Here is a 133,070-nt window from a genome sequence, read left to right as displayed (position 1 = left end):
ACACTGGATGCTATATCTTGAGCCTCATCCACCTTTCACAAGGGTCTTAATCTAGAAAGGCCACTAGATGGCATTCTCTGCTTTATACTCATGTCATTTGCTAATTCAATGATACCGGGCATCAATTTCAATAAGAGCGCCATCTAGTGGCCTTTCCAAACTGTATCATGATACAGCATCAGCTGCCTCATGAGTCCTTATCAACTCATCACAACAAAACAGCCATGCGCTCATACAACTATTTTATATATTATATATATATAATATTTATTATACAATCATTATTTGTCCAGGCTTTCCTTGATTTTCTGGAACTCCTGTTGTGTTATGTTTTATCTTGAACTTTAAAGTATATCCTTTATTGAATATTGTTTTGATTGTTTAAGCGCTTTGTGACCCTGGTCTGGAAAAGCGCTATACAAATAACAATTACTTACTTACTTAATTACTTACTTACAACAATATTTAATTTTGCATCCTGTGAACATAAATACCAGAAAACGTCCAAACAGCGACATATTTTAAACATTTTAAAGCCTCACATTAATTGCTGCACTATGTAGTATGTAAAGGTTATTTTTGATAAAGCAATTACAGCATATTGTTTTCTTCAATAACTACTAGATTATAAAACTGCACCTGCTGCCTACAGGGAAATCTCACCAATCACATGGTCCAATTGAATTTACCTGCCGCCTCTGTGTGAGCAGCTAAATGGAGAAGCACATTTGTATCGATCACCGGCACTGCAGAACAGAGGAAGTTCTCGACTCCATCGAATTCGCTGTCATTTAGACAACACCAAGACTTTCATTCTATTTCCCACTAATGTTACAGAGCGTAATTGTTTTTGCTCAAAACAAATATAGACAAGACGCAGTGTCTGTGGTTAGCTAGTGGCTAATAAATGGGATCCCTCAAAGCATAAAGAAAATGCATTTGGTTCTGCTATATTTGTAGAGCGCTTTACAGGACCAGGGTCACAAAGCGCTTAAACAATCAAAACAATACTCAATAAAATATATACTAAAAAGGTCAAGACAACACCGAGAACAACATAGGTGTCTAAGAAAATCAAGGAAAAGCCATCAAGCACAAAGAGAGAGGAAGATCATTCCAAAAAAGATTTAGGAGAACCTTTCATACCCTAACAGATTGCAAGATTTAGTATATTCCTATTTCAACTAAAAAACTAAGGTAAATGTAAGCCCCATTATTTCAAATATAATCTCTACCTGCAACACAGCACTAACATATGGACATAAAATCATAAAATGGCACAATTACTAAAAATAATTCAATGAATAATCCTTTCTTTCTGTTTTGACCTAAAGTTTGTATTTTTTTTGCTCATAGAACACTGAAGGAACCTGAAAGATTCTCTTCCTCGGAAAACTGTGTCTTGTTTCCCTATTCATGTCAACCAAGTGCTTCAATCGGGAAAACATGCATGTGTGGTAAAGTCGTTGAATATTTCATGAACAATACGAGCCACACTATAGTTAGATTAAGCTGTTAGTGCAGCGCCACTGTGTCGTCTGATAACACATCTTTACTTTAAATACTAATGCAACGCTACGAGTTTCAAAATAGATCAAGCCGCCCTTATGATCGGATCCCTTTGTCTTTTGTAGTCATAATAAATTCATGATGCATCGAGCTGCCGTTTTAACACCTACACCACAGTTGTGTGGTAGAAAACTCCTTCAAGTCACTCCACACAACAGATGTGGGTCGACAAGTCACTCGGCTCTTTACAGGAAAACATTTGTGATCAGAAAAGACAAGATGGATTAGAAAGGTGCTAGAAGATAGCGCAGTTGGAGGTTAACAAAGACATTTTCCTAGATATAGGGGTATAAATAAATGCCGATGTAAATAAATATGTGTTTATAAATAAATACTGTAGGAATAGTTTTTAGATAAAATGAAATTGTAATATAATTGACCAATATTATCATAGAAAAAGTGCATGTGAAAATATAACAAATTCACATCAAATATAACATCTCTTCACCTTAAAAGTCTATAATTAGCTACCTTCTAGATCAAATGCCACTGAAAGTGTCAGGCTTTTGAATTTAGGTTGTCATTTTCATGTGCTTTGTTTTCCCTTCTTCACATGAAAGGGAATGAAGCTGTCAGAACAAATCAACGCCGCAAGACATAGAGACTTCAACGTACAGACGCCAAGGCAACACACAGCAATAAGAGTTTAATAAAATCTCTGTGGGAAAAGATTTTGTTACATACTCCATTACACACTAACAAACACGTGCTTGTCACAAAGATGTTGTGCAGTCATGTTCCCGCAAAAGATACGGTCGCTGTAGGGCATTTTTGGGTAGAAGTGACTATAGCTATAATAGTAGAAAAAACATGTTGTTTAAAAAAAAAAAGTAAATGTTATTATTGAATGAAAATCGAATGAAATGATAATTTGAACACATTTTAATAATAAGACAAATCTTGTCAAAAGTGTTAAAATGTATATATTTAAAATGTTATGTTTCATCAAATGAAACAAAATCAATATGATTCCTATAAATCAAAGTAAAAGTAATAATAAAAAATGTAACTGAATATTATACTGAATACCAGATGGAAGACAACATTCAACACTTCAATGAAGGAGGGTTGCTTTAAATATTTCTGTATATTCTTGTGGGCTAAATAACATCATGGATAATTAGAGTTGACTTGCATATCTGAAACGATTTGTCAAAAAAGTCTTCTGCAAAAACTTTCCTGATTCATTTTGGTTTCATCAGCGTGAAACAAGCGCTAATAACAACTTGCAGCCAAGGCAGTCCTGTGCTTGATTTTCCCTTAACTTTGACGTAAATGAGTATCTGACTCATAGATTCTCTCCTCAGACTTGACCCACTTATTTGGAAAGCACATCAAAGAGCGAAACATAATTGCAATTGTCTCACAGCAGAAGAAATCGAGGAGAAATCACGGTGGTTCAGGTGGAAGATGTTCACACGATCAGGTGGGATACTGGAGCGTTTGTCAGAAGTCGGAGCCAAAATTCTGTTTAATGATTCAGACATGAGATGAGACATCGAGTGAAGTCAGAAGTTTATCCACTGGCCTGTTGACAGAGATGAAATATGGAGCACAGGGTTTGACTTTGAATTAGACGATTCAGCTTTCAGGCTGCAGAGCTACATTGTTAAGGTTGAAGAGTTTGATCACGACTTTTCAGTGTCGAAGATGTCAAGGATTTTTAAAAACTTATTTTGTGTCTGTGGTTTCTATATTCCTTTTATTTATTATTATTCTTACAAAGGAGAATCTTCTTCAGACAGACCACAAGCTAAATATCCGTGCAAAAGGATCAATAAAGTAAATCATTTTTTTCATTAACATACAGTATGTAGAGGTAATAATTACACTTAAATGTCATCATAATCAAACTCAAAGTAAGTTAACATTAGGGTTTTAAGTCCTTTTCCATTTAAACTATTGTGACCACGCTTAAAAGGATTTAGGCAACATTTCGGGAATGTCTTTCAAGCATAGTGCTGGAAAATATATAAATAAAATGAAAATATGTTGACTCCATTACCGCCATCAAATCTGTAACCCTTGTAACCTTCCAGGAGACTGTGAAGTACAGAGACCATTACTAGATGGAGACCAAACACAGCTAGAATCTAACACCTAAAAATATCAACAATGTGCAGAGGAATCTAGGTACAGGCCAAAATAGCTAAAACAAGAAGTCATGAGGGATCATAGGGTCAATATAGAAGAGAGAGAGGCGATAAACTAAAAGCAAAGCAAATCAATAAAAAGGACTAGAAGCATTTGAGGTCAAAAAACAATGTTTTTTATGAAATCATGGAAAAAAAGGTTTCTGGACCATAATATAATTAATAAAATACAATTTTAAGACTCAAGAAAAAAAAGATGTTACCTCTGCCAAGGAGTTTCTCTGTTATCTCAGAAACAGAAAAACATATGTTGATAATGGCTCAAGGAACACTTAATTCAACTTTAATAGTGTTCTGGATTCATGATTCTCTTGAAGGTTCTATCTCTCTGTAGTGCAGAAGGAGCTGTGTGAGCTCCCTTTCTTCCTCACTCCTACTGTGAGATGTATTAAAGCCATATTCCAAAAAAATGCTCTCCCTTTGAGCTCATAATTCAAATTTTTAAAAGGAATCAAATTATTTAGATAACATAAATGTGGGCCGATGATAATAGGTACACAATATCAGAATAAGGTGTAATAAAAGTGTCATGAAGGATGATTGTGCATGTTTTTTGTCAGCTTCGGTATTTGGTCAACAGATGGTAAATTGAGACAAAAGACACGAAAACGTGAGAAAACACAGTCGAGGAATTGAGCCGTTCCACCTCCACAGGCAGCTTGATCAAATAAAAATGTCTGCAGATACAAACAAAGCAAAACACGAGCTGTGTGTGCTTTTGTTACACAACAAATGCAGCGTCTCTCAACATAGATCCGGCGCGTGAGAGTTTCAATCACTTATTCATGCAGCAGGGGCTCCTTCTTATTTGTACGATTGAATACATCCTGACAGAAATACCCTCCTAAAAATATCAACAATATGTGTGTTTATTTGGCTTTTAATTGACTCAGTGTCGCTGCTTTGTGGCTTTAATTAAAACCAGGCAATTAGAAAATTGAAATAGGAGAAGAAGAAAGTGGGTGAGCTGGGAAGGAACCTGCACACCAGGGGGCATGATAATTAAGAGCTGAAACACCACAGAATGCCAGAGGACTCACAACGGCGTTGTGACTCTACAATACTTTTCATTGACTCCCGCTCTCCCCATTCAATCACGAGTTAATGTCACCCTTTTCTCCATAAATCAAGCTTTTTTCAAACCTTTTTTTACGTCTCCATTTGTTTGGAAAGCAATCCCTGAGAGCTGTGACGTGCTCCAATTCCCCTCAGCAGTCAATGTGCATACTAAAGTGCGAGGAGTCGAACAGCCCAAGGCCATGCCACCACCTGCATGGATAAGCGGCCCAATAATCCGCTTGTCTCTGGCCTCCAGTCTGATGGAAATTTGCTAAAAGTCAGCATGTTAGGTTTTACAACAACCACGTAAAGGTGAAATAATTACATTGTTGGAAGGAGAGGGAAGGAAGCATGAGCTACTATTATTGATACTAGCTCTCCAGGCACCTTCAGCTGTCAGAAGGGCTTTCAATTAATTCAAATCAACCTTTATTAGAATGTAAGAACAAAATTGATGCTATTTCTATTTTTCTTTTTTGCTCATTTATTACCAGCAGTAAAAGTAGTGAAAGAAAAGAGAAACATAAGACAGCAGGGAAACATTTATTACTGTGCAAGTCGTTTTTGAGAATAAAATGATTATATACGTAAGTCTATAAAATAGCTTTAAATATTTCTTTCCTGTTATTTGTACAACCATTTTTGATTTACTAGATAGCAAACGAATTATCAAAGAATAAATGTTGAGCTAAATTTCATATGTATTGTTTCAAAAATCAAACACTGATCTACTCTCATTGAGTTTGTCTATCAATTTTATCAAATAACTACAGAGCCCCTAAGGGGACATGGACATTCTCAGGACCTTTTTTAAAAAATAAAAGAATGGCTTGAATTATCAAAAACCATAATTATTGTTTTATAATGAGTCAAGTCAATTTCATATAGAAACAAAAATTTATGGTAGGAGCCAATACAGTACAAAAAACATTTTTAGCGATCAATTTTCAATTTTACATCCAGCCTTCATAGAATTCCTCCCACCTCTGGCAGATCAGACGGGAGAATAAACCTTTGTCTAATCATAAATTTCTGAACTTTTGATCATGTTAATTTTTGTGTTCAGTGTGTCTTCTAAAAAATACAGATTCAGTTATCATGATTGCAGACTGTATTTTTCCTTTTGATACTAAGTATTCTGCAGGTTTCCTAGACGATTGCCTTCTTACTTTGTTCTTCAAAGGTATTTCCATTTCCATGTTTTCCTTCCCAAATGTATTGTTTCTCTAACCAATTATTTATGTATCAATTATATCAATCTATCCATGACCTTATGTTGCTTTGTCTTATTTTCTTTATTTAGCAGTTCTTAAGCTCTCTCTCCCTTTCTTCATGTTTTTCTTAACTTGATTATTTTTTTGTCCAAATGTTTTCCAAGGTTAATTCTCATTCAGTTTCCTCCATGTTTCCTTAGTTTCTTTCTCATTTTCTCAATCTTTCATTTTCATTTGTTTTCTGAGCACTCGTTATCTCTTATTATTGTTCATCTTTCTTTCTCCCATCCTTTCTTTCCTTTTTGCTTCCTTCATCCCTTCCTTCCTTTCAATCTTTTTTTTATCCTCAAATAGATTCATACTTCTCCTTTTATATATGTTTGATGAATAAGCTTAATCATACCCACTATATGTTTGATGAATAAGCTTAATCATACCCACTTTCAAAAATGTTCTTTGCCTCTCTATAATGTACGTAAGTAAGCAAGTAATTAAGTATGATTTTTTGTAAAGCGACTTTCTAGATCAGGGTCACGAAGCGCTTTATCAATCACAAACAATACACGGTTAAAATATATCCTTAAAAGATCAAGTCACATGAATTACAGAAAGTCAGGGAAAAGCCTGCACGAATAAGAAAGTCTTAAGATGTTTCTTGAAGGAGTCAGTAGAATCAATCAAACAGAGAGAGAGGAAGATCGTTCCAAAGCTTAGGAGCAACAGCCTGGAAGGATTTCTCTCCTCTGGTCCTGAACCGTGTGTGTGGAACCATCAGTAGATTCTGATCCACAGACCTGAGAGCCCGAGCTGGGGTGTAAGGCTGGATCAAATGTCTCTTTGTTTAAAGTTTCCCCATTGGTTCTATCCCTTTTCTCTCTGCACAGTTTCTTTTTTAACTTTTTAATCCTATTTTAGCAATTCCAAACTTTTTAAATCAATTATTTCATTTTTTATATAGCTGTCCTGGAACATTCTTTTATTCCCCTGTCTTTTCCGGTCTATTCTTATGTGGTTTTGCGTCCTTCTTGCATCCTCTGCTCTGCTCACATCTATCTACATGTTTATTATTAACTGTCTCTATATTTCACCATTTCAAACTAATTCATATGTTTTATAAATCCTTCCATTCCAAAGAATTCAATGCAAGCAGAAATCATTTTTCAATAAGAATGAACTTGCCAATGAACGAAACAATATAGCTTTTCAATAATATAATTATTTCACCTAATTCCATCTCTGCACTGATTCTCTCAGCCTGTGAGTCACTCCTTTTATCTGCTGGGCACAAAGAAAACACGATATGCTGATGTTGTAGGAGCTCTGACCCTCACACAGAGGTGACCTGCCGACAGTCCTTTGAAAGCCATTTAATTTTCTCTGCCAGCCAACGTGAAGGAAATTAAATAGACTGATTCTGCTGTTGCTGCGAGCTTTAAAATACTGCAGCTAGAAAATGTCAATTTCAGCTAATTGCCACAATTACCAGGCGAGCCTGTCTACTTTTCATGTCACATTCTCCTAACATCAGCCCAAAACTGCTCTTAAAACTTATAATAATGCACATGGTAAACCGCTTATGCATCTCTTTAAATGAGAAACACACAAACTAATGGAACCATGCTTCAAATACTCACCCAGGGCATTTCTGGAGCATAGTGACACAATAAGAATGTTGCAGATTTGAATCTGATGTGAGGCAACTCTGAGTTTGGTTCTGTGTGGATTGTATCTTCTTTTTGTACGTGTCTGTCTTTTCTCTGGACACTCTGGTTTACTCGCACAGTTAGAAAACACACACACATACGTGTCCATTGGGTGGCAAACCTTCATGCTTGACCAATCACAGCAGAGTTGGTGTGGTTTGGGTAAACAAGATTGAATCTCCAAATAATCCATAGTTCGAGGACCAGGACGAAAATGACATTGCTGCTCCTGAATCCGAGGATCAACTATCCGACGGGCCCTCCTTTTCAGAACCCCCGAATAGACCCTGCCAGGGAGTCTGAGAAGTGTGACCCATAACCTTTACTAACTTACTTACTTACTTATTGTCCCTGATGACCATGAAATTTAGCAGAGGCGTGTCAGCCACAACAGCCACACAACATCCAAGGCCTTGAAAAACTCGGACGGATCTCATCCAGTCGCGTGGATTTGCCACCGAGAAGCTTTTTAACCACCCCAGCAACCTCAACCCCAGAGATTGGATAGCCCAAGTCAGAGTACCCCAACCCCGTTTCCTCTTCGGAAGACATGATGGTGGGATTAAGGAGGTCTTAGAAGTATTCTTTCCAATGACCAACAGTGTCCCGAGAAAAGGTCAGCAGCCTGCCATCGCTGCTGTACAGAGTGTTGAAAGTTCACTGTCTCCTCCTCATGACACGCCTGATGGCAGTCTGGAACTTCTTCCAAGCCGTATGGATGTCGTTCTTCATGGTCTCAGGAAACTCCTCCCTATACCAAGTTTTTTTCTTCAGCTACCGCCAAATCCGCAGCCTGCTGGAAAGTTCTCATGATAAATGAGTTTCTGCAAAATTTGTATTTTCTCCATTTCTCATTTTCACCACACCTTGTTCTCTGTCCTCTTTTCAGTGTTTCCTTTCTTTCTTTTTCTTTTACATTTTAGTGTTAATCCCAATTTCAATTTCATACCGTCCACTTATGTCTTACGTTTTCCCCTCATCCACTTTTTCTTTTTTTCTTTGTTTCTTCGCTACTTGTTCATTTGTTGTTCTGTTCATATTTGGATTTAAAATGACTCATTTGAGCATACAGAGGTCATGTAAAGCAGTAACAACCAAGCTTTTGCAATTATATAAAGAATTATAAGAAAGAATGACTAACAAAGTAAACAGACATTTAAGTGCATGGAAAAACATCTCACCATAATGCTGAATCAGCAGGAGCTCTGGGCTGGTCTATTCATATTTGCTGTTTTTTAGAAAGATTATTTAAACTTGACCAAATATGGTTTGATGATCTGTAAAAAGTGACTTATAGAGAAAGTCATTCAAAACAAATGTAAAACATATAAGTTTCAAAAAAATATAGAATCATGAGGATGTCACGCTTCAGCGTGCAAATGCAAATGCATGAAAACATTTGGTTAATGGAATTATATGTTCGGATTGAACTGTGATGAAACACACATAACAGACATATGTAAGAGGTGCCGGTTTTTCTAAACACATTAAAGCCCATCTCTGGCGAGGTAAAACACGGTCTTGTCACTCTCAGTGTGAAGCTGCAGGGCGTCTAGCTTGTCTGACTCTGGCGTTCTCTCCCCTCTGGCACCAGCTTCTATCAGCTGCATACACACCGACATGCTTCGCATTGATGTACACAAACACGTTTAAAGTACTTAACACACAGTCTTCTCAAAGACACACACACACATGATTGTTTTCTGTGCACTTGCTTGTCTTCATGTTGATCCAGCATGTTGAGTTCAACTCCAGCTGTGTAGGTTTGTTTATCAGAATCAAACCCTCCTAAAGCACACATCGACTACATGTGAGACGTGAAGAATCATGGGAGGTGTTTAAACAAACACTAATCTACGATTATTTAGGTTTATTTGAATATTTCTGTCTTCAAAATAGTAAACTCACAGAAAGAGGAGAAGATGATGCTTTTGTCAAATTTCAGGTCATTTTTGTGTTTCACTTTTCATAGAAGTGATGTCAAGCATGGCTGATCCCAAACAAGGCTTTTGAATGTGTTTCTCCTTTGCATATCTGCTTGTAAACTCTTTTCTTGTCACCATTTAACGGTTTTCTGTGACCGAAATCATTCGTTTGAAGTGTGTGATAAGTGCTGGCGAGACGATGTAGCTTGAAGGTCTCGCAGTGTCTCAGCAGCAGCTGGAGTGGGGACAACTTGGGTGCTTACTGCTGCCACGGATGGAGGAACAACATTATGTTCAGCAGAAAAGTCTTTGCTGAGGTCACACATTTGTTTGACTTTAAGAAGAATAGAAATGTATTCAAGGGAAACTAATTCTGCGGTGGCTTGGTTCAAAAAAACAACTTGCAGTAATGTTGAAAGCAGAGAGTGAACTATTCCCTTGACATTCATATCTCTTCATTTCATTAGTGTCAGACAACACAAAGAGATAAATATATTTGCTTGCTTATATATATTCCACACATCACGGCGGGCGGATGAAAAGTGAGTAATGTGATCTATTCTGTGTGGAACAAGTGCATTTGCTGCTTCCTGGCAGTCTTTCAATATCTTCTTGTCAGACAAAAGGGAAAGTCGTAGTTAAGACCTCACTTAGCTCGCAGTCGTGGAGGTATTGAGGGAGATGTGACAGGGGAACGGGGCTCAGCTTTAATTGGATGTGGTAGTGTAGGCTAACGGCAAGAGGTGATGGTGTCGGTCCGGACTGACTTTACAGGACGGCTTTTATAGCTTTTGCAGATCTGATCTCTCTTTTCATTTGGGATTTGCCCTGGAGCTAAATGACAATAGCAACAATGAATACAGAATATATGTTTTTTTAGATATTATCCACAGATTCACTGTGTTTTAAAGCCAACCAAATCAATCATATTGATAAGCATGAGAAACATCATGGTAAGTTTCCATGTAAAGAAAGTGTATCCAATCATAACCAATGAGATAGTATACATTTGCATATTTAACATAATAAAAATTATCTTCAAAACTTTGTTATCAACCGCCAGTTAGTGTTGATTGTAAGAATATGTAATGTCAGTCATTTTCTTAGCACCTAGAATTCACAGTTATTAATAAAATAAAGATCTGTATTTCTAATGGTACACCTGCTTAACACTCAAGATGACCCAGAGACCCGAAAATAAATGTGCCTGTGGGAACCCCTGTGTTGCTTTTGGGTCAAGGTGAACGACCTCCACAACTGCGTATTTATTTCTAGAAGCCGGGGAGGTCGTTCACCTTGACCCAGAGACAAAACCTTTGTTTTCGGGCCTATGGGTCATCTTGACTCTGAGATAACAGAAGACATATTACAAACACGTTTGTTTTCAGGCTTCTGGGTCATCTTAACCCTGTGATAACACAAGGGATATCACAAAAACATTCGTTTTCGGGCCTATGGGTCATCTTGACCCTGAGATAACACAAGGGTTAAGTGAGTCTATCATGCGTCCCTCCTCTGTTAAATTATTTGAGACTCAAGTTCACTCATACCAAAATACTTTTTTCCCCCATCTCCAACTTTCGGATTTTGGAACTCAAAGTTCAAAGAACTTTTTTAATTCAATAACAAAACATTGTGATTTGCCAGCATAATTCTTGGATTCCACATTTTTACCATTTTCTCTTCTGCAGTGGTCCAGACAAAACAGCCCTGAGGGAGCCGAAGCTGTGAGTGCATGTGACCTATTTTTGAAGAAGAATTCACTGTTCAGTTGCTCTTCTTTCTTCTTTTCAAAAGTTTTTTTTTTAATACAAAAGCAAAAATTGAACTGTAGGCTTGACAATGTCAGTTAAAGATAGTTAACAAATTAATGTATCCTCAGGACTTCAACATAAATAAATAGTCAACAGGTACTTTTTATGTGATGCCGTTGGTTTCTTTTGAAGAGAACTCAAAAGGGAATGCTTAAAACTCCACAGATGTATTTGGACTCTGGTCCATTAATTCCATGTGTGATCCAGCTGACCCCAGCTGCGTTCATTGGCTTTGGGAGACGACAGATGTTTTGCACAGATGTGAATCTAACATTAGGGGTGTCCTCTCTGCTCCCTAATGACCGCTAGCTAATGCCACAATCGATTCCAAACCTGCTGACAAATGCAAATGATAAATACTTTGCATTTTATTCACACCTGGCTGGTCATCAGGAGCTTCAACAACCAATGAGCATCTTGTTTCCAGATAGACAGTAATAGAGAGATGATCATGACAAAAAGGGGTAATTAATCCACATGGATTTTTTAGGAAGAATCTGTGCAGATCAAACTGAACTAGATTCATCAAGTTTTATGTCATTACAAGTGAGTTTAAGATCCCAGAATGAGGAACTCTTAGTCAAAAAGCTGGTGGGGATTTTCAAGAATATTTCTTATTAGGGTTCTTACTTGGTGGACTCCAAGGATGGTTGAACCCGTGGCCCGCAAATCAGTGATATTTCCTGTCTCAAATTTAAAAAAAACTACTGAAAAGACTTTCTTTAAGCTTCAAATAAAGAACAAATCCACAATTTGACCTGTTTCCTGTTTTCATCGATGTATAAGAGAATAGAAATTTAAATAGATTTTTTTTTTTTTTTCTTTTATTGAAAAATGCAAAATGTTTTTAGGATTTTAGGGTAATATTTCAATATAAATACTTGATTAATTATCATTTTTAATTCGATACCTTTTTAAAAGGAATTACCCTTACTCCACTCCATACTTAAGATATATTTGAAAGGTCATGAGAACAAAGGGCTGCCCATGTAAAAAGATTTGAAGTATTAAGTAGAATTCTTCAAATTGTGTCTCAGCTGGACAACCACTAACAGGGAAATATTGAGGTCACGCAGTTAAAATACAGTAAATATATAGATAAATATATGCTGTTTATTCCATATATAGTATATATTGACAGAATATTTAGAATATTCAGGTGTAAAAAATAATATGTGAAGTTCACAAATCACAACTTAAAATATAAATTTATTTCAATTTGCCATGCCTCAGACTTAATGCAAGAGGGACGTATAGACCAGTACCACAGAGGTACGTTAAAACGGATGTACAATTTTAACTTTAACTCTAGAAATGAACGGATTACTCTGAAAATAATCCAAATCCTATGTCAACATGAGTATTAGTAGAAAATGATTGAAATTTGAATTTTGGATAAACTTTCAATTTAAGTTCGTGTTTGTATTGGGACAGGTCCTTGCAACCCATGAGATGATATTATGCGACCCTCGTTTTGACTCTAGTTGAGTTTGAGACCCCTGATTAAGACTAACAAATGAAAAGTTTTGGCTTCTTATTGACCACATGAATACACCAGGAAACAAAAGCCTTTTTCATTGAAGCATCAAAATCTGTTGACAACAAACTAAACAAACTGATATTTTGATTTCAGGTGATAACATGAGTGAGGGTATGATCAGTGAGACAAAAAAAAAAGGAAATAAATAAAAAGGGAAGTCGGTGTGAAACTGTGTGATAAATAGGGTGACGGGCAAATGGATAAACCATGAAATGAAAATGAAATATGGGGAGAATGTTCTTGCTCATTTTATTTTAATGGCAAAGAATGGCCTGCCATCTTTCGTAATAACATTTAAGGATTGCACCATATAAATGTAAAACTGAACCCAACAGTGTGTCCTTTGCCGTGCCCCAGGGGACTTTGAAGCCAGAAAATCCCTACAGTTGTGACAGCCAGAAGTAAGGCTCCAGTGTGAGTGCTACTCTGTCACAGGGGACCAGTGGCACCATTACTCATGTCAGCGTGATGTTCTCTCCTCACTGCTAAAAATAAGACGTTCAAGTCTTCAGAAACCTGTTTCCCATCTCCTTTTTTCGCAGACTTGTCTCAACGCTGAGACTGAGAATGCATTGACAACAACCGCTCAGATGGTTAAAAAGAAAAGAAAATCTGCCGTGTTTAGATTTCCTGTGCCAAGTCTCCGGTGGTACGGAGAAGCTACACATCATCAAGGAGTGACTTATATAGAACTCCCATAATGTCTGCATATATTGAAGGCCTATGTTTCTACTGCACGACTCAGCAGCGTTTCAGACAACCAGCTTTTCTGTCGTAAATCTGATGGATGGCGATGGTTAGCCCGCACGTTTGAAACAGCTTGATCAAATCCAGGAATCAGGAATTCACTCAACTGAAAGAAACTGCTGCACATCGCACACAGATGGGAAGTGTCAGCACAAGGGTCCATAAATTGATAAATATAGACAAACCAACACAAGACTTATTATTTGTTTTATATTTTTCCCTAAAACAAGAGAAATTGTGTTATTGGTCGTGAGAAAGAAGGATGTCCTCTCTGCAGACAAGTCAACAGAAATGTTTGAAAAATAAAAGTTACAGGCATTACATTAATGGTTCTGGATCTGAACTAACATAAGCCTATACTAAAGTTCAACTATTGTGTTGATTTGAGTGTTTCTTAAATAGATCTTGGACCTATATTGTACGCATCAGTATGAGTCTGTTTGTACAAAACTCTCTTTTATTGAAATATTTACATTAGAAAATATGCTTAAGCCTCGCCTACGGAAAACACATGCTCATGATGAGGGACTTAATGCATCTTGGAGAGGAAGTCTTAACATTTGAAGCATATGAGTGAGACAGGAGAGTTGTTTTAGTTAGTTAGTTTCCCTTCAATCTCTTCTTTAGAACTAAAAGACAGCATCAATTAAGTGAGTATGGACTTTCCCCAAAAAGTGTAGAACAAATAAACACATTTTGGAATAAATGAATCGATCCATTAGTAAAGAAAAAAGTCACAACAGTCACAGGTGAAAAAATAGCAGCATTTCAGTTGGAGTCTTATTGGAAAGGTCTATAGATGTATTGTAAAATATATAAATATAATTTTAATGGGCCTTTTTTTTAGCCATAGCCATATCTAGAAATGTTAAATCAAAACTTGACACACTAATCCTCAAAGTCTTGTTGCTCAGAGATTCAGACGGATGAGTTGAAGATTTTAAAAAATCAACTTTTTTTTTGTGAAAAACCTTTTCATTGATGAATAGAAAATATGAAGTAAAATCACTCTGGTTCTGGATCAAGTTTACGCTACAGCTCTCCTTCTTCCTCAAACTGCTACATTACACTAAAAGGGATAAAAATGGAAACCACCTCGGCATCTTTTGCTCGCGTGTCCAGCCCGGCTGCATCACGGTCAATTAAATTCAAGTTTGTCAGATCAAACAGACTCACACTGCTTCTCCATCTCGCACACATAACAACCCCCCTCCTCTTAAGAACATGAGTAGAAGACACGCCACTGCGATGAGAAGAAAGCTGACATTTGCCACAAGAGCCGGTGCAGCTAGCATGCACACTGTCCGAGGCACTTAATTACCAGTGTGCCCTGTGACTTTCATCTGTTTCCAAGAGCTCAGCATTTGCAGCGTAACACATACATAAAACCGACAAACCCTTCCCACGAGTGGAGGAACACATTGTCCACACTTCCCACTCACTAGAAAGCAACGTTTCAATAGTAAAAGTTCAGTAAGTTGTATTTCTGACTCTTTATTTGTCACCGAGCAGTCCTGTTGAAATGATGTTGCTTTTCACGTGAAATGCACACAGCCATGTCACCAGATAGTCAGTCATGTTCCGTCATGTTTACTTTCTCATATGATATAGAAGGACAAACAATCTGATATATCAGATGGAGAAACAGATTCAATATAATCAGGAGATGTGACGACAACTTAGCTGGAACAAAAGCTATTACAGACAACTACACAATTAGTGTGCCAAACTTAGTCAGTTAAAGATGTTGGCTGAGGCTGAACTAAACTTACATTCATATATTTACTCAACAAACCAGGGAATTGTTAAATGTTCTTCTTTTTTTAAATTTTCCTTTCCTTTTCCATCTTCATTTGCAGCATTGTGTTTTTAAATAACATTCATAATAATTGGTTTTGTCATATCTTTTGTTTTAAAAAAAACTATCATGAATGAAGCAGTCATCTTGGATCCAGACAGTAATCCAAACAATCAACAAAATGCAACAATGTGTGTCTTAAACTGATGTATTTTATTAGGTAAAATAGACATTAAATTACTGGAATACATTTTCAGCATGTACCGTCCACTCCCTGCACATATTGTTCCACAACAAGATTAGAATAGGACGACAACACATCTCTGTGATTTTAATTCATGTTAGGTAAGTCGTGTGGCTGGTAAATACAAAATCAATTTACACAGACCTAAAACAAATGTTCATTCTATTATACACACCTTTAAACCGTTAAAATAATGTAAATCATTTAAACAAATTTACAAACTAAAGCAAATGTACCAACTTTTGAAACACAAAAATCTATATATCAATTAAAAAATAAAGGCTCCTCGATTGTTTCGAATGAATCACAACGACGCTGACAAAACATTTTCATCATGAGAAGAAGAACAAAGAGACACTTGAGGCAGCTAATCTTCTACAACTCTAATCAGCTCACTTTCTGCCAGGTGAGGTCGAGTCTCCTTGTTTTCCTTCACATGTCATAAATACATACATGAAATGTGACAGAGGTGCCCAACCCAGAGGTCAAAGGTCGCCTGTCTGCCACTCATGATTCCGAATATGCCTTCTTGTAGAGAGGGATGGGGGTCACGGGTCATGATGTTATCTCATGGCGCTGATTAAAGTGACATTTGATGGGGATGTGGAATTCAAAAGGCGACACCTCGAGCCAAATGTTTTTTTATTTTTGTTTTTTGCCTTGAGAAGTAAACCTCTGACGGTAAGTAAACACACTAGAAAACATGATGACAGAAGATTGACTAGAGAGTAGCTCTAACCTATTTCTCAGAGTCTCGAGATCAGAGTGCAAGGATTTACTGTTTATGTGGAAAGGAATAATCAAATATTTACACTGCATCTTCTCTGTGGCTGGAAACTAAAAGTCTAAGAATCGTAAAAAGCTTCTCCCTCAGCCCTTTTCCCCAACTGAGTTTTGATATTTACTTCGATTGAGTGTTTATGCTTCTTGAATCATTGTGTTATGCAAACAGTGAACTGAGATTTGACTTTATAACTCTGAGTTTGGGGCAGGAGGAGCTTGAAGGGATGATGTATTGTATGTTTGTATCCTTTTAAGATTTACATTTATTTTAAGTTTTTCTCCTTTTGATCTATGCTCTTTATATTTGCATTTTACATGCTTTTTTATCTCTTTATCTCTCTATTTGCATTAGTTCTTGTTCTTGCTTGTAGGAAACTTCTGTACCTTCTATCATCTGCTGCCTCCTGTAAACCTAATTTCCTGAAAGAGATCTCCAGAGGGATTAATAAAGTCAATCTAATCTGATCTAATAGACAAATTCCTGATACGCTGCGATGAAGTGATGAAGGTAAGTATACAGTATGTAGAAGCACAAAGAGCAACAACAACATTTATAGAGTCTTCACAAAAAGATGGATGAAAGAATATGAAGACAGACTACAAATAATGACCACATATACCCCTACAATCTAGCAAGTCTTGTGTTTGTGTATCGCTAGACAGTGGTGGGCCGTCAGGGCCAGCAAGGCCTACCCTGCTGGCCTAAACAAAATTAGAAAATCCATTTAATTTTTTAATTAAAAATTGAAAAATGTTTTGTTTATTTTGATGCAGGGGGTGTGTCATGGCCATGGAAACCACACAGACCGTAGTCGGAGTAATATTTTGATATAATGTGTTCATCTGATGATGATCTAAATGTCTTATTGACCTATAACAGTACACGCTCAGATCCCTGTAGTGTATAAAGAACCTTAAAGTAGTTACTTAGTCTTAGATCATTTGTGCATATAGATTACATTAAACCGGCTACACTTGTTCATGTTTGTACTTTCATGTGGAAGATCTAATAATTGTACTTACACTGTAGATTTAATTCCAGAGTCAATTCAAGGATTTCCATTTAACTACACTCAATAAGAATGAAGAAAACCTCATTAAAGTCAGCAAGATAAAGACATGACAAACAATGCAACAAAAAAATTAAAAAAAGAATAATAGGGAATATGCATTAACCTTCCTGGAGGAGGAATCAACAAAATAAATCAAAATAGAAGATTAGTTCCTTTCATGTCCATTTCATTAGTTCTGAAAATGATTTAAAATGAATTTAACAGAACCAAAGCTGTTTTTGGAGTTGATGAATAACAAGAAAAATTTCTCAATGTCATTTTATATGCAATTTATTATGGTCATCTCACTAAGAACAACTATCCCGGGAAGAATATATTCATTCAAATACCATGTTTTAACCAAAGTCAGAAAATGACTCTGTGTTTCCTAAATGTGAGATTGAGCCAAGGTCACAAGCAGACAAGTGTGATCATTTGATGTGTTGAACTGAGTGTATCGCCCTGAGACAATACGGCTCGATACTTCTTTAAATGCAAAGTGTAAGTGGCACTGGTTTTGTAGAATGACCCATATACTTTCATTTCACATACGATGATGAGGAGGGCTGGATTTGAGCCCTGGGCCTTAAGTGTGACACATGAGCCTGTAGGGCACAATTACAGACTCTACTCCAGATCTAGGCTGTAGTGGATCCACTCATAAGGTAACCCAGGAGCTGTCTCAGCATGGGTGGCCCTTGGGGCCAAGTGCATCACAAAAGCACTCAGAGAATAGTCTCACAAGCTGCAAATCAGGCCAAGTCTCTTTCACATCTTCTTGGCACACTGTCCAGACATCAGCAGCCCAGAATGCAATCCAGCCTTCACCTGAGTCAGTCAGTCAACATCGGCCCTCCTGAGAAAACAGCGAGACAGGCAGGATTGACCCCCTCTGGTCTTTTCTCTTTTTCCTCAGATGGCGTGACTCGTGAGTCTTCCTCGGGGAGTTCATCACTCGCGTGCGAGGCCAAGCAAATGTACGACCTTTACCTTGCACCTGACGGAGCTCTGAATCATAGTGCCGAGGAGAGCTGAAGTTAACAAGGACAAGCTGCAGCACATAACACATTTTTGTGTGTCGTGAAAGTCACATATTGACGCGCTGCCAGAAAAAGTTGCAATTTTAACACTGCACCACATTCAAGATGCTACACACTCTTGTCTCTTGGTCGGACTTTGAGCAAGTAAGCCCAAGAGTGAGCTGTCAGAGTTTTCAAGCACATAATCAATCCACATCAAACATCCGTATGCTGCGGTGTGAAAACAAAAGAATGCCACAACACAATCAATGCCTGAAATAATTGAGCAGCAGCTTCGGCTAACGCCATGAATAAATAACTTTGGTTAATGAGAGCATATTTACTGTAACAATAGAGAAGCAGTCAACCCAATCCAGCCGCCTGTAGCTGCCAATAAACAAAGCCTGGAGCCGGGTCCTCTATTGATCAGGACGCCTGGTCAGAGTCATTATGAGTGATGGTGTGCTCCACCATACTCAGGGTAATTCTCTGTCTCCGTGATCAAAGAAACAGAGGAGTGAGAGGGAACGAGATAAAAATCCCTGATGAAGAAGAATCACGCTGAGATTAAAAATATTTATCTTTTGTTTAACGAGGAGGCGCAAAGATTGCTTCCGTTATTGTAAAAACCAACAATACAAAGAAACAATGAACATTATTAGAAGCTTCACTGGCTTGATTAAACCCTTAAGACCTTCAAACACTTGCACAGGTAGAAAGTGTGTCAATCGTGGATTATTCAAGCTGACAGTTCTGTTTGTGTTGGATTCATTAACTGTAGATCAAGGTTAAACACGGCTGACTCCTAACCAGTGAGTGAACCTCGTCTTTCCCCTACTAATGAACAAGTCTCATATGTTATTTTAGAGTTCAAGTGTTACGTTTGACAGGTTGCTATGATGCTTCATGAAGCTTATTTTCAGGGCACACTAGAAGGTACTCTATCATGCATTGCTGTGATCGGCTATTCTATAAGAGCCTTGCATTGTTTTTAAACCTTCGGAGCGCTAATAAATAGGAGCTCTAAGAAATAGTAAGAAATATGACGCTGCAGTGAAGCATCATCATTACTGTTCTTTAAGATGCAGATATTTGTAGATTGGAGTGAATTAATGAAAGTGGATTTATGTTTGTGCTTTAGGTTTCAACAATTTTCTCTTGTTTGATTGTGTCTTATTAAGCCCCTTCTTTGATTGAGTTTCAACTCCCCCACTTGGCCTCAGACCACCAGTAAAAGGAGGAGGCGTTGCAAAGACAAAGGGGAGAAATGGAGTCACCTGACAGCATCTTTAATGATGATTCATTTGTTTTAACTTTTCTCCCTGTAGCACTTTTACTATACTGTATTGATTTCCTTCACACTCATTAAATGCACAAACATGACGTCCTGTGTCACAAAACACAATGTAATCATTTTAATTGGCTCGTTCAACTTGGATGGCAAACAACAGTAAATATTATGATATAAAGATTAAATAAAGTAAAATGAAGTCTCTGAGCCGTCGATTAAAAGTTATCTCATCAATCCAGGTTTTTTGGGGGAAATTCAGAAGCAGATCTATTCCACTTTTCAAGTCTTGGTTTAATTGTATAATTTCAAGTGTGTTATTGTCTGCACTAAAGAAAAAAGGTATTTTCAGCCGTTTGTACTTCATCTTCCTTCAGCCTTTATGTAGCCTGCTATCACTGAAATCTCCTAATTCAGAGGCAATGACCCTTCTTAACAAGATCACTTTAGTCCAGTTCACTGAAAAACCATACAGAGTCATAATCAATTTTAGCCGCGTCAATAATGGCTGGTGGCAAGGAGAAGATCTGATCCTTGATCAGTTGTCGGAGCGGGATGTCAAGTCATTTTTTGACATCATCAGCATCAGTGCCATTGTCAGTTAGTCAGCACTTCGTTCATTTCCATCATACAGGTGATTTATTGTGAATGGTGTCCATTGCTTCCTCATTTGTATTGGCTCCGGCTGACACCATGTTCCTATCTAGAATCAACAACCCTTCACAGAGGACAGAAGTCATTTGTAATGATTTAATCACGTCTACACATGTCGACCGCCATTACAACCACATTAGTGCCGCAAACACTGAGATATGTTTGCTTTCTGCTCTCACTGAGCCGTGCTGCTTTACAGCGTCACATTTTCAAGGCCACGGCAGGAAACTTTGACGGAAAACTAATTGAAATGATGTCATTAAACCGATTTGATTATACACACTGTTTGTTGTGTTTACTGCTGCAGCATTTTGACGACAGATAATGTGAGTTTTGGCCGATGTGATGTATAAGTTAATGGAGGCTGTGAGTGTTTTGAGGAAATAATTGCTTGTGTGTGCATATGCATGAAGCTTTCACGAGTCGAAGAAGCAATTTCATACACACAATACTTTGGGTCTCTGGTGCATTTTCTCCTGGAGACCGCAGACAAACACGTTTCCAAATAACAAATAACGCAAAGTGTCTTTTGCCAAAAGAGGAAAAGTGTATGTGATGACTATGGCTAGTTTTCAAGTCTAATAAATGCTTTAAAATGACACAATACACACAAATGACTTGCTACTATAGCAGACCTCGTGACTGGAAATCATTATTATGGTCGGAGCCATTTAACCTTCTGATATGAATCCAACTGCTAAATGAACTTCGGAAATATAGATTAAAATATTGTAAAATGCTTCCTCTTCCAGGTCTCTTTAGTTCTGTTGGGTATAGGGGGAAAGACATGGCCTCCTTGGATGCTCAGGAATACGTGGTTAATGATCAGTCAGACTGACAGATATGTCAATATTTGCAAGTCCATCAGGAAGGCACGTGTGAGTCCCATTCATCCTGGAGGATGCTACACCATGCCCTCAACAACAACCTGTTTACCATTGAAGGGTGCTACTATAGATACAGTGATTTAGGTGAGATGATATCGAGGGGACTCACAGTGACAGCAAAACAGAATTTTGTACATTTGAGCCCTAAAGTTACGCCACTCTTTAGTGTTGGTGTGCTTCAATAAAACTTAAAGATAGGAACCAATATTAAGCTACTTCATTAAAAAAAAAAAACGTTTCAGTCTAGTTTGGTAAAAGAAAAAAATAAAAGAAAATATTTGTGTTTTGACAGAAAGTAAACTATTAAGGAAACAATTAAAGAATTTCTATTAAAAAATTAAAAGTTTGCAGTTTACTTTTTCTTTAATAATCTACTCACAAAGAAAAGACCAAAGCACAGACAAACAAACACACTCTTGGGTTTATGTGGTTTCATGCTGTTTTTATGATACAATGTTGTAATTCTCCGATTTTTAAATAAGAATTAGTTTATTTAAAAGGGGACAGTGCAATTTCATAAAAAATGATAACAATGGTTAAAAAAAAGCCAGAATTATCAAAAAGGCTAGTTTTCATCTGTAGTCCCCTGGCCATGATGTGAAAATACAATAAATTACATTTAAAAAACACAATACATGTACAATATAATATAAAATCCATATGCAAACAATTAAAACATTAATTAGAAAGAAAACAAAAAAGAAGATTTCATCACAAAATAAGAACTTCAAATCACAACAGCAACAATTTATCTAGTGTTGGCAGTTGTAGGTTCTTATAAGCCATATTTTTATCTTTTTAATGTGTTCCTGCGCAGTTGAATATAACCTTTGACAGAGGCTTGAGTGACACACTCCAGGTTGTTACATTGGCTAATGATGTCTGCCAGACATCAGCCAGATCTGGAGCCAGTTCACGCAGTCCTTTATAGGTCAGTTTAAAGTCTGCAAATGTATGAAAACTGTTCCAATTAAACATTTTCTTAAGATTCCACAGTGATGATAGTGCCTAGGTTTTTTGTCCATAACTTTAATAGCTTGTTTGTGCAAGATTTCCAATATTTTTTTTTTAACTGACCTGACCAGCCTTGGACCAGCTGGTTAGGCCATAGTTGGTCATCATAGGTGACTGAAAACCATTGAATGCAAGCACATTTTTGCGGCTTCTGTAGATATTCAAAATTTTGAATTGCACGAAAATTTGCTAGATTTGCCTTATTTTTTTTACACAATTTGCCAATATGGGATTTAAATGAAAGCTCTGAATCTATTATTATTATTAAATAAATATGATTTTTTTTATTAAAGCCAGGGGATATAGAGCAGATAGCGACATCTAGAGTCCTTTGATAAGTAGACACACCATTATGAAACCTAATTTACCCTAATGGTTTATTACTACTAGGACTCCTGATTACTATGTGTGCTATTCTAGATTTCTATCCCTCTCTGACAGTACAAGCAATGATTCCTCATGAAATTCTTTCTATAGCTCAGAACATCTTGCTCAGCAGTTCTATTCTTCATGATCTCTTATGAAAGATAACCTTATTTCAACCCATTTACTGTGTATTGCCAGCCCTAAAAAAAATGCTCAACAACTTCAAACTGGGTCAGTATGCTCTGCTAGTGTGTAAGCTTATACACTTTCAGTGTAGCACAAACTCAGTGTTGTTTTTTTGTGATGGAAAGCTACTCCCCGATGAAGGGATTATGTCCTTATCAGTAGAAGTCAGGGTCCCCAACATGTCAGGGGGCACTGGTCCTTTCGTCTTCCTAGGAAGACTAAACATTCATCTTAAGGGCAAGTGACTGATCCAGAACTGACAGCCACAGAAGAAGGGATTTATATTTTGACCCAAACATCTTTCCATCTGGTGTTTAAGCTGTCGAAGTAGGTCTGGTATCACCGTCCCGCTATTTGAAAAGGGTCCACATCAAAGGGTGCTTTGGATTTGTGTAAAATTGTCTGTTTTTATTCAAAAAAGTTGTAAAGTTACATGTAGCTTTGCGGACCAAAGACAAGGTCAATATTGATGCGACCATTGAGTCTATCAAGCAAGTGTGTGTTAGCTTGTTAGCAACGAGCTTGATGAAAAGATTTACGCCCACACATTTGTGATATCCTCCATTCACATGCACACATCCCCTCGAGCACAGAAGAAGACACAGTTGGTGTTGCAATCTGTCTCTTCAGAGTGATATTTAGGACTCCACTGAGGACGAGTAACACAATGGTCTAACAGCAGCATCCTGAGAGCTGAAAGGTCAAACATGATCCTCACATAATGACTTAATAGGTGGAACGGTGCAGAAGCAATGTTTGCATGTGAATGGGTCCTCTTAGCAACTCGATACATTTATTAAGTCATACTTTTGAGTTCTAAAAATATTTGTTTGGTTATTCTTCAGCTCATTATAAAGTCCATTCAATGTCAGTAAAGATACGATTCTACTCTTGGTGCGTGTCATTTTCTGTGAGTTTAAAAGCTTAGATGTGGTTACAAAACTGTTATTTTCTCAGCTAAATGAATAGATATTTCATGTTTTCAATAATAGGTAACACAATTTCTAAGACTTAAGATATTAAGGTCGCATGATAACCTCAAAAAGGGCCATCAGACTTTACACTTTCTATAGGCTCTTAATCATATATAATCCACATCCTCAGCTCGTAAAAATTAGGACACTGTACCATAAAACTTTATTGGCTGTTACATGTTCCCTAATGTTTAAATAAAAGTATCTTGCTGAGTAAGCTTTTCATTCAACATCCAAAAGTAATTATAAGTCTAGAACCTGATACGTTAATGATACACAGAGGAATGGTCCAGGATTTCACAGGAAATGTTATATAGTTCAAGATTGACGAGTTGGTGTGGAAAGAACATCCTGTACAGCTGTAGACCTCTGTAATAGCAGTCTTTAGATCCAAGCTCCATTGACCTTCTCCAAGACACGTCATAGCTGATATTTGATAGACTAGATAATAGTGGATTTAGCTTAGAAAGACCAACATAAGGAGGAAATTCTACACATACAGAAGGGGAGGTGGCTCGACCTCGCGTTTGAGAATGATGATTTTTTTTTTCTGCTCACGGGCTCAAACCTTTGAAAGAAATGTTATAACTGGGGTATAGAAACTAACTTATATTGTTCAGTTAGTTAAGCTGAGTATTAAAGGTAGATAAAAAATTACAAACACAAGTTTTGCCATCCTGAGAGTCAAAGTTTCTTTCACTGCTTCATGGAGATCTAGCAAAGATCTTCAGTTGATGAAAGGCTGGAATATGCTGGATAGAGAATGTACGTTTTCTTTATCTCTTGGAGTATCAGAGTGGCAGGAAAATCGAGATGCCTGAGGCAAAACTGCCCCCTAAACTGTGACTTTCACCACCATCTCTACCTGTCATGGTGATAAAAATCTCTTTTCATGAACATGTTTGTACTCAGCGTGACCTTGATGCAAATTCGAGCAAACATGTGATACAACACGAGTTCCTCTCGGACTTGCACAGCACAAAGGAGACACCGTGCAGACTAATATTGAGGTAGACTTCAGGAAAACAATGTCAGACTCCCCTCACTGAGGAATAAAGCACCAGACTTTGAATAAATGTAGAGCCTCTCTTTACAGCTGCGGCATCCTGCTGTCGCATAAACAGGTCGCATCGTTCGTCCTCAAGCAAATCCAACCAAACCATTAATGCTGCAAATGTACACGAGAAAAACAAAGAGAGGGAAAGAAAAAGAGGCACATACTAAATTAGACCTGATTAATACAAGTAAAACGACCATCCAGACCACGGGACGACTAAAGGTGTTTCTTTATAGAAGCTGGAAAGAAGAGCAAAGCAGGGAGAGTGATGTTAACAGTCGCTAATAATGAAGGGAACAGCCATGACCTTTAAAGGCTGTCGTAGTTATTGTTCCAAACATAACTTGTAACTAAGCAGGAATACTGTAATAAGAACATTGAAAATAAACCTTGATCCAGACACAAAGATTATACATGCAATACTTCGATAGGGATCATGCAGTCTTATGTGTCTTAATCTTTTAAAGTATATATTTTATTGAGTATTGTTTTGATTGTTGAAGTACTTTGTGACCCTGGTCTGGAAAATCGCTCTACAAATATAAATTACTTATTTACTTACTCACTTACAGCTCTGACATTTAACACATGCTCTGACATCATGGAGTAAATTTTGTTCAATTTACTGCCTGTATTAAGAATGATCTTTTCTCTGAAACAGTAGTGAGCATGAACCACCTGCGGTATTAGTGACCTCAGTTCACAAAATCTATTCCAATTTTCAATAAACATTTATTGCTTTCTTCAATAATTGCTGGGTTTTGAGGGGGGGTTTTCTGTAGGAGGGGGATTTTTTCACATTTTTTCTTTAGTTCCAAATAGGTTACATTTGGTCCTTACAAGATTGTCAAAACAGACTTCGTAGAACTTTATAACGACAAAGCCTATCACAGTAGCAAACACTTTGTTACTATTATTATTCACAGAAGAAAATACATTTAAATTCTCTATCTCAGTTTCAATTTCTGTTGGAATTGGGAGAGGCTACTGCACCTGCTATTCCATGAAACTGTTTTCAGTTTGCGAAATGCCAAATAAAGTATACAATTATGAAGATAGAATTATAAATACTGTTGGATGAGGGTCACAATACTGAATTACATGAGCTGCTTGGCAGAGTGATGTGCTCTCTGAGTGCTTCTATAGTAAAACCTGTGTAACAACTGTGTCAGGAACTGATGTAGAGAGATTTAGCCTTTGCTTTATAATGCCTGAAGAGTCAAGTGAGCAAAAGGGAGACACAGATTATTGCCACCATACTGCAGGAACCAACAAAGTGTTAACTTGGATTAAGGTTAGTTCTCAGCTGCACTGGTGAATCATTCATGTTACGCTGCAGGACTTTGGTACAGAGGCAGCCCACACAGTTATTGCACTCGTACAGAAGTCCCTGCATCTGTCCTGGACTTCGGTGCTTCAAACGATAGATCCAGGTTCACAGTGTAACACATGAGAAGAGCCAAGGTTCCACCAGGCTCTAAATCAGCTCTGTTACGCAGCAAAGATGGAAATTGTTTTTATTAATCCTAAATTGACAGCTTGGCCAGAAGTCCAAATAGATCTCATCCATAAATCCAGGGGTAAATGAAAACGTCTTTGATATTCCGTCACTAGTGTTTTTGTCTCAGACACTCTGACACCTAAATGAACTCACAGTGTCAGACTCTCATCAGTAGTCACTCATGAGCCAGACCTCAGCTCATAACGACGGGTCATCCAATTAAAGGAAAAACCAAGACAAGGTTGCGTGCACCTCCACATACACAATGAAGTCTGGCCGGTCTTAAATCTGCAGGTGTCAGTTCCTCTGTGCAGCTTTACAAAAGGGAAACGTGGAACTTCAAAGTTATTTTGATATAAGAAACCACACTGGGAATAATAATTCTTGTGGCGGGGAGAACCTTTGATGTTCACATCCTTTTTTTGACTTCTTTAATCAGCAGCTGAGAATGATCCTGCCGCTAACATCCAAAATAGAAAGCTGTTGATGAACGTTCACTTGACTTCCATAAAACAAGTTCATTGCAAGCAATAAATTAATCTAAAGGGAAAAAAAAGCCTTTTGTTTTTCTCTGTAGGACCAAAAAATAATAGTTCATAAAACAAATAGGGCTTTTTTTTGTACACTTTGTGCAGCTTCACCTCTTAGCAGAGGCATCCATTGAACCTGGATCTTTACTCATCCGCGCTCCATCATTACCACATATAGTAGTGATGATGTACAGGGGATCCTGATAGATCTCAGAGTGTTTTTTGATTGTTTTCATTCCATCTCCACCTCTTTGTTTATAAGACAGTTTAGCACTTAAAATTAAAGGCATACAGTTACATCATGTTGTAACAGATGCATCAGTGTAGCTGATCTCTTTAGTTTACTGCTTAAAGGAAACAAAGAGAGGGAAAATGCTTGTGAACTGAGCTTTATGCAGCCACAACTGGTTTTTCTTAAGTCATTTTGTCTCTGTTAAAAAGTTTCAGTGGCTTAATTTAAGGTGTAACCCTAAAATAAACAGTTTCAAATGTGTTAGCATAACTAATTGACCTTACTTGTTAATCAAATGGTCTTTATCCTAAATATTAAAATAATTAATTAAAATAATAATTAAATAAATCTTCGAAGGTAAGGGAGCAGGAAAACCCTAAACAAAGCAACAAAACACATTTCAATTGAATAACAAATGCATCATCTTGAGGTCCATTCTGCACCCTTTATTGTAACAAAAAAGAAAATGATTGTTATTCGACCATTTTTTTTAATCTTCAGTATATGCATCTGGTTTGTTGTATACTTGCTAATGGAGGCACAAGTTGACCAGCAATGAGTTTTAGCATCATGATGAGGTTATACAATAAACCCTATACTTCCAAACAAATCAAAACGTGTCTTTGAACCAAGGTCACATACCTGACCTGACAAGGTTTAAAGTCAACAAATAGAAAAAAAAAAAAAAAACTTCTTAACCCACATTAGATACTAGGCATGAGTTGCTCAGATATTTGAACGGGTTGAACTAAGGAATATGGTCAATCGTTAATGATGACTTGAAAAGTAAAATTATTGACTCATGTGTATAGACTATACTCTAGCATTGATTTTAGCATGAATGTTAACACATTTACAAATGAATCTTTTAGATTCAGTTGTCAGACATGGTGCTGCCTTTATACCTAGATTTGACATTCTGTTCGAGCTCAGAGACAGGGACAGACTTGGCAAGTCGTGAGATGTGCTTGACTGGTGACACGATGTCAGGTATAGAAGACAACCAGCAGACGAGTGAAGAGCAGGGAAGGTGACATACTAGGAGTTGAAGAAGACAAAAAGTTGACCAAAATTCCTGGAGGTGCCGATAATAATCAAGTTTTAGTAGTTTGTTTTTGTTTGATTATCATCAATGGAGTCTCTGGTGAAGTTTGTGTTTAACGATGATGCTATAAACACCATCAACTCTAACACAGCAGATAAATGTAGGTTTAACTACAACTTAAGATGATAGTTTTTGTAAATCATTTGAAGAGTCAAGCTTGTCTACCATCTGCCAAAGTGACAGTATAAGCGGTAAGTATCACTTAAATGATCCACTTGAATAACCGTGATGCTCAACGTGGCAGGACTAAAAAGCTGTATATATATTCATCATTCAACCTGCCTGACAAAAAGACTTTTACATTATGCAAGAGCCCGAACTCAGTGTAACATTAGACCTCATTCATACATTTAATAACTTCATCTTGAACTTTAGCTAAAAGCCACTTTCCACTCATTTATGCTAAATGTATGCAGTGGAAACTACAAGAGAGCAGAAATAGTTTTTAAAATTAAGTTCACCTATTAGCTCAAAAATATATATATTTTTAATACATTTAATTTTTATCAATCAAATTTAATTTAATTTGCGACACATGAATGTAGCCTAGAGGTGTGGCATTAGTATAACTGCCAACAAGCTACGCTAACACAGTACTTTTTTTTTAACACTATTAACAAAGGGCTTTAGAGTAGAGTTAGGTTTCATCTGCTACTCGTTCTTAATGAATGGACTCAAAGTTGTCTGAAAAATGAAACATGTCTCTTTTTATTATAAAATAGGTACAACTTTGAACATGTTTCAGGTCTGTTTTTTGAAAACATTTTGTGTGTGACGCTGTACATGAGGGACAGTGCCAAACTAGTTCCAACGAGAGTGAAAAAAGAGACAAAGGCATAGAAAAAAGGCATCAAAATCCATGTACAGTGACTTGCAAAAGTATTCATACCCTTTGAACTTTTCCATATTTTGTCACATTACATGCCTCAAACATAAATATATCTTATTAGAATTTAATGTGAAAGACCAACACAAAGTGTCACACAATTGTGATGTACAAATAAAATATTATATATGATTTTAAAATGTTTTCACAAATTAAAAAAATGAAAAGTGCAGTGTGCAAAATTATTCAGCCCCCTTTTCTCTGAGCGCAACTAATTGTCTACAGTGGTTGATGACTCAATGATTGAATGTTGACCTCATGATTAAAAAGAGTCCACCTGTGTGTGATCTAAGCTTTAAAAGGTGCTGGAGTCGACTGTATCCTCTTGTTCTCAGGCATTGCCAGTATCTTGCAGGATTTCAATGTTCATTTATCTGTGGAGGACACAAAGACTGCTGCCATCTAGGGGCCGAAAGTTTTAATACAACAGAAAAATAAACAAATGGCATTATTATCAGCATGTAAGTTGTAAAAAATGTTTTATTTCACACACACATTATTAAACTATAAACATTAGAACAAAAACAATGGTAACACCTAAAATATGATTTGCAACCCAAAAAATTAAAAATAATTTATTAAAAATGCAAACGAAAAGAATATTGCAATATATCGCCATTTGTATATTTCTGTCATGTTTGAGTATTCTAAGTGTGTTTGGTCAATGCACAATTAACCTGATCAAGTTAATTTCTAACTTGCTTTCCTAACTAGAGTTCTAATGAGCTGGGAAATTAAATATATTTAATGTTGGAGACAAATAGATGTCATGATTAAAACCAGGACTATTTACAAAAGTGTTTCCTCCACTCCAGAGTATTGTAAAACTGAACGCAGCATTCATATTTTTTTAATAATTGAAATTGACTCGATTTGATCAAGTTTCTCTTTAACAGATCCTATTTTTTACCTCCTAAGAGGTGGATGAACACATTATCACTACATTTTTTGTCCTTAACTGAAATTATATTTCATTAATCACATAAATGTTTGGAAAAAATGGATAAACAGCCTGAAATGTGAAATATATATTAATGACATAAGTAACAAAAATAAAATATATTTATTGTCATAAGCAGAATTGTGACAGTCATTTTGTTGTAATTATTAGTTTATGTAAATAGTGTTTATGCTTTTTTTGACTAATTCTCAATGAAATCATTTATCAACTCTGCCACAGTAACTATCTCTACTTTGCACTAATTTTGAATTTCACTTTTAATGAATCACCTGCTTAACAAGAGTAAAAGGCATCGTGTCATGCTGCTCACCGGATTTATGACTCCACCTAGGAATTATGGCAAATCCCTCTTCCACGTGGCTATGAAAACATTATGAAAAATAAATGAAATCAATTCATTAAAATGCAATCACAGTAAAGTCTGTTATCAACCAACAACAACATCACAGCCATGGACTTATAATTTGGTGTGTGAGGAGACAATCAGAACTGTCTCCTCACACTCAAACACAATTAAAGTGGAAACAGGATAACGGCTGGAGACATGTTTGTATCTATAGATTCAATCTCTGCTGCTTTTCAGCGAACACAATAGATCTGCGTTTCATTTGATCGCAGCTATTATTCCAGCAATCTGCCAGTCATTTGATTGTCGTAGCCATTTTTCATAACGACTTCAGGACAGATACGAGGGCTGAAGCTTACGTGCCTTACAAAAGTCCAATCTCTAACATAAAGGCCAATACTTGCCACGCTTATTGTATAGCTTCTTCCTCCCCATTCATTACGCCGGTACCCCAGGGGCCCTTCTGCTGGCCCATTTATCTCCATGTTGTCAGGTCCACCTCCACAGCCGGGGCCTGCAGGGGTGCACAGGTCCAGAGACAAAGCACTAACAATATAACTTAACAACCAGCGGAGCTTGCTGAGCCAGGAGGCAACACTGAGCACCTGTGACCACTGTACCACATCGTATATCAAACGCCTTTAGAATTCACAGCGGAAGTGTCATTACTGTGAATTATGATACATGAATTTACTTTGTCTGGACTGTAAAGATTCTAAATGTAGTGCGCTCGAGGCTTCAGTGCAAGGTGGGCCATCGATTTTGCGAAGAGAACTTCAGGTAAGTAACTGCAAACATTGCATGTAGCTTAACAGCATTGACTCGCTAATCTAATGCCTTGCTTAAAGGTGGGGTACACGTTCCTCAGAATGTTTTTCTCATAATTGTCTGAATAAGACATCGATGCTCAAACTTTTCCCTAAGAGCATGCAGTATAATAAAAGGTGTTTCAGGGGGAAATTTACCTCCCAACAAGTCCACTAATTCATCTTTGAATAACAGTTCCCAACTTTACTAACTTTAATATTAAAGGTGTTGAGACATACATTCAGTGACATGTCTTTGGTTTTGATCCCAACTTCAGCACTTCCGTGATGACTCGGTATCAACACACTCTTTGTAGAAAATAGAAGTGAATGAATAAAAAAGAAAATTCAAACGCAGTGTTCTTGACCTTGATCATCTTCTCACAAATTCACAGCACATCAGCATATTAATGGGACTATAAATGCGGCCGGCACTGACCTGTGCTCGCCGTGTTTGTGTCTTCAATATAAATGTAGTTTTTCCTCCACATATTAATATGTATGACCTTCATTATGGAGCAAGATGGCTACAAACAGCCTTGAGTTCACACATGAATTACTCTGATGTCCAAAAGACAACAGGAGCTCAAGACTGGAACTTTCTTCTTCTGCTATAGTTTTATGAAGACTAGGGTAGCATTTATATCATTCATATTAGTTGCAGGTTCAATTCCTGGAGGTAAACTTAAGACCATTCAATGCTAAGCTTCTGTGGTAGCTAGAGCTAGAGGTTCGGTTTTCTCCAGACACCGTTTCCTTCTTCAGTCAAAAAACATTATGACTCTGAATGAGTCAAAGTTTTTACTTTCTGTCAACATACATTCTCCTCACAATGGAATAAGAAGTAGATGAGTTAATTCATATCTAATAGTCACAGATGTTTCTGCTCGTCAATAAAATCAAAAACATTAGCTGTACATTACAAAATTGTAATTCTTACCACAACTTGACCTTTGACCCACCACTGACCTCCATAACTCACTCAAAATATAAGAACTAAATAAATTATTGGAACTAAGACTATTATCACTGAGATATTTGACAATTCATCTCAACACTTGTTTGTTACAGTTTAGATATAAAGTGCTCTGATAGGAAATTATTTTTCCAAAATATGAAAGATCGACTAGAACACAATAACTGCAACGATAGATTTATCCCCTGTGTTGTCTCTGGGTCAAGATGAATAAGGGATACCACAAACACATTTGATTTCGGTCCACAGGGTCACCTTTACCCTGAGCTAGCAAGAAAAAAAACATATGTGTGAGTTGAGATGAGGTTTGTCACTGTGCATCCTCAATTCAAGAAGTCTCCACCTCCAACAGACTTGTTGTATAAACAAAGCGAGCATGATTACAGCCAGCTGGAGCAGGAGTGAAGACCATTATTGCGACATAATGGACTCTCATAACCTCTCGTTCGCTGAGATTTCAGATGGGATAGAACATTATAAAGTAATAAGTTCAAAACATCACTATGATGACACTTACTGCATCTTGGAGAGGAAGACTTCAACATTTCAAATATACTGTATATATAGTATAGTGAGTAAGAGAAGTAGGTTTTCACATTAGGTGCCGTTTAATCATCTTATTTCATGTAATGATCATTTTGATTTTAAACATCATGACACACACAATAAGTGTCATGTGACCATCTGCAGTGGTTCAGAGTCCTGAGAGACTTTTTCGACTTATCAGGGAGCTAAAACCACAAACTGATGCAACAAGAACCTTTATCTTGTTTCCTAAAGCAAGAATGTGTCATTGTAGATACATTATTCAGACAGAAGGCAGAGCCAGACATGCTAGAAAACTTTAACATTGTTCATCCGGTTTCTTATCTGTGTTATTGTGTAGCTATTTATTTAAGGCAAGAAGATTGATACCCTGGAAAAGCTGCTGGTTCACAAGTGAAGTAGTGAGTACATGCACTAGTGGAGGGGTTCAGCTGGTACTCGTAGAATTCAGCCTAATTATCTGATTGACAGGAGCAACATCAACTCAAGACTGTTACAAAACATTCATCTAACACGTCTACAGTTTCTACACAACACATCCACTCTAATCGAGTCAGCCAATCACAAAATCAATTAGAAATGCATTACGATTTCATTTACCCAAATAGAAGTGCATAATTAATAAGCTTTCGGCAGGAACTGGGAAGCAGGTGCGACAGTCTTGCTGTACAGACGCTTGAATGTTTGGACCTGGTGGGATGTAAGTAAAAAAAAAAGGGGGGAAAAAAGAGTGGGAATGTAACCTGCTCACCGACTCCAGAGGGAAGCTGGTAGATTTACAGGAGAACAAATCCCTTCTCTCGACAGCACAAGGAGGATCACCGAATGAAACGTTTCAGTTCAGACAGCTAAGGAGTTGTTCCGTTTCATCTGGAGACACCAGGACTTTGAGATGCTGCAGCTTGTAGTCTGACAGAAGTAGTGATGCAAAACATGAATCCTGCTTCATCCGTCAATCAAACTTGATTGATGAAACACGTTGCAGTAAAAATGTTTCCTCACCTGAAGACCCCAAATGCACGTTGGAGATGGTATTGCTTTATTTACTTAATGGTTTATAGAATAAAGACTGTCTTGAAAGAAGACATGCAGCCAAGTTAACCACAACTCAGACTTGAGGAAGTTGTTTTTGACCTGCCTACATAGAACCAAATTTTGACGTTACATTTTTCCCCTAACTCTCAACATCAAAATACATAGCTGTGACTGATACCACAGTATACACTATGGATTCATGATGTCACCCTCCTGTTGTTGAGTACTGGCTTTGAAGCCAATCTGTAGCCAGCCTCAAGTGGACTTTCGAATGGCAGCTTCTTTCATAAGCACGTGAATTCACTTCACATTATCCCTCGGAACCCTACTGGATCCAGATGGTTATGAATATGACAAATCTTCCAGATCAGGCACTTCCAGTTTGGAAATGATACCCAGTATTATGTCACTCTGATTTCTAATCTTTGGCTTTGATGTAATTCAGTCTAACAAGGTATCATTGAGGGTCTACACTACAGAGCTGTATCATGAAGCCTCATCAACCCATCACTAGGATTTTCCGAAGAATGCAGATAAGAATGTTTTAAAAGTACTGAGTTACATTTAAATATGTCACAATATGAACATCTCAAACTAGATCAATTTGTGGAACAAAGAAGAAAAAGTTGGTTACACATGTTTTTATTTATATTACAAAAGAAGTCAAACGCACAACTGCAAACACAAAACACTAACATTTAATCTGCTTGAAAAGAAAGCGCTCTCACTGCGCATGTGTACATGTGCTTTTATTTGGAAGTATGATGAGAGAGGCAGCAACTATAAACTGGGAGAATAAACAGTCTTATCAGGGATGTGCAGTTCTGCCCGGGCATTCTGAGTGAGCGTCAGAGGGTGAAAGGAGCGCTGGCTACTCCGCTGCTTAAATCAGCCACCAGCCCCCCACATGACGGCGCGACACAAAGTCACAACTCGCTGACTTAAGACAGGCAGATGATTTCTTTTGTCGCTTCCTGTCCCACTCTTCCAACCCCCCAATGACAAAGAGATTGAGAATCTGATCATTATTTTACAAGCGGCCTCAAGAGCACTTTTATTCAAATTATAGTGAAGTAAAAATAAAATAGAGACACATGAAGAGCTTGTTGGTTCACAAACGGGTTCCTTACTGGGCTGCAAGTTTTCTTATGTTCATGATCAACCTCTTGCTGTACTCCCTGTGGTCCACAGGCTTCACTTCCATCACCGTGGCCTTGATTCTGGATTCATCCTGTCAAGGACACAAATCAAACCATAATTACAATACAGGTCACTTCATGTGGTCATCAATTGCAAAATAATACAGAATTAAGATGCATGTTTTGATTGGACTTTAGTCCATTGTTAATACTAGTATATGTACAGGTTTGTTTTTTTAATTAGACAACCATGTCACATCGCATAAGTACTAATAAGTTACATAATGAAATTCTGCACTTTAGCTTCCCACACCGACAGAGAAATCAGAATTTATATCCTTTCTGATTTAAATTAGCTTTGTGCTTTCCCTTCTACCTTTTTTTCCTTTTTACATGTTATCGTTAAAATACATTTTAATGCACAAGAAACAATGACTACAAGTTATATCAACTTTGGCGTCGCTTAAGACAGCAAACTGTCCCTGAAGTTTCTCTTTCCGAGTGAAGAGAGGATACTGTGGATGACTGGTCATCCAAGATGGACCTGAATTGACATTTTTGTTTTGACAAGATGTCGTCGATACCTTGGATTTTCCACTCATATTTCATCTATAGAAGTTTTCTGAGGTTTTATTCACTGTGGTTGTATCTACACAGGCAGTTGTGCACCCCTGCCCTCAAGCCATGATCGCGGCTCTGGTCTGAGATTTGTGCAGCTTGGCAGAAGAAATCAAACTTGTCGTTTTTTGGTGACTCACGAAACCGGCACATATTTGTTTTCGCCTGCTCATAACTGGTTACAACAGGATGTTGCCTGGATTATGTCACTCTTCTAAACAACCCTACAACTCGACTCTGCAAAGCAACCCCGAGCTAAACATTTATTGATCTGTGCACTTAACTGGATGCATTTGTCAGAGTGATAGGAAGCTTCAGATGTTTGTGCATGAACGTCTTAACTCCAATGCTGAGTAGCTCTTCTCTCAAATAAAATGTGACCTTTACCTCTTAAGAACATGGGACAGGTTAAAATGGAGCAAAGACTTTACAGAAACAGCCAATTTTATTAAAGCACTCAGAGAGCGCATACATCCACCTAGCAGCTCATTTTAAGACGATAAGCAGAAAACTTTGAATCAATAAATTATGCGTATGTTGCATTCGTTTTTTTTCTTGGATCAAATCACAAGGTGCAGAAAGAAAAACCTAAAAACGTTACCACTAGTGATGTTGGACTTCGACAGTAACTATAAAACAATATCCCCCAGAACCTCACTGGATCCAGATGGTAATCCTGTAATGACTAATAATTTCTGGGGGAAAAAAAGGATCTAGGCCTCATCATCAGTTTACATTAGTAAGTGAGCAATTGTAATCTCTTAGTCATAGACAGCCATGAACATGGCATTTGTGACATCGCACATCTGTTACTGATCTACCGTTTTAAGATCCATTTGCGGTTGCGGCCATCTTGGATATGCAATTTATTTCAGTAAAAAATCTGTTCAAGAGACTGCGTTCAAAGGTGTATGAATCATGATTGGGTGATACAATCTCATAACTTTCTTGAAACATCTAAAAAGATACGTGTGGACAGGGTCTTGGTTACCATTGAATTTAAGGTGTCAAATCCAGTCATTAGTGTTTAAAATATGAATAATATTAACAATGTAATAGTCAGAAATCTACTATTAATTATACATTCAGTAGAGATATTGGATGAGCAGGATTGATCAGGAGAGTTCATTAGAAAACATTTTAAATCCAACATATTTAAAGCAGCACAGAGCTGCTGCTGTTGTTGGACCGAAGAGAAAATAGAATGTAAGAGAGTTGCAGGTGTCTCTGTGGGAGGAATTTGGGCTCCGGCAGCCAAAACATGCTGGTGGCAGTTCGGGTGCTGAGCTGTAGGACACAGTAGCCTCTTCAGTGGATTGAAGGCGGATGCTGCCTCTGGCTCGGCTCCAGACTTCCTGCTCAGAGTCCCAGTCCAATCAATTCTTTTATGCGCTTCGCTCAAAACAATCCTCTATCTGTTTGGCCTACAGGAAACAGTGGCTGCCACTAATCAGAGTGCACCTTTACAAAGCTGCAGAAAAATGACCAGCGGTCTTGGAGAAGTTTTCGTAGATTGGGCCATCAGTCACAGCGAAAGTGAGACGGTTTAAACATAAAACTGTCAAAGAAGCAGGAGAAAACAAAACCACTTGATGCTTGTGGAATTTAATACGTTTGCTTTTTGGGTCCAATCTACCTTATGATGTTTTTGATTATCAAATAAGTTTTACTTACGTTATACGTTTCCAGCTTCACTCTGCTGCGGAAGATAAATGTGTTGAAGTTGGCCGCCTGAAAGATTTCGTCAAATGCAGCCTCGTTCTGAAATGAAAAAGAGAATCATTGGACCTCTTAAATTGATTTTCATTGAATTTGCTCTCAAAGCTGAGGAGGAAAATCAAGAGAAAGTTCATAGTAACAGATGCTGCATTAAAAATGTAATATGAATTTAAAGTCTGAGAAGAAACAAAAGACAAATTAATTATCACAGGTGTGGATTTCTACTATAGTGAATAAATCAAAACAAACAACATAGTTAATGTAAAAAGATGGTTTCAGTTAATCATGAAGACATATGGATATAAAACTTTTTTTTTTCCTAATTAAAGGAAATAAATCATTAAATGAATTAATGCATCAATAGTGTTGACATAATTAAAAATTAAAAGTTGCTTTTTATACCGATTCCTTGAGTTGTCCCAAGTAAGCAGCATTCTGTCCCAAAATTGCCTCAGCGCTCTCCTGGAAGCAAGTCACCCACTGGTTTTCCCCATAATCAGCAATGTTTGCCTGGAGGAAAAACAAGAGAGGAGATGGTTGTTAAAAATAAACATGCATGCATGGATGAAGATAACGGATTGTATGACTCAAAGGTGGAGTATTTTTAATAAAGGAAGAAATATTTTCAAATGGATCCATGAGGTACACTTTGATTTGACATTTTATATTTTAACAATTATTAGTTTTTTAAAAAATATTTATGCAATCTTATCAAACCGTGGGTTAGGGATGCATCGATCTAGTCCAGCCTCTAAATGTCGGATCGGGTAATTAAGCTGCGATCCACGCATCTGATCCAAGCAGTTTAATAACTATATTTTCGCATGTAAAGCAGCCGCTCTGCTGCAGTGAAGATGTGTACATTTATTTGACATTGATTCAGCACCACTAACTTTATTAAGTATTTAGAGAAGCATCAAGAAAAGGAATATGAGCAGATCGAAGAAACAAAATAAAACGACGCAGTTAACTTTGTTGTTCTGTAGGGACGTGAGAAACTTCCATTCGACTGAATTAAAGTCAACAACAACAAACGTTAAGTGTTAATATTGACTTCATCATTGGAATTTTCCTCAATCCAATAAATAGAGTTTGTGTTTAATACTGGTTGAATAAAGACTGACAGCGCCGGGATCAGTGTGTTTGAGGTCAGTGGACGTTCCGTTAAATTTTAATTTCACAAACTTCAGGAAAATCAATGATGACAGAAAAATACATTAAACAAGTTTAATCATAACACTGTTAAATGCATTACTAACTTACTTTTAAATTGTGTTGATCACAGATCAAATGACGATTCAAGTTTAGTATAATGTTTCACCAACAGGTCAACCCCAGACCGTTATAGGGAAACCAATGGTATTATTCGGGATCATAAAAGTCAGATCAGTGCATCCCTACTGTGGGTGTTTGTAGCATTTTGAAGATGTGCCAATGTTTGTTTAGCTGCTCATATTTAAGAGATTCCAATGTACATTTTTCTGTACAAGTTGAACTGGTGATAGTGGCCCAGATGTGCGCTGTCCTTGTATAATGTTGACTCAGTTTGTTTAAATTAAGTTTACGTTTAAATATACACGCAAGCGTGTCTTCATGCAGAACTGATTGTTCCCATGTTTTATAGAAATGTGAACGCTTTTTTTTTTTAGTTCGTTTTTTCAGGTCTTGGGTAATTTTGGTATAAGGATTGACCTACTACACGTTAAAGCATGTTCATAGCTAGCATTTTTGTAGCCAACTCAGCAGGTGTGAAATAAGTTGCTTCAAGTGAAATGAAATAAAGCTCACACTGAACAATTAGCTAGACTACACCACATTCAAGTGTTTCAATGACCTCAAATTGGTTTGCGTCAGTCTGTCAAATTAGATTTGTGTAAATGACTCTAAACTTGACTACAAAGAGCAGAATGAGCCATTGTTACAGAGGAGGGAGACATAATTGGAGAGCGTGGCTCAGTCCCTGCAGACAGATGAGAAAAATGGGAAGTTCAAGTGTCTACAATTAGTGTGTCCTGGGTCTAAGCCGTTATATGCCCGAGTCTGAGGGAGGCCTGTTTTTTTGGGAAATGCCGCTGCCGTTACTCACAGAAAGGATGAGGCGGTACTTGAAGTTGGGAAACTCTTTGTCACACTTCTCGCAGCGGAACATGCCGTTTTGCTGGTCCACCACCTTCTTGTTGCATTCTTGGCTCGAGCAGGCCTGGTAAAGGCAGTTCTCCTTCCGTAGGTACACGATAGTAGCCAGGCAGGTGTAGTAGTCGGCCTGAGAGAGGACAAAAAGAACATCTCCATTACTCATCCCGATAATAAGAATGATCAAGATCAAAAATATTCTCGCTGGACAAAGACCCATCCCATCTGGAAATAAAAAGTATTTTTGGAGCACTTCTCCTGTATAGTCAGAGTCAGGAACATCTCATTTTGTTAACAGTGTCAGTGAAATACAGGGACAATAATTCTAACAAACAGCATGAATGATTTTGTATTTATTGTAGCCATAACACAAAGAAGTACATTGTACACGCAGCATGTTGTAAACAATAGCTAAGCACGATTTTCATGTCACCTCTCGGTAGAATCTCAATGACGTCGAAAACATTAAAACTCAGTATGAAGGGAAAGTGAATTATGCACTCAAAAATAGATGAAGAAAACTGGCTGTTGGTGAAACTTTTGACAAGAATCAGTACCATCTCATCCACATGCATCACCGGAACCACCTGTACAACATAACTTTTTTTCCATCACTTATACTTGTCTAGAGATCAGCTATGAGAGCAGATGTGAGGTTGAGAATAAATTGGATGCATCACACTCCAACAAGCAGCTCTGTTAAGCATGAAAAAAAACATCCTTACTTTATTAACTACCAAACATTTTCCACTTGTTCCAAACAGGTTAAGTCATCAAGCATCACTTATTAGTGTGAGAGTTTGATATGATTTAGGAGTCTTTGCTCAATTTCTGTCCAGACCCAAAAACATAGATGAGCAAACAGATCAAGCGGTCACTCCTTGTCAGGGAGGGCAAGAGAGCATCGTGGGAACTTGACACTGTGAGGATGTGATGGGGACAATTAATTGCAACAGACTCAGTTTGGGCTGGCGGGAGAACGCACGACCTCCACGCCCTCGAGCACGGGACGTCTCAGAGGGGTTGAGGACAGGCTGGCCTCAGCTCTTTTGTCAGTCCCCGGGCTTCATCACACGCGGCATGCCGAGGAGGAGCAGAAAGCTTACAGTGCCCGGGGTCACAACTCTCCTCCTCAACGACAGCAGCTTATGCCAGGAGAAGCCCTTTACCCGACAGGTGGCTAATGGTTACAGTCGGCTTCAGGGGATGAAAGGGAAAATAAATAGTAAGGACTCCTGAAGGTGCAAAATGGGTTGACGGAATGATACTAGTAGGTGCAGCTTAAGACGTATAGGGAGATGAAGCGCACCATTACCTCAAGGTGATTGTGAAGCCAGTCAAGACAAAGTATAATTCTTTATCACTATCATTACACCCAAAAAAACAAAACAAATGAAAATATGTTCATGAAATTTCATAATAATGCTGATAAATCATTTTATTTTGTGGATTGTCCAAATACCATCTTGAACTGAACTGGCATGAATATTTTTGAAGGTTTTGTTACTCAGCAACCCTGTTGTGTAAGCGTAGTCTAGAAGATCACTGCCACCCCCTGTCCAATTTTTACCAATTATTTTTCGAATTAGATTTTTTTTTATTATGTAGAGAAAATCATTTTAAGTTAATATAGGGTTAAAAAAAAGGCACAATGTGCATTAATCATACAGGTCCACCCCCTTGAACCCCCATGCAACCCTGAATGATTGTCAATTTATTGTGACTTAAGTTTTTTATTTATTTTGGTGTAAATCAAATTCTGCCATTCAGCAAATGAAAAAACACTAATGTTGGATCCAACGTTTAAAGTTCTTTTCCTCATATGTTTTTACGGCGTTCTTCAGCAGGAACAGCTTTTACAAAAATAACTGCAAATCAGCTAAAAAAAATAAAATACAAGCATAAATTTTCACCTCAAAGAAAAATACTTATTTTCAGACCTCTGTATGACCACAACTCATTTAAAAGGTGGAAGAAAAAGGCTAAATGACTGACCAGTGTTTGCACTGCACTGCAATGTATTAGTGACTGAAAAATACAAATGTTTAAAATATGCTTTTTAGCATTTTCTTTGCAGCGGTTTTTTTTTTTTTAAGTATTTGCAGTGAATGTTAACACATCTTAAAGTTCTATATTATGTTTTTTTTAAAGTAACTAAATAAACCTTCTCCATTTTATCTAATTGTGTGCTTCATTTGCCTTCATCTCAACAATAGCTTCATCACTTTACCTGAACAATCAACATTTTTTTTTTATTGTAATATGAATGATTTCTTGTATTGGAGAAAACAATAAAAATGAGGACGTTGAAAAAATTAATTACATATTAAATCACAATACTGAGGAAAATATTCGTTCACACAAACTATAGAAATTACTGGGCAAAAAGTAACAAGTGTACTCAGCTAAAATGTCTTTACAAGTTTGAAAAGCAGGAAGACCAAACCCTTCAACTTAAATTATAAATTGTTAAACAGTTCCTGTGGAGCTAAAGGTTAGAACAGCAGATCAAATCCTTCACTCGTTTTGCTTCCACACTCTCAAGGCAATTTATCCAACTTAATTGGAGTCAGCTCGAATATTAAAAGCTGAATTAAGATTAGATTTTAGGGTGAAAGTCTGAAAGGTGGCGCCAACGGATCAAATCATTCATTATTATATAGAATAAACCCAATCATCAGGTAATTACATCGGAACTTCTGGTTCAAGAGGGATAGCACATTCTTGTGTATTTAAAGTTATTTTTTATATATTTGGATAGAATACTTTTCAACAAAAACGTTTTAGGGCCACTACAGTACAATTTGAGTCATTATATGCGATTGCTAACATGCATGAGCAGATTGTTTCAACCGCACAAGGTCATGTCTCTGCTGGTCACCATGACTCTTTAAGAAGTTTCCCTGCAAATGACTTTAAAAGAGAGGTTTCTTTTCATAGTGATTAATAAGTATTACACAATTACTGATCTTTCAGGAAGTCTATAAGTTTCATTCAACCATATAGTGCCTATATGGAAACCTTGAGATGGTCCTTGATTGGTTTTCCTTATACAGCCAACACTAAAAAATATATATTTTCGACAATGACACTCGATGGTTGATGTTAAGGAGGGGTTAGTGTCAAGCATGTGTGAGTAGCTTGTAAATGTAAGGCTTTTCTGCTTCACAAAAAATAAAAGTGAAAGTGAGAAAAGCCTGTGAGCAGATACCTTGTCGCCATGTCCCAGATGTTCATTCTTCACATCCAAAAGAGTCTTCCAGTTGGTGTTTGCTCCTCCTCCACCAGGACCCCTCATCTCAGTCAAAGATTGTCCATCCATAGCATGGCCCTCTTTGTCAAACCTTTTATTGGGAAAATAAAAAATGTTAACCAACTATAAGGGTTTACAAAAAAAGTGTATTGTATCCCCAGCCTTAAAAACAATGAGTTAGTTAATTTCAGATATTTATTGTGCAAAGCGGTTTGGCATTTTTGTGAGATGGGTTGCAAAAACGATCTGAAAATTTGGGATAACTTTCCCATTCATAAAGAACAGAACCCAGCCAATATAAACAGGATTTAGATTTTATTTCACAATCACATTTTTATGACAGCTCCTATGTTCCAACTCCTAGCAATAAAGTAATTACACTGCCCTACACTGAACCAAGATTTAGAAAGGGTGAACAAACTGAACGAGGGTGCAAATGAAAAAAATCATCAATTAGCCATTTTTTGTACGTCTCATTTTTGAGACTCTTTTTTCAACATACAAACAAAAGGGCAGGGTCGTTGTGGTGAAACTTCCCCTATTACACTTCTCCCACTTGTTCAATGAGAAAGGCAGTGGAAAAAGAAGAGGAAACATGGATCGGAGATGATAGATTGGAGCAGGCAAAAAGAGGGTTGTGGAGAGAATTACATTTTAGCACAGTTACAGAGATCAATAGCTTGCTAATCTGTTGGCCACAAGGCATAGTGGTGCACAATGAGTAGGTAAATTTGTAAATACAGGAGCAGGCTTGGCTCCTGCAGCCATGACCAATTGAAGGTATCCACAATAATGTTTCACACCCAAAACATATAAAAAATACTCTATGGATATGAAAGTCATCGATTGAAATAGTAAAATAAAATGGACAAATGTTCACTTGAGAAAAATGAAAATTGTATCAGTAAGATGCAAAGTTATTTTTCTATGGTATTTATGTCTAAAAAAAAAAACTAATTTTGTGTGACTATATTATATCAGGTTATAAATGTTATTGAGTAACAACATTTCTTGCCTGCGGCGTTATTCATTTAATTTGTTGTACAGTCACCATAATTAGCCTGCAACAACTAAAATACCAAAGTCATGAAAAGATGGAGTCACTGGAGATGGAATTGACATTTCCTCTGTATGTGGCAACATCAGGACCCCAGAGTAAACATGTCACCAAGCAGTTGACTCATCAGGATCATTTCCAAATGTGCTGTTGCCATCTAATGGACACATTTGACTACACAGCAAAGTGTGTTTAAGCTCAATACATTTACACTGGGGTAACGTAGAAAACATTGATGGATCATAGGAACAAATAACAATAAATAAGATTAACCCTAAAGCGACTTAGTAAGGTGATAAGTGCATAGAGCAGCTTTTTTTTTGTTCATTATTAAATTAAAGGCATTTTTTTCTCAATGCAATGATTAATGAGTTTGACATTAAAACATGCAACTCAGCTTTTATTCTAAAATTAAATCACTGAGTGGCTGATGTGCTGTGTGGCTCTGACTTAATAGCACACCAAGGTTGGACACGAAGGAAGTCCCAGACAGAGTTGAAGGAAAATAGACCATTACTAAAGTTTCTCCAGCGTTTGCAGGTTATGCAGTCTAGCTGTTGCACATCTGCATTTTTCTGAAACAAATAGCCTCAAAGCCAATGACCAGACGCATTTCTGGGACGATTGATTTGCTTCTATTAGCTTATTTTCATCATTTACATCTCAGCTCAGGAAACAATCATCACAGACACACTTCATGGACTGCTGGGTATCATCCTGAGCCCAGAGGCTTATCTCAGTCCTCACTAAACACACATTATGCAGGCAGCAGATAGCAGTCCAACAACGTAGGTCCCATCAGTGTGTCACTCATGAAAGTAGACATGAAGTACACGTGTAAACTGACCTAACTAAATGTTCAGAGTTGAATGGACGATAAGCAGACATTTAAACATATGCATATATTCAGAGACAGTTCAATGAGGTTTGATAAAACTGCTGAATATCAACTAATTGGCAGATTTTGCAGTAATTTAATGAGTTGTTGAATAATAAAGCTTGTTCCGTTCTTCTCACTCAGCTCGTCTTAACATTTTGTTTTACTTTTTAATGCATACAAGCAAACTAGCAGAAGCCCAATGGAAAAAGAGGTATTTGCGGGCCACATCCCTCTTCTAAGGGTAATAAACCAAGATGAGAATTTAAGGCTCATTAATCTCCAGCTACCCATGTGATAAGTGATGGGAGAGGGCAGCCAGTGAGTCGACCATGGCACTGATGGAAAAAGTTGACGTTTGGAAAAATATTTTTGAAATTGTTAAAAAAAAAGAAGAAAAAAAGATGGGTAAATGTTACGAGTTGCCCAAATGCAAGTGCAAAAGTTGCAATTCAAATTTCGTGCTAAATTTATGTCACTTGAACTGTGTCTTGCCACGAAAAATAAAAATAACATTTAATTACAGAACAGATGAAATCAAACTATTTCAACAGTTTACCATTTCTGCACAGCCACGCAAAAGATAAACATAAGTCAAGTTATGTCAATATCATCTCACAAATACAGACATTTGACTTCATGTCAGAGATGAGCAGCAGCCGCAGCCATTTAAAGTTGGATCTATAAAAAAGGAGGGATCAATCAGAAAGGCTTGGTGCCGCCGAGCATCAGCCACAGAGTGGTGTCTGGTCCACACCTCATCTATCATGAAAATCTAATCAATGTGCCAATCAGCAGCTGGCAGGTTTAAACCAATACTTACAATGTGTGTTTTGATTTGAGTGACAAAGAAAATTTGATTAAGCCGTCAACGTCTGATGGCAAGAAAGCTCATGCATAATATCAGAACATTGTCTTTGTTTTTGACAAACACATTTTAAGGTTCTTCTACATTACCAGGTCACACCGTTTCACCAACTCCCTTGTCAACAATAATTAAAAGAAAAAAGTGCAATTATTTTCTTTAAAAAGGAGATGGAGAGCAGCTAAGAAAATATTTGTCTTCATTTGGGCAATCACACCCCCCACCATGGTATTCTGGCTAATGAGGGAGTGAAGCTAATCTTGATAAAGATCCGCAGTGTGAGCACTATCCCAACTTGGGAAATGTGAACTTAAATTTTTACAAGTTTTCCATCTTGATAGAAATAATTTGCAAAAGAACCATCTTAGTGGGTGTGATGAATTCTTAAAAGCCCCAGGGTGAATAGTATCACATGTATGATAGCTGAACTTGCAGTTTAAAATTCTGTGATTTTAGCTCCGACTTACCAGCCCCTGAGCTTATACGCCTCTGGGATGTCCGGGTTGATCATCACGGTGCTGCTGAAAGAGGCCGAGAGGGATCGACCACCATAATCTGAGAGCTTGGCTCCCTTAATTGCTATAATGGGTTGCCCTGAACCTTCAAATTTCTCAGCCTGAGTGGACACAAAGAGGAGTAACAATTAATGAAAAATCACCACAATAACTCAACGTCATCACTAAAAAAACAAAAGCTCCATGGGTTGATTTGATTGCTTAGCAAAAAAAAAAAGAAGATTTTCTTTGAAGATTCTCACAGTACTTGTGCCTAATTTTCAAGCCAGAGATAAGCTGCATCCATTTCAAAAACATGCGTTAGAAGTCAGCGTGTAAACACAAGTAAACTATTAAAAGGATATCAAATCATAGCTGAAAAAACAACCTCCTTTGTATTCATTTCTCACCAATAAAGTGCAACAAGTTTATTCATACATACACGTTTTAGCACTTATACCGAGATTGTAGCACTATGGAGCCCCATGGTGTAACATTATATATTGTCTAAAATTAAAGGATTTTACTATTAAACTTAAAATGCAATCAATGCTCAGAAATGGAAGAAACATGGCCGGTAAATTTTAGATATTTAAAGCTTCAGCACAGTGCAGAAAACAATTTCATATTTGCAGAATAAAGTTACGTTGATCCGCTCATTGTTACTCTAATCTAGACGGGCCATTTCAGTGGATAAGAGGATTTATTGGCAGAACTGGAGGATCACCACAGTGGTGACTGGACAGAATTGAGCGGCTGAAATCTGCCCGATTTATCAGCTGAAGAGACTAGCTTACAAATCTATTGTCTCCATTTGATGCTGTTGATAACATCCATCACTAAGGGTCTTTTTGCGTGTTACCCATCTAAAATAAGATTCATTGAACAAACCCTTTCTTCAGTATAGTCACAGTACTTTCAGGTACACAAACTAGTCCCTGAACAAGGCTAAGGAACAAGTCAGTGTGCAATACCAAGCCAAAGAAGGGTATCCAAAAGACAACTCTTGTGGATAGAGCATATTATTCTAAATTTCAAACCTCATCAATTTCTATGTCAAATTAACTCACTTTATTTGTCTGGATGTTCAGAATCAATGATCTTAGGCAGATACAGGAAAAGGGTGAAAGAATGATGTTTTAATGATTTAATTAAATACTGTAAATATGTGAATGTGTGTCGTATTAAATTCCTTCAGCATCAGCAAAATTGATTGACTTTAAACAAAATCTGAATGACATCGTAACATAAATAGAAACGGTGAGAATCTTTTTTTTTATTTCACACATTGTGGCCACTGGGCCAAAGTTAGTTAGGATCTGAGGGGAAGTAGTGAGATTATGGTATAAAGAAGGAAGAACCTTTAAGGTAGTGTCCCAACTTCCAAAAACTTCAAAAACACTTACTGGAAACAAACGGAGGATTTCACATAAATATGTTGGATCGATGGAAAACATTGCTCCCAAAGCAGTGTTTGATGCATCCCTTCTGTTGTTCATAAACCATACATCCAGTCAAGTCCCCCCAGAGGCTCAGGGATGTGTTAAACAAACAATGCACTTTTTGTCACTCAGAATGAAAAAGAGGTGAACTAAACAGAGTCCCATTGAGTCACTAGTAGAAATCGGCTGCTAAAGCTTATTTACTTCCAGACCAAATATTTTGCACCACACAGCATCACATTTAATTGTCCTTTAATGGAACCTCACGTCCTATGACATTACAAATGAAACAAATAACACAAAGGAGACAGTTTTAAATGAAATTAAAGCTGCAAAGTGCTGGAATAAGTCTCATTACTTAAATGCCACAGCGCAGGCAAACCAAACTTTTAAGGTCCACTGTGTCACACTAGTCCAGACAGAGTTGGTTGCAAGACCGTGATTTGCTCTAACAATCACCATAATTACACTCCAGCTGCAGCTTACACTTGGATATCTGACTTTGAATCTTTAAACTTAACTGTTTTGGTGCAAATATCTTAAATTCATATGGGTCCTGTTCTTCATGGCAGTTTCACCTTTGATTTATTTAGTTAGCGATTAAATTGCAGATAGAAACATTTCTTTACAATAATCTCTTATTGTAACACTATTCACTTTCCTTTTCTAAAATAAAAAATTGGATGTTGAATGAAGACTAATCCTGGACTCATGTTGTAACAGTGATTAGGTTTCAATCTTTGACTTGGGACTTAGAATTTGCAGAAGTTGCATCCAAACACAAAAGGTTAGCCTACCAACCCATTTGTTCATTCATGAATCAACTTAGTGTGTGTATGTCAGTCAATATGAATTCTTCATCAGATTACATCCACATATATAAAAATGAGGAGCTTTTGGATGGATATCCAATATATAAATATTTTCGTCAATGATTTGTATAAAATTCTGGGTGATATCCGTTTCTTTGTACTAAAACTCTTTTATACAACATTTACTTTGCTTTTATTTTTTTATACTTACTTCTTCTCCCCACAGGGTGACCGACACGTACTTCCCAGACATGTCCATCAAGTTGAGCGTCCTCTTGGACACTTCGCGGTTAGCCTTGGTTGTGAGCCGGGTCACATCATCCACACTTTTGCACACACCGATCACATCTGAAGAGGAAAAATGAAACTGTATCAGCTCCTTACAGAACTGTTCTTGTCATTTTATACTCATTTTAAGCAGCTAAGAGCCGCTTCCATTTGTCAACTTGTGTCAAGATTAAATTAATCCAACAGCAGCTTGACTTGTCATTTAAATTAAGATAAATGACACATCGGCATCTTCTCATCATTTAATTTAACCTAAGATAGCACATTATTATTTCACCATCAGTTCCAGTTCAAGTCAATCTTTAAGCCATTAACGTCATCAGTATTATTAATTTATTTTCGAGTTCTCCGCTCTGATATAGTGTAATTGCTTTAAGCCCCCCGGAGCATCATTCTCTAATTTCTATTAGGTTTCTGTTAAATCCCAGGAAGAGAGAACTGCTTTCTTTAACAATTTATGAACAAAATTGGCCCTTTGTGCCATTTTTCCAAGTGGTTTGGTGGGATTTCAGTTTGTGATTTAACAAGTTGAACTCAATCTGATCATAGAGTAAGAATTGTTTCGTACCCAAAATACTGTCCTTCTCTTTGTTTTCCAGGTCGGCGATGGACACAAAGTCGCACAGAACCATGGGAACATCGTTACTGTCTTCACACGGGATGATGGTGGAATCTCCATTGAGGGTCATCTCGTAGTCATTTTTCACAGACGAGTACTGCTTGTTGGCAATCTTCAGGGAGCCCTTGGACATGTAGTAGACCTGCCCATCAAACAGATGATCAGTGTGTTAATCGGGGACTTTGCTGGACATTTCACCCGACATAGCGGTTCAAACATGATCAGACAGCTTGGGATCAACAGACCATGGTAAGCTGCCAACACTTAGCCAATTGCAGCCAGATGACTCACTCTCTCTCTGTGACTTTAAACACAGTCCTGGCTGCTGCTGTTGGCATCCAAATGAATCTATAACAGCACAGCTAGCAACAAGACAATGAGGTTACACATAGCTACATCGAACCTCACCTTGCCAACCTCAATCAGGCTGTAAAACTTATCCACCTCTTGGTTGAAACCAGTCACTTTAATCTCCCCCTGTACAACACAAAACATCTTTGTGTTAAAAGATTACCGAGGTTGAAAAGGTTTTTTGAAAGACAAAACTTACACTCTCATCCACAATCTCCATCGAAAACAGCTTGCCATCTCCACGAGAATTGCTCCATGTGCGGATGCCACTCCTGTTGGTGACACGAGCACGAATACTCCACCTGCAAGGCAGAAAAATAAATGCTCATCAACAACATAATTAACAAAATTCATTGATATGTTCAGGAAATGATGATGCAACAAGGAACTGTAAATTAGCTGCTTGACAGGTCAGTACATTTTGAATGTTTCTCTATTTTTTTTCCATCCAAGTCACTCACTTGGACTGGTAGGGATTCAGGCTGGCAATTGGCACAATTTTGGAGCTGCCCCCTGGAGTACTGGGAGTGGCAAAGGAGGCCTTTTTCCCAGCATCTCGATTAAATCCTTTGTTTGGTGCTGAGAGTGGAAAAAGGAAAGTAAATTATCCACAAAGAGTGATATTGAGAGGAGTCAAGTGAGAGTCAAATACATTATTCATCAGAGACAAATTACTGAAATCCAATTTCTTTGGATTGTGCCGCTTGATGTGTACAATTACTTCACCATAAAAGTTTCAAATGGGCAAAAAACATTAGTTTGACTAAATTTCAGGCTTGGTGTCACTTCAGCTGGACGTGAAACAAAAAAAATCTATCAAAATCCAGTGTTGGCGCTGGAGTGTGATCCGGCGTGTTGGCGAGAAGGATGACTCACGTTTTCACAGAATAAGGGCAGAGTGTGAAAACCAGTAGCAAAGCGAGCTGCTCATCCCCTGAAGAGCTTCAGGGCTTCAAGACCGTTTGAACAGGCGCTCCGCATTTGATTTGTGTGCATCTCACGCTGAGGATTAGAGTTCAAAGTGTCCACTTAAGTCTTCCAACTTTGCCCACCGCTGCATTTCTGGTAATTAGGTCTTTGGATCAAGAGGTGTGCACACACCAACATGAACAACGACGCTACTAATAAAAGGGCTGCAAAAACCTAAATTGGTATTAGCCGTAAATGTAATGCCTGCAGTGAAAAAAAACTACTTTTGCTTCCTTTCCTAGTCAATAATAGAAAATACAATTGGTTGTTTAATGATGTTTATCTATGTTTATTCTAGTTTCCTTAATGAAGTACATTTTATTTGACTACCTGTAACTTGTCTAATATGACGGGAAATAGTTGACAACAGAAACGGAGAAATGCTGCCATCTAGTGCTCAAATAGTGGACATGTACACATTAAACCTTTAAAAGGGGACTAAAAGAGGACGAACGCCTTAGGTATGAAATGTGTCACCTTCATTGTCGTTTTGGGCCTGGAGTGGAGGTCGGGCAGCAGATGATGGAGCAGATGATGGAGCCTTTGCTTGACCTGCAGAATGATTAATAAATGATTAATCCAATGTTTGATGACAATAAAAACATTATGGTCCGTTCTATGTCCTTGATTTTCCTTTATTTATCTCTGAATGATTTAGCTAAAAATCCTAGCCGAGAACACATTGTTGTTTGGTCTGCATGTCGCCATAGCTTGCGCCATAATCATTTACAAAAAATATAGATATTTACAAAGTTCTCTGAAGCTGCTCCTGGTGTCAAGTAAATAAATTGTTTTAAATGATTAATCCAATGTTTGATGACAAGTTCCTACAATAAAGACGGACTGTCAATAACCTCATCATCAAAGAATACAAACAAGCAGTTTTTGTTTTACTTTAGTACATTAGAGTAAAACAAGTACATTTTTGAATCCAACACCTACAGCAGGGGTGTCAAACTGGTCTAGAAAAGGGGCAAGGGTGGTGCAGGTTTTTGTTCCAACCAGTGAAGGACACATGAGTTAACCAATCAGGTGTCGGCTTAAACAAGCAACACCTGACTGACAATTAATTGATTACCGTCTTCAGACGCCTGATTGGTTAACTCATGTGTGCTTGACTGGTTGGAACAAAAACTTACACCACCCTGGCCCTTTACTGGACCAGTTTGACACCCCTGACCTACAGGATTGTTCTCGCTCTGGTATAATGATCAATAGGAACAGAGGAATACAATCTCACCATCGGTATATGGAGTGGGGTCACCAATTTTCCCATCAACCTCCTGTGCCGTCTTTAATACTTCAATCTCTAAAATAATGACCACACGCCTGGAAATGGAAAATACTTTAAATGACAACAGCAGAGAAACATGAAGCATTTAAAAAAAATAGATTGCAAAGGACAGGAGAACAATACAACTTGAGATTCATTTTTGGTGTAAAAAACATTTGTCGTGAATCTTTTCAAACACTTTTTTTTTTTTTTACAAAATGATTTACCGTTTATCTTTAAGTACATTGGTCACATGTCTCTTGAGGAGGCAGATGCAGTTTGGTGCCAGTTGATTATTTTCAGCCATGAAATTTAGCTGAGTGGAGAGCATGAAGGCTATGGAGAAAGAAAGGAGAAAAAATTGTGCAGGAGACATTAAATCGAGACACTCTTGTCAAGGTTAAATGTACCTCATAGTTTGCAATTTCAAACTACTATAACAATCATTCACTTTTAAGAGGCTGTTATATATTTAGATAATTGAAGTATTTCGGAACACGGAACACTTACATGTAAGAGTGTGCTGTCCATCACTCATCATCACTCTGAAGCGAGCTGGACCATTCCCATTATCAATCTTGCGAATGTTCTATGTTAAAGTGAAGAAAAACAACAGCACATCAAGAAAGAAAAAAACGAAAGAAAACAATCCAATTCTCGCTTACTAAAAGCTATAATTGGTAATTGCAAGTAGGCCATGGCACAGAATTAAAATGTTAAATATCAAATCATTTTTATGAGTGAAGGCGAAATTTTCATATTTGAGATTCAATTGGATCAAAATGTGTAGTACACTTGAAAACCATGGAAATCCCACTGTTGAGGCTTCAGAATATAGTTGGTTAGGAATGGACTACTATAGTTAATTGACTCATCCTACAGTATAAATTTGCACAATATGCTGTTGAATTGTTCAATTGTCGTGGTAAACTTTTGAAGACAAATTAATTTTGGACCAACAATTCTGGTGTTATGTTTGACTGGATTTCTTATAAAGATTAAAACACGCTTTGTTATTATTCACAATCAGTGAATTGGTTTTTCATAAGGGCTGTACATTTCATAGAAGTGGTGTAAAGAAAGAGTATAAAGCATCAAAAAATATTTTTGCTGAAATCTCTTGTTTCTTCACAATATTTTTAGTGAATTTAAAACATTATGGTCCGTGCAATGTCCTTGATTTTTCTTTATTTATCTCTGAATGATTTAGCTAAAAACCCTAGCCGAGAACACATTGTTGTTTTGTCTGCATGTCGCCAGAGCTTGTATCATAATCATTTACAAAAAATATAGATATTTAAGATAAGTTCTCTGAAGCTGCTCCTGGTGTCAAGTTTGTTTCTTTAATGTTTTATAGTCTTCCTTTTTACTATTTGTCGTATTGATTGCTGTACTTAGTCATCTGTATTTTTTGTACATCTCTGCAACTTCGCACTCTGAGATTAATAGAAAGAATCCAACCAAAACATTGGCTGAACTGATAACTGCAAATATGGAGAGCTTGTTGCAAGATAATAGGAAACATAGTAACAACTTGTTTTAACCCTGTAAACGTAAAACAAATATCTTATTATGAAGAAATATCATCACAAGCCTTGTTAAAAAGATGAACTTGTTTTGTATAAAGACGTTAGTGATGGCAGTAAGTCTTAACCTATGAAAGAGTTGCATATAAAGTTGGATGCTCACTCACCACAAGCTGAAGCACAAGGTCGCTTCCACCAGTGCCGTTTGATAAAGCCTGAAAGTATAAATATTGCATTTATATACTTTTGTCATCGCAGAAAAACAACAAGGTTTTATAAAAACAACTCCAGACGTGTCTGTACTTTAGGGATATACATGTAAATAAGACGGACGGAAACAAAGACATCAGAAACAATGATGTAAGGCTGAATTGGGAAAAGACCATGGATGTTGTCTTACCTCTATAGCTCCCTGGGTGAGTGTCTGCATATTAGCAACTGTTTTTTTTTTTAAATTTACCGTCAAAAAGTCGAAAAAATGCCTCTTTAGACAGCAGAACCAGAGCTACTACCTCAGCCTTCGCTGTCAATTGTGCCTTTGCCGCCAACCGCCTGGAAGAAAACCCCGCCAAACACGACACTTCCTGCTTCCGGCTTCCTCGCAACACCACTGGTCTGAGATCAGATTTTTAGTACATGTTTGACAACGAGAGAATTCCAATACTGATCTACGGTCAGTTGTGTTCCTGTAGAGGATGTGACGTAGTACGTACGGTGGCGTATACTTGGAGGCATGTACAATAAAGGAAAAACAACCGCGAGATTTTTTTGTTTTTATTACACAAAAAATGTAAACTAGTATGGAAGCAAAATAAAACTGTGAAACGCTAAGATGGCGGATAATTTAAAAAAAAAAATGGAATGACATAAAACAAAAATAATAATAATTATCTTAAGTATTTCTTTGTATTAGTTTGTTTTCGTTATTAAAAACCTACCCCATTAATTAAAAAATAAGGTTTTTGATGATCATTTACACTTATTATACACAAACAAAAAAAACAAAACTCTTTATGTTATTTCCGTTTTCTACCGCTTATTTCTGGGTCGGGTCACGGGGTCAACAGCTTCGTCAGGGATGCCAGATTCTTCTCTACGACGCTACATCATCAAGCTTTTCCTGGGGACCCTAGGGCAGCCGAGAGACATATTTTCTCCAGTGTGTCCTGGGTTTCTCCTACGAGTGGGACATCTCCGGAACACCTCACCAGCAGGCAACCTAACTAGGTGCTCAAGCCACCTCAACAGACTCCTCTCAACGTAGAGGACACAGGATGAACCTGGCTCCTCAGCCTATCTGGACTTGGATTTGGAAGTGCTGATTTTTATCCCTGCCACCAAACTGTGTGAAGTTTGCAAACCGTTATGGTCCCGGTCTGATAAAATCAACAAATAAAACTCACTGACTTACTTACTCATACAGAAAAAAGAAAGCAGTTATTCATACCCAATATTCCCTAAGCACCCACCACCAGAGGGACACAGTTTTATGCCTTCTCCAGGTCCACAAAACATACGTAGATCGATTGGGGAAACTCCTATGAACCTTCAAAGATCCTGCCAAGGGTATAGAACTGATCCCCATTTCCACGATCTGGACAAAAAGCACATTACTCCTCTTTGATTCGAGGTCACGCGAGGCTGAGAAATGTTTGATTCCCCTAAAGTTGGAACTCTTCCTCCAAACTCCATTTTTGAAAAATAGAACCATCAGCCCAGTCCATCATCGAACTATGACCTACGGTGTACCGGGCACATGTGGACATCTTTATGCCTGAACATAGATTCATTATGGACACAGAAGTGACCAACATGGGCGTTGAAGCACCGTTTTCATTGTTTAAGCGCTTTGTGACCCTGGTCTGAGAAATGCACTTTAAAAATAAAAACGACTTACTCACTTACAATCTATGAACCTCAGTAGTTGTCATCTTCTTCCCATTTTCTCTAACACAAAATATTTTATTTCCGTTTATTGTGCATTTTTGTTTTACCTGGCATTTAATAAATTGCTTTTTGAGATTCACCAACACATTATTTAAATCATTTTCGTTTATTATGATTAGATGATAAAATCGCATTAAGAACAGACAGGGATAACACTTAATGACTATCATTACAGGTTTCATTCCAACTGTCTCACGGTGGTCAAAGTTTTCTCTCAGTAATTTTAAAACACACAAGCACAATTATTTAACATTTTTGTAACATGTACAATGACTCTGGTTGTTGTCGTAAATATATATTGACCAGCTCAGTTATATTGCAAGCTCAGGCTTCACTTTCCAAACAATACACAGAAGTTTCAGTTTTATTTAGGTGGACCGCCATAAGAATCAAGCTTGTCTTTTGAGAGGTCCGCTTTGTCTTTCTCTTCTTTCAGCCAGACTTTACCTTCAGGATTAGGGTTGCTGATGTAACCCAGGAAAATTGGTACTTGACTGTTATCATCCATGATGGCCAACAGAAAAGGCTTGTTTAGGTAAAAAACAGGGTTTGAGGCTCGGGAAATGATCACTGATGTGGCTGCAGCCGCTTCTGTTCCCTCCTCGTTTATCTCCATGCTTGATTTATGCAGCACACCAGAGACTTGGAGCAGACCATCCGCCATGTTTGCCAGGTTAGGTTTAGTAAACACTTCTCCTAGTCCTGACCAAGGAAACAGCAAACACGATTAAACAAAACCACATCGTACTTTACATCCTTGTCTTCTAAAGGTTTTCAAGATCAGACTCACCTATTTTTGTCAAAACCTCCTCCAGTTCCTGACCAAACTCCAGTTTGAATTTAGGGACTTTGACTTGAACATCCCTCTCTTTAGGCATACGCTCATAAAGATCAGAAAAGTTCAGTTTGGAAGAAAGCATGGACACGTTTAATGGGCCAGTGAAGGGCATGATAGCAAACAAGCTCATGTTGTTGACAAACGGGAATTTGGCAACCTGTATATAAAAAGAATACAAATATAAATGTAAATAAACTAGACTATGACAGGAAGTTAATTATCAATATATTTATACCTATACATCATCATGCACAATCCTGCTGTTAATACGTATACTCATTCTTTCCTCAGCACAAAATATATACTTGTCTCATTGAAATTAAAACTTTTGTCTCCCGTCATCTAAGACGCAACAATTTTAAGAGATTTTAATTTGAGTTGATCTTGGCCTGTATTTTCTATGCTCTATTGTATCTGTAGATGGAATCCATCATATCTCTTCTTTATTTTGAGACATACAGATGATGTTGTCTTTCCCTATTTCAACTATACTGTAAGTTGTTTCTATTGTGTTGAAAAAAGGTTTATTGCTTGCTTGTAGTGTCTGGAAGTTTCATTACAGCTTGTCGCGTTAAAAATGAATTATTAATAGAAGAAGTCACCATAACTAACATCCGGCATAAGAGCTTATGTTGCTTAGCACCTGAGCTTATGTCTGAACGTCCTGTCATATTAATGTTAATTCTTTGCACTAATAAATCACTTCTATGAAATGTACAGCCCTTGCGGAAAAACGAATCCAATCCGATTGTGAACAACAACAGAGCGTCTTTTAATCTTAATAAGAAATCCAGTCCAAATGTAACAACAAAATTATTTCTCCAAAATGAAAAGTGAAATGCATATTGGGCAAATTAAAAACTTAGGTGGAGCTTAGTTCATATAAATTTAATATAATGAAAACATTTAATATACTTAATGGTTTAACTTACTTGAGCCTGCAGTTCAGTGTCAATAAGGAATCCCAACGGATGTTTGGCATCGTCCATCATGTCAACCTCCACCATGTGGTTGTCGTCAAGGTAGAAGACCCCTTTGGAGGTGAAGCGAGGATCGAACCGTGCTTGCCATTCCCCTGTGGGAGACACAAGCCAATGTTAGACAATACTGCCAATGTCTTTGAATGCAAGAGTTTAATAACTAATGCAAAGTATTCCTTAAACAAGACGCCAATGCATGCTAATATCAATTGAAGCAGATTGTAATGAAGAATGGATAAAGGAATGTATGAGCTATAAGCAATGGAGATAAGATGTTTTATGCTAGTTTTCTCTGAAACGAGTGTCATAGTCTCTTAAAAATCATTTTGTTCCAACTGTGACTGTGTTAAAAAGTGTCTTCTGTCAAAAGTACTTTCCACACTAATGTTAGGAGTTTTTTGTGATGCCAAGATGGCATGTCCACAATGAACCTGCCTCCTGTCACCAATGTGTTTCACAATCATTCAGTGAGTAACAATGCTTCATTTGCTCATTACGCATAGTAATATGAAGCGTTTATGAATTGACTTCTAAAAGCATTTTAAAACAATTTTCAACAATCTAACAACCGTCTTGATAATTATCAATTACAATTGAATTACTTCTGCTTGTGATTCTTCATTCACCTTTGAAATGGACAGCATTGATGAGCATCAAAAGCATATTAGGAGGCAGTGACTCTAGAAAGTTGGTCAATTTTCCGTCCGTTTTCTTCTCCACCCATTCGTTGATCTGCTCCAGACTCTCCAGAATAGCTGGTTCAGAGTCGTAAAACTTGACAGATTGTTCAACAAACTCCTGCTTTGGTTTGAAACCTTGAGTGGAAAAAGGAAGTAAGATTTTGAATATTATTCACTCAGCATTGTCAGATTTGAGGATTTTAACAGAAACCTTGACGCAGGAAAATGCGAGCAGCGATGTGCATGTCATTGTCTTTGAGCTGCTCTAGAATGTCATGCATGACCTTGTGGTAACAAGGCAAACGGTTTCCATGAAGATGATGCGACAGCAGTTCTTCTGTCTCATTTGCTGCCCCTGTAAAGAAGAGAAAACATGACAGAGAACTCAGAGATGGATCCAATGAAATGTGTAAAGGTTAGGGAGTATACCAAGGGAGAGTTGAGAGAGAGCTAATGATATGCTGAGAGGAGAAATTATGACATTCGGCTGCTCGGGTGTTGCCTTCAGACTCTGCAGCAGTTTGATGCCCATATCCTGGATGTGGGCTGCAACTGTTCTTTCACCAATAGGTCCACAGATGTTACTTGGCTTTGTCTCCAAGGAGTCTCCATTTGTTTCTGTTGATGTTATGTTTGGTGTTTCCTCCGGCTGTGATTGACTCTCGAGTTCTGTATTCTGAAGCAGACATTGAATGTAACACCAAAATACTTCTTGTTACATTTTTGAGGGAATTCATGGCCGTTTGAGTCCCAAAATGAAGGAAGAGGTTATTAGTTTCAAACTAAGGAAGCAAAAGAAATTCTATGGTTGGATTTTTTTTATTAATTTTCACCCTGTAGGTTATTCTATGAAGCACATAGTCGACCGCTTGGCGAGTCGCTAACAGTACCCGCTGAAGTCATTAAGGTAAAGTTCATCCCTCCTTAACACAATTTATGTATTTTTTGAATATTAGAATCGAAATGAGCAATTTTCAGGGCATTTCAATGAAAAGTAAACATTGATCATAAATGTATGTCTAAAATAGAGTTTATCAAAGGTGCTATATTAGTCTTTGGAATTAATAATTATCATAATTATTATTATTATATTATTATATATATAATATTATTACTATCATGTCCATTATAGGGGTGGTAAAGATGAACTTATCAACTCTATCGAAAATGTATATAAATTAGATAATCAAGTAAATATAAATAACTTACAGGGCATATCTTAAAAATAGCATTTCAAATTTTATATAATCATTCTTATGTTATGTTACCTGTATCTGTATAGCAAGAAAGAAAGCCAAACAAACATCAAGGGGCGTGGGTTACTCATACATATGCTTAACTTCAACAGGATTTTGGTATCCAATTCCAATAAAAGGAGAATTCATGCTATGTGTTGCTATACATTGATCCATGTCACCAGACTGATATGTCCATCTTGCACATCCTCAATGATTTGACTATTCTGTGTCGGAATTTGTGATCAATCAGACACCTTTAAACAAAAATGTAAAAACTGACCATCACCTTTAAAGGCTGCTACTGCTACTTTTATTGCAACAGATCAAACTAGCAAACTAGCAAATTCTACGTTTATATTTTTGTTTTAAAGAAGTTATATGTTAAATATATATAAATTAAAAAGATCAAAATGAGCATTTATGTTGCATCACTAAACTTCGAACCTGTGTAGGCAGCGTTGGCACCAGGACAGAACCATCTTCTGACACTTCAGAATTCTGTTAAGCATACAAAAACATGTGAGATGTAGAGAAATAAAACCTTAAAGAGTTTTCACATAAACATGGTTTTTATGCTTACTGTAACTCTGTAGAGACAGATCAACAGGAGTGTCAGACGTAGGTCCATGTTTAGACGAATTAGCTGTAAAAGATATTTTAATGCCTTTGGAATATAGATTCAAAAATATCCACCTGTACCATCTTTGATTGATAAAACATCGAACAGAACCCACTTGCTGCTCAACCCTCAAATAAACAGTGTCATACCAAAACAAATAATATAACTGATCAGTAGTAAAGTTGCAACACTTTTTACTGAAATTATCTGATGAACAAAAGGATAATTTAAAAAAAGGACCAAGCTTACCTTAAATTAAAATAAGAAAAGAAAACCTGCTGCCTGATCCAAAAAAAGGAGCCTCTGTGAGAGCGCGGATGGTAGAAATCCAAAGAGTAAAAGATTGGAACTTACTGAGAAAACGGTCAAAGATCAACTGACATTGATTGGGGCCTCACCTACACATTATTTGTTTGTAAATGGAGCTCTAGGGTGTATTTAAATACTGACAGGTTCTGTTATTACATTTGTCACAAGAAAATTGACTAAACTCATCTAAGTCAGTAAATAGTCAATTCTGTTCAAAAGTTATTAATCGAGTCATTCTTGCAAACAAATGTGTCAATATTTCCCGGAACACCAAAGCAAATCACAAACAGTGGTAGCAGTCTGGAAATTTCAAAAGTCAGCCAATAGCAGACAGGGAGGTTCAAATTACAAAGACAAAATCATTTTATAATAAATAGTCAGATGCCTCACATTCTGATAATGAAATTTAAAAGCATGTCAACAGTGCAGTTTGAATCTGATAAGCTTTCACCAGGAGAAGGCTACTTGTGTTTCAACCTCAACAAGAATACATACATAATTGAAAAAATGTAACGTGATCCGTTAATACTGTAGGAGGTGACAAATGGCTTGAAAAAATGCCCAACTTAAAGTTTAAATGAAGATGCTAGCAATACCAAAAATTGAAATTTAAAAATTAAATTAATTTAAACCCTTGACCATCAAAGTTTGCCAATACAATATCTTCATTTGGGATTTTATAAATATAGTGGAAATTATCCGGTCCGTAATCTTTATGTAATGAAATCGAGACCATATATTCTTATACTAGACTGCTGACTGCTCAACACAATTTTTTTTTAAATTTTCATGAAGGTGTCATCACAGAATCACAGTTTTGCTTTAAAAAGACTGAAGAACGAGGGGAGTTTTATCATTTGAGACCACAGTGACATCACATGACTCACAACTTCAATCAATAGTCTGACAACACTGCAATCTTGTTCAGCTCTACAAACATGCCTTAAGTGATACCATGTTGTAAGCAGCAAAGATCACAGTTTACTTCAATGTAATGATGAGGTAAAAGGGATTAATTTACCTATAAACAAAAATGATCAGCGGAAGCAAGTGAAAAGGTTGCCCACTTAACTCTAGAAGAGTTTTATCTTCTCCACCCTAAAAGCTAGTCTTTCATACTCTTTATGCTGGTTAAGGTGATGGATTCTTAATAGCAGAAGCTGATACTAAACATTTCCTTTGAAAAACAAAAAGAATAGAGAAACAATTAGAATGAAATGAGCTCAAAAGCTGTTGGTCTATTGAAGCATGAGGCAGATATATTCGAAGCCTTTTAATAAAAAGTGGTCTACAGATTATCATTGAACAATAAATCAACACTGTCCCTATAATGACAATATATATGGTTTGACACTGAGGTACAAAACTGTATATCTCTGCATTATTGGATCAGATGTTGACTGAGTAAAAGCATTAATACATGTATTAAAATGCTGACAAGGTCCAGAAATCATTTGAATGAAAGTCAGTTCACAATTAAGGCCATTCTTGTGCAGAAACATGAAGTCCCACCTCAATTTTGAGGATTCTTTAAATGGAGAAACAGGAAAAAACAACAACTTTATTATTCACGACCTTCTCTCACACAAAAAAATATTTACTGCATAGTTCAATAGTGCATCAGGTAAGTTCTACTGTCAGAAGTAAAGGAAAGGTGACATCAAGGTTTTTTGGTTATTGAGAAACCCTAGAAAAGGAGGCTGTATCTATCTTCCTGAGCTTTTCAGCCATTTGATCAGAAACTCTACATGAATAGACAAAACTGCTTTTAAAAATACAGGAGATTTAAACCAGCATTAAATAAGTGGCAGTTGTTCCTGGTCTGTGCCAACAACCAGCAGTTTAATACATGATTCTAACACTTGCCTTGCTTAAAATCAACCTATAGATACATCCCCTAACAAAAGTCTTTATTCACATGGATGTTCAGAAGAGCATTCGTCATGTGTGGTTCAAGCTAGTAAACGTATGGCTCCGTTCTCAGAGCCCAGCAGTAGAAGTCTCTTCGTTGGTAGAACTGCCAAGCTGGTCAAAGTGCCACGGAAGTTCTCGGAGCTCAGCTTTGTGCTACTCAAAGGGCTAAGGGAAATGTCTGCCATTGAGTAAACACCGATTTTGTTTGCGACTGTTCCGGTTACAATCTCGGAGCCGTAAAGATCAAAGGCATGGACGGGGTCTGACTGTGACTTGTACTGGCGAAGAGGCTTGTTCTCTAAATCCTTCCACACTGTGAGGGAATAGTCAGTGGAGGAGCTGATGATCAGATTCCCTTCTGCTGCCTGAAAAATAAAAGCAAAGATTGAAGGTTCTTTAAATAAATAAGTGATAAAACATGCATGTTGTTCACTTCAAAATCCATATTTATCACCTCACTGGAGAATTATCAGCTATTATGAGTAATTAGGTAGTCCTGATTTTTAAAAGGAATTTCCCAAGAGATCCATAAAGTTCCATCCATCTAATGGGATGTTCGAACCAATAAAATCAGCTTTGAGGTGATCAATTCTGAGCAGCAGTAGTAGGAGTGAGCCACTGAGCCATTTCTAATGAGTAACTTGTGTCTATATTTGCCTAAAGCAGTGCTTTTAAAACGGCAAATACAATCCTTGACCTAATTTGGGGTTAAATAAAGTTTGCTCATCCTTGTAGTCTGTTGACCAATTTGCTGGGTACAACTTTCATCATCCCAAACTTATCAAAATACAGGCCTCATGGTCAATTTCACCTTGTGTATATGCATGTTTGTTAATGTTATTAAAGACCACATTAAACAATGCATATGACAGATTCACATTATGAGTTATAAGTTCACACTTGATTATAATGAATATGAATACAAACCAATCTTTTTTTATAAAAAAATAAATTTCAGAATTGAAATATCTATGACTCTAGAGTTAAAAAGAATCAAATAAAGTGAAAAGAAAGAAGTGGATATTATGTTTAAGTTAATTTCAAACGACCATAACTTCATCACTTTGTTATCTCTTTGAACTTTGATCCCTTTATTGCACTTTGTTGTAGTTTTTATGAAACGGTCATCTGCTGTGTACTAGAAACCCAATTTCCCAAGGAGATCTCCAGAGGGATTAATAAAGTCTATCTATATCTCTACTAGTGTATTTCAACCACTGTGCTGTGGCACACTATGTGCCGTAAGAGATCATCAGCTGTGCTGTGGGAAAATATCCAATTTCATGTAATTGATGATAAAGTACTCTTTTTAATGCGTTTATTTGATTCATATTCAAGACACTTTGATGAAAATGACTAAAATGTTAATATAGGCTACACAGAGTATAACCTTTAAACATTTTGACTAGTGGTGTGACTTGTGATTTCTTTAATGAAAAAGGTGTACCTTGGCTCAAAAAAGGTTAAAAATCACTGATCTATACATACATATACAGTGTGTGTTTATATATATTTTGTTTTTACATTACAGGCAATAATTAAGATTCTGATTCTATAAAGACGTTGATGTACCTTCATTTGGAGGATGTCTCCATCATGAGCTGGCCATCCCTTCAGAACAAGTCCAGTCCTTGCATCCAGTAGAACTATGAAGCCAGATGAGAAACCTGCAGCAATTGTGCGCCCCGTCGGGCTCACAGCCAGGTAGCGGATCAGCCCAGCGCTCACGTTGTTGTAGGCCAGGCGGAATTCGTGCTGCAGACAGTGACATTTATCAACGTCAGACTAGAAATAGCTAGAAAGCAGACGTGTATTATCAGGAATAACAAGCTTGCGAGTGTCTACCTGCAGTCGAGGCTTGCGAGGATCAATGAAGCGGAGAATAGAATCTGCACTTCCAAACACTACGCTACAGTGAGGCGCCGGCATGGTGGTGATGGCTGTGATCGGATTCTTTCCATCTACTGCTTCATAGGAGCGAATCTGCTTTCCTGTGAAGGTAGAGGTGAAAGTTTAAGAACATTTCTAATGTCATTCCCAGCTGACTTGAACTAATCTATCTATCTATCTATCTAGTTGGAGTACATTGATAAACCAGCTCAAATATAACGGTACTAACTTTGAAGACCTACTCACCTGTGTATTGATCCCACAAGTGGACGGTGCCGTCACAGCTCACTACTTCCTGTGAAGTCTCCAGCTGTCCAACATAAAATACAGATTTTCGGTGGTCGTTGTAAGTCAACCTTGGCTCCACCTCTTGTGTTCCATCACCATGGTTGTATAGTGGCCATAGCTTTACAGTCTTGTCTTTGCCGCCAGAAAGAAAATAATCTTCTCCCGACAGCGGTGCTAAACACTTGGTTGTGCCGGTGTGACCTAGAAAACTTTGCAGGCGAATCTGGTGGAAGTGGAAATGTGGATCCTGCTGGCTCAGACCGATCTCGTATTGCCAGTAAGCCAACCAGTTTCCCTGCAGAGACCTTCCACTGCGAGGAAGCTCCTGCTTTAGTGCACTGTCCTCTGTGTTGCCTCCTGAAGCCCAGGCTGAGCTAAAGGCAGCCGAGCCAATGGATGGAGCGGTGAAGGTTGTCGTTGTCATGATAGGAATGGTGTGGGTAGAACGACCCCAAGAGCTGGACAAACCCAGGTTAGGGCTGCTACTGTATTCAGCCTCCCGAGACACTTGGATACGGTTTCCAACAAGATGGCTTCCAAATGTTCCTGATTCTGGGTGGAGGTCACCTACTGGAGTGGAGCTTGTTGTGGGTGCTGGAAAACCATGAGTTAGACTAAGAGAAGTTGACCCAACATCGCCTTTTGATGCTAGTGAAACATTAGTTTCAGAGACTTCCTGGCTCACACTCTGGTGGTAGGAGTGGGCCAATTGCCAGACGAGTTCATGGTTAGGGACCAGTTTCCGAATTGCCACGTCACCTAAAGGAAAAAAAAACTTTGATCAGCTTATGGTAAAATGAATGGTTTAGAGAAATTGTTTCTTTATAAACCCAGCAGATCAACAGGCAGCAAAATATAGTGCAATTCTCACCTCGATAATGACAAAAATATGAGTTTAAATGAAATGTTGAGATTTATTAAAACTAATTTGGAAAGTTTTTTCATTTACGTATGTGCTGTTGCTGGTGATTACGATGGAAAAATTACAACATTATAAAACTTAACATGTGGACATTAGAAACCTCCTATATAAACAACGTTAAATGTATTAAAATTAACATACCATTACACGTTGATCAAATGCAAAGGCTCATGAAACTAGTATAATATGGACAGTAAAATAAGATGCCTTTCAGTATTGTTTATCTAGAAAAGTCAACTGGAAGAGATTTTACCGATAAGGCAGTAAAAAGGAATGTAGGAAGCGTGTGCCATCTCAGGGTTGAATACAGTCTGCAGCTCCTCAAGCACTGCCAACTCATAGGTCACGTTTGAATTTCCAGATGAGCAAATATCCACCACTGTCACTTCTCCAAGAACTCTGCGAGGAGCATGTTTAATCTGACAGGAAAAAAAAAAAAGAAGTTATTTTTATCAAATCAGGAAAACATTTCTGTGTCCCTCTTATTGTTGTGTGTGTGTGTTTGGGGGCGGGGGGTGTAGGTGTATGTGTGTACCTGAGGCTGCAGACAATGCAGCAGAGTAAAAACGGCAAAGAACCGCTGAAGAGTGTCGGCCATATGCTGTTGCACCATCTCTCTACCGATGCGCAAACAGATGAGAGCCATCAAGCTGAGAGTCTTAAGGCAGACTGCAATGCGAGTCTGGACGCCACTTGGGAACCTGTGAAACCATTGATCTATAAATACTTCTGTAGGAAAAGTAACTTCATGCCTACAAGTTCATTGAACAACAAGAACAAAGAAGTTAAGTGAATTCTCTTTTGTATCTCAACGTATTTCTGTGATACTGACCCCATACGTGGTGTTGTGAGCAGATCCAGGAGCGGAAGAAGGACATCCTGATTGATTTTCATGAGCATGTCCATTAAAGTGGTATCTGAGAGAAAGACGATGATCTTCTGAGTGAGTGCGACAGCTCCCAGCAGACCTGCCTCTTTACGAGTGTTGAGACGTTGAGAAGAAGGTGGAGAGACCTGCGAGTAGAGAGAAAACAAAAAATAAATTATTATAATCTGCATAAAATAACATATAGCTCTGATCAGATCTTGGAAGGCAGTTTATCAAGATTGGTTTTTGATAACCTCAATAGGTGAATAAATGTTTCATTGCATCTGTTGTATGTGCATATATCAAACTATAACAAAACAGTGTTTCTTTAAGTGACATCATAGACAGCCAACCTGTGGTTGACAATAAGTAAATTCCCTTAAAAAGTGATTTTTATCCCTCACCCTCACCAAAAATCTTTTTTTTTTAATCAAATCAAAAATCTTTGAAAATCGGTTGGTAAATATAACAGAGTATCGAAGGAAACTCTCAAAGAAGTTTCAACATAATTGGATCATTGGAATTGTTTATTTTGGTGGCAGTTAGATAGTGTTTGTTAAGCTTCACATTACCACAATGTAAAAAAATCATACATTGGGAAACTGTTAAAATATACCACAAGAGTATACTTGCTAGCTTTGCTACTATATGACGTATAGTATTTTTCAAATGGAGTGGATCCAAAATAATATTACTGATTTTCCGGACTGTAAGTCGCAGTTTTTTTCATAGTTTGGCCGGGGGTGCGACTCATACTCTGGAGCGACTTATGTGTGAAATTATTAACACATTATTACCGGTATATCATTTCACATGTTTTTTTCACTTTAAACCGCAAGAGGGCGCTCTAGGCCTGTGTTGATAATTTCGACGTAGAAGAGGAGTTCTACCTCCGGAGATAGCGGAGTTGTTTAAAAATGACACCGAGGATGAAGCTTTCATTGGATTTTAGTTATTTGGAGTTACATGGATGGTTTGGTAAACTTCTTAGCATGTAATTTATGCTATAGTTATCTGAATAACTCTTAATATGTTATGTTAACATACCAGGCACGTTCTCAGTTGTGTCATGTAACGTAAGCATACCGTACAATTACAGTATTCAGCCTGTTGTTGCCTCTATTCTATTTTTATTTTAAATTGCCTTTCAAGATGACATGTCTGTTCTTGGTGTCCGATTTTATCAAATAAATTTCCCCCAAAAATGCGACTTATATATGTTTTTTCCTTCTTTATTATGCATTTTATGGCTGGTGCAACTTGTACTCCGGAGCGACTTTGAGTCCGGAAAATACGGAAATACAAAAAATACAAATTTGAAGTATATATGCTAGTCATTTTCATATATGGCATTCAAATGTAATTTATGAACTCTGGCCTATAATTTAACAATATATTTTGTATCTTACCAGATATCCTATGTAAGGCAGGTACTGGTATGTGAGCACTGGTTCTCCATAGAGTTGTGCTATGTAGATGAGGCAATCCAGAACAGGACCTGCTGTCTGATCACCAACCACTGGCCTCTTTTCATATACGCTGCCCATGTTCAAACCCTCTTGAGAGCCTTCTTTGGTTGCACTTGACAGAAACTCGTGTTTTTCAGGACCTGAAATTTAAAGTAGAGAGGAATTAGAATGAAACTTCCATCACAACCTTTTTAGTTAATTCAAAGATAGTTTGATGTATGTACCAATGTAACAGTTGGTAAGTAATCGCAGCAAATTCCTGGCAACACATCGAGATGTCACAGTTGGTCCCAGTTTAGCAGAGAGCCACCGGACTGTTTTGCAAACCGTATCTTAAGTGGAGAAAGATGTTAACACATAGACTTTTTTAGATAAATGCTTTAAATATTTTGCAAATTTACTCACCAAGAAGAATCTTTTGTTCCTTTTCTTCAGAATCCTCAAATGGATCATCATCAACATCCTCCTCCTGCTCCCCGACAATGCCTTTGTTCGACTCTGTCAGCACGATTCTATTCACAAACTCATTGTCCAGTGCTGTAATCATGGCAACTGATTCCTCAGTGCAGCTTGAGTATGTCTGCTCCAGGTTGGACTCAGAAAGCCCTTCTGTCGCAACTTCATCTCCGTGAGCATCCCTCACCTCTTCGTCCTCAAACTCTCCTCCATCCTCACAGGCCTGTTTCAGATCCTGACTGCTGTCTGCTGACTTCAGACTGGCTCTGTCCCGCATGGAGTCTCCATCTCCCAGGGAAAGTTCACTTGCACTGCTTTTGTCACTTAGCTTTCCTACACTCAAAGACTCTTGGTCTGGATCTTTTGATGAAGAATTCTGACCAGGTGGTTTCCCAGCAGATCCACTGTTCACATAAAATCCATTCTGAAAGTCTTCCGTCTCAGAAAGGAATACCTGATCGTTTAGACTGATTCCTGATGCATAATCAGCCAACCCAGGTTCTCCCACCACTCCAACAGTAGCTCCACTGGTACCTCCCATATTACTGCTAGCAGACCTGGATTTTGCTGTAAGGTCACCGACTTGGAATTCATCTTCCTCTTCTTCGACAAGGGTACATGTACCACCTCTGAGTGCTTTTGTGTCCACCCCAGCTGATGTGGAACTCTCAAACCCAGTGAGGACCTGCAGCACATGTGGAAGCAAACCCATCAGAAAGGCCTGGAGACCAAGCCTCACGATGAGTTGCAAAATAAAACAATCAGTGTAGAGATAGAATCTGCCTCTCAAGCAATTTGGGTTCTCATAGACGTTGATCAGAGGTTTCAACAGGTACTTGTTCGCATTTCTGGGACCCAATACTCGAGAGATGGGCTCAAAAAGGTACCATGCAGCATAGACAGCCGTAGATTCCTCTAGCATGAGTGCCAGAATGAAAGGCAATAGAATCTCAAGACCCTCTGCTGTGATGTTGCCCCTCAAAAGAGTCTCCAATCGATTCCAAAGGTGAAAGATCACATCCCTCCCTTGATGATTTGACATTGACTCCATGTGCGCATGGTAGGAAAATATGAATCTGTGCAGTGGTGCAAAATAAGATGGAAATGGAAAAGGCGATACAAATGCATTCAATAATTGGTCTGGATCTGGAGGAGGGAGACCATCACAGACAGGGTCATACTTGAAAAGAAGTGGACATGGACAGTGTGTTAGTTCTTGATGGGATATTCCAGAGTTTCTTTCTATCAGGAGAAGTTTCTCGAGTGCATGATGCAAGGAGAGCGGTATGTCTCGGATGTTGGCAGAGCACTGCTTAATCACGGCCTGGAAACGCAGCTTGAGGGAGGCACCTGGTTTCAAGCCCCTCACTTTAGAGCTGAAAAATAACTCTGCAATGAGAACACCAAGAGCCTGAATATCTCTTTGATAAAGCTCTGTCATTGAGGGAAGGGCACTGATTTCCATCATGCAGTCATTACCACTCACTGGGTGTTGAACTTCAGCATGGAGACTCCTTACAAGAAAATTGTTCAACCTTTCCAATTCTTCCAAAGGTTGTAATGGATTGAAACCATCAGGAAGAGTAATCTTGAGCTCCTCTGTATTAGGGAGACCTGTATCTCCTTGCTTTTTGTTCACATGGCCACCTTTTTGTAACACCATATTTCTAAAGTTTGGGCTTGAACTTGATAAATCTCCAGGAAAGGTAGTTGGGGATTGGGACATGAGGGCTGATTGATCTCCTGCTACTTTGCTTCCAAAGGCACCAATGTTTGGCAGCGGCCCAGAGGACGACAAATTAGAACTGGATGTGCCAGCTGAGGCCAATGAGTCAAGTGCCTCAGTTCCTTGTTCGAGCTCTTCATCTCTGTCCACTACTGTCCACGCAGTAGATTCACACCCCATTGACTCTGGCACCATTCCATTGACTGACTCAACTGTTGGGTCAATACGTGGGATGTATAACGAAGGCACGTTCAAAGCAGCGAGGCCCAGATGAGGAGGTTCAGCTGGGGCATACTGGGAAGGCGATAAGCGAGGAGGATGAGGCTGATCAAACAACTGGACGACACCATAGGTAGAAAGATTGGTGTGATTGTCCACAAGATGCAGACAAACATTTTTTGCCTTGACAGCTTCTTTACCAGAAAGCTTGTAACCAAATGTAAGATCTATCCAGTGATGCAAATTCTGCGACACCTCTCTACTCTCCAGTAGATTCCTGTGGATGTCAATGAAGTCTTCGTAAGAGTTGCACCAGGAAGGCACGTCCAGGTCTGGCATGTCCGGATGTATCGAGCGGAAAATTTGTGGATCTGAGTAAAACTCTGGAATGCACTCATCAGGAGTCCAGCTTTGCATGCGCTCCATACTTGCGGGGTATTCATTAGGTTCCCACTGGGATCTGACATGACTGCACAAGACAAACTTAGGAGTTTGCCGAGCTTTGTACACATAGTATGTTATGTCTGAGAGCACATCAGATATGTGATGAGGTACATGAAGGTGGTCAGACTGCCCAGAGCCACCTGCACCTCCAGAGCCACTCAGGTCACCAGCAACCCCACTTGCTCCTAAACCATTTCCTGCAGCAGCAGCCAAAGCCTCTTTAGTCATTTCATATGTGAAGTCCAACTGCTTATCGCCCTTGTTGAGCCTGAATTTTGATCTTCGAAGGTCCCTGAATTTCCCGAATGGCACTGTAAAATCAACCACCCATGGCAGAACTGGATGGTAATTTGGATCTCCTTCTCGTCGTCCGGCTAACCTGTTAAGTTCCATTAAGTAACGAAAGTTACTCACTCGTCCATGAACCCAGTCTAGGACCAACTTTTTAAGCTCTTGAAAGCAGTCTTTACAAAGGGATTTGTTCCCTTTACTCGTGCACCCACTTGTTCTTTGCATTGGAGCTTTTGTTGTTTGCTTTCCTGTAACAACACCATTTGGATCCCCTTCACATCCTTGTTCTTCATAGTGGGAAATATTAACTCTGAGGCGACTGCACAGCTGTTCATCTACTGCAATGTCCAGTAATGACAGCTCGCCACAGGACAGACCGGCTTGATGACATGCCCGTATGGCAATCAGTAACTGGTAAATGATGAATAACACTTTGGCATGACTGTTGGCAAGCTTGGCTGGGCTAAAGGAGACAATATCGTGAAGTGAATACTGAGAAAATGGTAAGATCACGTACAGCATGTCTACAGTTTCCAGCAGACACTCAGGGGTTAAAACATTTGGACACAATCGATCTGAATGTGTCTTTGAAGAACTGAGGGAAATAGATGGAAGTAAGTTTTCCTTATCCTTTTCTCTTGCTGGAGAAAGTGATGGTGACACTTTGTCAGAGGAGATGAATGTAGAATTGAAGAGCTTCTGTAGTGCATGGCGCACCGCATCCACAGCTGCAACATGCATCTGTTCACTGGCTCCGGCATATGGCTGCACAAACTTGCGATGTGCTTCTCGCCACAAATTCCTAAAAAAAAAAAAAAAAAGAAGAAGAAGAGGAAAAAGGTAAATATCTAAAATACAGATAAACAGTTTTTACGATAATCTTTTGGAAAGCAGATAATGGGAATGCATTTTTTCAGTCAGTGGGTTGTACAAATGACTTCCAGAACAAAACTGTCCCCTACTGGCTGATAGATGTCAAACATATTTCACATGCTAAAAAGCCATCTAACTATATTTGTAAAATATCTACTAGGCATTGCAAATAAAGTTAAACACGAGTTAACCATGTGAGGCGGGTCAAGTACAAGCTGAAAGATATATGCATACAAGTGTGCCAGTAATGTGTTGACAGGTCTTCATGAAACTGCAAATTTCACTCTTCACTCTAATCCTGTGCTCTGAACTACTTATTCAGAGACACCTATCAATTTTAAGCTAATAGCACCCCCTACTGACCTTTGAGAATGATAACACAATGACAATAAAACTTCATCATCTGTTTTATTAAAGCTCATCGGAAATATAAATAGTTGCAGGTACTTTATTATAACCAGAAATATATAAACACATGCACAGACACAATAACAACAATAAAGGTTATCAAAGTACCTGACGATGTGTTGCGAGACACCATGCATGGTTTTGACATAGGAATCATTTCCCGATTCCGGTTGATGGAATGAATCTCTGGCCAGTCTGTAGCCCAGTCTGCTTTTCCTTAGACCCTGAATGCAAACTCTTGTCCAGCCAGGAGGCAACTTTGCTTGTGAACACTGTAGATATGTGTGAATTTCCACATCGCTGACGCTGTCAAAACGGGTACAGCGAGTGATCCTCTTCTCTCGAAGGCCCACTACCCAACGTGTGGGAACAAGTGCGACAAGCTCCTGGGGACGAGGACCTAAGCCTTGCTGGCGGCGGTCAATCCCCAAGTCTTTTTCTACTGCTTGTATAAGCCAATCCATTGTGGTTTGTGTCCGTCAAATTTGCTCACCACACTTAAGTTCCTCCTGGTTTATAGGGCCATGGATGAGATGACTCTAAGAACACACAAGCAGATAGTGATGCTTTCCCACTTTTCGATTAAGAAAAAAGAAGCACGATAGAACAGTGAAACTCAAAGTTGTTATAATGATATTACTTTCACACGGCTGTGTTGAAGGAGACTCTTTCACCAAATGACTCAAGGGAAGTGAGGCCATATGACTTCCTTCCCATTTTATCAACACATGCCTCTTAAATTACGTCTGTAAACTTCACAATCACATGATGAGACAATTCTTAATAGCACATGACGGCAAATGTAGTTCAATAAAGACATCAAACTGGGCTTCATAGTCTGGACTTCTCGTTAGGTTTATTTAGTTTAAAACCAGTGGGTTATTTTAGTAAACAAGGTCAAGTTAAGAAATAATTTAGACAACTTTAGCAGTTATTTCCAAATAAACTGTAATTCATAGACTTGAACACATATAAAAACACGTGAATCGTACGTTATTTTAATTTAAGGAACGCATTTTATCAGCTGGACATCTGACTGTTCGGCTAACGAAACAAAACCCGACCATGGCAATCCTGGCGAGATGTTTTTGAGACAACAGGTTCATTAAGGGTTTACAGAACCGATACGAGTGCTTTACTTTTCAACAAATGTCAACCAGAAACTGCAACAGTCAAATGTTTACTCACCTGTTAGCTCCTGCTGTAGCAGGCTAGCTAGCTAGCGCTAATGCTGCACCGACCTCCCTCTGGTTCTGTGAGATCGCTAGAGATGAAGATCATGTTGACAGCAAGTGGATGTCCATGTCATGTTCTGGCGGTACCAGTGCGTGTCAATGGGTCGACGAGAAAGTGCTAATAAGGAGAGCTTTGCTGCGAGCTAGCTGATGCCATGTTTTGATAAGTGGCACCTCACGTGACACAACACCAGCAGCTTCTCATGTGACCAGCGAAAACAAACCTTCTCTCAAACTACAGTCAAACAAAGAACAGCTCGACCATAAGAATGAAAACATTTCTTCTGCGCCATACCGAGCATGGATTTATGGATTCTTATTTATTATATTATATATATTATATTATATATATTTATTATTATTATTTTTTTTAATCGGAAAATTGAATTCGGCACAAATCAGAAATGTGTTATACATCGCAAACATACGAAAACCATAACAAAACCATTTCATTATTTAGGAGATGGTGATACACGAATTATCCTGTTCAAATTCATTGTACTTTCTGAGCTTTTCTGATTCCGATTTAATTTCTGTCCATCAGGTCTCATAATTCACCCCACAAGAGGGCGTTGATTCTCTAATGTGATGTCTTTCTGTTAGAACTCATAATCAGAAACATGGGAATTAAAAAATATGTATGTATAGTATGAAATAATTCAAAACATTTGAGCAATGTCTAAATGTTTTTTACATAAAATAAAATACGCAGCTATATTTTCAATTGAAATGTGTTGACTTTTTTTAAAAATCCAATCAAATAATTGCTCTCTTCAGCATATCAGGTTTTATTTAATCAATAGATAACAGTCAAATATTATAAAGCACTTTCATCAAGTGGGATTTTAAAATAAATCAATGAATTACTGATCACAGAAATTGGCTGAATATTTCAAGATAGAAGTTTACGTTGGTTATATGTGGTGTACATGAGCGTATACTTATAGTTATGTATAGGTCATTTAGATGTGCATTTCAGTTATCTCCTACTAACAGTGACTGAGACGTTTTCTCTCCATGGGAAGCAGCACCATTTAAAGAGTTCTTCAGTTGTCATTTTTTTCATTTGGTAAAATTCTGGACAAATCCTGATTCCATTGTTTAAATCCATTGCTGCAAAAAAACGTAAGTTTATATTGCTGTAGCAACTGAAAAGAAAATCTAGAAACTAGAATTGAAATATCGAATCATTGATATACGGTATACAAATGTTTGTTCTTTTTTAAATTAATAAAAAAATCTTTAAACCCACAATTACAGGTCAGACAAATTAAAAAGCTCCAGCAAGTTTATTACACTACAATTAAGAGAACATGACATTCCTTCCAGCAATTTGTGTTCTGAAACCTGCATATAACCAAAAATAATTACTGCACCTTTATGAATTATGAGATTCATGTGTTTGGTTTAAAATTGGAAATGAATCAAGAAAACAATAAAACGTAAACCTTTTATTTGCAATTGTGTCAATCCAGTTTTTTTAGCTGAATTATATGTTGGAAAATGTATATATCAATTAAAAAACAAATCAAAGGTTGGGTTTTATTGCATAGATGTCCATCATTGATCCAACAACAGGGGGCACTATTCACTTGGGAGGCAGAGGACCATCCCCTGTTTTAAACGTTAAACGTTTAGTTTATACTTATGAAGTATAAACTATAACTGACAATACAATCCAGGCTTTATTAAGCACTTTTTCTGTTAGGTACTGGACTATTTCAGAGCCCTTTCTGCACAGAATGCACCTGGGATCTTTCCTTGTTTGGTGAATCTGAGCCCCTGGTGATCAATGATGAGGGCCTTACTTGTTTTTAATTAAGTACTTAAATAATATATTTGTTGCAGATTTTACGTTGGTCTTTCCAGATATGTGAAAATTGAACATATTCTCTGAATACATTAAACAAGTGTATATGTATATTTACAGTATGAGGCGTAAAATGTATATAATTTGTACTACTACCATTAATTCAATTCAATTCAATTTTAATTCAATTTTATTTTAAGTGTCTTATGATAACAAAGTTATCTCAAGACATTTTACAGTTTAAGTCTTTTAAGCGCTTTGTGACCCTGGTCTGGAAAAGCGCTATATAAATACAAATTACTTACTTACTTAGTTACTATAGTGGAGAAAGGAAAAACTGATCCCAGCAGTGTTTATTATATGCTTTATCGAAAAGTATGGTTTTAAGATTGTTTTTATACATAGAGAGGGTGTCTGCCCTCCGGACTGAAGCCGGTAGTTGGTTCCACAGAGGAGGGGCTTGAAAAATGAAGACTTGGCTCCAAATCTACTTTTAGAGATTTGTGGTATAACTAATAGATCTAGAGTTTAAGGATCATAGGGTCCTAGAGAGTTGGTAAGTTTGGATCAGATCTTTAATGTATGTTGGTGCTAGGCCATGTAAAAATTGATAGGTTAAGAGAAGGTTTTTAAATTGTATTCCAAATTCTACTGGAAGCCAATGTAAAGAGGACAGCACAGGGGAAATGTTTTTGTGCCTATTAGTTTTAGTTAGGACACGTGATGCAGAGTTTAGCTGAACATTTCTATGAGACTTTTTAGAAGATCCTGACAGAAGAGAGTTACAATAGTCCAGCCTGGAGGTAAAAAAAAGCATGGATGAGTTTCTCGGCAGCATCCAAAAAAAGGAAATGCCTGGTTTTTGAAATGTTATGAAGGTGGAAGTAGGTGGCCCGTGAGATTTGTTTTATGTGTGAGTTAAATGATAAGTGCTCGTCAAAGCAGACACACCGATTCTTTACAGTGGTGCTTACAGCGGGGGCAAGTTCATTTTGGAAAGCTAGATCATTAGTTGAAGATTGTCTGAGATGTTGTGGACCAACTAGTAGAACCTCAGTTTTGGTCGAGTTAGGTAAAAGGAAGTTTTTGGTCATCCAGGACTTGATATCTGTAATAAAGGACTGTAGTTGTGTTAGCTGATTTCTTTCATCTGGCTTCAACGACAAGTAGAGTTGGGTGTCATCGGCATAACAGAGAACGTTTAGAGAGTGTCTTCTGATCAAGTCCCCTAGTGGGAGCATATAGATTGTGAATAGGATTGGACCAAGAACAGAACCTCGTGGGACACCATAGCTGACCTTAGTGTGTGTCAATGAGAGGTGGTTGTCATGTACATGGTGCTTTCTATCTGATTCAAACCAGTTTAGAGCAGTTTTAAGTGTGCCTTTATGGTTTGGTGATCAACAGTGTCAAATGCAGCACTGAGATCTAGAAGAACAAGAACTGAAACACACAGGCCATTAGCAGGTCGTTACTAACTTTTACCAGGACGGTCTCTGTGTTGTTGTGTTCCACAAACCAGACTGAAACATTTCAATTTGAGATAATCACACAGCTGACTCGTAACCACTTTCTCCAGAATCTTTGAAATGAAGACAAGATTAGAGATAGAACTATAGTTAGTGAGAACCTCTGGATCAAGAGTGGACTTTTTAAGGTTTAATTACTGCAACTTTAAAAATCTGAGGCACATAGCCTGATGTCATTGACAAGTTAATAATGTCAAGTTTGGGGAACACTTCTTTAAGTAGCCATGTGGGAATAGGATCCAGAAGACATGTTGTGGACTTAAGGAGGAAACAATCAGGGACAGTTGTCAAGGACTAACTGGTGAAAAGGAGTCAAACTATATATATCAGTTTTAGTGTCGGTGGCCGGTAAAGCTGCCCCGGTTGTATTAGAAGAATCTAGGAGGTCTTGAATCTTTCCTCTAATAGTTACCATTTTTTCATTTAAAAAGTTCACGAATCACTGCAACTAGAATCCTGTTTTAACTTACGTGTTTCCTGAGTATACCAGGGAGCATGACTACAGTCTTTTGAGTTAGTGGTGCAATTAAGTCAAGCGTCTTATGTAGCGAGTCTGTGAAACTGTCCACAATGTTATCAATGTCATGGTGACTATGGGTAGAGTTTCCTGACACACTGAGACTAGGCATTTTACTGAGCACTGAGGGAATTGGTTCCTTAAATTTCGTTATGGCACTTTTAGACAGACATCTTTTGAGAGTGCTCCTGCTCTGTAGACTTGGGTCATTTAAGATAAACATCAAAAGTTATTCATCGATGGTCAGAAAGAACTGAGTTCTGAGGAGAGACAATACCATTTTTAATATCAAGTCCATATGCTAGGACAAGATCTAATGTGTGCTTAAAACAGTGAATCGGTTCAGGTACATACTGAGAGAAACTAAATGACTACAGGATAGAGTCAAACTGTTAGACTTTATCTGATTTAAGCACCAGGCTGGTTTTAGAACTTGGAGAACTCAGACAAGAATTATGGTCCAGGAGGGCGGTAAAGTACAGCAAATGACCTGATCTCAAGGTTGTATTAGATAATACTTTCAAAAGAGTTAAAATCAGATTGTGGTCTAGTAAAGGTTGACAGGAGTTGATGATAGCTTTGAATCCACCTCCTCGACCAGAGCCTCGAGAAGCATTAAAGTTCATTTAAAGTTATGTAATCATCTATAGACAGCCAGGTTTAAGCAGAATAAGTCAATGGTTTTATCTGATATGAGTTCATTAATTAGTTCATCTTTTGAGGACAGGGATCGGATATTAAACCATCCACACTTAATTCTCCTGTCCTCTACAATAGTAGTGGAAGTATGTATTTGAATTAGATTTTCTTAAACAACTCTTGTACTGCGGACATTTGTTCTTGATTTTATATAGCGGGGCATATTCTCCCTCTCTATGTGGTTAAAAGCAGGTGACTGTTCTTGGAGAAGTGCAGAAGAGCGTGTATTGCAGTTCTGCCTCCTGGTCTGTGCTCTGAGTTAATGGGTCATTAACAGCGGATATACTTTTACACGTTTTCTAGCGCCTCTGAACACACACACAAAAACCACTGGCACACATGGAAACAAAAGTGCACTTACACGATGGTGCGTCTCAGATGAAATCTGTACGCATGCGCACAAATCCATTCACTCTTCCTTTAATGTCATTCCTTTTCGCGATTCATTGACGCCAGAATCTCCCCATTCACACCTCCTCCCACTATCCTCCTCCTCCGACTTATCTTCCTCAAAAGCGCGATCCACGGTGCGAGCGACTACTTTCTCCGGTTTTCATTGTTGGGATGGCATTCCTCAAGTATCTCCGCTCCGCCAAAAATGAAATCGTTCTCTTCTCAACTCCATTCCTGCTCTTGCCTTTACCTTTGGTCATCGGGACACCGGTAAGTGCATTTTTAAATAATAAAAAAAAAAGTATTATTACTTATAATGTATGTTAAAGCTACTGAGTAATATTAAAATAATGTGATAAATTAACCTGGTAATTATTTCTGCTTTCTATAAATGGCACCTGTTGATGCGCAAAAACGCATGGGAACTGTTGCGTGTTTGCCCGAGGCGGTGCACGGGTGTTGTTTTAACCCTTTGTTGCGACCATGAAGGGTCGTGTCCGCCGTGGGAATATAAAATCATGGCGCTCAGTTCAGAGTCTCTTCAACTTGTGACATGAAGCGGCTGCTGACACGCATGAGCGTTACATGTGTGATGAGCCAAATAAACGCGCTTATTGCTGTGATCAGTCAGACAACTCAGTGGTTAGAACGGATTCTAGGGAGCACCTAAACTGACATTATTTCTCGTTATATTTCAGAAAATACCCATTGAGCGAATTTTAGGGTTGCATGGTGAAAAGTCTCAGGACTGTGCAGGGCTATGTCATCCTGAACAAGACTCTGAACCCTCATTTGGCTTCTGGCATCTTTGCAACATCTAGTTTGTTTAATTATAGGAAATTAACAAGCCGTCCATGTCAAAAAATATATTTAAACATAATATCTAACTTAATAACCAAAATATTTTTCATTAAACTTCTTTAAAAACAATTTTCTACTCATTTTTAAGTGCTTCTTCATTTTTTTGTATGCGCTTATATATATGTATATATTTTATATGTTTGTTGATCACACAGGAAGCAGAATGTGCCTATGTCATCATCCTCATGGCGGTCTACTGGTGCACTGAGGTGCTACCACTGGCCATTACCGCCCTCCTCCCAGCCCTGCTCTTTCCCCTATTTGGCATCATGGAGTCCAAAGATGTAAAATCTGCACTCAGATTGATAAATTAATATCCTGCCATCCCACTGATCTCTTTTTTTTTGCTGCTTAAGGTGTGCATGCAGTACCTGAAAGACACCAACATGCTGTTTGTGGGTGGGCTGATGGTGGCCGTGGCGGTAGAACACTGGAATCTACACAAGCGTATTGCACTGAGGGTACTGCTGTTGGTTGGCGTTCGTCCAGCACTGTGAGTGCACTTCCCCCCTTGACTTGAATTGACTTTTTACAATCAGCTATGACTTTGAAAAACATCCAGTTTAGATAAGACAAAATCAATTCTTATAACAGGTGTCCAGCATTATACAAAGAGGAAATACTTAGACTAAGCCATACTTTCTTTAAACCTGACACAATGACACAATGGTATATGATTTTAATGCAGATTAACTTCTGCCATGTCTTAAAATGAAACTATCACATGAGTCTTTCCTAAATTGTACTATAATGTCATGAACAAAAAACATTCTGAGTATACAAAACTCTCATGGCAGTGAATGAAACACAAGGTCTCGATGGTTTGGCTCCTGCAGATTTCAAGTACAAGTTCTTTGCCACTATGCCAATAATTACTTATTTAGACTTTATTTATCATCCCAATAAGTCTCTAAGAACAATGTCAAATAATCAGTCTGTTTATTTCATTGGTTTAATTAAATACTCTTTCATGAAATCATTTTTCTTTTTTTTGTTTAGAGTTGACCATCAGAGCAGCTGAGCTTATAAGCCATACAAGTCATCAACACAAATTCTTCCTTTTTCTTTTTTACCACGACTCATAGCTAAACATTTGATTTTCGTAAGATCTAGCATGAAAAATATGGAATAATAAGAACTGCTTTCTTTATTGAGAACCATTCTAAGTAGAGTGACTGTTTACTTTTAATTCCCTCGGCAGGTTGATGCTGGGTTTCATGGGTGTGACTGCCTTCTTGTCCATGTGGATCAGCAACACGGCGACGACCGCCATGATGGTTCCCATCGTACAAGCCGTGCTTGCGCAGCTGAATGACAGTGAGGACGAGGTTCCTAAGCTCACATCCAACGAGCAGATCCAGATGTCAGAGTTGGAGCTCAAACAGCCTCCACAGGCAGAGAAACACGGCGAGGGACAAGGTGAGCATCGTCTGGATGAACTCGCTGATCTCATGACTAGATTGCAGTTTTGTTTGTCCAGCCAGTATGGGGACATGTCACTCCATTACTTATTGACAAGCTTTAGCTCATTCACAGTCTCCAGAGAATCTCTCATGACAGATTAAAAAAAATCCTACATAAACTATGGATTTTGCAGAAGAACCACTAGATTATCCAGCAAACAACCTAACATTTTTACCGGAGAAACAATAAGAATTGATCTTGACACCCAACAGAAAGCACAAACTACTAACAGGGATTTAGAACCTTTCAACCTAGTGAGTTGAATCTATAAATAAATATAATTTATTCATTTCTTAAGATTATTAATTTAATGTGATTCACCCTCAATATTCTACAATGCATTTTTAAGTGAAACACATCTTTGGTTTTCTTTGAAGGTGCTGTGGTGGTGACGTTCCTGGACGCCAACACAGAAGTCACCAGACATAAAGAGGCGGCAGAGAGACTGAAAATGTGTAAGGGTATGACCCTGTGCGTTTGTTATGCTGCCAGCATTGGAGGAACCGCTACACTGACAGGGACCGGACCAAATCTTGTGCTGCAGGGTCAAATGAGCCAGTAAGTCCTGACACAGCGTTCATTCAAAAAATGACTCACACGCTCAATAATGTTATTTTTTAAATTTTAACTTTAGACTATTTCCTCAAAATGGAGATGTGATAAACTTCGCCTCTTGGTTCGGGTTTGCCTTCCCGAATATGATTCTGATGCTGACGCTAGCGTGGCTCTGGCTGCAGTTTGTCTTCATGGGCTTCAAGTGAGTGTGTGACCTTTTGAAGTTGAACTTTGAGACTTGAATCAGAATCAAGAAATGCATCGTGATCGAGTGTGAGTGATATTTCTCACACATATGTGGCTCCCCCAGCTTTAGGAAGACATGGGGCTGTGGAGTGCTGAAGACTGAGAAGGAGGTAGCTGCTTACAACGTGATCAGGGAGCAACATCGTCTGCTGGGTCCTATGAGCTTTGGAGAGATCAGTGTCCTCGGTCTCTTCATTCTGTTGGTGGTGCTGTGGTTCACCAGGGATCCAGGCTTTGTGGACGGCTGGGCAACACACATTTTTAACTCCAAAACAGAGTACTAAAACACATTTCACGTTCAAATCCTGTGTCATTTCATTTCAAATATTTCCTTTCCTTTCTTTTTTAGGTATGTGACGGACGCTACTGTGGCCATCTTTATTGCAATTCTTCTTTTTGTTCTCCCATCCAAACCACCGCGTCTCTGTTGTCGCCATACTCAGAGCTTTGACACAGGTCAGCAGGAATCTTTAACACTTTTCTTTAATTTTCAAATTACAAAAAATCCTTATTGGTCTGTTCGTCAAAGAAAATACAAACATTAAAAAGTATTCCTGCAAGTTATTTGAGATTTTATTTTTGTATAATTCCTTAAAAGCAAGAGACACAGAATTTCAACCACAATGATTTTGTTATTTCTACAGTTCCCCAGCATCCAAATGAAGAATCTCGATCCCTCCTTTCATGGAAAGTTGTACAGAAGAAGCTACCTTGGGGTATCGTTCTTCTTCTTGGAGGAGGTTTTGCGTTGGCCAAGGGCAGTGAAGTAAGTCACAACAATGGTCATAATGGCAATATTTCTACACTCAATAATCCATTACAACGCAGAACATTCTGTTCGACCTGGTCAAAGAAAAATATGTTCTAAATGTTTTACCTTTGCATCTCTACAGGTGTCAGGACTCTCCACCTGGATGGGAGAACAAATGGCTCCTCTGCAGAGCATTCCTCCGTGGGCCATCGCCATCATCCTGTGTCTTCTGATCGCAACCTTTACAGAGTGCACCAGCAATGTGGCAACAGCTACTCTCTTCCTGCCTGTCTTGGCCTCAATGGTTAGTTCTCTGGAATGTGGTGAGAACTAGCGAGGATAGTAATGATGACATGAGAAGGGGAAAAAACCTGATTGTGTTTGGCAGCATCTGGTTCTGTGTGGTGAAGTGTTTCCTTGCACCAATTTCTTTCAGCCTACTTCCCAGATTGGAGTGCAGGATTGAAACCCCTTCCATTGGGAGCTGGTTTATTGTGCCCTGCTTGGTGACCCGTCTAGTTGTTCATTTGGGATGAATGTGTTTGGTACCCTTCCCGGGGCCCCTCCTCCCATTAGTAAACTGCCAAACACACCAACTCAGTCCAGGATCTTGTCACACTGCCCCCCCAATGCTGCTAAAGAATGGCATCACTGTGCAACCTTGTCAAGTGCTAGAGAGAATGCCAGAATTTGGTTGCGTAAGTGAAGCCGGAACATCAAGATATATATTTTCTTGTTTAGTAGCCAAGTGAGCACAGCAGGACAGAGACCTTTTGTGTGAGAACAAGACTCGAATTGAACTGATTAATAGTGATAATTAACCACAAATGACCCTGAGAACTGATCTGATGTGTATTCTTTACAACTGGCTGGTGCTCACCAGTGTGGGCGTATTTATTAATGGAAGCAAGTGGACAGTAAGGAAGAAGAAGTGATAGAAAATTGTTAGCGCTCTCTGTTAAGGGAATCGTATCATGGCAGAGGAGAGAATGGCTGGAAATGTTAAGATACAAAAGTAGACAAGGATCATCTTAAGACCTTTTTATTTGTGCAGGCTTTTTCCTAATTTTCTTGGACTCCTGTGTTTTTCTCTATGTTGTTTTAGACATTAAGCGTTTTTAAATCTGTATGTATTTTTTACTGTGTATTGTTTTCGATAGTTAAAGCGGTTTGTGACACTGGCCTAGAAAGAAGCTTTATAAATAACTGTTAATTAATTAGTTACTAACATCCAATAGCCTATTATTTTTTGTTTACATTGGTGTAAAAACAGGGTACGGTTGTGTCTCTTGGTTGATGACTGCCTTTTGCGAGATGGGTTGGTGGATGTTTCAGTGATAGGGAGGACCTCTTTCTTTGACTAAACAAGTGGAAGAAAATGGAGTCTGAAAATTACATTTATTAAGATAACATTTTTCTTCCATATATCGTTTTTTTGGTATAACCTAAAAGCCTAATAGCCCAACAATTTATGTCTAAGTCAAACCCATCAGAGTTGAAGGCAACAAAGATTGTGGGAACTGTGCACTTAAAATCTTTATTTTGAGAAATGACTCTGCAGTGAAATGCGTAATTCAGTGTCACAATGCAAACAGTGATTTTTTTTAGTTTCTTAATTGCTGGCAATTATCTCCATCCTTCCCCAAGTGTATTTCTTTTTTAGATAACATGACTCAGCTCGCGCTTGCAAAAATTGTATCTCAATCACGCCCAACTAATGAAGGTTTTTACCTCAGGCAAACTCACACACGTTTGGTTTTAGATGGTGATTAAATCAGCAGGACAATACACCGGAAGCCACTTTTCACACTCTTAACTCTGATTTATCCTTCAGTCGCAGTCCATCGGGATGAACCCGCTGTACGTTATGGTGCCTTGTACGTTGAGCGCATCTTTCGCCTTCATGCTTCCTGTGGCGACACCTCCGAATGCCATTGTCTTCTCTTACGGATACCTCAAAGTTGCTGACATGGTGAGTATAATGGCATGTGGCACGCTGTGTTTATTCAAGAAAAATGACATGTTGTGTATAGAAAACTGACACTTAAGGAACCCGCTTAGACTATTTTAGGATTAAAGTGTCCATTTCATAGTATTGGAAATTGCACTGTTAAACCAATAGTTTGTAAAATATGTAAATATATTGTAGTTGTCAGGGTCATGCTTCCAGTGGTTAAAAAGTCCAACAGTAGTGATCATTTTTATGTTATTTGTCTTTTATATTTGTGTAATACTCAGACACCAGTAACACAACAAAAAATATTGCGTACAATTATGACACAGTATTTGTCTCTTCTAGGCTCGAACAGGGATAGTCATGAACGTCATTGGAATTCTGTGCATCACCCTGTCCATTAACAGCTGGGGAAAAGCCATGTTCAATCTGGACACCTTCCCTGCATGGGCAAACGTCACCGGGGTCTGAGTCAGAACTCGTTCACCGCAGAACTCCAATTACCCAAAGGTCAAGAAGAAGACACTTTTCTTGAGAAGAGAAGGGCTTAAATGAATTGTACAGTTTTTCTAGTCATTCTTATTTATCTCAAAACATTTTTGGTATTTGTAATCACTGGCAAACAAAGTGCCTGTGAACAAAGACTGTTATCTATTCAGGTGAATTAAGTATGTTTGTATTTTTCTCGATCAGGGGCAGACAAGTTTTTTGTATGTATGACTTTTTGGGTTTAAATATACTATTTAGTTATAATGCAATAATATCTACACATCCAGATAAATACCGTTATATTAACCTTGAATTTAGCCAGGACCTGAGAAAGAACAAACTTGTATATGACTGACAAAGTTGCTCAACACTGTTCCTTTAGAGTTGCTTACAGATTTCGAAAAAATCATTGGTTAACACTTTTCTAAAAAATGCCGATGATTTAGGGGAAACGTGTTATCTTGATGTTTTTTTCCATTATTGAGGAATAACTCCAAATAAACATGCACTTTTGTCCTCTTACATTGACCCCCTGGTCTTAAAAAGGACCGGATACAAACCTGATGGTATCAGCTGAACTTTAGTACCTTACGTCACAAATCAAGAAAGCGCGTATGTTTCTGGTACAAACATGAACTTTTAACAAGCTTCTGATGTTTTAATCAATATGGCTTGTGGCCTTCAGCAAGTTCTCAATGAAACTTTTCATTCAGGGTTTTTTGTGTTATTTGGGCCTATTTGCATTCTTCTCTTATGTTGTTCAGCTGAAATGTAATAAATAAAGTGTTTGGTTTTACATACAAAAATGATAGTTGTTGTCTTTTTGAATGAAGTTATTCAACAATAAATGTTCTTTTTTTTGTATTAGGTAAAATCTAATAAGAATGGATGTTTTTATGGTGTCTTTTAAAGAGAGGAAAATTACATTTATTATCAGTAAGGACCATCATATTCAGAAACACAAACTTTTATTGCCAATGTTGTAAACACAACTTGGGATTTTGTTGTGATGGAGGTAGAGAGTAAAATCATGAAATAAGATAAAACACAAAAGCAATAGAAATATGTTGCTATACCAAAAAATGTAGATTAATTGTAAAACATATTACAAAACAGAATTTCTTAAGATGAAATTATAAAAAAGGAAAAAGCAATAAACATAATTTATTATAAATATGAACTTTTTTTGAAATTGAAATTTGAGTAAAATATCAAATACATGTCCTAGTATTATTAGTAAACAGTGTAATAAGTAGATACATATCTTAATATATATTAATATTCAAACAGAATATATATAAAATGTGCAAATACGTAAATTAGATAAAACATTTTTTCTTTACAATGCATTATATAATTCATGTAAAGCATCTCAAGTGAAAATACGTTTTATGAATTGAAACATAAATTATATTATTATAGAATTGATGTTTAATAGGGATTTTACCATAAACTAATTATGAATCTATGTCTGTCCAAATTTCACATTGGTCATGTGCAGCCAAATCAAAATCAAAATTAAGGTTTTTGGATTGTGTGGTGTAAGACATAAAGGGCCCCTAGACCTTCTTTGAATTCATTTATGCGAACAAGTTGAGTCATTTGCTGACTAATGGCAATAAGTGATTGAACAATTTATCAAAGAAAATCCTCAACATTATAACGACATCTTTCGCTGCCACAGATTGACCTGCTTTCATCATCACCTGGCTTAGTTTTAAATCCTAATGCCCCAGTTGTGTCTTTTGTCTCAGAGTTAACCCGATATAATCTGACAAACTCTGCAGAATGCCACAGTCATGCTAGATTGAGAAGCCGCACCTAAAGCACAAAGCCAAGTGCTTATTGTTGTTATCCCCCAGCTGAGACGCTGCGTAAGCCATAGGTCAAAGTGGTCATAATCTAGATTGTGGTTTTGCGTCAAAAAAAAACCAGCGTCTTAAGAATCGTCTCACTCAGCACTGCTTGATGATGACATAACTGTGAACATCAGCAAAGGAGCAAGGTTGGTGGCATCGTGCAGACGAACGTTCCGTGAAGGTATCACAGAGCGAGTGAAATGAAAAGTTCGGCATCAAAGTTCTGACCTCAGCTCTGCCGGACAATTAAAACATTTTTAACAAGTGGTTGTGGTGCACGAAGCAGTCCGGATCACTATGATCTTGTGTCCCACAGTGGAAAGAAGCTCATATAATTACAGTCTGTTTCCCCAACTGTGCCACCCACTCATTATCCAACTGGATCACATACTCACGTGTCATCGTCTCCGGTATTGATGGCAGGAAATTGAAGAGATATTCCAGAAATAAGTGTGTTTGTTACTTGAAACAATCCATTCAATGATGGTACAAAACAATAACTTTGAAATTCAAATAAACTGTTTTAAGTATCAATGTATGGATTAAAAATGATGTCTCATTACATTATCACACTTTGAAAGAAACAGCATATTTCTTTTACTATTTTAACATATTTGAAACCCTGTGAAAAAAACCCACCCAGCCTCTAATCTGTCTTATTTTCATTGTCTCTACCATAGCAAGCTTTTTTCTATGCATTTCAAGATCTTTTACAGTAAAAGATGCATTACTTTGATTTTGACTTCCAAACGTTTCAAATTCTTTCATGGCTCACTCCTCTTGTTTGCTCCATTTATTCATTCATTCCTTAATTTTCTTTACCCTTCTTAATCCCTTATTAGGGTCGCGGGGGCCTGGAGCCTATCTCAGTTTTGGGCTAGAGGTGAAGAAAACCCTGGACAGGACGCCAGTTTGTCGCAGGGCAAACAAAGACACACAACGATTTACACACACACTCATACCTGTGAACAATATCCCCAAGTTCCCAATCAACCTCTGTATGTTTTTGGAGGAAACTGGAGTAAACCCACGTAACACGTGGGGGGACAAACAAACTCCACACATAAAGGTTGGCGTCCTCCTGGAAGCAAACCAGCAACCTATTTGCCGTTAGTCGACCTGCGAAACACTGCACCACCATGTGCCCATTTGCGCCACTATAACTTCAATTTTTTTTTGTCGCCATCTTCTATGGCTCATTTTTGTCCACCTGCCTAAGCCGGGACCGGAAATCTCATAAACCAACGTTATTTTTAGTATCAGTTACACATGAGGACAATATGGCATCTGTCCGATGCTACCAAACCACATAAAGACTTGTGTGTCACGACAGTTTCGGCAGGAAATTCGAGCATCCAAAGAGGCTGAAGTGAGTGAAGGGAAAGGATGACCATGCCAAGAACACACAGAGAGGCTTTCTTCCCTTTTTGAACTTTTAATTGTATAGAATTCAGACCAACCTGTTGCAACATTGTTGTTTGTCTAAGATGCGCATTTTGATATTTTTACCTGATTATTGAATACTAAGGTTCTGAAATTGTCTGTTCCCAAACATTTCTTGTTTTCGTCGACCCATCTGCCAAACTAACCACCTCTGTCTCATTTGAGCCCTTAAATCCTACCCAAAAAAAAAGACAATTGAGAGCCTGTGGCAGAGCAACCCCACAATTGTGTCCTTAACCGGTAAATTCACAACACGCTGTCGTGATGAGAGTTCATGTCAAGTTGATCAAACTTTGACATTGACTGTCAGCTTACATAAGTTATATTGAGCAGTCTTGTTTTTATGGATCTCAGAGATTAAGTGTAGGTGTCCTTGTTGCAGATTAAATGATGAACCAAAGAAAAGAAAGATAAGATAACAGTTATCTTTACAATTTGTTATGTTACATTACATCAATTTTTTTGGAGATCTATATATTTTATTGATCTTATCCAAAACAACATGTGTTGACCTTTTCAATAACAAAAGCGAACGATCACCTTCTCAATAGTTACGACCAATTAATTGAAACTGGCATTATAGCTCCCTCTACAGACAAAACGAACAACACATTCCGAAATTCTTCAGTTTATATTTTTCAAGCAATAACTAAACTATGATATTGTAATAATAAGGAATTGGTTTAAAATGGATATAGTATCAGTCACTATTTACAGGTTCATTCTTTGAAAATGTTTTTTGGCCATCTTCTGTAGAAAATATCAAGAAATGTAAACATGTGTTAGAAAGCAATGAATTTTAAGGTGAGGCTTTTTTTTAATTACACAAGGCATGTTTTGACATGTTCTAGTTATTACTAAGAAACCTTTTCTTGTGAATTAAACCACGAAAACATTCACGAAAACCAAGGCCTGAAGCTCATTAAGCATTAATGGGAAGAGGAACCGATAAAAGTAATTAATGTAAAGTGAAGGAATGCTGTAATTGTACAATGAAAAAATATATATTTAATTGCTTATATTAATATCAGGAACATTTTGGACAAAACTCTCTTTTCATTTAAATATTTATAGTAGAAAATGTGCTTAAGCCTCGACCACTGGAAATGATTTGTTTATTCTAAGCTCTCATTTACCATAACAACACCCACTTTGCTGTCAGTGGTCAAGCAACAAGTTTTCTCATCAATCCCACCTCTAAGGTACTCACTGTATAAACAAAGCGCTACGTGATAACAGTAGACTCCGCTCTCGTAGCGTCTCATTTGCCGATATTTCAGACGGAGGAGAACATTAAAAAGTGATAACTTCAAAATATCGTCATGATGAGAGACTTACTTAACCTTCTAGAGGAAGACTTCAACATATAAATCATGTGAATAAGGCAGGAGTGTTGGAGTTTGACATTAGTTGCTCTTTAAATAAAGTGTCTGTTATTGGTTGGTAGAGTAATTTAGCGTAACAACAGCACTATCTGCACACCAGGAAAAAAGAGTAAACAAGATTGTGTTGTGTGATTGTGTGAATCTGTTTGCAAATAGAAGATCTTTGCATTGGGTTAGTGAGAGGGAAGGTCAAGACAACTGTCACTGTGCCGTCGTAGAATTTTTTAACTGGTTATGACAAAAGAGGAGCATGTCACAAATAGTTGATTGAAAATCTTTCAGAGATGTTACAGAGAATAGAACTCCAATGAGCAGTAACCGGTGCCAGGCAGCAGCTCTTTAAGTTAAACAGCTGACTGTGAGGATGTAAGGATCTTCCTATGTAATGTTACATTATTTATAAAGGCCTGGCATGTGAGCCGTCTGTTTTTCTAAAGGATTGTTTCAAAGTTCAAGTACAAGAAATATTACAACGTGCTGAGACATGTACATAAAATGTCCAGTAGACTTTAAACATCCCCTCCATCACTAGGGCCAGTATTACTTTCTGCACTAGGTGATGATATATCTGCATACATGAGTACATCTTCATAAAAAGTGTTCATGTCAGTTTTTGAACACAAGGTGACACTGTTGCTCGTTGGAAAGTAAACCGAAAGTAAATTGAAGAAGGTAATGGAATTTGAAGGTGATCCAAGGTCCAACTTTTCCACTCAAAACACGTAACCTAAAAAAAATAATTCTCAATATTTACTCTCTATTCTCACATTTTAACGTAATTCATGCATAGCAAATTAAAATACATAAATACGATATGATTGTGGTGAAACAAACAGTATATGTGCATTTAGATCACATTTGTGCTTTGGTATTGAACTGTTGCATGTCAGACGCTACCATTACGTATTCACGTATAATTGTTATTAAGACAATTAATTGAAGACTGTCATTACATCGTGTCTAGTTGTAGGAAGTGACGTCACACTATCCGTGTTCATAATGTGAGCGCGTCCCAGATCCTGATAGATGGTAACCAGGCAGCTGTGGGAAAAGTAATATTTGGTCCAGTGCAGCCAAATACCTTTGTTAAAATGGCCCCGAACACCGACAGATCACTTTGCTTCAGAATGTCTAAACTAGTCCGGATGATGGGTCCACCTGGTTCCAACCAAGAAATGAAAGAAACATGTAAACTTGCCGGACCTGTGGTGAGTAGTCGCTGTGACGTAACTGAGGAGTCGCATATTGTGGAGTGCTATTATTAATTATTATTTTCAACTTACTTGATACAACTTTATTTAATCTATTTTTATTTTTATTTTGAGTAAATTCTAAACAGAACTTGTGTAATTGCAAAGTGGGTGCGTTTTATGAATAGGTTTAAGATACACACAATGTGCGATTTAAATATAATTTACCTTAAAATAAATGCTCAAAATGTTATACCATATGTTCTACATTATGGAAAAATAAACATATCCGTTGTGAAATCATTTATATTGGTCCAACAGAAACATTGATATATATATATAAAATAAATGCTGAAAATGAGATTTATGACATATCTATATATATATATATTATATTATATATTTTTTGATCATTTATTTGCATAAAACTGAAAAAAAGATCATAATAATAATAAGCAACAAGATCATACTGTTTTTAAAACAACGCAAATGAATTTTTTAACCATGGATAAATTGTGACCATACATCTTTGTCCTAATCCCATTCCAGAGATTTTAAATGGGATTCAGGACTGGAGATTGGGAAAATTTTGTGAGCTGAAGGATATATGTTTTGGCTACAGTGCATTGATAGTCAACACTAAAATGATTTGATCTTTATTTTCATTATTGTTCTTTATGGTTTAAATATTAATTAAGTGTATGTACAGTAATTGGATGTTACGGCGTCCTTGAGTGCTGAGAATGGCGCCTCTAAATAAAATGCATTATTATTATTATTATAATTATAACCCACTCAGAAGCTCAAAGAATAATGAAATACAGTAAGATCCTGGCAATGATGAGGATGAGGATGAGAGGAAACAGTCGACTCCAGCATCTTTAAAAGCGGTTTTTTTTTAATGCATTATTGCATATTTTGGTTTATAAACAAAAAAAGCATGTATGAATTTGTCAAGTGCCACATGTCTTTACATTCTGCAACACAACAGTCAAGTACTCAGGCAGTATTAAAAAACGTTGCCTTGTTCCTACAGTATTGCAATATTTTGTATTGTTACCACTGTATCGTAAAACAGGTCATATCATTGTATTATTACCGATACAAACACATTTTGTAAAGCAATCAATTGTTTGTGAAAGGATCAAATTTGTTGCAGACAAACCTTAATAGTTTGTAGTAAGTATTATTTATTAAGGTTTGTGTGCTACAAATATTTCCCGTGCATTGTTTCATTGATTCATTGATTCAATTGATTCAATCTTTTGGCAGATGATCACCCAGCTCATGAGTTTCCTCGTCGGTTTTGTTAGCACTGTTTTCTGCGGCCACTTGGGGAAGACAGAACTGGCCGGAGTGTCTCTTGCAATAGCAGTAAGTAGCCTTAAAATATATTTTAAAGATAATCAAATAACTTTGTCCTTCCAGGTCATCAATGTTACTGGTATATCCATCGGCATTGGTCTTTCTGCTGCGTGTGACACTTTGATGTCTCAAGTGAGGCTCTTAAGTCTGCTGCAAACTGAGTTCCAATTATTCATCTGATAAATGAGTTTTCTTCTGTAGACATTTGGGAGCGGTAATCACCATAAGGTTGGTGAGATACTCCAACGGTCGATGCTAATTTTGATCCTGGCGTGCTTCCCCTGCTGGGCGATCCTTATCAACACAGAGCTGCTTCTGCTGGCTGTTGGTCAAGAACCAGAAGTTGCCAGGTCAGTTGTCTCTAACTCCTATTTGCTTGTCAGAGAACTGTGCAAGGTTTGAAAAAATGAGTCAGAAGTATCTGCAAACATTCATAAAACTAATCCTCTCAATATGAGGCTGTTACGATGGAGCCACACATCATTGCATCACTTGTAAAGGCGTGTCATGTGAGCAACAATGTGACATTCAAGAGAATTAGTTACTTAGTGAAGCATTAACAACTCGCTGAGTGATATTTACGTTGATTGTTGTGTTGACTCAAATATACAGTAAGAAGTCATCACTGTCATTATTACTCTAAAACATAAATGATCACTTCAAAGTTTTCACCTGGAAATAAACCGTTTTGTATTGAATAATTACTCTAGTTCTGACAAAAGGTGTTGTAAAATTTGTCGTTTTACTGTTCAAACTAAACTGGTGTCTGTAAGAACTATATGTATAGTATTTAATTATTTAGTAATTTAAAGTAAACCATGATAGGAGCTCATCAAGTTGTATAATAATAATAACAACTAGAAAAAGAAACAACAACAAACATTCTCATCTCCATTTATATATTGCAATTTTGACCTTTTTGACTTTTATTGTGATGTTTCTTTCACCAGGTTGGCACAAATGTACGTGCATGTCTTTCTGCCAGCTCTTCCTGTGAGTATTGGATCATTACCGAAATTAATTACTTCTAAATCCAAATATTAGGCTCACTGGAGAATTTGTCTTCACAGGCAGCGTTCTTGTTCTCGCTGGAGGGAAAATATCTGCAAAACCAGGTAATCCAACAACCTTTTAATTTTTGTACATGCTCGGAGTGAGTGGCAGAAGACAACCTGCAAAGGTTGATACTTAAGCTTTGGAGCGATCTTCCTCTCTTTCTGTACTTGATGGAGTTTACTGACTCCTTCAAGAAACCACTTAAGACACTTTTATCTGTGTAGGCTTTTCCTTGATTATCTGAGACTCCTGTGTTTGTCTCTGTGGTGTCTTGACCTTTTGAGAATATATTCAATTGTATTTCTTTGATTGTTTAAGCGCTTTGTGACCCTGGTCTAGAAAAGCGCTCTACAAATATTAATTACTTACTTACACTCACACCTGGCCACCATCACATTGCTCTCTTGTCACAGTAAACAAGAGCCACATTTGTTTTTCAGGGCATCATCTGGCCTGAGGTGATCACAGGATTAGTGGTCAATATCCTTAATGCACTGATCAACTATTTGGTCTTGTTTGTGTTTGAAATGGGAGTACCGTGAGTAAATAGTCTGAAAACATCCTCTTTGTTATTTCTTATGTCAACGGCTAACCTTAAATACTCTTTTCAGAGGATCTGCTGTTGCAAACCTGCTTTCTCAATACCTGATGGCTATAGTTCTCTACTTGTATATACTGTGTAAGGGTCTTCACAAGGCCACCTGGAATGGTGAGAACACCCTCTCAAAAGTTCTGTATGGGGTCCTCTATTCATTAATGATATCCGGTTCCAACAATAACTGTAAATATGAAGTGGTTTAGTCTTTTCTGTCAAGAGTTAAGGGAGTCATAATATGTTCCCGCCTGAATTATGTTTGAATTAAAAAACGATTGTCATCATTTTATTCTGGCGTAAGTGCGCTATGAAAATGAAATTCAACTATTTTGAATTTCTGTCCTATTCATAGAGAAATCCTAAATTTCAATTTGTATTTGATTATATCTAAAGTGACAACTAGTTACAAAGTTAACTCAAGACACTATGAAGTCATAACACTTTTTAAGAGAAGAAGAAAAAAAAATCATGCGCAAGCATTTGGCAACAGTGATGAGGAGAAAATGTATTTTAACTGGTAGAAACCTTGAACAGAACCAGTGTAAATGGCCTTCTGCTGTGACCTACAGGGATGGAGAGAGAAGGAGAGGAGAGAGAGGAAAGACGAATTGGGGAGAACAATGTAGAGTAGAGGGAGCAGAGTCCAGACGGACCATAGATCCAGTGGAACTATCAAGGCAAGGAGTAGATGGAGATCCTGAGAAAAGGGGTGGAATATAAGGGCTCAATTGTAAAATGTATTTAATAAGTGTTCCAGGCAGAGTCTAATATTTTTCTGTCGTCACAGGCTGGTCCAGGGAATGCTTGACAGACTGGGGCCCATTTATGAGCCTGGCCTTACCCAGCATGGCCATGATCTGTGTGGAGTGGTGGACCTATGAGATTGGAAGCTTTTTGGCTGGTAAAATGTCCAGTTTGGGTTACGTTTTGAAGTTCAGATTCAACTGCCCTTTGCCATGATTTAATTATTTATATTTCCAGCTTCTGTATTTCCTTAGAGTTACTTTTTGCCTTATTTGAATATTAATAATTTAAATTTGTTTTGTTCTGGTTATTTTATTTGCTAAAACAATTCATAGAATATCCATCTTTCTATTCTTTCACAAAAAAATTGGAAATTTGTTTTATTAATGGGTTTGTTAAATCTAAATGACAAGAACCCTAAAAAGTCATGTTAAAAAAAAACATCATTTTAATTTTTGTTCCATAAATCAAGCTTGGGCAGATTTTGAGTCATTACCAGGTCTAAGTCATAGCAAGCCTTTGGTAGTTTGCTATGACATTTTTTCCATTTGAGTTTTTCAAAAATCTGGAAAAACTGAAACTGAAGCTCTCTTTGTCTTTGACAGGTATCATCAGTGAAGTGGAACTTGGAGCTCAATCGGTGGTCTATCAAATTGCAAACATTGCATACATGGTAAGTGCAGTTATTTTTAAAGTTACTGTTTAACCCTTGTACAAAATCAAGTTTGAAATCTGATCTTGTTCATTTCATGTGTGTTATGATTGTAATTTTAATGTTTCCTGTTTAATAGTTTGTTTAGGTAGTAAAAGTAAGTATTGCACTCACTATTCTGTCTCTCTTGACAGTTTCCGATGGGCTTCAGTGTGGCAGGAAGCATCAGAGTGGGGAATGCTTTGGGTGCTGGAGATACTGAACAAGCCAAGCTGTCGGCTAAACTCGCAATGTTCAGCGGGGGTGTGTACAGTGTCATGATCTGAACATGTCTCATTGTTAGTGTTTTACCTGTGAAAAATGGGGTAACACATTGTTTGGCCCTGTGTTTTTCAATTGATATTGACAGTTCTAATCTGAGTGTTAGTTTGAAACATCAAATTTGCTTTTTAAATCATTCTTTCTAAATGCAATTTTTACAATATTTTATAATAGATAATACAACTTTATGTTTATTGAAGAGCTATTATCACTAATCCTAATGTACTTTATTAATTCCATTTAATCATAGCATCTAATTTGTATTAATATTATTCATAAAAAAGGCAACCAATAAACAGGCAAAAAGATATAACCACACAGACTGATTCATCAAACCCACTCTAATTAATACTGAATTCACTGTCTTATTCGTCATGGTCAAGTTTAGCTAAAAATTTACAGCAGAGATCATCAATGTCCATACATTCAGCACTTTTTGAGTTTACAAAGAAACAAACATAACCTCCTTGACAGAGGTAGTGACGCTAACAAACAAGATTACACAGTCCACAGAAAATGCACCTTTAACATCAAGTCAAGTCAAGTTATTTTATTGTCAAATATAACCAGCTACTTTAAATTTGTGGTTGTAATCACATGAATGATTCATCTGATGAATCATTCACCCTCTCATCTCCCTTCTAGGTTCTGTCTCCATCATTTTGGCAGTTCTCGCGGGAAGCCTGAAGAATTACATCTCCCTCTTATTCACAAATGACGAGTGAGTTGACCCTTGCTCTGCAGTTCAGTTTTCTGACAGGCTGGTGACTTGATGTAACTCCTCAATGACCTTTGACTGACAGCAGGTGTGGTAGAGCTTGGCCTCTGGATCGTAAATTCCTGTTGACCCAAAGAAGGTAGAATAATTAGGATAAGTGAAGTAGAGTACAGGCTGAGTAGGGACACTTTAAGAGGGATCTGTAAGGAGCAGCAAGAAAGGGAAGCTATAACAGAGAGTAGTTAGAGCTTCCAAGATGTATGGTTCACAGACAGAATCAGAGTCAGTCACGATTCCAAACTTGTTTAATCTCACTTAAGTCTGTTCTTCATCTGCAGGGAAATCCGAGAAAAAGTCTCAGAAGTTGTAAGTTTTTATGCACCATTTCTGATGGTGGATGCAATAGTGGTAAGTCAATAAACACATTTAGTGGTCTCTCTATACCCAGACTCTTGTTTTTTGATCAGGCAGTCGCAGGAGGAATCATGAGAGGAGCAGGTAAACAAGAAATGGGAGCCATTTGCTCCATTGCGGGTTACTATGGAATCGGTTTGCCCATTGGTGTGCCACTAATGTTTGCTGCCAAGTTGGGAATCACAGGTTTGCTGGTTTTATTGTCACATTTTGTCTTGTTACCCTCTCTTGTGTTGTTCTTCTTTTCAACTTGCACTGCCTGTCTTTACAGGACTGTGGATTGGGATTCTGACCTGCGTGTCTCTGCAGTTAATTTTCCTTTTGGTTTTCTTGTTCAGGATGAATTGGAAGGATGCAACGGTTGAGGTAAAAACGTATAAGACTCTCATAATAAAGCAGCTCAACATTCAATGTTTCTTTTGTTTTTTCTTCAGGCTCAGATTAGAGCTGGAGTGTGTATGAGTGTCCCTGAAACAGGTAAGTCACTTTCATACATTGAATATTAGTGTAATGTCAATAATTCAATATCAGCCTGTAATTACACTTTTACTTGTTTGAATTAAAAAACTGGAGGTCTATTATTCAATTTGTCTGCTGATAAGTCAGTGTCTAGGGTTTGACTGGTCCGATTGAAATAATATTATAAAACTGACCATGTTATAAATGGCTGAATAACATTTCTTTCAAACTACAAAAACCTTGTTAAAGATCTTTGTTTAAAGTTTACTTTTCTCTACTTTAATTTCTCCTTTTTAATGGGTAGGGTTTATTTTAAATTAAAAAATGTATGAAATATGTCAATCTTTTTTTTTTCAATTAAATTTTAAAATGATACAGTATACAATCAAAATAAGACTAATCTGTTTGTGTGGTATAAATGCAATATATTGTGTCCAAGTAATGCATTACCAAGTTTCATTTAGCAGTAGTCAATTGTGTTATTATGTTAACTATTCAACATCCAGGATTAAGAACTGATATTGGTATTTTATTCAAGATGATCTACCAAATGCAGCAAGCCAGGCCAATATGGTGGATTCAGAGGAGGACATGGATGCCACCACTGGAATGGATAAACTCACCTTTAACCGCCTGGTTGTGCGGAGAGGCCTGACTGTAGTCCTCATGCTTCTTGTGCTGGCTACTGGAATAAGCATCAATCTATTACTCACCAATCTGATAACTTGAAGATTTTATGAGTTCTAAATATATGTTTAAAACGTTTATAATAAAACCACAGATGCTGAAGCACCTCTTGATGTGAGTGACAGGTAAAGGGCTGGCACCAGAGCTCATGAGCTGAAGGAGAAGAATGTCTGTACGATGAATGTTTTTTTTATTTATTCTCAAAATAATGTACGACTTTAAACTTTGTGAAAAAACATTTAAATGCATTAAAAGGTGTGACTATGATCATCCATCCAGGTGTGTGGTTCCTTGAAGGGATGTGTTTGCAGTGACATGCCAGTCTGTGGTGACGTTAGTGGCTGAAGGCAGAGGAACTAACATACGCACACATGCCCCGATGATGAGAAGAGAAACAGCCGCAAGCGCAGTCAGACCTCGACGGACGATCAGCTGAACAGTGGAGAGACTTATTTTCTGTATCAAATTCCCATCACTGGCTACAGGAGTTCTAGAGATATGTGATGCCTTGAGAGAGAAAGCAGTATTCAAGTTACAAGCTACATTTATTTACCGCGTTTAGAACAGCTAACTTACATTATCACTGGTTCCTCTAAGTCCTGATGAGTTATCCCTCGGCATAAGAGACGTTTGAAATGACCTCACCTCTGAATCTTCACGAGCTCGCGCTACTGCCTGAGTTCAGGAAAAGGAAATAGGTTTGTGTTACCTGTGATTAGATCCTGAGTGGTCTTTGAAGTCTTTGTATTGTATATGCTTTAAGTTTGATCTAAAAAGAGGAAAAAGCTTCTCAATATAATCTGCTATGTCACTGCTTAGATAACAACTGAATCAGACAAGGGGGAGTGATTTTAATTTGATACATACTGTAAACAGTTCTATGTGTTGTTCAGAGTTCAAGATATCTGATACATCATTTTCATTTATGGATTGTTATTGATAAGCTGCATAATTTCATTGAAGAAACAGCTTGATTTGTTTTTGTTTTTCTAAAGGTTCCTTGGGAAGGATATTCATTTATTAGTAAATGGCATCATCCCCAGAAGAATGAAGCGTTTTATGTGGGCAGGGCTTAAGCACATTTTGTAATGTAAATATTTCAGACAGAGACATAATGATGAGTACAATAGAGGTCAACGATCAATTTAAGAGAAACTCAAATGAACATATTAGTTGCCCGTCAAAAAGACTGGCGCCTGTATTTCAACGTAAACAATTTGGTGTTCAGTCAACTGTCTTTCACTGCAGAAAACTGACCAGAAAGTTCAGTTTTCTTTCAACTGAGAAAAATCTCTAAACTTAAGAAAATGTGTTTGTAATCCAAGTGTTTGTGTTTTCTCGTCTGGACCATTGCAAAAGTTTGTTTTAGTGTCTTAATAAGAAAGAGCTGTCTCGAAACATCTTAAGACATTTTTATTCTTGCAGGCTTTTCCTTGATTTTCTGAGACACCTGTGTTGTTCTCGGTGTTATCTTGATCTTTTAAGTATTTATTCTATTGAGTTTTGTTTTGATTGTTTAAGCGCTTTGTGACCCTGGTCTTGAAAAGCGCTCTACAAATATAATTGACTTTCTTACTTACTTACTTTTAAGGCCAGATTTGGCCAGTTGCGCCTTGAGTTTGACACATGACATATAAGTATGAATAACGTGTTTTGAAGATATAAAAAAAAGAGTTAGAATTTGCTAATATATTATTAAAATTTCTGAATAAATGTGTGTTTAGCTTACCAAATTAAAGCAAGAAAATAACTTTTGCAAATGACCCCTGAAACAAGCACTGAACAGAATGCTTGTAGCTCAGATGATCCATAGAGACTGACCAAAGTTTTGTTGAGACAAATGTGGCAACTATAAAATCAAAGCATTTTACAGACTCAGTTAGTAAACACTGATGACTTACTTTAAAGATTTTGAATTTATAGCATCGGTCTCCAAAGTGTTCCACAAAGGGCTGCAGTGGGAGCAGGTTTTTGTTCAACCCAATCAAGAGGACACCTTTTATACAATCAGACTTCAGAGTGTAATAAGTTGATTGTGAGTCTGGTGTTGCATGATCCCGGACCCTAATTTATAGCGTTTAAGTGTTTTCTATCCATTATTACATTGCATGACGTCGGGTATTCAAGTAAAATGTGATTTAAAAAAATGGATTGGATCTAGTTTGTTTTTCACCTACCAACTTCCTACTTTATTTATCGACTTTAATCTAGATTGATAAAGGCAGACATAGAAAGTACAGCAGTTTTATAACACATCTAGATGCATAAATATACTACTCTAGCATTCTGTAATGTGATGATTTATCATCGCATCGCTTCAACATACGTGTCACAAGAGTGTCGTCATTTTTCGCAACAGGATTCTTCCATAATTTCATAGTTCTCAAATGTTATGCTTCAGTTATATGTATGTAACATGTTACTTCCGTTACATGACACTTCCATAACACGGCACTCCCACAAGTTAATTCCGTAAGGGTCGATTGCTGCTCTGGTCGATTCCATAATGCAACGTCAGACAACCCCTTTTGTAACATAGCTATTAAACAGACATTGAATGAACCAGATGGGTGTAATATCATATACTACACTCCTACTGTAGTGTGATGGTGTCTTAAAACAGAATTCCAGCTACATAATCCATTGATCTCTGTACATTCACTCCCGTCAACACTTTATCTGTTCAAAATAAACAATGGGTATTTGAACAAACCTCTTGTGTTATTTTCTGCCAGTTCAGCTTGAAGATGACAGTAATGAAGAGGGTTGACTGCAAAATGACGCAAATCAGAAGTCCAAGCCAAAAACCTGGGGAGTTACAAAAAAACATATCATGTGTGTTGTCATGTTGTTTCCTGGTTCAAACACCAACCAGAAATTCTTAGTTTGGCCACAAACATAAATGTGACACTGAGCGGGAGTCCTATGCAGTAGTAGCCAATGAAATTAGCCACAGCAGGGATTCTCTGACTACCTAATCCCAGAAATGTTCCAAGACTTACACACTGTAGGAAACAAGTAGAATAGTAGTTAAACATGTAAAGGTTCCAATTTCATTTATAACCTACCACAAGAGCATCAAAAAACTGAAGGAAACAGTAGACATTCATCAGGTCAGACACCACGCGAATGACTGTCCTGAGGGATGGTGACGTTAGATGATCTCAACAGAACAGCTCAGAAACAAAGTATTTCTTACTTGTCTGAGGTGAAAATGAAGCCAATCACTGTTTTGGTGGACCCCAGGACAACACCTTGCACCACTGCAAGGCTAGCTGCAAATAAGATGTTAGCAGACTAACATGTTTTGACAATGAACATGTTTAAGCTCACCGGCTATAATGAAAGACACTTTGCATGTTAGTATTGCTTTGGCAGTGTCTCCTGCACCAAGGGCATTACCAACTCGGGCGCACGTTGTAGCTTGAACCCCAACAGGCATCTAGAGACATGAGAGGATGTGCTGTCCCCCAAATATATCCCAAATATGTATTGTAATAACATTGTAATTACATCTGGTAATACGTATCATGTAGTTGATGAATGACACCATCATGACAGCATGTTGAGCAGCCAACTCGCTTTCACTCAGCATCCCTGTTAAGCCACAAAATAACCTAAATCACACCAAAACTAAACACAGATCTGGTAATATGCTTGAACCTTCATCACCTGCGAAGAATACTCCAAACTCATAGATCCACCACTGAAAGCACTGCATTAAGGAACTAGGAACTGCCAGTTTCATGAAAGATCCCCAGTCCTGCAGCGACTCTGTCGACCACCCTGAGGATTGATTAATTCTTAAAACAGCTAGACGGTAGGGAACAAAACTCTTTCCTCACCTCCCCAAGTTTTAACATGGAGCTTTTTCCACCAGATGAAACCAAAAAGGGAAACACAGAGGCATACTTGGGCTAAACTATTTGCTGCCGCAGAGCCGCTGAAGAAAAAAATAAACCATTCATTAATCTGGTTGAATTAGACAGAGCTGAGCACATACCTGACCCCCAGTTCCAGCCCATGAAGCAAGACACAGTTAATGATCACATTTGCTATGTTTGCGACTGCCACTGCGTACAACTGTGGAAGTATGATCCCCTGCAACACAAAAACCAAAATGTGTTTTTTTTCTCTTCCCAAATTATTGGTCCTCATAGGGTTTTTATTTGCTTTTTATTGACAACTTCTTAAGAATTTCAAATATCGTTGATCACACGCAGATTAATTGGACAGCACCTGGCTGTGAACTATGATCTCAACTATGGCCAAATTAAAGATGGTAATGTTGAAAACAAGAAAGATTTCCTTAAACATTTATTAAAATACATTCATGGGTTTGTGATATATTATTGTAAATGCAGAGAAACAATAAACACACACAATTAATCCCTCTGGATATCTCCTTCAGGGAATCATTTTCCAGCACACAGCAACACAGACGATAGATTCATAAAAACAAGAACAAGAACAGGTGCAACAAAATGAACAACGTGCAAGTTGACAAAATCTAAGTATAAAGAATATAGATCAAAGAAAAATAACACAAAGTAAAGGATACAAAGATTAACATCCGCCTTCCTCTCCTGCCCCCAAACTCATAATTATACAGCCTAATAGCACAAGAAATTAAGTTAAGTTTGTTCTTATTCCGATGTGTGGCCCACTCTAAGTTGACTTGGACTGTGTTATGGACACTTCTGATTCTGGACACTTTGTTGTGGAACTCTTATTTATGTTGGAGTTTCTTGGTGATTTCATATATTTGGGTCTCAAATCCACTCACCACAGGTTATTTTATGTTAAGCTGGATGAAGATATGAATGCATTTTATTTAAAAAAAAAGAACATTGTTCATTTGCGACATTTATCGTAATTAAATATGGCTTCTAATAGGAGGTTTTAGGTCGGATGGAAATCTGGTTAGGTCAAGAAGAAGGGGGCACAAAGGAGCCAGAAGGTCCCATGGAAAATTAAATGCACCAAATCTTGAAGAAATGTACACCATATATCATAATACAAGAAGTGTCCATAGAATTTCGGCTCATTTTCCCCATTGTAATGCCCACAGACAACGCTTTGTATTTCAGCTTCAATATGGTAAAATACTAAATAACTTCCCATGCTTATACCTGATTCTGCAGGTATGCCATCTGAAGATGATGAAGAAAACATGCCTGAAATGGATATTAAATGTAAAAGAAGCTCACATGTTAACTGACCTCAAATCTGTGCTGAGAAGTGAACTTACCGGCACAGCAGGAAGAAAGGCTGTGATGTACACCTGAGCTATTCTGAAATACAGTTGCAGTAATAACTCAAATGTTGCATTTTGTTGGTTTTTAAGTAGAAATTAGCAAAGAAAAGCGAGGACTGACTAAACCTAGTTTGTAATGTACCTGGCCACCTCTACGTCCTGACCCAAGCAGACCAGGATGTTCTGGGCATTGAGGAGCAGACCCCAGCAGGGGAGGCAGAACAGCAAGAGGATGGTGATGCTACGTTGAAGAATCACACCAACACGCTTCAGATTCTTTCCTCCGAATGTCTACAGGGTTAGACAATAGACAAACAACATCAGTCATGATCAAAACACAAGATATGATGACACTTGAGAAGAAAATATCCAGACCTGGGACACAATTTCAAGATGGCGCCGACAGGACGGCAGCTTTAACAGCAGCTCTGAGTGTTTTTTGGGGTTTATTACTTTTTTCCGAGGATTGCCTCCGTCTTTTCAAACTTTTCTTTTCATCACACTGTCTCTTTAAGACTCGCAGACAGTTTTCTACAAGAATTGGAAACTTTCAGTGAAAAAGGAAAGTTTTTCATCGCTTTTTCTGGTGCGCAACGGGCGTCCTGCGCGCGTAATGGCCATTGTCTACAGTCGGGATCAGCTGCTGGCGCTGCGTTTCTCTGCGGTGCGGCCGGAGGAGCGACCCATCATCCCCCGGGATATTATGAAGAGGAGACGGGGATGCCGTGTCGGAGTTAAACGCCGGGACCTGAGGAGAGCTTATCGACCGGCGCTCCCATCCGTCGTCATGGGCAACGTGAGATCTCTCCCAAACAAGATGGACGAACTCGCGGCGGCGACCAGGTTCGACCCGCAATATCGACGGTGCAGCATGCTGATGCTCACAGAGACGTGGCTGAACCAGAACCACACGGACGCGATTGCTGCACTGGATGGATTCTGCTTATTACGCGCGGACCGGACGGAGATGAGCGGGAAGAGGAAGGGCGGAGGACTGGCGGTGTTCGTTAACGAGAAGTGGTGCCTTTCCAGGCACGTCACTTTAAAGGATCAACACTGCTCTCCTGACATTGAACTTTTGGCGCTGAGTCTGAGACCCTTCTACTTGCCACGGGAGTTTTCACATGTTGTCACGGTGCTTGTGTACATTCCACCGCCGGCGAGCGCGGAGGCAGCATGTGATGTCATCACTGGAGTGGTGAACGGGTTACAGACTCAGAGCCCTCAGGCCCTCTTTATCATCTCCGAGGATTTTAATCACGCATCTCTCTCTTCCTGTCTGCCCAAATTCACGCAGTACGTCACTTGTGCCACCAGGGACAATAACACACTGGACCTTTTTTATGCGAACACTAAAGACGCTTATTTATCATCCCCCCTTCCTCCTTTGGGACGAGCTGACCACTGTCTGGTCCATCTCCTACCTGTTTACAAGCCACTTGTGAGCAGGCAACCAGCAGTGACTCGCTCGGTCAAGAAGTGGTCTGATGAAGCTTAGGAAGCTCTGAAGGTCTGCTTTGAGACCACGGACTGGAGCATCTTCAGTGAGTCCCACAAGGAGGATATTGACGGTCTAACCACTTGTGTCACGGACTACATCAACTTCTGTGTGGAGAGCATTGTGCCAACCAGAACTGTACGATGCTTCTCCAACAACAAACCCTGGATTAATCCTGATATAAAGGCTCTCTTAAAGGAGAAGACGAGAGTCTTTAGGTCAGGAAACAAAGAGGATCTGAGGGCAGTTCAGAAGGAGCTCAGAAGAAAGATCAGGGAGGGAAAGGAGAGGTACAGGAGGAAGATGGAAGAGAGTCAGGCCAACAACAACAACAGAGATGTCTGGAGAGGTTTGAAATCCATATCCGGACAGACATCAGACTAGGCTCTCTGTAGCGGCGGGGGATAAAAATTGGGCTGACAACTTAAACAGTTATTTTTCAAGGTTTGAGGTGTCGGCTCCCCCCCCCCCCCCCCCCCGCTTCTACACCATTCACACCTCTTCATTTACCTTCTCCTCCCCCCCGAGCTTGTATTGTTTCAGCCCCCCCGCTGACTCCGCAGGAGACAATGCCCCCCCATCCCAGCCTGTCCCTCACACCTCTCCAGGTGAGAAATCAGCTCAGGAGAACCAGGACAACAAAGGCCCCTGGACCAGACGGCATCGGTGGCAAAGTACTCAGGAAGTGCTCTGACCAGTTAAGTGAAATTGTTGGACTTCTGTTCAACATGAGCTTGACCCTGGGAAGAGTTCCACTACTGTGGAAGACGTCCTGTGTGGTACCGGTGCCGAAGACTCAGCACCCTAAGGATCCCAGCTGCTACAGACCTGTGGCCTTGACATCCCACCTTATGAAGGCTCTGGAGCGGCTGGTCCTTAGTTACCTGAGTCCTCTGGTGCGCTCCTCCATGGATCCGTTGCAGTTTGCCTACCAACCTGACATCGGCGTGGAGGACGCCATCATCTTCCTTCTCCACCGAGCACTTTCTCACCTGGAGGCACTGTGAGGATCCTTTTCCTGGATCTAAGCAGTGCTTTCAACACCATCAGGTCAGACATCCTGAGGGACAAACTTGACCGTTCCTTTTTTCACTGTACACTGCAGACCTACAACACCTGTCTCCCACCAGTCACCTGCAAAAGTTCTCGGACGACTCCGCCATCGTCGGCCTCATTAAGGACGGGAATGACGGGTCGTACCGGGGACTTGTCCAGGACTTTGTTGACTGGTGCCTGGAAAACCACCTCAAGATCAACTCCAGCAAAACTAAGGAGTTGATTGTGGATTTCCGGCGGTGTCCCTCCATCTCCCCCTCACCACTGAACATCCAGGGACAGGACATTGAGATTGTCACGTCTTACAAGTTCCTGGGTGTTCACCTCAACAACCGCCTGGACTGGGTGGATAACACTGCTGCTCTTTATAAAAAAGGGCGGAGTAGACTCTACCTGCTCCGGAGGTTGAGGTCGTTTGGTGTCCGGGGGCCACTCCTGAAGTCATTCTATGACTCAGTAGTGGCCTCTGCCATCTTCAACGGTGTGGTCTGCTGGGGGAGCAGCATGACAGCAAAGGATGGGGCTAAACTGGACAGCCTTATTAAGAAGGCCGGTTACGTCCTAGGGCGCCCCCTGGATCCTGTGGAGGAAGTGTCTGGGAGGAGGATACGGAGCAAGCTGGGCTCCATGAGGAAGAACTTATCTCACCCTCTCCAGCACACACTGAGGGCATTGCTCCTAAGCTTTGGAACAATCTTCCTCTCTCTTTGCGCTTGATGGAGTCTACTGACTCCTTTAAGAAACATCTTTGTGACCCTGGTCTAGAAAAGCGCTATACAAATAAGAATTACTTACTTACTTACTTACTTTTCTTATCCACCACAACTTCAAGTGCAAAACACGTTTTTTGATGCTGTCACAGGACTAGCTCCCTCGGTGATTGTCTTGCGTTTTTACAATGCAACATATGTTGAATTTCTCTGTGAGATTTGTCTATGGAGATCAATAAGGTATATTGAATTTAATTGAATTATTCTTACCTGAGGTTCAGTAGTTGGCCCAGAAACGTCTCTCTTTTCTTTTCAGAGATGTTTCCACAACGATGTAACATTTACAATCATGGGTGTGTCCAAATACATGTCAAGAAATGTCCAAAGCAGGAAAGCAGGTAAACTATTCTCACCCTTTCCATGTGATCAGATTCAACCCCTCTCAAAGGCGAAGGCATGAAGAAAATCTAGTTATTCTGGAATCATGTACCTCATTGTATACTTTATACATTGTACCTATTGTTTGTATCTCATTAGTGAGATATTTGCAGCATGTGAAGTTGTGGTTGGTTTTCTTGCCTTTGGCTTCGGAGAAACAAAGGACAAATCCAAGCAATCTCATCATAGATCCCACTAGGATAATAATAATCTTATTTTTCTTTGGAAAAATGTTAAGCGTTGGTTGGCAGCGTGCATATCAACGTGCTAAAGAGCACCAACACACCAAGGGGTCATTTTCAGTTCTGGCCAGGCCTTTTGACCATGGGCATATTGACTTTGTAGGATCACTGCCTCCTCCCAGGGGATTGACAAAGCTGCTTAAAATGGTGGATCGGATCACCATATGGCCAGAGGCGGTTCCTCTGTCGTCCATATCATTTGCAGATGTTGCACGCACATATCTTTCTACGTTTTGGTTCCCTATCCGACATCACATCTGATCGAGGTGCGCAGTTTGTGTCCGAGCTTTGGTCAGTGCCAGCAAAGACTCTCTGTGTGCTTCTTACCACTGACTACCACCCTCAGGCTAATGGCATGTGTGAGCGTTTTCCACGGGAACAGGAATGAAATGATCAACTAATGATGTCAGTCTCATGATAAATATTTTGGGGGACGTTAATAAACTTCTCCAGCCAAGTCCAGACTTCCACATTCAGATGATTAATTTTGTCGCCCTTCAGATTCTTATCACACAGATCTGAAAGTGTAGCTGGCCATATCTAACTGGGTGAGAGGCACAATTCAAAGCTTTTACTTCTAGCTGTTCAAAGGTTAATCTTGTACATTGCAGATAGATATTTAGGCATCTCACAAGATTAATAAACAACAATACAGTGTTCTTTATGTGGTGTATGCCCATAGTGTTTTTCAGATTGTTGTGTTGGTCCAGTCCAGAGTGGAATTTCCTTTAGTGGGGTCAGTCAGCCATACGATCAGTTCTAGTGACAGAACAAGACATAAGCGTGAGTGTGACATTTGTCGTGAATGTCAGTGACAGGTCGACGCTCTTCTTTTATGAAGTTATGTGGACATTTTGTGTTGCTGTTTCTCCTATACTCTTAAGTGGTAGTCCACCAGCACTATCTTTCCCTATACATCATTAATAATAATAAAGTTCATGAATTTCTATAAACTTTTTAAAGTGGTAGTTCACCAAAATATCTAATATCACTTATTTTAAACTCGCCCTCATGTCGACTATGGGTTGGGATTATTTTTAGAGTAATCTGTTCCTATTGCTTAGTTGTTGTCGTCTTTATGTTCGTCTAAAAATACCTTAAAAACCCATACTGCTCATCTGTTATGTTTCTCTTGTTATGAAACCTCAACCAGAGTAATTCTTCCCAAAAACACTGAAGCAAAAAATGAGAGATAGTGGAAGCTTAAAGGGCAACATGCTACACAGACAGGTAAATCCCGTCTACTGTCTACAATGTGACCTCAGATTAGTTTTTTTATGAAGAACATAAGTACATGTATATATACAAGCACACAGCTGACAAATATTATCCTTACACAAATGATTGATTGAAAACAAAATGTAGAACCATTTATACTCCTTTTAGCTCAGCTACTTAATTCTAATCTCTGAGGTCATGAACACTAGCATAATAAAAGCTTTACATACAGAATAAAAAAGTGAAGTAGAATATTCAATAAAACTCATATTTTAAAATAATTATTATCTCGTTATGTAAACTCTTGTGTTAACTGCACAAGATGAAGCAATTGCGGATAAATTATCAAAAATATTAAAATTGAATCATTTGATTCAATCTTTTGGCAAATGATCTCCAGGCTCATGAGTTTCCTCGTTGGTTTTATTAGCAGTGTTTTCTGCGGCCACTCTGGGAAGACGGAACTGGCCGGAGTTTCTCTTGCCATAGCAGTAAGTATATATATTAAAGACAATCAAATAACTTTGTCCTTCCAGGTCATCAATGTTACTGGTATATCCATCGGCATTGGTCTTTCTGCTGCGTGTGACACTTTGATGTCTCAAGTGAGGCTCTTAAGTCTGCTGTAAACTGAGTTCCAATTATTCATCTGATAAATGAGTTTTCTTCTGTAGACATTTGGGAGCGGTAATCACCATAAGGTTGGTGAGATACTCCAACGGTCGATTCTAATTTTGATCCTGGCGTGCTTCCCCTGCTGGGCGATCCTTATCAACACAGAGCTGCTTCTGCTGGCTGTTGGTCAAGAACCAGAAGTTGCCAGGTCAGTTGTCTCTAACTTGTATTTTACTTGTTCTAGGAATGCCGAGTCAGAAGTATCTGTAAACATCAATCAAACTAAACCCCTCAGTATGAGGCTGTTAAATTGGAGCCACACATCATTGCATCATTTGTAAAGATGGGATGTGAGCAACAACGTGACATTCAAGAGAATTATTTACTTAGTGAAGCATTAACAACTCACTGAGTGACATTTACGTTGATTGTTGTGTCGACTCAAATATACAGCAAGGAGTCGTCATCACTGTTCTTATTACTCAGAATGAGAATAAAACAGAAATTATCACCTTGACGTTTTTACCTGTAAATAAGCCATTTTGGTCGAAGAAGCGGAGCTTGAGATGCAGAAAATTACATAGGTGCTCTATGCTATAGGCCTTCAATAATAATAACAATGACAACAATACAACAAATAAATATTGATGTAACTATCATAGATATAGTTTAAAATGGTCGTACCGTGAGTAAATGGTCTACAAACATTATTTCTTTGACTAAAGTGTAATATTATTCTCACAGGATCTGCTCGGGAACCTGCTTTCTTAATACCTAATGGCTATAATTCTCAACTTATATATATTATTATTATTATATATACTGTGTTAGGGTCTTTACAAGGAATGGAATGGTGAGAAAACTCTACGCTGTCTATGAGCTTAATTATTGTCCAATCTGTGTTTATAATAAGTTGGTAAAGATCTGTGTGGGGTCCCCTACTCATACATGACATCAGGTGTAATAATCACTGAGAATATGAAGGAGTTTTTTTTTTTCTGATGAGTTAAGGGATAATACAGACTGTGTTGGTTAACTACTATCATAATATGTCCCACCTTGAATTATGTTGGAATTCAATCATAGAGAATTCCTTAAATTAAATTTCTATTCAAATTGATCTAATGTGCCAAACCATTACAACGATAACTTGAGACACTTTTCAAGTATCACTTTTTTAAGAGAAATAATAAAAAAAATTAGCAAGGGTTTTCAAGAAAAACTTTTTTTTTGACAGGCAGAAACCTCAAACAGAACCAGATGCCCAAATGCTAAATCTTTTCAGTTAATTTATCAACATTGGTATGATTTTGCTGACAATGTCATCTGACCTACAATATTGTGATTTTCTTTCGACATAGGCCGGTCCAAGGAATGCTTGACATACTGGGGCCCATTTATGCGCCTAGCAATACCCAGCATGGCCATGATCTGTGTGGAGTGGTGGACCTATGAGATTGGAAGCTTTGTGGTGGTGTAACCCAACAGTTGGTTGACGTTGAGAAGTTTAAACTAATCTACTCTTTGCCATTATTTAATTAATTGATATTCTGAATGTAGAGTTTTACAAAATTAATTATATTTTGACAATTTAAACTACAATCTGAAAAATGTGTGTCAATGTGTTCATGAAAATGGATTAATGTTTGTCATGCTTTATTAAACGAGACAGAAAATACTATTACTAAAGTAGTCTATTTTATGTACATATTTCATATACAATAACATTATTAAAAATAGCTAATTACTTGTTTAAATTAATGAATTATAATAAAGTATATTATTTAAAGTCCTATGTTGTTTCACACACAAAAAAGGTCAAATTCATGTTATCCATAACAGATGGACATCATGTTCAGTTAGTGTTTCATATTTCAAGAATTTGTGCAGATTTTAGAACACTATGTACAACCCTCAGGCATTACCTGTTCTAAGTGACATAGAACATTGAGGTCCTTGCTTTGACATTTTGTCTGTTATACATTCAGCTTCAAGCTTGATTTCTGAAATCTTTCTGAAAACAACCCTTAAATGTGTAAAAAATGTGTCCAGAAACTGAAGCTCTCTTTGTCTTTGGTATGTGTGTGCACTGGGTTGAGCTTCCATAAGAATTGAATGTATTATATGGGACCTAGGACCTGGTGTTGACGCTAACGAAGCAAATAACACAGTCCACTGAAGATGCATCTTTAATATGATACTCATTAACCAGCTACTTTCAATTTGTGCTTGGAATCACTGGTGAATCATTAACCCTCTCGTATCCCTCCTAGTGTCTCTCTCCAACATTTTATGTTCACAATTGAAAATTGAGTTGACTTTATATATATATATATTTATTTATATTTAAAATAAAAACAATAAAACCAGAGACGCTGAAGCACCTCCTAAGAGTGCTAGGTGAAAGTCTATTTGATTACATTTTTTTTTTATTCACATATAAATGTACAATTTTAAAATGCACAACTTTGTGAAAACCATTACATTAGGTGTGACTATGATCATCCTTCCAGGTGGGTGGTTCCTTGAAGGGATGTGTTTGCAGTGACATGCCAGTCTGTGGTGACGTTAGTGGCTGAAGGCAGAGGAACTAACATACGCACACATGCCCCGATGATGAGAAGAGAAACAGCCGCAAGCGCAGTCAGACCTCGACGGATGATCAGCTGAACAGTGGAGAGACTTCTTTTCTGTATCAAATTCCCATCACTGGCTACAGGAGTTATAGAGGTGTGCGCTGCCTTGAAAGAGAAAGCAGTATTAAAGTTACAAGATCGATTTTTTTACCCTGTTTGAACTGATATTGAGAACAGATTGTATTGCTAACTTACATTGTCACTGCTTCCTGTCAGTCCTGATGAGTTTTCCCTCGGCATAAGAGACGTATGAAATGACCTCACCTCTGAATCTTCACGAGCCCGCGCTACTGCCTGAGTGTTGGAAAAGGAAATGTTACCTGTGTTACCTGTGACTATCATCCTGAGTTGTCTGTGCAGTATTCATATTGTATATGCTTTAAGTTTATCCAGTTTTTTTCTATGGAAGGTTTTGGGTTGCGGACTGTCAGTACGGGATTAACAAAATTACAGTATTCACACGAGCATGCGCACTGGCCTCTCTAACTCCGTCAGCAACAAGGCAGAGACAGCCAATCACAGTTCAGATTTCATTACAGTATTGACAAACTGAAGATGTTTTAATTTAAAGTTAAACGTTGTTTTATAGTGTTTGGCAACACAACTTTATAAGCGATTTGAAGAAATGATTTATTTAGACATTATTGTGACAATGAGTTTTTATATTGACTAATATTGACATTGAATAAACGTTGTTTGTTGAACAAATGTGTTCCTGAGTGTGTTTGTTTGTGTCATCATAAGAGAATGATGATGGTTTGATATCAACAATTATGAGTTGCATGCTGTTGTATGAATAATTAAATAATATGCTATTTTCCACTGGTTCAGTAAATAGTTTTCTTCCAATTGCTCTAAAGTTTTATTTGTATATGAATAAACTTGCACAAAACAATTGTTGATCACTAAAACATTAACTTTAATATTTTTTAACGTGATACGTCACATCCATCAAAACATTGTCACTTCCTGTTTGTGAATACTGTATTGCGATCTAAATAGTGAGTGATTGTTTGTGCCTGTTTGCCATAGACATACATAATGGACACCGAATCGACTGTAGACGGATGTGTATAAAACGCCGCCATCTTGGTGCAGTGTCATCAGAGGCAGCGGTGCTTTAACAACTGCAGGGAAGGAGGTACTTCTCAATCTTAAAATACAACTATTCGCTGAATTTTGGGCCAATTTTCCGAACAGTTTGGTCCGTATTTGTATCATCTATCGAATTCATCATATTCAAAATGTTTTTTTTTGTAATAATACAAATATATATAATAATGTTTATCTATCTGGTCTGAGGTAGGAAAAACAAACCCCGTGAAAAAAGTTTGACAAATGAGCGATTTATGATCACTTTTATAGTGTAAACACAGCGTTCCTCTATAGACGTAATGCACTGTAGGAGCGAGTGGCACTGTACCAAGATGGCCGCCCTGTATACACACCGCTCTAGCGGGCGGCAGCAGTTGTAGCGGTGTCAATGTATATATGTCTATGCCTGTTTGCTGACCGAGTTAGAGAGGCCAGTGCGCATGCGTATAGAAGGAAGTGTGCATGCTCATGTGAATACTGTAATTGTGTTTATCCTGTACCAACAGCGGACTGTCTGACTCCTTAGTCTGCTGAGCAAGGCTTTTGGAGCTATTTTTGTCTTACTAATATTTGTAACTGTTCTGAGGGTGATCTGCAACTATTTAATGGTTGCAGATGTGATATCAACAAATGTAAAATTAATATTTGTAACTTTAATTTTCGTATTTAAAAAAAAATTGTACTTGTAAATATATCATTTTAATTTATAAAACAAAAAATAAATTTATAAAACTTAAAATTCTGTGTTTGAAATCACATTTACATGTGTATCAGCAATTACAAGGACTCTACATTTACAAGTGTTGCAATTATGACTATGATGATCCATATTTTCTACCCATTATTTATCCACTTTGTACGTGAAGTAAAGTCTAATTTTGAAAATAGAAAATTGATCTACTTTGCTTTTCAACTACCAACTTTCTCCCCAAACTATCCAAGAGTAAAAAATAGAGTACAGCAGTTGCATAAAACGACTCTTTCCCAACAAAACTTCTCCAACTCCATTATTTTAGCAATTCCAGCATTCTGGTGATGTGATTCAGCTTCACACTGCTTCAACATATAACTCCAGTAACTCCATAGTTGCTTCAGTAACATGACACTTACATATCGATACACATTTGTAACATGCATTCCCATAAGTACTTCTGTAAAGGGTGATTCCTGTAATGTGCGACTTCTGGAATAGATCTATTCCATAATGCAATGATGCACAAGCACAAAGCGTATTTAACTTAGCTATAAAGCAGACAGTATCAATAGAACAGATGTACATTGTACATTCTCCAACACATCATATGTTCAAAATAAACAATGGGTATTTGAACAGACCTCTTCTGTCATTTTCTGCCAGTTCAGCTTGAAGATGACAGTAATGAAGAGGGTTGACTGCAAAATGACGCAAATCAGAAGTCCAAGCCAAAAACCTGGGGAGTTACAAAAAAACATATCATGTGTGTTGTCATGTTGTTTCCTGGTTCAAACACCAACCAGAAATTCTTAGTTTGGCCACAAACATAAATGTGACACTGAGCGGGAGTCCTATGCAGTAGTAGCCAATGAAATTAGCCACAGCAGGGATTCTCTGACTACCTGATCCCAGGAATATTCCAAGACTTACACCCTGTAGGAAACAAGTCAAATAATAGATAATAATTAAACATGTAAATGTTGCAATTTCATTTATAACCTACCACAAGAGCATCAAAAAACTGAAGGAAACAGTAGACATTCATCAGGTCAGACACCACACGGATGACTGTCCTGAGGGATGGTGACGTTAGATGATCTTAACAGAACAGCTCAGAGACAAAGTATGTTCTTACTTGTCTGAGGTGAAAATGAAGCCAATCACTGTTTTGGTGGACCCCAGGACAACACCTTGCACCACTGCAAGGCTACCTGCAAATAAGGTGTTAGCAGACTAACATGTTTTCACATTTAACATGTTTGAGCTCACCGGCTATAATGAAAGACACTTTGCATGTTAGTATTGCTTTGGCAGTGTCTCCTGCACCAAGGGCATTACCAACTCGGGCGCACGCTGCAGCTTGAACCCCAACAGGCATCTAGAGACATGAGAGGACATGCAGTCACCCAAATATATCCCAAATTTTAATAACATGGTAATTACATCTGGTAATACGTACCATGTAGGTGATGAATGACACCATCATGACAGCATGTTGAGCAGCCAACTCGCTTTCACTCAGCATCCCTGTTAAGCCACAAAACACATAAATCACACCAAAACTAAACACAGATCTGGTAATATGCTTGAACCTTCATCACCTGCGAAGAACACTCCAAACTCATAGATCCACCACTCAAAGCACTGCATCAAGGAACTAGGAACTGCCAGTTTCATGAAGGATCCCCAGTCCTGCAGTGACTCTGTCGACCACCCTGAGGATTGATTAATTCTTAAAGAAGCTAGATAAGAAGGGAACAAAATTCTTTTCTTACCTCCCCAGGTTTTGACATGGAGCTTTTTCCACCAAATGAAACCAAAAAGGAAAACACAGAGGCATACTTGGGCTAAGCCATTTGCGGCCGCAGAGCCGCTGAAGACATAAAAATCACCCTTTAAATAATAAAAAATTAAATATGTTTGGACTAGACAGTGCTGAGCACATACCTCACCCCCAGTTCCAGTCCGTAAATCAAGACAAAGTTAATGATCACATTTGCTATGTTTGCTCCTGCTGCCGTGTACAACTGTGGAAGAATGATCCCCTGCAACACAAAATACAAACTATTCAAAATATAATCAAAATCTGATGAAAAAAAATATATAAGACTTTATTTCTACTTCATTTGTGCTCTGCCCTCTACAAGCAGTCGCTATGGATTACACTATTCACAGCACTGGGATAAATGTACTTCTAGAAGACGCCACACAGGGATCAACCTGTGAAAGGTTGTCTCTGCACTCAGCACTGCAAGAAAAGAGACCTTGCAGTCAGGACTTGAAAAAATGGAGACAGCACCCAGATCTCCTCTGTTAAGACTCCTCTCAAGAAACCACAGAAGCTGTGACATTACGAGTCGCTACACAATGTAAACCAAGATTGACTTCATAAACCAATGCCTCCAAGCAGACTTCGCCGCTGATGGGAGCCGCCATGAGAGTCAATGGGCAAGCAACAGACTTGACCTGCTCCACAACACACCGTGCATCTGACCTCCGACATCCTCCTCAGACAGCAGTTAACTGCTCATAACGTAGAAGCCGTTTAATCTGTCTGCTCTAACGATTCTAACAAAAACAAAGACAGTAGAGCGCATCACAAACGAGTCTGGGATCTTACTGGTGGCAGGACCCCCCATGCTCCAAGCAAAAAACGCTTATGGTTGGTAATGAGAAAAAAGGAGCAAAGCGCCTAACTCCACTCAACGCAAGAGCAGGAGAGGGAAAGAATGTGGCTGAATCAATCAGGGAGTCAGTGACAAAACTGGCAGCAGCAGATCTTATTAACTAAATAAGAGGCTCAAAACACAGTGCTTGCTGATCTGAAGCAGACAGTGTCACGCCACAATCTGACACATCAATTTTGCAAGACGATGAATTTTCTAGTAATGCAACCGTTCGTCAAGGCTTAGCGAGGAAAATATAGCCATTTTTTGTGAGGTAAGGCGTTATATAAGTAAGTAAGTTAGTAAGTCATTTATATTTATAGAGCGCTTCTCTAGACCAGGGTCACAAAGCGCTTAAACAATAAAAAAAAAAGATACTGAAAAAATACATATTAAAAAGATCAAGATAACACCGAGAACAACACAGGAGTCCCAGAAAACAGGGAAAAGCCTGCACAAATAAGAATAAGAAGGTCTTAAGATGTTCCTTGAAGGAGTCAGTATATGGGGTGCCTACTGCCCCTGTGAGGTGCTCTTTCTCAGCAATAGGCAAAGCCTTGAGGGTAACCCAAAGCGGTAGAGGGCAGAACACAAAAAAGGAGAACCTATTAATTTCAAATAGAGAGTTAAACCAAAAAGTCATAACAATAACATTTTTTAATGAAACTCTAAAGTCCAGTCAAGGGGGCATTTGCAGCACTTAAGCAGATTTTGTGTAGTGTACCTGTATTATTCATTTACAATACACATTGATTTTTTGTATTGTATGAATAACAAAATGACAAAATATGATGAGTCATATGAAAACAGTTGAAAGCATGATTCAACGTAAATTAAATATTTTAAAAAGTTCACTTTTTTCCATCTGTTTTGAATAGTTTTTTATTTGTTTTACGCTGGAAGAATATAAATTCATTTTATTTTAAAACTAACAAGTTTTATTTTTCCCCTTTTAATGTCATCAAATGTCTTCTCAGAGGAAACCCGGGTTAGGTCAAGGGGAAGGGTGTACATAGGGGGCTGAAGGCCACATGGAAATTTGAATGCCCCAAATTTTGATGAAATGTACACCATATATCATAAAACATATAATTTTAGCTTCTTTCTGTAATTTGAATGTCCACATGGAACATTTAGTCTTTCAGCTAACTACTATATATTTTACAAGACTATATGATAAAAATACTAAATACACTTAACATGCTCATACCTGATTCTGCAGGTATGACACCTGAAGATGGTGAAGAAAATATGCCTAAAATAGAGATTGCATGTAAAAGCAGCACACACGTTAACTGACCTCAAATCTGTGCTGAGAAGTGAACTTACCGGCACAGCAGGAAGAAAAGCTGTGATGTACACCTGAGCTATTCTGAAATCAAATGTTGCATTATATTGCTTTTTCTAAAGTAGAAATTAGCATAGTAAAGCGAGGACTGACTAAACCTAGTGTGTAATGTACCTGGCCACCTCTACGTCCTGACCCAAGCAGACCAGGATGTTCTGGGCATTGAGGAGCAGACCCCAGCAGGGGAGGCAGAACAGCAAGAGAATGGTGATGCTACGTTGAAGAATCACACCAACACGCTTCAGATTCTTTCCTCCGAATGTCTGCGGGGTTAGACAATAGACAAACAACATCAGTCATGACCAAAACACAAGATATGATGACACTTGAGAAGAAAATATCCAGACCTGGGACACAAAGGTGTGACATGCAAGACCAAGTCCATAGCCTGTTGCTACAGTCGTGACATTTATGGTCTGAAATAAACGAGGTGAGAATATTAAATCTGCTGCTGCCTTCATTACTTTGTTCAGTGAACACTTACAGCTGTAGCAAGTCCATAGCCAGCCATGGCTTTGTTCCCCAGACGCCCGCAGAACATTGTTACCACAAATGGAAGCATGTAATTTAGGATTCGGGAGAGAAGCTGTAAAATTAAGTGGCTCATTTAAAATCAACTTGTGAGACATTAAAACAACTTAAAATGTACCTTTTAAAGTAGACCCATGAGGCCATTCTAATGACAAAGAAACATTTTTATCAGATTTGTCTGCCGGTCAGTTTCTTACCAGAGGTCCAGTCATACACAACATGTGGTAAAGTTCATCTCTGTAGGAGCCAGGAATCCAGCGACATATCCAGCTGGAGCAGAATACCCTTTGCCTTGTTCCTTCCATGTCTTTACGGAGAGCTGCCGACACAGGTCTTCAAGAAGAAACTTCCTTCTTCTAACTTTCTTTAAAACTTTTCTCTGGTTACTTTGTGTGTGTTGCAGGAAGTAAAACATGTTGATGCTGTTACAGCTGCCTTGGAAAAAGGCCAAGAACAGTCTGGATGTGACAGTTGGGAGACAGAATGTAGTGTGGCATTGTGTTTGGAAACCAGTAAGGCAGAGTGCAGACACATAAATTAGGCTTGTTTTATCTCTAAACATTCTTAGTAAGGATCATGGCAGTGTCTTTATTACTCTAAATATACAACTTGTTCACTGTATTTTGCTATCAGAGTGTAGTGTAGCGAAGATTTGTCATTATAAGTGATACAGATTGAACTTCTTGCTCTTACTTACTTCTTGCTTACTTATAATGTGATTAATTATTTTTGATAAGATCAATGTAGGCTCAAATATTAATGTATGGAGATAAGAACATGGCCACACATGTAGTTCTTGCTTTATTTGAAATATTCAGTCTAATGATAAATATTTTGGAGGACGTTAATACATTTCTACAGCCAAGTTCAGACTTGAAACCACGTTCAGATGTTTAATGTTGTCGGTCCGCAGAATATTATTACACAGATCTACAAGTATATCTGGCCGTATCTAACTGGGTGAAAGGCACAGTTAAAAGCTGTTACTTTCAGCTGTTCAAAGGTCAATTTGGTGCAGTGCAGATAAATATTTAGACTTCTTTCAACGTCAATGTGCAGTACAGTGTTCTCTATTGGGTGTTTGTCCATAGTGTTGTTGAGATTGTTGTGTTGGTCCAGTCCAGGGTGGAGTTGGCTGACTCTGCTGTGGGGTCAGTCAGCCATACTACGGGTTCCGGTAAAGGAACAAGAATGTGGACAAGTATCCCCACAGACATGATCGCCAGCACGACGAACGTCGTGAATCCTCGTCTGAGAATCAACTGGGTCAGCGAGAGCTCGTCGCTCTTCTTTATGTGGACATTTGGTGTTGCTGTTTCTCCCACACTCTTAAGTTGGAGGCCATCAGCAGGCTTTGGAGAGAAAAAACATGAATCCAAATATGAGTTTTTTCTCCCATGTTAATTATTTAATGATTTGGCATGATTCATGGAAAAAAGTGCTTGCTTCAGGAGAAACAGTCTTAATCAGTCATTAATAATATTTACTCTTATACAAACCAGAGTAGGTACCTTTCTACCAACTTTTTAAGTCATTTTGCAGACACACAGACAGAATGCTGACAAACACAATCTTAGCAAGTGTTCAAATATTTAAAAATATATAGCCGCACCTCTTCTCTTAATGTACCCCTTTACTACCAGCGTAAACCTCATTGGTTGTCTTCCTCCTCTCGTTCATCCTTATCTCCCACATCATCCATCAAAAACTCTCTCAGCTGTCCATATTCCCAAACCCCACTCACCATTTAATCAGGATTAACGGTCCGCTCATGGGATTTTTAAATTCGTTTCTTTCATCTTTTTCAAGATCACAAAAACATGATGTTACACAAGCTTATAATAATACAACTTACATGAACACCCTCCTGGTCACCACAGGCACCATCTTTCCCTAGAAGAGCCACGTTTAAGCTTTTCTGAGCTCGTTCCTCCGCCTAAAGGATGAAGACAATAAATGTAGAATTACGTGAAACTGATACATTTAAGCCCAAGATTGGATTGAATTCCTTCTTACCTCCTTAGTCATTTTGGTCCAGTTGAATCTCATAATGACAACTATGTAAAAGATGGATTGTAAAGATGCAGAACAGAGAAGCCCGAGCCAAAATCCTGCATAGAGAATGGTCGATAATAACATTTAATAATCAGTTATCACATTGGACCTCAGCTCCCCACACCTTACCAATAATTCCCATTTTGACCACAAATGTCAAAGTGACACAGAGGGTGACTCCTATAAAGTAGTATCCAACAAAATTAGCCACGGCCGGAATGATCTGTTTCCCTGTTCCCATGAAGACGCCGCAACTGATGCACTGAAGATAGAATTACAACAATATTTTTCATCAAATTATCATGGTACAGTCTCCAGTTACAAAACCCACCACTAGTCCATCAAACAGCTGAAGGACACAGTAGACATTCATCAGGTTTGCCGTAAGACGTATTATATTTCTGTTGATAAACAAAATAACATTTCTTCACATATAATACCAGATAATAACAACATGTAATGTAGGTGTATGGCACCAAGACCCTTACTCATCAGAGGTAAACATGTAGGCAATGACTGATCTAGTGGATATAAGAATGACACCTTCGAATACTGCAAAGCCGACTGAAAAAGAAAAGAATAACAAAAAAGTAAATAACAATCTTTCGTTAAGTAAATCCTTTTTTTCACTTACAAGCAAGACCGAAGGACAGTTTAGAGGTGAGAATGGCTCTTTTAGTGTCTCCGGCTCCAAGAGCGTTGCCAACCCGGGCACAGGTTGCAGCTTGGACAGAAAAGGGAAACTAAAAGAAAAAAGTAATATTGTGGAAATAATCTATAATTTCTAAAGCATTCAGTGTCCAGTAAACAATACCATGTAGGCAATGTAGGCCACCATGATTGCTACATGTTGAGCTGCTAGCTCATCTCCGCCCAGTATTCCTGTCAGAGACCAACAGATTTGATTTGTAGATTTGTTGATGAATGCCCGTCATTGCATATCCAGGAAGAGAGAAAGTTATGTCCTTATGTAGTGAACGCATTGATAGATTGACCATTGACCATTATAAAACAGCAAGACTTTCAAGACTTTCAAGCTTTGGAGTGACTTCTACTGCACAATATCATTTTTCACATATCCTTTAGACTTCTGCAAAGCTAATACATAGACTGGAAACAAAAGACACTGTTTTTGTATAATGACCCAATGTTGATATATTATTATTATTTGTTAGGAGAAACATACCGGCAAAAAATCCCCCAAACTCGTACACCCACCACTCAAAAGACCTCATCAGTGTACTAGGAACAGCCAGTTTCATGAAGGATCCCCACTCCTGCAGTGACTCCACTGTCCAGCCTGTAGGGGGGGTAAGACACTTACTAATGATGATGAAATTACAGATCCAGCTCTTACCTCCCCACGTGGACACGTGAAGCTTCTTCCACCAAATGTATGCGAACAGGAACACACAAAGGTAGATCTGAGAGAGGGAGTTTGCCGCTGCAGATCCACTATCACACACAGACAGACACACATTTTTGCTGCATGGCTCACTAAGAGACAGACGTGTAAAAGTACCAACCTGATTCCAAGGTCAAGCCAGGTAATTAAAATGTAATGTGTAAGCACATTGAAGAGGTTGGCGATAACCGCAGTGTACATCTGAGGCAGTATAATCCCCTAAAAAACATTGAAGCGATCAGTACCATTTATATAGAGTTATTCCACGTGATGCGAGTCACACCTGATTCTGCAAATAGGACACCTGCAGTTGATACAGAAGTATCGCCTGAGCAAAAAAAGTAGCCGTTACACAAGAACTTTTAATCTGAAACATCACAAGGGAGAATTTCAGTCACTCACCGGAATTGCTGGAATGTACGCAGTGATGTAGAGCTGAGCTATTCTGCAAAACAAAACTGCAAGTCAGGATAATGCTGGTGATATCTCCTGAAAATGTATAGAAGGGAACGTTTTTGCGAGTGTGCATTACAATTTGAACACACAAGTGTAAACTATGATGAATTCATAACTTTTGGTTTATATTGTAGACATTAGCATTATGATTAGTCAAAGAGCTAGTCTAAGACTAGCATGATTGACTTGACCAAGTTTTGACCATTTGCCTCCTCCCTGTTGGTCTTTGAAGTTGCACGACTGAGAATAATATGTGGCCATCAAGGACCCGTACATGCTTGTAGTGTAGCTTTCCTGTCTTGAGTCAGATGTTCATACATGTGGATGTCTGATGGTCACCTGGCCACGTCAGGCTGCTGAGCCAAACACAAGAGCACGCTCTCAGCGTTGACAAGCAAGCCCACGCAGGGCAGGCAAAACAAGAGCAGGATGATGATGCCTCGCTGGAGGATGACCCCCACTCGGAACAGATTCTTGCCCCCAAATGTCTGCAAAGCAACATCAGATATTATAAGACACTCTTAATAAAGATGTAGGTTGATACTTGATGCACTGACCTGAGATACCAAGGTGTCACAAGCTAGGCCTAGTCCACTTCCAACAGAAATGGTGGAGATATTTAAGAACTTAAAAAAAACAATAAAATAAAGGAATGATTTAAAGTTTCAGACCTTTCAGAGTAATCATCATAATGAAAGACAGCTGAGGACTATGCTCTTCTGAATATATAGTGATCACTTCCACAAGTCTCAACTGACTTCTATTCATATTTATTTGTTGTAGTTAGGCCTCGTGATACAGCATCCAACTGTATGATGACACATTATGATACATTATGATAAGGCCACTAGACGGCACTCTTAGTTTGAAAAGGCTGCCGGAGTCCATTTAATGCTATAAAAGGATTAGAGTCAAAGATTATAAAGCAAAGATTTCCATCTAGTGGTCTTTCAAAATAAAGACAATCATGTTACAGTTTCTTCACGTCACAGCTATATCATAATGCTTCATCAAACTCATCACTCATGTTTTTAAACTTATTGGTGAGAAAGTAATCCAAATTTGAAACAATTTTAAATTTTGATTTTGGTTTTACATTTGCGAATTAATTCTGAACTATCTAACTGTGCAAAGAAGAGATGAAGACTTACAGCAGTTGCCAGTCCATATCCGGCCATGACGTTGTTTCCCAAACGGCCACAAAACATTGTCACCACAAATGGGAGCATGTATTGGAAGAGTCTGGAGAGGAGCTGAATAATATAACAATGTAACATGCATTCTTTTTTGGCACATTGACATTGACATAATTGACTAAAGAACTCGTATCCACAGATTTTAGTTTAAGGTCAACAAATGCAATTTCAGCGAACAAGAGGTTATGACAGTGGAGCCCATTATGACATTATAATGGTTACAGATGCATGGTGACAAACGTTTGTATGGTTCGGTAAACAAGATTTAATCTTCAGAAAGTGGGTGGATTTTAATCACATTTTGTTATGTAAATATTGCAATTCAAAGAAAGTTTTGTACGAACAGACACATAATGAAGTATACAATAGAGGTCATTCCTAAAAACTTAAAGGGGAACTAATGTGTCGATTTAAGTGTCTCTTAAATAGATTGTGGACCCCTTTTGTACTCATCAGTATATTTACGCCCACTGAAAACAGATTTTTTCTGGAGATTTCATCTTGTTTACCATAACCACACCCACTCTGCTGTGCTTGTTCAAACATTGAGGTTTATCAATCCTGGACGTCTCCACCTCCAAGGGACTTGTTGTATTAACAAAGCTGGGCGTGATTACAGCTGGTGGAGGAGTAGCCATCATTATGTCATAATGGTATCCGATATTGTAACTTCTCATTCGCCGAGAATACAGACGGGGGAGAACTTTATAAAGTAATAACTTCAAAACATAATCATGATGAGAGACTGCATCTTAAAGCAGAAGACTAACATTTGGAACACATGGGTAAGTCAGGTTAATTCGATTTTTACATTATTTCCCCTTTAAAGATTGTTTTGTAGTATTACTGCTACCTGAAACATTTTGAAGCTACAATTAAATTAAAGTAAATTATTTCAGTGATCTGATTGCTTTCTTTTGTAAAGACAATATATTTCTTCAGTGTATCTTTAATTTATTTAGTATAATAATAATAATAATAATTGTTATTTTCTTAGTCTGAACAGAGCTGAAATGAGACAACAATAACAAATGCAAGGCAAGTTTTGGGGTGATAATCACAATATGGATGACACTGAGTGGCTTGGCAGAGGTTTTACTATCTGAGTGCTCTTATATAGATGTAGTTGACAAAACTATAGCATTATTAAACTGAAGAGTTCAAAGGCTTTTTCTAAAACAACTTTCTTATTTGTTATTAAGAAAGAGTGTGAATCCATACCACAGGGCCCGTCATCATCAAGATGTGGTAAAGTTCATCTCTGTACGCCAACGGAATCTTTTGCCGCAGCCAGCTGCAACGGAACAACCTGTCAGACGTCTGCATGACTCCTCACTGGCTGGTTACAACTGGAACTGAACTCTTCTTGTTGTTGTGGACCTTTACTCCCATGAAAAAAAGGTAACAGGGGGCGTGGTAAGACAACATTGGAATGCTTTACTTTCTCAACTATTGTTGACCTTTCTGGTACAGTTTAATTTCTCAGTTAAAACAATATTTCTTTCTGCTTGAATGATGGGAGAGCTGCTTTCCAATACCTGTGCTCACGTGTTTCCTAGTCTCTTACTGATGCTGTCAGATCATAATAATAAGGATAATAATATTAACAATAAGAGATCTTTGTCATAAGAGTTGGGAAATGTACAACTTACCGTCAGAAATTAAAGTTCGAAAGTTGTTTATACAAGGAGGAACTCAAATGACTTGCAAGAAACATGAGGAAAGTCCATCTGTTGACGGGTGATAGTGCCCAGCAGGAGGGATTGAAGCAAGCGTTGTATATTATTTTTACAAAGACGACTGGTGTGTCCGGGGTGGAGCTCCACAAGAGATGTCACATGTTAATGATTTTCTAAACTTGTTGCTTCAGTATCCACACACGGGTTCAACCAATGGCTCATTGGTTATAAATCACCGATTATGTCATAATCTCGCTCAGTAAAGTTAACTCTTAACACAGTGTTGTCATATGGAGGAAATTATCATGTTTTTAGTGCCTTTTGTTCTTGCAGGTTCTGTCCCCATTCTCTCAACTTGTGCAGCAGTAGACCAGTAATACAATGCATTTGTCAGCTAAGGACTTTCAATACAGTGAGTGAAGCTTTTCCAGGAAAATTGTCTGCATTATATTGTTTTATACCAGGCAAAGATCTCTAAATTTGACATTTCTTTGAGAAAACATTTTGAATCTTAATGCACAAAATGTCTTCTAAAACAACAGATTGTCTGCCAGAAAAAAACATCCCCTTGCAGAGAGGCTTAGTCCTTTCCTAAATGAAACTAACGATAAACTTTTTAGCAAATACACCTTTGTTAACACTCTTAAGTTAACAATCAGTGACAGAACCGTTACCTCTCGGATGTGCCTCAAATGAAGTTGAACTTAACGCTTGAAGTATTATATGTGGCTTTCAAGAAAAAGGGAATATGATTATGCTAGTGGAACTTCAGACAGAGCAGGTTCTTTTCTGTTTTTTCCTTTAAAGAAAGTTAACAGTTAACAGCAGTAGATGATACATTTCCTGGGATATAGGTGAGGAGCAGACATATGATTTACAAGTGTATTCATTGATAAGTGGTCTTAACTTGAGGTTGCAGGAGACATCTACAGCTGCCTGTCTACCACCTGGGTTAACAAGAAGCTTCATTTGTGCACCTGCTTAAGAGTAATGCAACTGTTTTTGTTTTTATTTCCTGAGCAGAGATTCACATTTGTGTTCAAGCAATCCACCAGCACCTCGGGTTAAATCTTCCCTCTGGTCCTAATCTTCTTTCTGTGACTGTGAATGCAGCACAGCTGCATCTTGATCTTACAGCCTGAAGTTACCTCTGCTGTTTTTTGTCGGTCACTGAACTCACCAAATAAGTGCGGTTAATGAGCCACAAACATCGATGCTTAAAGCATTTAAGGTCTCTGTTTTGGGCACGTAAATGAATTTGACTTACGTTTTTATGAAGAGTCTTGTAACATTGCTTTCTAAACTGAAACCATTGTATTTTAAAATAAACAAGCAAACCTAACTTTAATCTGACCACATGTTTTTACACTTTATTTTAAACAGTGAATCCCATTTTGTGATTAAATATTAACAGGCCAACATTTAGTTTCCGTGTTTTTATAGACCAAAGGATACAAGTCATTCAATTTATTCCCACATCAAGTTCAAAACATCCAGTTTCTTGCTCTTTTCCACCTAAATATGTATTTTTGTTTTTAAAAAAATCTCATTGCATACCCGCTGCAGGTGCTGACAGATCAAAGACAACCCCTACCTGCAGGGGGTGTACTGGTGCTGTATTATGTAAACAAGAAAACAATTGTATTACCATTTACTGTCGCATAAAAATAAAAGGCTCTGTTGTCATAAAAAGTGTGTGCGTGTGAGGTGCACTATAATTATATACCAACATTCTAAACCCTGTATTAGTACAATAGACACTTATTCAAAGTATTGAGCCATTCCTGCTAGATGTTTTTGAAGGCGACATGATAATTGTGATTTAAGAAATATGGCTTATGATGAAATCTAATGTAAGGATATGACAACTTTACTGTATTCAATCATCTAGATCTAACACAAATTTCAAATAATCACTTGTTAACTGATAATCTTTCATATTTAATTCATATTAAATAATCATTGCCTCTCTTTCTAAATTCACATGCTCAGCATGTGTGAAAACTCACACTGAGAAAGACAAAGCAATCTGATGATTCCCAGCAAGTCTCTGGGACCAAGGACAGACAGCTGCTTAATTCAACTGATAAACAGATTCTCTCTAGACGACCAAACTAAATTTCCACAACCACCACGTGGAACAGCCATCTTATAAGTCAAGTGTTTAGAATATCTGACTAATCATACATGCACAAAAGACTAGAGATGTTTACCTGAATATATTAACACTGTAAAGATCCGCCATTTTCGTTAGAACTTTGCATCTTGGCATTCAAAGACTTCTCTTCGATAATCTCGGATTGCTTAGCGTCCATGATCACGTGAGTTTATCTCTGACTTTTGCATAATTCACTAAACGAGCATTTTCTCTTAAATTAACTCCTGTGTCTGTCCTTCTTTTACCATCACCATGTATTCGAGGTTAGTCGGAACAAAAGAAGGCCTATGCAATTCCTAGACAAACTCTGAGCTGACTGTTCTACAGGCAACCAGGGTACCCCACTAAACCTTACTTCAGGAGTCAGGTGAGAAAGTTTTTCACTTATTTTTTTAGTTTATATTTTTGGTTAGAAAAGCTTCTAGAAAAGGTTAGAAAAGGTTGCCTGAAAGAATAAACGCAAGTCCCGTTTTTGGTGCATGGTCAGTTGTGGTTTATTGTTGTATTAAGTGTAGACAACATTATCGTCTCCCTGGTTGAAGTTAGTGTCTCGAAAAATTGTTGAAAGAACGCTTGATGAGAATTTTGGTTGTATTGATAGGCAGAGGAGACGTGGTTACACGACCTGGTAACCCCTGGAATTCAGAGTAGTGCTGGAAGCAAAGTGGCTCCCCCTACAGGGCATCTGAGGTTTTATCCAGATTCCTAACTAAGATAGTTAGGATGCTTTGGCCTATGGTTGATTAATGTAGACGTCCTTTTTCTGTATGCCAAGTAGCTATCATACATTTGAGGATATTTGGGATTTGAGGGGTCTCTCCCATAGAGAAGATATCCTGTTCTGGAGGCTCTGCCAGCTGGAATGTGTTATGTCTAGTGTGTCTTTCTTGGTGTTTCCAAGCTCCTCGTCCTGGCCTGCTCACCGCACCCCCTCATCTCGGGTCTCCCCTGGCTCCAGCAACACCAGCAACACCAGCCATGGATCCAGTGGTCTCCGCTCTCGGTGGTCGGGTGGGGGTTGGGTTGTGACCGGCAATGTTTCACTCTCTCTCTCTCTCTCTCTCTCTGTTCTGCCCGTAGGCTCGCCTCTCCTTCAAGCGCGCCTAACCTCGTCGCCGATCTCTCCTGCGTCCCGCGTGAGTACCATGACCTGAGGGAGGTTTTTTCTCGTGCCGTAAGTCTACCTCCTCATCGGTCCTATGATTGCTCGATTGAACTCTTACCCGGTGCTGAGCCGCAACGAGGGTGCTTGTACTCCCTCTCTCTCCCTGAGACTGAGGCCATGAACACTTATATTAAGGAATCATTGGCGACAGGCATCATTCGTCCCTCTTCTTCCCCGGCTGGCGCTGGTTTTTTTTTCGTAGGCAAGAAGGACGGGTCCCTCAGACCATGTATTGATTACCGCTCACTTAATAACATCACTATTAAGAACCGCCGGACTCCTCCTTCGACTTCTGGTCCTTCTAACCGTCTTTTTGTGCCGGAAAACCTCCGCAAGCAGGTCCTCAACTGGTGCCATGCGTCCAAGTGGTCCTGTCACCCAGGACAGCAATGGTCCCTAACTCTGGTGCGGCGACGGTTCTGGTGGCCTGGGCTTGCGAGGGACGTTGCGGAGTACGTGTCGGCCTGTCCGGTGTGTGCAACCAGCAAGACCTCATCTGCTCCCTCGTCTGGGAAGCTGCTTCCTCTGCCGGTGCCTGATCGTCCATGGTCCCATATATCTATGGACTTCGTCACCGGACTGCCGGCCTCGGAGGGCATGACTGTGGTGCTGACTGTCGTCGACAGGTTCTCCAAGATGGCCCACTTTGTCCCGCTGCCTAAGCTACTGGACGGCCGAGACACGGCCGAGGCGGTCCTGGCCCATGTGTTCCGTCTCCACGGCCTGCCCAGGGACATTGTTTCGGACCGGGGGCCCCAGTTCACCTCCTGCTTCTGGACAGAGTTCTGCCGACTCATTGGGGCCCGGCCCAGCCTCACGTGCTCCTCCACGGGAATGAGTCCGTTCGAGTGAACCTACGGATATCAACCACCTCTCTTTCCTGATCTCGAGGAGGAGGTCCAAGTCCCATCGGTGTCGGCTCTAGTACAGCGGTGCAAGTCCACCTGGATCAAGGCAAGAAAGAAACTTTTGAGTTCGGCGGCCTCCACCAAGTCTGCTGCTGACCAGCGGCGTTCAGACGCTCCCGCCTACAAGGTGGGGGACCGAGTGTGGCTCAGCACCAAAGACATCAGTCTCCACTTACCTTCACGTAAGCTCGCTCCCCGTTTCATGGGACCCTATGCCATCACCAAGGTGGTGAACCCTTTGCGGTCCGCCTACGCCTTCCTAAGGAGATGCGCATCCACCCCACTTTCCACGTTTCAAAGGTTAAACCCGCTAGAGTGTCCCCGCTGGTTCCGGCCTCTAAACCTCTTCCCTCTCCTAGGGTGGTTGAGGGTGAGAAGGCATTCACAGGGTTGGTCGGGGCTACCAGTACCTGGTGGATTGGCAGGGTTACGGGCCTGAGGAGCGTTCCTGGGAGCCCATTTGGAACATTCTCGACCCCCGCCTGATTGAGGCGTACAATGCTCGGACTAAAAAAGACAATCCATCACCCAGGACCCAGAGCTAACTCTAAACTTGTATTTTGTTGTCTTATTGCCTCATTCTGTGTTTTGTTTTTTGTTCTGTGTTGTTTCTCTCTCCTGCCTGTTCGTTCCGTGTTCTCTATGTCCTCCTCTCGTCGGCTACCTGGTGGGCTTAGGTCCGCCAGTGGCGGTCCCTTGAGGGGGGGGCACTGTTACATCTCGTGTGTCTTTCTTGGTGTTTCCTGTTTTTATTTTGAAACCTGCTCCCTTCTGTGTCTGTGAGTTTTCTTTCCGGTCCCTCCCCCTGCTGATTGTTATTGTCTCCACCTGTCTTGTTTTCTGCAGCTGCCAATGATTGCTGGCAGCCTTCATATTCTGCTCACTCTCCCTCAGTCTTTGTCGGTACGTCACACTTGTTACCCCGTGCTGGTCTAGTTTGTGTTTCACGTTTCAGACTTCCAATTCGAGATTGTTTTGCCTTCCCGGTTTTGACCCTGGTACGTTTTCTCGTTTTTCTGCCTGCCTGTGCCCTTGACCTGTTTTCTGGATATCGTACCCGTTTGCTGTTTATTCCTGGACTACCTGTGACGATCCCTCTGCCTGCTCCAAATAAATATGTCAAGTTTGACAATCAGACACTTCTTGCGCCTGGGTTTCCTTCCGCAACCTGACAGAATGTGTAGGCCATGTAGTAGTTTTTATATTCCTTATAAAAAAGGTTCATTTTCAGACTGTCTAAGTTCTGGTAGATTGAACTTTAAAATTGCCTTTAGGTAAGATTTACCTGAAGAAAAGGGACACCACCCTTGTTTTATAGTGCAAGGGAAACTATTAAATGTACGTGGATAATAATTAATTAATTGGCCTAATTAATTAACTATGAAACACTAGTTTTAATCAATCTCATTTAACTGAAGTTTACTACGTTTTGTTTTTGTGATTATCTGTTCTTTACTGAGTAAAAGGCTCTTAAATTGACCGTTAATTACACCAGAATAGAGACGTGAACAACGACGTGACGTTTTATAAATTTATTTAAAAAGGAATGAATAATGAATGACAAAAATGAGTTTGTTAAGGTAAGTTTCGGAACCGAGAATAAAAACTAAAAAGGGAAAAGAATCATGTACGAAATCTTACTAGACTACCCGCATATCAAACAACCCAGACACAAATCAATTTGTTCAAGATGAAGTGATCAGCTTCTTACTTGACAGTAGATGTTGAATGGAGGTTTAGGCAGCAGCTGGAGACCAGATGAAGGTGGCAAGCGAGTGGATGCCAACGGAGTTGGAGGTGAGGATGGGTGAAGGAGATGACGATAAGGATGACAGTCAGGAACAAGGGGATCAAAGTTCTTTCGTCCACCGAACGTTCCGATGAATCACAGTATCGGCTTCCTGGTTGTAGACACCTCGAGTGAACAGCGCTGAACGCCTGGAATGCTCACTTCGCTGAGGGAAAGTCTTTTAAGTCAGGAACACTTGCTTTTTACGGGAGGATGATTCATGGGTTGCTTGCTTCTCGATGGAGATTCGCAGTTGGGGAGATGTGCTGCGAATATTGGAACAATCGGACCGGACTGGTCAAGATTGAAAAGGACTCACGAAAACTTTGCGGAGTCTGGAAGGATGCCAATCTCTATCAGCGGGTCCTTCAGCGCGGTCCTCAGTTTGGGCTTGCAGGAGCTGAAGTCAGGAGGCCGGAGTTTTGTCTTGAAGGAAAAGTTGGTGATGACCCGGTTTATCACGCGGGAGGTGATAAAATCTGATGTTACAAGGTACACCCTGATGTTAAGAGGTACGCTCTTTCTTTTGGAGGAAAAACACAATTTTGCTAAGTTGGACACAGTTCTTATGCTGAAACTCAAAAGGGGCAAACCCTTATGATTGGTTGACGTTTCTTTGGCGGGAAAAGGATCCTGCTCCAAACTGACATCCCCCCTGTTAGATTAAAAATAATTATACACTATACGTAAACGCCATACTTAAATTAATGCTACAAGATAATCAAAATATAAAGTATAAATTACTAGCTTCATCTAAGAGCTTAAACGTTTGAATACACATTCACAATCAACATTTCACTCAGACTGACACACTGTATTCAAGACAAGCTTGGAACAGATCTAGAGACATGACACCGGATATATAAACGTCTGTTTGTCTGCCTTTTCACACCTTGGGTCGTGGATCAAAGAGCGAAGCGGGACACATCCAGGAGGGGGGGGGCCTGAAGACAGAAGCCCCCACCCGAGCAAGAGGGCAAGTTAGGAAGTTTCTCAGCGGGTGATCAAGACACAGGCAACGTGAAAGAAGCATTTGACCCGGAAGAGACGACCCCCGGGGCGGGAAAATTGACTTAAATATCGCAATGTTTCTACAGCTTGAGACCGTTTTCCCCGGGACTATTGAACTGTAAAGTCGCCGGCAGAAAGCGTGCCCGATTGATCGTAAAGCTTGTATTTTGTTTGACTTGAAGCGGCGAATAAACGACCCGTGACACTCTGCATTGACCTTTTCTCTCCACAAAGCGAAGCATAAGAACCAGGAAGTGACATTTTAAATGGTGCCTTGACGACGGATTTGTAGTGGAGATTCTTGGATGGAAGCAGTGACTGATTGAAGTTTTCTCAGCCAAAAGCACGGGCCAGAACTAAGGTAAGCAGAAGATCTCTTATATAAATTTCTGCATTTAGTTTCGTCTGGCTGAGTTAATTGATGTCTGAAGCCGTGTGAGTTGAATGAGTTGCAAATTGGTTCCGCTTGTATGGCAAACAAAAAGATAGCTTTTTGTTGTTGTGATGTGGTTTGGTTTTCCATTACGACTCTCAAAAATATAGTAACCATAGAGTGAATAAAATTGGCTTGGGATTCTTTCAGGTGGCAAACTAAGCTCCATTGGCACATTATAAAGGCATTTATTTCACCCCTTTAGAGACCGCTAAACCCCGAGAGTACAAATGGAATGTTTTCTTTAAAAAAAAAGAGGCTTTTCTTGGTTAAAAAATCAAGTTTCTTGGTATGGTTACGCTGCCAAATGAGTACTTATATTATGATAAAAAATAAAAACAAACTTTCTTGATTAATGCAACGTTAACGCTAATGTGTGTTTTTCAAGTTTTGTGTGTAGAAATTTATAGATAAGCTTTCTTGAATTTCTATTGGCTAAAAAAGAGAGTTTTTTTCTTGTAAGTTTTATGCTGCAAGTTTATTTAAAAAAGAAAGAGTAAAAACGGCTTATTTGGTCTTTACCAAGTTATATGTAAAAGTGGTTTTACGGTTTACCGTAGACTACTATTGGTTGAAAAAGGCATTTTTTTCTTGTGAATTTCATATTACAAGTTTTTTATAAAGATTTTGGTCATCAAGTATTCAAGCCTGTTTTGTGAAAAAAGCATTTCTTGCGAGGATTGATGCCGCAAGTTTTTTGAAACAATTTGAAATACTCTGATCATTTCTTATGTTTACATTGGTTGCATAGTGAGTACCTAGATGACAAATCAGAAAAATTGAAAAAGAAAAAATAACAGTGAGGAAAGAAGCAGCAGTAAGAACGAGGAACAAGACAAACATTGTAATTATAGAATTGACCCAGGCACGCCACTGACACCCTCTAAACATAAAGTTAAAACTAGAAAAGGTGAGAAAGGGACACTGAAAGGGAGATTATATGGATTGGGAACAGGCCCTTATAGACAGTTTCCTCTAATTGTGAAGAGTGGAAGAAAGAGGGATTCTTCTGATTACATCTCAGCGAGTGCGATAAACGTGCAATGTTTGAAAGAAGAACTTCCGCAGTTAGAAATAGGAGCAAGCCTATGGATACAAGTCTACATCAAGGAAATGGAAGTGTTTGTTTTGGCTATTGGAGACAAATTGTTATAGCATGTGAGTTTTGATAATTTGTTAAAAATAGAGAAAAAAGCAGGAAATTGTAGGGAGCCATATCAAGCACATTTTTCTCATCATGCAAAATTAATATGGAGGGCCATGAGAAAGGTGTTCCCTACAAAGATGGATGTGAAAGAACTGATATCATGCATGCACAGAGATGGGGAAGCTGAACAGCGGCCGCAAATGGCTGCAGCCAAACAGTATTTCACACCAGGCAACGACTGCTGCTTTTCATGTGGACAACCAGGTCACTGGAGTAATGAATTTCCTATCTACCCACAGATCCCAGCATATTACAAATCTTTTAAAATAAAAAGGGGATGTAGAGGCTTTAGTAGTCATGCAGGACCACAGTTCCGCAAGCCGAGTAGAAGTAAGTAAGTAAGTAAGTAAGTAATTTTTATTTGTATAGCGCTTTTCCAGACCAGGGTCACAAAGCGCTTAAACAATCAAAACAATATTCAATTAAGTA

General features: G+C 38.5%; 8 protein-coding genes across 9 annotated transcripts; 2 read left to right on the top strand and 6 right to left on the bottom strand.

Moving 5' to 3' along the window:
* Positions 1–34,596: 34,596 nt before the first annotated feature.
* rpa1 (replication protein A1) lies at positions 34,597–53,936 on the bottom strand. Its single transcript, XM_087796071.1, has 17 exons — positions 53,806–53,936; positions 53,573–53,620; positions 52,390–52,468; positions 52,107–52,215; positions 51,847–51,935; positions 51,084–51,158; positions 50,099–50,216; positions 49,837–49,939; positions 49,695–49,763; positions 49,236–49,428; positions 48,591–48,727; positions 46,099–46,247; positions 42,791–42,923; positions 39,533–39,709; positions 37,849–37,956; positions 37,402–37,488; positions 34,597–35,201 (listed from the first exon to the last, which is right to left on the bottom strand). Exons 1-17 carry the CDS (start codon positions 53,833–53,835, stop codon positions 35,097–35,099), a joined length of 1,809 nt encoding a protein of 602 aa, XP_087652197.1. The 5' UTR covers positions 53,836–53,936; the 3' UTR covers positions 34,597–35,096.
* Positions 53,937–55,439: 1,503 nt separating this feature from the next.
* On the bottom strand, positions 55,440–60,225 carry serpinf2b (serpin peptidase inhibitor, clade F (alpha-2 antiplasmin, pigment epithelium derived factor), member 2b). The gene is made up of 9 exons (XM_087796240.1): positions 59,957–60,225; positions 59,669–59,731; positions 59,533–59,586; positions 58,280–58,526; positions 58,062–58,205; positions 57,797–57,985; positions 57,123–57,265; positions 56,143–56,347; positions 55,440–56,054 (listed from the first exon to the last, which is right to left on the bottom strand). The coding sequence occupies exons 2-9, from the start codon at positions 59,714–59,716 to the stop codon at positions 55,717–55,719; spliced, it is 1,368 nt and encodes a 455-aa protein (XP_087652366.1). The 5' UTR covers positions 59,717–59,731; positions 59,957–60,225; the 3' UTR covers positions 55,440–55,716.
* Positions 60,226–61,276: 1,051 nt separating this feature from the next.
* wdr81 (WD repeat domain 81) lies at positions 61,277–73,187 on the bottom strand. The gene is made up of 12 exons (XM_087795243.1): positions 72,973–73,187; positions 71,893–72,323; positions 67,773–71,305; positions 67,592–67,699; positions 67,308–67,507; positions 65,863–66,044; positions 65,566–65,731; positions 65,284–65,449; positions 64,067–64,867; positions 63,776–63,921; positions 63,503–63,685; positions 61,277–62,295 (listed from the first exon to the last, which is right to left on the bottom strand). The coding sequence occupies exons 2-12, from the start codon at positions 72,246–72,248 to the stop codon at positions 61,969–61,971; spliced, it is 6,168 nt and encodes a 2,055-aa protein (XP_087651369.1). The 5' UTR covers positions 72,249–72,323; positions 72,973–73,187; the 3' UTR covers positions 61,277–61,968.
* Positions 73,188–78,068: 4,881 nt separating this feature from the next.
* slc13a5b (solute carrier family 13 member 5b) lies at positions 78,069–85,093 on the top strand. Its single transcript, XM_087795900.1, has 12 exons — positions 78,069–78,237; positions 78,984–79,112; positions 79,185–79,321; positions 80,030–80,247; positions 80,670–80,850; positions 80,927–81,049; positions 81,158–81,370; positions 81,443–81,549; positions 81,738–81,859; positions 81,987–82,148; positions 83,679–83,816; positions 84,144–85,093. The coding sequence occupies exons 1-12, from the start codon at positions 78,139–78,141 to the stop codon at positions 84,267–84,269; spliced, it is 1,755 nt and encodes a 584-aa protein (XP_087652026.1). The 5' UTR covers positions 78,069–78,138; the 3' UTR covers positions 84,270–85,093.
* A 5,029-nt stretch (positions 85,094–90,122) lies between these two features.
* Positions 90,123–97,275, top strand: slc47a3 (solute carrier family 47 member 3). Its single transcript, XM_087794939.1, has 17 exons — positions 90,123–90,182; positions 91,437–91,538; positions 91,593–91,661; positions 91,731–91,879; positions 92,480–92,522; positions 92,600–92,644; positions 93,026–93,123; positions 93,197–93,294; positions 93,968–94,081; positions 94,530–94,597; positions 94,771–94,879; positions 95,543–95,618; positions 95,954–96,023; positions 96,083–96,215; positions 96,301–96,395; positions 96,464–96,506; positions 97,027–97,275. The coding sequence occupies exons 1-17, from the start codon at positions 90,123–90,125 to the stop codon at positions 97,215–97,217; spliced, it is 1,563 nt and encodes a 520-aa protein (XP_087651065.1). The 3' UTR covers positions 97,218–97,275.
* A 2,364-nt stretch (positions 97,276–99,639) lies between these two features.
* On the bottom strand, positions 99,640–106,575 carry LOC148076036 (multidrug and toxin extrusion protein 1-like). The gene is made up of 15 exons (XM_087794938.1): positions 106,538–106,575; positions 103,738–103,762; positions 102,575–102,723; positions 102,427–102,469; positions 102,308–102,352; positions 101,179–101,276; positions 101,021–101,118; positions 100,848–100,961; positions 100,692–100,772; positions 100,509–100,604; positions 100,375–100,450; positions 100,244–100,313; positions 100,048–100,180; positions 99,889–99,983; positions 99,640–99,714 (listed from the first exon to the last, which is right to left on the bottom strand). Exons 1-15 carry the CDS (start codon positions 106,573–106,575, stop codon positions 99,640–99,642), a joined length of 1,236 nt encoding a protein of 411 aa, XP_087651064.1.
* A 4,041-nt stretch (positions 106,576–110,616) lies between these two features.
* Positions 110,617–117,460, bottom strand: LOC148076035 (multidrug and toxin extrusion protein 1-like). The gene is made up of 17 exons (XM_087795427.1): positions 117,377–117,460; positions 117,133–117,234; positions 116,996–117,064; positions 116,763–116,911; positions 116,630–116,672; positions 116,511–116,555; positions 114,582–114,679; positions 114,410–114,507; positions 114,236–114,349; positions 114,094–114,161; positions 113,904–114,012; positions 113,770–113,845; positions 113,638–113,707; positions 113,435–113,567; positions 113,276–113,370; positions 111,041–111,139; positions 110,617–110,950 (listed from the first exon to the last, which is right to left on the bottom strand). The coding sequence occupies exons 1-17, from the start codon at positions 117,398–117,400 to the stop codon at positions 110,711–110,713; spliced, it is 1,632 nt and encodes a 543-aa protein (XP_087651553.1). The 5' UTR covers positions 117,401–117,460; the 3' UTR covers positions 110,617–110,710.
* A 507-nt stretch (positions 117,461–117,967) lies between these two features.
* Positions 117,968–124,048, bottom strand: LOC148076034 (multidrug and toxin extrusion protein 1-like). Of its 2 annotated transcripts, none has more exons than XM_087795424.1 (18): positions 123,944–124,048; positions 123,513–123,671; positions 122,247–122,348; positions 121,653–121,721; positions 121,435–121,583; positions 121,042–121,084; positions 120,923–120,967; positions 120,761–120,858; positions 120,592–120,689; positions 120,421–120,534; positions 120,049–120,116; positions 119,869–119,977; positions 119,723–119,798; positions 119,566–119,635; positions 119,364–119,496; positions 119,196–119,290; positions 119,035–119,115; positions 117,968–118,531 (listed from the first exon to the last, which is right to left on the bottom strand). In XM_087795424.1, the coding sequence occupies exons 2-18, from the start codon at positions 123,615–123,617 to the stop codon at positions 118,250–118,252; spliced, it is 1,737 nt and encodes a 578-aa protein (XP_087651550.1). In that variant the 5' UTR covers positions 123,618–123,671; positions 123,944–124,048; the 3' UTR covers positions 117,968–118,249. The 2 variants fall into 2 exon arrangements, with proteins under 2 accessions (XP_087651550.1, XP_087651551.1); XM_087795425.1 differs by having other exon boundaries at positions 123,513–123,585.
* Between the last annotated feature and the right edge of the window lie 9,022 nt (positions 124,049–133,070).

Source organism: Callionymus lyra, chromosome 7, assembly GCF_982586985.1.
Source record: "Callionymus lyra chromosome 7, fCalLyr1.hap1.1, whole genome shotgun sequence".
Classification (NCBI taxonomy): Eukaryota; Metazoa; Chordata; class Actinopteri; order Syngnathiformes; family Callionymidae; genus Callionymus; species Callionymus lyra.
This window is presented reverse-complemented; position numbering and strand designations above follow the sequence as displayed.

Coding starts and splice junctions, on each gene's coding strand:
- LOC148076035 (XM_087795427.1), bottom strand. CDS start 117,400: ATGTTGTGTATGACTGGACCTCTG. Junction 113,708..113,769: donor TTCATTTTCACCTCAGACAA/GTAAGAACATAC, acceptor ACCATCCCTCAG/GACAGTCATCCGTGTGGTGT. Junction 110,951..111,040: donor TGACAGGAAGCAGTGACAAT/GTAAGTTAGCAA, acceptor TTCTCTTTCAAG/GCAGCGCACACCTCTATAAC.
- serpinf2b (XM_087796240.1), bottom strand. CDS start 59,716: ATGGACCTACGTCTGACACTCCTGTTGATCTGTCTCTACAGAGTTACA. Junction 59,587..59,668: donor TCTGTCTCTACAGAGTTACA/GTAAGCATAAAA, acceptor TATGCTTAACAG/AATTCTGAAGTGTCAGAAGA. Junction 56,348..57,122: donor ACACTGAACTGCAGGCTCAA/GTAAGTTAAACC, acceptor TTTTATATACAG/GTTGCCAAATTCCCGTTTGT.
- slc13a5b (XM_087795900.1), top strand. CDS start 78,139: ATGGCATTCCTCAAGTATCTCCGCTCCGCCAAAAATGAAATCGTTCTC. Junction 79,322..80,029: donor GTTGGCGTTCGTCCAGCACT/GTGAGTGCACTT, acceptor TTCCCTCGGCAG/GTTGATGCTGGGTTTCATGG. Junction 80,248..80,669: donor GAAACACGGCGAGGGACAAG/GTGAGCATCGTC, acceptor TTTTCTTTGAAG/GTGCTGTGGTGGTGACGTTC.
- slc47a3 (XM_087794939.1), top strand. CDS start 90,123: ATGGGTCCACCTGGTTCCAACCAAGAAATGAAAGAAACATGTAAACTT. Junction 92,523..92,599: donor TCTTTCTGCCAGCTCTTCCT/GTGAGTATTGGA, acceptor TTGTCTTCACAG/GCAGCGTTCTTGTTCTCGCT. Junction 96,507..97,026: donor TATGAGTGTCCCTGAAACAG/GTAAGTCACTTT, acceptor ATTTTATTCAAG/ATGATCTACCAAATGCAGCA.
- LOC148076034 (XM_087795424.1), bottom strand. CDS start 123,617: ATGCAGACGTCTGACAGGTTGTTCCGTTGCAGCTGGCTGCGGCAAAAG. Junction 120,968..121,041: donor CGTACATTCCAGCAATTCCG/GTGAGTGACTGA, acceptor TTTTTTGCTCAG/GCGATACTTCTGTATCAACT. Junction 119,799..119,868: donor ACTGTCCTTCGGTCTTGCTT/GTAAGTGAAAAA, acceptor TTTCTTTTTCAG/TCGGCTTTGCAGTATTCGAA.
- rpa1 (XM_087796071.1), bottom strand. CDS start 53,835: ATGCAGACACTCACCCAGGGAGCTATAGAG. Junction 42,924..46,098: donor GCGTATAAGCTCAGGGGCTG/GTAAGTCGGAGC, acceptor TCCCAATAAAAG/GTTTGACAAAGAGGGCCATG. Junction 39,710..42,790: donor ATCTGGGACATGGCGACAAG/GTATCTGCTCAC, acceptor GTCCTCTCTCAG/GCCGACTACTACACCTGCCT.
- LOC148076036 (XM_087794938.1), bottom strand. CDS start 106,575: ATGATATGGACGACAGAGGAACCGCCTCTGGCCATATG. Junction 102,724..103,737: donor TATTGTCCCTGGTGGCACAA/GTGACGTACTGC, acceptor CTAACCCTGTAG/ACATTCGGAGGAAAGAATCT. Junction 102,353..102,426: donor CCTTTCTTCCTGCTGTGCCG/GTAAGTTCACTT, acceptor TATCCATTTCAG/GCATGTTTTCTTCATCATCT.
- wdr81 (XM_087795243.1), bottom strand. CDS start 72,248: ATGGATTGGCTTATACAAGCAGTAGAAAAAGACTTGGGGATTGACCGC. Junction 65,732..65,862: donor CTCACAACACCACGTATGGG/GTCAGTATCACA, acceptor ATGGTTTCACAG/GTTCCCAAGTGGCGTCCAGA. Junction 62,296..63,502: donor GAGACATCCTCCAAATGAAG/GTACATCAACGT, acceptor TTTATTTTTCAG/GCAGCAGAAGGGAATCTGAT.